Source organism: Antennarius striatus, chromosome 13 (genome assembly GCF_040054535.1).
Source record: "Antennarius striatus isolate MH-2024 chromosome 13, ASM4005453v1, whole genome shotgun sequence".
Lineage (NCBI taxonomy): Eukaryota > Metazoa > Chordata > Actinopteri > Lophiiformes > Antennariidae > Antennarius > Antennarius striatus.
Window position 1 is genome coordinate 18290570 of NC_090788.1, and position 121896 is coordinate 18412465.

The 121896-nt window shown below is 39.6% G+C and overlaps 10 protein-coding genes across 17 annotated transcripts; 5 read left to right on the forward strand and 5 right to left on the reverse strand.

Moving 5' to 3' along the window:
• Positions 1-7110: 7110 nt before the first annotated feature.
• Positions 7111-19163, reverse strand: ltn1 (listerin E3 ubiquitin protein ligase 1). Its single transcript, XM_068332040.1, has 32 exons — positions 19026-19163; positions 18624-18830; positions 18178-18276; positions 17812-18042; positions 17669-17721; positions 17381-17561; positions 16681-16854; positions 16260-16450; positions 15765-15912; positions 15433-15690; positions 14965-15276; positions 14469-14684; positions 14333-14374; positions 14032-14221; positions 13678-13917; positions 13445-13586; positions 13200-13350; positions 12824-13034; positions 12561-12717; positions 12240-12350; positions 12027-12154; positions 11797-11932; positions 11571-11715; positions 11125-11338; positions 10760-10997; positions 10583-10660; positions 10275-10461; positions 10018-10183; positions 9704-9924; positions 9361-9555; positions 9017-9184; positions 7111-8662 (listed from the first exon to the last, which is right to left on the reverse strand). Exons 1-32 carry the CDS (start codon positions 19065-19067, stop codon positions 8600-8602), a joined length of 5295 nt encoding a protein of 1764 aa, XP_068188141.1. The 5' UTR covers positions 19068-19163; the 3' UTR covers positions 7111-8599.
• A 1045-nt stretch (positions 19164-20208) lies between these two features.
• Positions 20209-27018, reverse strand: tmem135 (transmembrane protein 135). 2 transcript variants are annotated; one of them, XM_068331122.1, is made up of 15 exons: positions 26866-27018; positions 26310-26437; positions 25858-25950; positions 25648-25681; positions 25474-25539; positions 24431-24477; positions 24256-24297; positions 23988-24167; positions 23836-23905; positions 23578-23745; positions 23192-23255; positions 23001-23077; positions 22759-22857; positions 22233-22300; positions 20209-22156 (listed from the first exon to the last, which is right to left on the reverse strand). In XM_068331122.1, the coding sequence occupies exons 1-15, from the start codon at positions 27001-27003 to the stop codon at positions 22021-22023; spliced, it is 1410 nt and encodes a 469-aa protein (XP_068187223.1). In that variant the 5' UTR covers positions 27004-27018; the 3' UTR covers positions 20209-22020. The 2 variants fall into 2 exon arrangements, with proteins under 2 accessions (XP_068187223.1, XP_068187224.1); XM_068331123.1 differs by lacking the exon at positions 25858-25950.
• Positions 27019-36319: 9301 nt separating this feature from the next.
• LOC137606039 (ferroxidase HEPHL1-like) lies at positions 36320-50744 on the forward strand. 2 transcript variants are annotated; one of them, XR_011037820.1, is made up of 19 exons: positions 36320-36632; positions 37785-38029; positions 39073-39285; positions 39947-40153; positions 40555-40809; positions 41511-41679; positions 42511-42650; positions 42766-42897; positions 43050-43255; positions 43513-43657; positions 43799-44011; positions 45046-45256; positions 45370-45509; positions 45585-45710; positions 45805-45911; positions 46059-46293; positions 46675-46814; positions 47046-47292; positions 47915-48026. XR_011037820.1 is itself a non-coding variant. In XM_068331071.1 (19 exons), exons 1-19 carry the CDS (start codon positions 36451-36453, stop codon positions 50370-50372), a joined length of 3312 nt encoding a protein of 1103 aa, XP_068187172.1. In that variant the 5' UTR covers positions 36320-36450; the 3' UTR covers positions 50373-50744. The 2 variants fall into 2 exon arrangements, 1 of the variants encoding a protein (XP_068187172.1); XM_068331071.1 differs by lacking the exon at positions 47046-47292 and adding an exon at positions 50293-50744 and having other exon boundaries at positions 47915-48080.
• An 870-nt stretch (positions 50745-51614) lies between these two features.
• slc43a2b (solute carrier family 43 member 2b) lies at positions 51615-63103 on the forward strand. Of its 2 annotated transcripts, XM_068331881.1 has the most exons (15): positions 51615-51730; positions 53211-53490; positions 55377-55671; positions 55808-55863; positions 55942-56018; positions 57532-57624; positions 58082-58215; positions 58401-58594; positions 58708-58851; positions 59003-59020; positions 59576-59708; positions 59802-59934; positions 60312-60385; positions 60484-60607; positions 60695-63103. In XM_068331881.1, the coding sequence occupies exons 2-15, from the start codon at positions 53331-53333 to the stop codon at positions 60854-60856; spliced, it is 1797 nt and encodes a 598-aa protein (XP_068187982.1). In that variant the 5' UTR covers positions 51615-51730; positions 53211-53330; the 3' UTR covers positions 60857-63103. The 2 variants fall into 2 exon arrangements, with proteins under 2 accessions (XP_068187982.1, XP_068187983.1); XM_068331882.1 differs by lacking the exon at positions 59003-59020 and having other exon boundaries at positions 60695-63089.
• Positions 63104-63456: 353 nt separating this feature from the next.
• On the forward strand, positions 63457-79688 carry pitpnab (phosphatidylinositol transfer protein, alpha b). Its single transcript, XM_068331399.1, has 12 exons — positions 63457-63856; positions 67616-67646; positions 71565-71710; positions 72500-72591; positions 73234-73241; positions 73526-73600; positions 73807-73890; positions 73978-74055; positions 74276-74386; positions 75113-75235; positions 75349-75431; positions 75976-79688. Exons 1-11 carry the CDS (start codon positions 63840-63842, stop codon positions 75394-75396), a joined length of 813 nt encoding a protein of 270 aa, XP_068187500.1. The 5' UTR covers positions 63457-63839; the 3' UTR covers positions 75397-75431; positions 75976-79688.
• Positions 79689-80980: 1292 nt separating this feature from the next.
• On the forward strand, positions 80981-91106 carry inpp5kb (inositol polyphosphate-5-phosphatase Kb). Of its 4 annotated transcripts, none has more exons than XM_068331498.1 (14): positions 80981-81130; positions 82657-82708; positions 85541-85645; positions 85763-85871; positions 86595-86711; positions 87114-87289; positions 87390-87501; positions 87582-87691; positions 87786-87812; positions 88345-88570; positions 88705-88842; positions 88923-89006; positions 89113-89217; positions 89839-91106. In XM_068331498.1, the coding sequence occupies exons 2-14, from the start codon at positions 82665-82667 to the stop codon at positions 89905-89907; spliced, it is 1422 nt and encodes a 473-aa protein (XP_068187599.1). In that variant the 5' UTR covers positions 80981-81130; positions 82657-82664; the 3' UTR covers positions 89908-91106. The 4 variants fall into 4 exon arrangements, with proteins under 4 accessions (XP_068187599.1, XP_068187597.1, XP_068187595.1 ...); XM_068331496.1 differs by lacking the exons at positions 80981-81130; positions 82657-82708 and adding exons at positions 84345-84842; positions 84951-85194; XM_068331494.1 differs by lacking the exons at positions 80981-81130; positions 82657-82708 and adding an exon at positions 84345-85194.
• A 1170-nt stretch (positions 91107-92276) lies between these two features.
• On the forward strand, positions 92277-99720 carry nle1 (notchless homolog 1 (Drosophila)). Its single transcript, XM_068330833.1, has 13 exons — positions 92277-92395; positions 93891-94044; positions 94415-94635; positions 94779-94858; positions 94934-95010; positions 95094-95191; positions 95700-95892; positions 95984-96119; positions 96236-96282; positions 96360-96562; positions 96662-96821; positions 96894-96964; positions 97048-99720. The coding sequence occupies exons 2-13, from the start codon at positions 93907-93909 to the stop codon at positions 97058-97060; spliced, it is 1437 nt and encodes a 478-aa protein (XP_068186934.1). The 5' UTR covers positions 92277-92395; positions 93891-93906; the 3' UTR covers positions 97061-99720.
• An 8-nt stretch (positions 99721-99728) lies between these two features.
• slc25a1a (solute carrier family 25 member 1a) lies at positions 99729-102402 on the reverse strand. Its single transcript, XM_068330834.1, has 9 exons — positions 102071-102402; positions 101517-101624; positions 101309-101408; positions 100744-100882; positions 100573-100657; positions 100336-100440; positions 100101-100216; positions 99956-100029; positions 99729-99869 (listed from the first exon to the last, which is right to left on the reverse strand). Exons 1-9 carry the CDS (start codon positions 102318-102320, stop codon positions 99755-99757), a joined length of 1092 nt encoding a protein of 363 aa, XP_068186935.1. The 5' UTR covers positions 102321-102402; the 3' UTR covers positions 99729-99754.
• A 3776-nt stretch (positions 102403-106178) lies between these two features.
• Positions 106179-109479, reverse strand: LOC137606546 (uncharacterized). 2 transcript variants are annotated; one of them, XM_068331839.1, is made up of 6 exons: positions 109333-109479; positions 109099-109177; positions 108811-108964; positions 108655-108728; positions 106467-106697; positions 106179-106344 (listed from the first exon to the last, which is right to left on the reverse strand). In XM_068331839.1, exons 1-6 carry the CDS (start codon positions 109377-109379, stop codon positions 106300-106302), a joined length of 630 nt encoding a protein of 209 aa, XP_068187940.1. In that variant the 5' UTR covers positions 109380-109479; the 3' UTR covers positions 106179-106299. The 2 variants fall into 2 exon arrangements, with proteins under 2 accessions (XP_068187940.1, XP_068187939.1); XM_068331838.1 differs by having other exon boundaries at positions 109099-109180.
• A 7384-nt stretch (positions 109480-116863) lies between these two features.
• si:dkey-175g6.2 (uncharacterized protein F23F12.8) lies at positions 116864-119998 on the reverse strand. The gene has a single exon (XM_068331454.1). It carries the CDS (start codon positions 119575-119577, stop codon positions 118456-118458), a length of 1122 nt encoding a protein of 373 aa, XP_068187555.1. The 5' UTR covers positions 119578-119998; the 3' UTR covers positions 116864-118455.
• Between the last annotated feature and the right edge of the window lie 1898 nt (positions 119999-121896).

Below are 121896 nucleotides of genomic sequence, written 5' to 3' on the forward strand. Positions count from 1 at the left end.
TCTACCTCTGCTGAATGAATTTTATCCTTGAGAGGGGTAAAAACTAAGCCAAGCTTTAATCCACTGGCATGTTCCAACGGATTTAAACGAATGCTGATGCACTTCCTGGTGATCAAAAGTCAGACACGCCCCTCTATGTTTGATTACTGTGTTTAATTTCCATTAAATTTCTCAGTTAACTCCGCCAATAGTTAACATCAAATAGAAATAACAGTCAAGAAAATGATGCGTCAACAAGAAAAATGAAAAGTCCACGTGAAATCTGACATCAGAGTAAACTGTTCACTTAGTCCACATGTGTCAAACTCAAGGCCCAGGGGGCAAATGTGGCCCGCCACATCATTTTATGTGGCCCGCAAGAGCATAAAAGGTCAGAGTGTCTCAAAATAAATAGGTCAAAAGTGGGCTTTGACCAGAAACTACATTTTGAACAAAGTTAATGTCCTAACTTCTGTTTGATTTTTTTTTTTATTCACTTGGATAGTCTGAGTCTTGATTGATGGCGTTATCATGGTTTCATTACCTGACAAATTTTTAAAAATTATGTCATAACAGAGCAACACACAAAAAAAAATTTCTGTGCAACTGTAATTTTTTTTTTACTTGAATAAGTATTAAATACAGAGTTACTTAACATTAAGGAGTAGTTATATTTATTTTACGTTACACTAAGTTACATTTAGTTACATCTGGCCCATTGAGGCCATTATGCTGATGTGACCTTCAGTGAAAATGAAATCTCAGAAATCCCCTGACTTTGGCATTTATCGGCACATAGTAGGTACTAACACGCAAACACCATGTAGAAGTAGACTTCCAAGTCCTGATGTCGTTTCTATAGGAGAGGGTGAGTTTAACAAGGGAGTGGTCATTTGGGATTTGTTATATAAAGTCACTGTGTTCAATTCTCTAAAAGATTTTCGACTAAAAAGTTTTCAGACAAAAGACTCTGTCGAGTGACGTTGGGAGTTATCGCAAAAACCTGACCTGCATATTGATGTACAACCAATTTTAAAATGCAGAAAAGCCTTTGTCTTATTTGGTAACACTTTACCGGCCCTCGCTATATTTGACAAAGTGAAGTTGGAGGTGAGAACAATTAGAAAAATGACTATTGATTTTCGACTTTCCCCATATTTTTGCACTGTGAAACTATTGCCTTGTACAAAAATAAACTATAACTCGACACTGAAGTTTCTCTCTTGTGTCTGATGGATTTGGAGCGTCTGCTCTGTTGTTTCATTAGATGATTATCTGCAGACTATAAGCCAAATTTCCTAATTCATTAAGATGATATACTCTGTATTTTAAGTCAGACGATCAACAGATATTCAATTTATACTGGCATAAACAGCTTCCACAGTAATGCTGCTGATGCAGTTGGATACATTATTACTGTTAATTTGGATATAAAAGCTTAGAGCAACCAGTGGGATTCCACTTTGCGGCTCTCACACTTCTGCCTCAAATGGCATTACTAACTCTGTAATCTAATCACTGGCCTGTGTAGTAATGTGGTCCATGGCACAAGCCCCAGGAAACTCCTGTGCATACAAGCAATTAATTAACTGAATTGCATGGTTAACGTAATTGATTACCTTGTTATTTTTCTAGCCTTGATATGGCTCTATTGCAAAGTGAGATAATGTAGACATAATGTGAGTATCAGCCCACCAGCACCGCTGGGTTCAGGTATCTATCGCTGCACTCTGTGTTCTTGACTGAAGCACTAAACCGTCTTAGTTGTTGTTATTGATGTTAAATTAACATCCTGTTGTCATAAGCTTAATTAGTTTTATTTATTAGCCATTAGCTGAATACTCATAATCCAGCAAAAAAAAAAAAAAAAAAAAAAAAGATAAGCAGCCAGCATATGAACGTCTGGACATGAATGCTGGCGCCAGCACAGCAGTCAAGTCCCTCTAATGTCACGGAGATAAAGGTCACATAAGAACATAGCATGGGAATGAATTATGTTGCAGATCAGCCAATAATGGCCTACGCTCCGTGGAGAATTTATAGTGATAGCTCAAATATAACTTATCATGAAACTAAATCGTTATGAAAGTCATTCCCTCAGAGAGAGAAATACAGAAAAGCCCGTATCCCTCAGTGTGAAGGTTGGTAAAGCCAGAGGCGTTTATCAGCGGAATGAGTCGGCCTCAGATTTGGCCTCAGACAACTGTCATATCTACGCTGCTTTAGGATAGGGCAGCCAGCTCCTTTCTTTAACTCTTCATCTCTGACTCCTTGCTCCAGTTCTCCATTATCTCCTTCTCTCCTCTCTGTGTCTTCCTTGTATGATTTTTCCTAATCTCCCCCTTCCTCTCACTCATCTCTATTCACTTCTTGGTCTCACACTGTTTCCTGCCTCTCTCTCCTCCAGCTCTCCATCTGCTGTTGCGCATGAGGAATGGCTCTTCCTCCTGGCTTGAGTATATTAGCTCCTCGGCCTCAGTCTTTCCTGAAAGCTCCGACCTTGTTAGAACCGGAGAGTGAGACATCCACTTTTTACAGCTGTTAAAACCGAAAAAGGCAGCTTTATGGCTCTTTTCTTTTTCTTTTCTTTTTTTTTTTTTACCTTTTAGTGTTACCCTGGAGGATGGATGTACATAAACACATCATCATCTGGGGATGATCATTAAGAAGAGAGCTGCCAGCACCAAAACATCTCACTTCAAAACTCCATGAGTGTCTATTTTTATACAAAGGAGTAGAGCTGCTGTTTCAAGATTCTTTCAAAACTTCTATTGTAGAAAACTCATTATGCTCCATAATAGCATGGCCAATAAGTGGCACCACCCATCTCACAAGTACACCTTGATTTTTACATTTCTTATAAGAAACAATTACCTTACTCTATCATGCTCCATGGAACCATTAAATGAGATCATTAAATACCTTTAGGATTACAAATCAAAGTAATTGCCAATTAGGATTTAACTAATTGTGTAAAATGTTTGAGGATCTTATGCTTTCTCACTTGGTTTGTGGCACTGAATCAGGCCACATAATGTGTCGTAGCTGCTGCTACGTAAACTGGGGCATCCTGATGTGTGTTAAAAGTGCAGTAGAACAAGCATGGATCAGATTTTGAGGTACTGGCTTTGGTAAATGCTCCAGCTTGCATGAACATATCAGGTCAACTAAAAAGGTAAGAAAAAGAAATGTTTAGTTTTTTCAGCAATAATGAAATAACACGCAAAAATATTTTTGTTGGACTATATAAGTGCAAACTCAAACTGTATTTATTTAACGTTATAATTACTATAACGGAGGTTTTGGTGTGCCAGAGCATGAAAAATATGTTACACACATATGGTGTTAGAATAATGACCCTTCAATTAAAATTAGTCCTGTGACAGAAAGATCGGCATAAAGTGAGCACAGGTTTTGGTAAATTAAGTGACGTCTTGTCTATTAAAGGTAATGCTACTGCCATATGGCCTGTGGGATTCAGCGTGACAGACAGAGGTGCTTTCTGCAGAACTAAACCAAACACAATATGAAAATAAGCCCGTTTAAAAGTACTGAAGTAGTTATATAGCCACACAAAAAAAAAACAGAAAACCTTGAGTGTCATCAGTGTGAAATAAAAATTATTTCAGTCATGCAACTCTTGATTTAGTAGCAGAACATAACCGCGGTTTGGCTTGAACCCATCACTCCCTGAAGATAGGTTTACATAAAGCTATTACGGAGTGACAAGCAGCTGAAGTTGACTGCCTGAACAAGCTGCTTTTTTTTTTAAGAGCTCATCTGATCTCTGATGCTTGCTCTGATTTTTAGGACTAGACTGTGGACAGTCTTTTGCTTGCTAAAAGGAGTTCATTGGTGAATGTGGTCTTCAAGTTTTTTTCTTGTTATCATCAAATAACTGAGCTCTGACCACTGAATGACTGGCTCTCCCATTGACTGTTGCTTTTCTTGACTCTTAAAGTCATATTTGAAAGCTGATTCTCTGCCTTTTTTATGGAGGATATCATATACTACCGCTACCATTACTTAAATCCACATAGCTCTGTAAGAATATGGGCTGTTAAAACCTCATGGAGTAAAATAAACCATGAATCATATCCTCCAATTTTACAAAATAGTTTCACACTGATGACTCATATCCACAAGTTATATTAACTTTATGACCTTCTCTTTTTTTTGTCTTTTTTTTTGTACACTGACTTAAAATAACATATGGTGATGATGTTTTAAGTTTTAATTAAAATGCAAAACTGGTAACAATTAAAATGATGAATTTGCTTGACAGGGCGAAAACTATCCAACCCACCATTGACATGTCTTTCGTTCTACTCTGGCTAGCGCTAGCGTTTGTATGGATGAAAATGACTTCCTTTTGCTTCAGTTAAAATTGTGAAAATAAATAAAGTTAGAAAATTATATAAGTGTTCTCTATTTCGGTGTGTCTTTGTTTGGTGTAGTTTCTGTGCTGTCTGTTAAAAACCTGATTAGTTTACAGCATGATGTATCTTAACACCCTCAGGCTTAGCGACAGCAACTCCACACTGAAAACAGTGTGACCATTTAAATAGATGAGAAAATCAAATTTTGTTTCAAGGGAATATGAGTCCATGTTCTTTGTCTCTATCACAATGTACACAGCATCTATGTGATAGATGACCCTGTCTGTGGGTTTTTCAAAATTTAGGGAGTTGGGGTGTGATAAGAGTCTGTCTTATTTGAACTCTTGGTACCTAATTGCTGCCTGAGTCATACAGAGTTTATTCCTGCTACTTTATATAGCAACAAAGCTGCAGAATGAACACAGAGTGAGCTGCTGCCTGAAGTTTAAGGCCCTACTCTCCCTATTCCCTGCATCTAGTTAGCTCGTGTACAGGAGTTAACACACACACAAACACACACGCACAGCCTAAAATATTCAGGAAGTATCGTGTTTGTCCTAGTTGCATTTAAAAGGATTTGGTCATGCTCAGATTCCTTTTACGCTTCATTCATATGCTGTTATTTCCATGTAGACTAGAGCCCTGCTTTGGGGTTGGTTGGCTGCGGCTGCAGGGGCTGGTTGTTTTTTTTGCAGGACAAAAAGTACACCGCCTGTGTTATTTGTAGGCAGACTGGTGCTGCTGGTGCCCGGCTGTGAACTTAAGAAGCTCCTCAGAATCCTTAAACAGTTCTATGCATTTGGAAAGAGTCAGATCAATTGGGCTTAAAATGCCCTTTTAAAATGTGTTGAGGATTTGGTTGAAGTAATGGGAAGATTTAGCTCCTCTGCACTTATTCTGATAAAATACACAAATAGAATATTCACACAAGACTTCCTTAACCATTTCTAAATTAAACTGACAAGACCTACAATTCTCCTTTTGACTGCTACAACACTTTCTGTCAGATCAATACCACATTCATTCTGTTCTATTTTTATTCTATTCATTACTCAATTTCTCTTTTTCGTTGTTATTGTCTACAAATATAGAATTTTCTTTTTCAATTTACCCGCTGCAGTTCCACCAGGGTCTTTTGGAAACGCCGCCCTCAGCCATCTGGTCTTTGGTGTGCTCCAATGCCACTATTACATGGCAGTTGTAATAGAAAAACATGAAAGGTCTGCATGTGATGACAGAGTAATAATGTTAGATTTAAACTGTGGGAGACCAAGCAGCCTTTCCCAGTCATAATGATTAATGCAAATGTGTTTGTAGAAGCCAGTAGATTGAGATCAATAATCATATTTATTATGTTCATAATATGAAAAGAGCAAATGTTAGGTCTTTGGCATGTTTAGATAAATGAATCTGATAAATTCCCAGGTTTACATCCAACAAATTCAGAGGTTGACTGTGTGCCGATGGCAATTTCAGAAGGTATGCTATACGATGAGGAACACAGCACACAGTGATACAGGGGGGGGGGGGACACGCTTCAAAGACGCAACTATGTGGGCTTTATTTCAATAGAACTAATATCATCAGTCATACACAAAACACTCACACACAGAATAATTCAAAAGCATTTTACAGAGCCGAGTGGTTGCCTGCGGTGTTGTGGATTGGTCTGACTTGGATAAGACCGGCCTCTAACAAATGGTTTGAATGTTAATATGGTTATAAATGGGTCAGGGAGAGCTAAATGAGAGCTATGCGGGCCTGGCTAATTATGGACGAACCAGGCCTCCACCAATCAGGTTCAAAGGCCAATGAACTGACGTTTGTTGCAGACAGGTTGGCTGATAATTAGATCTTACCAGGAGAGCAGTTTCATGCAAGTAGGTCAATGTAGGTCGGTTAATGGATGGATGACATCTCAAAGGCTCTCAGCGTTCAGGAGAAAAGTGCAGAATCTGATCCGCGCTCTTGTCTTTGAACACAAAGAGGAAATGACCTGATCAACACTGAATCTGTGAAACATGCTTTTTCTTTTATGAAGCTTTGGTTTTGTTCAGAAATACCAGATTCTTATAATGAAAAGCAGCAAACAAAATATTTAGAAGACTATCTACTTTGATTATCTATTTTCATAGATTTTCAAAATGGGCGAGGTCTCTGATTTTCATGTCGACTGGCACCCTATCCTTACAGTCAAGTATGATAGGAAATTATATCCGTTAAATCCGACCGTGTTCATCATTGTATCTGTATTTATTCATTAAATACATTTCAGTAATTAAAGATAGCAAATTAATTATCCCTATGGGAGCCCTTTCTAACCCCCTTTTATAATCATCCTTTTTTTTTTCTATTTGTGTGAAAACTAAATGAGACAGAAAATTTAACAATAAAATCCTGACATAATGGATAATTTGACCTCCCCAGATAGCCTACATCAGTAATGTCTTTTCATTCACGTTACTGTGCAGATCATCTCAAATAGGAGCGTTGTTCCCAGCAGCTGCGTCTTGGGCTCATGCTGCCATCTCCTGGTGTGGATCCACACACTCTGTGTAAGACCATACTGTGGTTCATCACATCTGCACCACTGCTTAATCAAGCAGATAATTACCAATAAGATTTGATGCTGTCCGAGTGTGTGCATGTGTGTCTCAAAACTCCTGAGAGGGGATTTGAACATAAATATTTATTCCTGGCAAACAGATCAATGGCTATTAAAAAAGGTCAAGGGCAAATGATGATGGATGCAGGCTGTATGTATTGATCAGATCTGACTGCAATAATGAATTACAAATGCGCACTTGCCTCCACGCACGCATAAACCACGGATCAAATGATAAGGATTAATTCATTGATCACGCTTAATCTGTCATAATTAATTCCATAGGAACAATTGTGATGAGCACACTCCTCCATTAAACAGATAAATTATTCAACATGAGGAGGAGGTGGACCCAAGATAAATGAGCGTGGGAGAGTGGACCAGCAGTCACAGGCTGAGGATAGTTATAATCTTTTCTTAGCAACTAGCACACTTAAGCTTACAGTAATACTTATGTAGAAATATAAGGGAACTGTGATTGGAGGCTCAGCAAACATTCAGTGAAGCTCATTAACTTATCTAAGACAAAGTGATGACGTCCTAAAGGCTGCATTTGATAATCTGTTATATAACTTCACAGAGCATTTTTGTTCTTCTTTAGCACAGCGCTGGATTCATTTGTGATTTTAACATCTTCATACAAGCCGAATAATGAGGCAGATGTAAAAAAAATAAAATAAAAATTGAGTGCGGTAGTACATCCTCACATTAATACAAAATTTAAATATGCATGAACAGTCTTTGTGCCAGATGTTGTAGTTGTTTTAATATTTCTGCATTTGTATTGCGGTGCATTTGGACAAGGTATTCAGTGTGCTTCATTCTGCACTCTGGCTGGTGGGAACCAGAACATTACTGTAAAGATAGCAGATTAGCTTTTGCCTTTTGTTGCCATGCAGTGTTTTTACATATCAGTGTTTATCAGTGCCATAATGAGACAACCATGGTTCTACACCCACCTATAAAGTTTCAGTATTAGTTGCCCTAGTGATTACATAAGTACAGATAAATGCTCAAAATTGATTTGACACCATGAAAAGCACATAAGTTTGAGGACACAGTCCAATGATGCATCATCTTTTCTGTATTGAACTTGGCTGTATATTTGACACGAGATTGTGTGTTTTAAACTCTGAATTAAAAGGACCACATGCATTAGTTTATACTGTACATTAATTTACATGCTTTTATGCAGGCACAGAGGAAGACATGTCAGCTTTAATGACTTAAGAGCACCGGCATTTAAAAATTAAAAAGACAAAGTAATGTAAAGCATGTCATGAATCAGACATAATCTCTCCACCCCTAAATATTAGGAAATAGGAAATTGTAATATAATAATTTTTACTCACTTTCACAGGTGCATATTTTAAATATCTGGACAGCTTTGTTTTGACTTCATTGTCATTTAGATTTTTCAATACATTTTTAACTCTCAAAAGAAAAAAAGTCCACCAAAAAAATAAAAATACAATTATCAATAGACATTCATCAATAGGAAAGAACTGATGTTGCACATTGTGATCAACAATGCTGAATTCTGTTTGATTTGAAGAAGGCATCTGAGAAAGTATTTGATCCCCTAATTTGATCAAGTAAATTCTACCCGTCAGCCTTTTGAGCCACAGTCTGAGAGTTAGAAGAAGGATTCTCTGCAGAGCGGACAGGTGGACTTGTTGCTGGAAGTGAACCACCTGTACTGTAGAAGTAAGAGAAAAAGTACAGCAGTATAAATATAGAGCAATGGAACAACTTCAAAAAGTAAAGCTCACTTTAAACTATACTATTTTCATGCATTAACAGCATGAAACACTAATGGTGACACAACCAATGCTGGGTCGTGGATTTATGAATTATGGCTTCAATTAGGCCACAGTAAAAACCCGAATGAAACATCATTGTACCAATTACTCAAGCTCCAGTTTGCTGCCGGGGCAGCCGTTCTCAGTCGGATCAAAAGAAAGCTAAAAAGGTTATCAACGGAAATCGTTTTTTGACACCCACAGACGAGGCTTAGAGTTCCCACTAACTGGTGTTACATGATTCCACTCACCAAACACGCTGAGTGGAATTTTTTCTTGCAGGTCCGGCAACCCTTCTTGGGCAGGGAATAGTTGGAGCCGTGGATTACAGAGTAGCAGATCATGCAGTCCTCTATGCCTTCAAAACGCTTGTCCACGTTGTTCTTCCACAGGGCCAGGCCCTCCATTATACTACCATTCTGAACACAAGCACACAACATGACATTCTGGTTAGTCTCACTCTCTTTTTTCTTTGTGAACCATGTCTGGGTGATCCATTTGGTCTATACTGTAATTCCATCATGACTAAAAGATATCGATCGAGATTAAAGCTTTGAAACACTGGCCTCCCGGGTTGGTATCCTAGAGTTCCTACCTGATGTGTGAGGTACGTGCTGAGCTGCAACATCCAGTTCCTCCACTGCTGCACAGCAACACCCACACGCCTCCCACTCTCCACAGCGATAGAGCCCAAGGGATAGTTCTGCGGTAGCTGAATCACCAACTCGATAAAGATGTCATCCACAGAGTAGGTAGCAATTACCTCTCGCGCTGCTGACCGGGCCTTCACCTGGAGTAACGCGATAAAACAACTAAATATGCTGACTGCCATCGGCGATCTTTCATTTAATCATACATGTGCTTTACAATCTCCTTTTTGGTTGTTATATATGTGACGCCGTTGTAGAATCATTCATTGAGAGTATCGGCTAACTCACGGTCATATTCTCGAACAACTGAGTGCTTGAGTGGACAGAGGAGATCTCCTGCGCAGACAGAACAGGACTGATGTATTTCGTGGTGAACTTCTCCACAGCTGAGCTCACTCTCTTCTCCTGGCTGTTCCACCACAGCCTCACCATGGCAGGCAGGTCCTGCACGGTGCTGTAGTACACGCTGCAGGCCAGGTGATGGAGCTCATACTCAATGCCCTCATGCTCTACAGGGATGAAACCCAGAAGGGGACATCTAAGCTTATTTACACTTCACAGGCTGCGTTAAGAAGTCGTGTAGGCCTGTTGGTGCTACTTACTGTCAACAGCCAAAGACAAGCTCTCTGTGAAGAAGGTTTTGGTCTCCTTCATCTCCGATCCCTGGCCTGGGTAGATGGGGTTCTCAGGCATCAGTTTGAAGAGGTGACGGAGGAGGTTATTAAGAGAGCAGCTTTTCTTCAAGTACTGGGCATAGTGGGCTCGCAGCTGTACATAAATGAGGAGGAGATTCAGACATGTGACACTGCTTATCACCATATAGACAAGTTGTTCTCAATGATGCGTGGCAGGCACTCACGTGGGAAGGGGAGGACTTGAAGAAAGTGAGGAGCAGTTTCCATGCCAGTAAATAACCCAGGATGCAGGAGTACTCCATACTGAGAGGCTGAACCACTGCAAACTCTCCTACTTGAACACCTGCCAGGACGCTATCACACAGCTCCTCACAGGTTGACAGGATGGTCATTAGAGACGCTGGAGGAGAGCTGGAAACAAATATAAATGATCTCTAAGAATCATTTGAAGATACCCAGACATACCAATCAGGGCAAGATTTTTTTTGTCTGTTTTAGTTAGAGTTCATGTCCCCACACTCCCACAACTTACAGACATGGCTCATCGCCATCATCGTCAGACTTGCTATTGTCTCCTTCTCCATCACACTCAGGCAGCTGAGGCATGACCCTGCGTTGACAAAACAAATATATTAATTTGAGGTGATTGTGCCCAATCTCCTGTTGGGTCTTTAAAATAAGTTACAGACGCTGCCGAGCAAACTCTTACTTTTCTAAGAAGTGGTAAACGGCGATCTGCAGAGGCCTGGCCTTAAACAGCAGCAGAGGACAGAAGGTGTTGAGGAGCGTCTGGAGCGGCTCAGGCAGGTTTGTGTTTTGGTCCGCTATGAATCGTGGTGGCAGTGAGTTTTCTTTCAACTGGTTTGCAGGAACATATGTCAAAGCTACGCCAACCGACTTAAGGACCGCCGAAGGGAAAGCAGGGTCATCCGGGTCAGGAAAGGCATCTGTATTTCGGTAACACAGAGAAATAATGGTTGTAAGTTACAAAAGCAGTCACATCCAGCACTTGTGCAGTGTGTAAACAAAAAAAAAAACACTTGTATTTTTATCTCAGCACACACACACACACACCTGTGATGGTGATAGGTAGAGGCAACATCAGGCTGTAGATTCCTTCTACAAAGAAGTCTCTCCATTCACCGGGCAAGGCTGGCGGCATCTTCTCCAGATTTTCAGGCAAAGACGATTCAAAGAAGTGGTTCAACTTCACAATCAATGCAGTGTCCTCGCACACAAACAGCTGCACCCATGGGTTCCATAAACTGCTCACATTATCGCAGGCAGCCTGTGAACAAACACATGGGAATCATCTTTTAAGTTAAACATGCTGGGGTGGGTTTTTTTTGAGCAGAGGGACAATTCATGATATCAGAGTTCAAGAGTCCATGTCCCTTGAGAGGAAGCATCCATTGTGCTTCCTCTCTTGGAAACTACTGTACATCTCTAACAGATATAGGAGGCATGATCCTGGCTTTTAATCGCAGAGTCATAAAACAACACAAGTAACTCGATCTCACCTCCAACCATGACAACATAGAGCAGAGCAAGAAGTCCCACTGACTGCTACCGAGAACCGTTGGACAGTGAGCCACCAGCCAGGACAGGAAACGCATCATCTCCACAGTATGGATCAGCTGATCTGTAGTTGCTTTAGAGAAGTCGCTGAAATATAAAGATAAATAAATACATTTCAGTGACAACATAAAAAAATTCAGTAACTAGATGATTTTGTGATTACATTACCAGCCAAAAAGGAACCAGTCCTCCTTGCTGTTCCTCCATTCCATTACAGTAGCCAGGACAGCCTGAAGAATCTCCTCATCCACCGGGGTATTTGATCTGAGACAGCAGAGCAGTCCAGCCAGGCACCCAAACACTTCTGTGAAATACAGCCCAGAGTTTGTTTGGTTCAACATAAAATGTCCAAATATATATTTTAGAATGGCTATTAGTGTTTGTGTGTATTTTCTTGCCATCTTTGTCTTGCCCGTTAAGTATTCCAGATGTAGTTTGCGCCACGAGGGTGTCTCTGTCTTTGCTGGTCATGCTGGGGCAGAGCGCCTGCAGCGTACTCAGTTTACTTCGAGACAATGGGAAGAAACTGACAAAACACACATCTTTCAGTAAGTTATACATGGTAGCAAAAGTGCACACTTGATTTCTAAAAGTATAACCAAATGTCTAACCTGTCCGTACTGCAGTAAAGCTTCCTCACTGCTGTACAAGACACTGCTAAGTTGTTGGTGTGGATACAGTTTTCTAGCGTCACTGACCATAGACCTCCATCCATCAGTGATCTACAGAGCAAGAAAGGAACACCTATTAGATGTTGTTTGAAAAAAAAACCAAAAAAACACTGGCGTTGACTTTGAAGTGGGCGGGTTTTACTGTCTAATAATGAAGAGACAAATTAAAAGCAGCCATGTCTCCCAGTACAAGGAAGACTGGATGCTGCTTATGTAAGAAATCCTTTAATGATTTGCCTGAAACCAACTTGTTCAGGTCACCTTGAGTAGAGCGTCTTCAGCAGATCTTTCATTGGAACCAGGCTCTGGAGTCCTTCTAACAGCCCCCAGTCGCTCAGTAGGCTGCGATAGGCAGCCACTACAGAAGGGCTGTACTCCATCTCCTTACACCACTGCAGTGCAAACAACAGCTCTGAAACTACAAAAAGAGAGCAGACATTTATGAAACACACTAAAGAGCATTATGCAGTGACACGAAAACAAGTAGAAAAAAACAAAGTTACATAAAAATGTTTTGTGCGTACCTGTAGTTTTCAGGTTTAGCTTGTGAGACAAACATTCTGCGTCCTTTTCTTCAAAAGGTGAGGGTGCCACAAGATGCATCATCTTCCCCAAGAGGGCACAGGCACAAAGGTGGGCAGGCAGCTTGCTTGACAACCTAAACTTCCACATATCAATGGAAGGATTTTCACAAAATCCACGATGGCGACTGGATAGTAATGGGGTTTTGACCCACTGCAAATAAAAGGAAAAAAAGGAGAAATGTTAAAGCGTCAATGTCATGCTTTTAGGTTCTGAAAAAGGCAAAATCCTTTTGCAGCATTTTTCTCAGCATTGTAGTTTAATAGTGTTTGAATTAGTTATTTGGTTTGAGTAATTTTAATAGAGAGAATGTCTCACCTGAGGAGGTAAGGCTTGCCTGATTTGTGTCCATTCTGTCTCACTGGGCATCAACTGGATGAAGAACTGGACGAGCAAACGGGAGTTTGCACTGCAGACTGAGACGATGGTCTCCACTATGGTCTGAACAGCCAAAACTAGAACCTTTAAACTAAAATATAACACGAAGAAGCACATCTTAAGATGTGGTTGCAGTTAGAAAGCTGGATGAAGAATAATCACTTGTCAGAGGAAGGTTTTCTTACCTTTTAATGTCCTGTAAGACAGACAGTAGTTGTTTTTTTGACCACGCAGCTGCAGAATGAAGGAATCCACCTTCGTTGATCTCATAATCAGAGTGGTGGACCAAACTCTGGACACCAGCAACACACACTTTCCTTAGTTTACCTAAAAATGAGTCTTATGTCAACATAAAGCAATCATTGAGCTGCTCTGACAAATACATACAGTATGTTTGTTGACAGCGCAGTTACTTTACCAGACAGGAGGTTGTTTGTTTGGTCATGGGCCATGAGCTGGAAAACAGTGAACAGGAGTTCCTCAGCAGAGAGGAGCAGAAGGCAGTCTTGTACAGAGGAGAAGAATGTGGAGGCCACATCACAAATGAAGGAGATGAGTGGCTCTATGTTGCCTGCTTCCGACAGACATTTGGTCTCAGAAAGAGTGGTGTGGAGCTTCTCTAAGATCTTTTCCATATAGACAGGTCCAATCAGAGGTTCTGCGCATGAAAAAAAAATCAAAAAGAAGATGAAAAGGATATATTACTAACCATAAAACGTACTTTTCTTGACAAAAGAAAAGTACATTTTCATTGGTGTGTTTCTGTGCTCACCATGGTTGTGATGCTGAGAGAGGACCAGGCTGATAAGTGTCCAACCATGTTTGCTTGTAGGAGACACAGAACTAGAAGGGAGACATCCCATCTCACACAGCTCCTCAGTCAATGCCAGGAGTTGCTCTCCCAGAACAGAACCTTTCAGCCAATCACCGCAGATCCTCAGGAAATCAGGACCTGCACACGCCTGAAAAGATCCAGAGAGCAGCAGCACATTGACAACATCGTAAATGCAATTATATAGGTAGATAAAACAATGTAAAAAACAGAGTAAACCGTTAAATAGAATAACACATACCCGCTGTACAATTTGCAGGATAACCCCACAGTGTAAATCCATCTAGAAAAAACGAATGAAGCACATGAAGGTCAGCATAAACACAACAAATGAGCATTGAAGTGACATCAGATCATGTTACAAAATCTTGTGTTACCGTGGCGATGTGATTGAGGATGCGTGTGGTCTCCTGCCCGCTGCAGCAACAGAGCGAACTGAAAACCATTTCCACAAGATGCTCAGTGTCGCTGCGCCTTTTTTCCGCCAACCACACCACCACCTGCTCCAGCAGGAACCGCACCGCTGGGTTCTTCATTATCACTTCACTCTGCTGCTCGTCATCCTTTACTTTAGTATCCCATTCAACCAATGTCTAAAAACACAATGTAGGAAGAGTTACATTCAGTCACATCAAGGAATTGTGAGAGATGCTATAAATCTGAGACCTGAAATTCACTCTGAAAGGGTCCCGCTTTTGTGTGCGAAAAGTTTTTAGACTAAATTTCTCCCTTTCGACTGTGCATACTGTCACAGAGAAGACAAATCATGTATTCTTTAAATCCTCCAAACTTACTGAGTAGAACCTCCTTGAAAACACAAAAACAACCCGTAATGAAATACCCTTTAACCACGAATCATCAAATATGACTTACTGTGAAGACCTTGGGTGTGTGGAACGACTGCAGGAGAAGGGAGAGGAAAACAAGATGTTTCTCAGACTTCGTCTCATTCACATGCACCATGCACAGCTGGGCCAGCTGGCACACAACATCCTCAAAATGCTGGGTCTGTGGGGATCCAGATGCCTCCTCAGTCAGGAGCTCCGGAACAGTCTGCACAGGCTTCTCGACAGCATTACCCTCAACTCCAGTTTTCTCATTGTCCTCTGGCTTAGAGAAACAAATCTTGACAGATTTCTTCTTCAGGGTGTGCTTTCTTTTTGCTTTCTTGGGGTAGCGCATCACCTGGAGAAAAACAAGCAAATAAAAACAAATACATGGAGACATCTGGTGATTCACCAGCCTGAATTTTAATTCTTTTTAACACGCTGATCTGCTGTATCCTTGGTGTCAACATTGACATTTCAGAGGGGATTGTGTCTGAACCAAAACGAATCTCACCTGCAACAAGGTGGCTATGCCTTCCAAAGCCTGTGCATCTGCTTCCTCACTGTCAACATAACGCACAAACATAACACCAAGTTCCTCCCAGAAAGCTGCTAGAAGGCCTTGAAAGATGTCCTTGCTGTCATTCGTTTCAGCGTCACCGTATAAACCTGCCTTCTTCTCCCAGGACACAAGCATGTCGGTGACCAGAGGGAAAAGAGGACCGTTCTGTAAGGAGGAATTACTGATGGCCTTTTCCAGGAGAGGTAGGAGCTATAAGACAACAAACAAAATTCTGTAAAAAAGGTAGGGACTCAAAACATTTAAGCTTTCAGAAAAAGCCCCACCTGCTGTGAAATAAGCATGTTCCGTATCTGTTTGTGATCCTCCTCCTGCTGAATATGGCACATTATGCAGTATCTCAAGCACTCAACAACTGAAGTCACTATAACTGCACTTTCTGACAGACTTGTTGCTGCACGCTCGCTGGAGAGACTGACACAAAAACACATTAGATGACACATTGAGACAACAAAACAAAACCTTCATGCAAAACCACGTCAAATAATCATGTTGCAGCTCATCTGTTGTGAAACACTTCTATCTTTTACTGTGCATTCCAGTTTCATTACAACCAGAATATAACCATTTTATCTGGCCTGACCCATTTGATACAAACCATTCTCATTCATTAATCCTTGTTTTCATGTGCATTTTACTAAAAATTTTTGATCCTGACTGCATCTTGTTTTGTGCTTCATTAAATGTTACAGCATAGTTAGACTTTATCAAATTATCATTCAGCCCAAGCATGGATACACTCAGACACACAAACAAATCACCCTTGTACAAACGAAGTGAAGAAGATGGTGTAGAACTCCAAAGTTGGCTCAGTAACCTCTTGGGGCAGTTTGCTGAGAAGCGGCATCAAACTGGGGTGGAGGGCTTTAGCCATGCCTTTACCACCCTCCTTCAAAAGACCCCAAAGTTTTGGTAAGAATCCTTTCTTAGCATTCACATGTGCCCAGCAGCCCTGAAATAGCAACAGGAAAAAAAAGAATTAGATCTAGTTTTACTATAAACCAGCAAGACAAAAACATGGTTTATCAAGAATAGAATCTACATATTTATGACTCAACCAGTACTCGCAGATACAATTCTATCTTGCACTACTTATTAAATCTACTATAATAACACAGACATCTGAAGAGATAATACCATAAATACTGTATTTGTGTTGTCTTCCTGTAAATACAAGCTTACCGGGATTGTTGACACAACGTGGAGGACCGCTTCCCACACAGCAGGCAGCACGGCGGGATCCGTGTCATCAGCACTGAGGAGAACGGCTGGACAGAGTCGGGCTGCTTCAGCCTCAACCAGACTGGGAGTGAACTCACACAGAGCACACACCATCTCAAAAAACGCACCTCGCACCTGAGGTGTAATACAGGAAAAAACTTCTTCATAACAGATAAACAGATTATTGAATACAGATTAAAAAGGGAAAACGTCAACAGATGTCAGCCACAGTTACACACTTTATTCTAAGCAAAAACAGCACAGGACTCCAGCAGGACAAGGGGAGGTGAGCGCTGCTATAAAAAGATATCAACCTAATCTGTACGTGCAGCTAGATTGGAAGCTTCTACCCATAATGCTTCTTTTACATATGAATGTAATACGATATAAATGACCACAGCGCCTCAACCAACAAATGTAACAAAAAATATTTAATCAAGCTTCACTGCACCAGATTATATGCAAAAATATATTCAAATGAAGTAGTATTCACTCAGGATTTAGTAACAAATAAATAATAACCAAGTGGACAAATAGTGCTTCCTTTTAGGTGAAGGAAACTGCAACATGTCCATAAACCATGTAAACCAGTTCAAGAAGCACACGCGTGCCCGTGCTAATGACTGTCGCAGGAAGAGCTAGCTGTAATCTGTGAAAATACCTGTGGTGTTTTGTGTCTGCTGTATTTCCAGAACTTCCCAGAGTTGACAAGATGTGCGAGTCTTTGCTCCAGGGCCGTTCTGTCAATCTGGAGCAGGAGGGACAGCAGTCTCTTCACCCCCAGCAGTGAGCTGGTCAGCATGCGCACATATTTGGATTCTCTCTCCTCTTCTGTCACACTTCTGGAGAACAGATAGAACAAGTGGCTTTGACAAAATACATTATCACTGTGTCTACACAGTGAGAGGTATGGACACAGTCGTTATGATGAGCTTAGCTTCTAACTTACTGTGGATCACTCAGTGTGTCAGCAGTTTCCTTTAACAAAATATCTTGTAGTACCTGTAACACAAAAATTGGAAGTTATACTTTCAACTCATTCAATTTCCTCTTAATTGTCTTTCTTTAACTAATGATATCACAACTACTCACGTTAAGGATCTCATCTTTGCAGAAGCTGACAGCCTCAGGCTGTTTGGTGGCTGAGAAGGCAGCCCTGAAGGCCTGACATGCTGCAGAGGCTGAAGGGGTGTACGTGTCACACTGGGACAGAATCCAGTGGCCCATCAGGCTCTTTAGAAAGGGGGCCAAGCTGCGACCCACCTTCAGCACCAACTGCTCGAAGGCTTGCTGGGTTGCCTCCCTGATGCGGCGATCATGGTCCTGATAGGCATAAAAATGAAGATAAAATTCTCTTGATGTGGCCACACTTCAAATCTTTGCACGTACACATCTTAACATTCTGGTAATCTGCATTTTTTTAACAAAATTGTACTCATTGGTGAGTGACCAGCTCACCACTGATATCTTGCAGTAAATCCTGGGCCAGTAAGGCAGGACCCCTTTAACCTCTTCAGCATCCCGCTCCTGGCACATGGACCCAAAATCCTGCACAGCCTGAGAACAAAACGTAGCGTCAAGACACATAACTGAACCACTGAGAAGGTTTCAACAGACAAAATAGAAGAAAACAGTGTTTTAGATAATAGTCCACAATTTCTTTGTCAGGGATTTTTTTTTGACGTTTGACATTGTGGATCTTTCTTTAAAAAATGTGTTTTCAGAAACAAGACCTCATAAGCTTGATGAAACAAGGTAACAACGATTAATCTGTAACTCTAACAGATGTCGACCCAATTGTAAAATAAACAAAGGGGCTTCCTCAAATGTGTCCCAACAAATGAGTGGTGCGTTTTTAATGCCTTGAGCATGGAAAATAAGTTTAAGATGGGGCTTAAACTCACCTTCAGTCTGGTGACAACATCCCTCTTGGACAGTTTCCTGAGCACCAGGCGGAAATCAGCATCTACCAGGTTATCGATCTCCTCCACGCCGTGGACAGCCGGGACGTAGCTCTGCTCGAAATTGACCGAAGTGTCGAAGCCCACAAACCCAGGAATAACACCCCCGTCCCGGGTCAGTGTCTCAGCAGCTCGGCCGCTACTGGACGGCTGGTAGACGAAGAAATTGAGTGATTTTTTAAATAAAATAACCATATTAGGCAGACGAAATTATAATTATTGTAATAGTAATGACAGTAATTGAGACATGGCTGTGAGAAAACACACGAAGCACAACATTAGCTTACCCTGCTATCACTCCGACCTACACACTGTAACGTAATTCTAATAAACATTGGTACTTACCCGAACATTTCCTTTAGTTCGCTGTTTATTCTTGCCCCCCATGGATACGCATTAATCTTTAAATTATAATATCCCTTCAATTGCTACTATAAAGTATTTTTCTTTCATCATACGGACCCAAACTACTGTACTCGGTGCTTAACGTCGACTCCTACTATGTTGACGGCAAAACGAACCTGATTGGCTACCGGCAGTTCGCTAGGGCGGATACGTTCGGCCAAAAGAGAGAATGATTGGTTAGAGTTAGTTAAAATATTAAGAGTAAGTCAATGAAAGACAGTAGGGCGGGTTATAATCTCGTCATAGTAGAACTCGTGTAGTCGTGTAATGTCAAGTTTGTGTTGTGTAGAACAAACACATTTCCGTCCACATCTTTCGTTATAAGCGTCATCCTCACGGATTTGAATATTGAACGTGATTGAGAATGTACAACTAGAGGTTATTGCCTTTATAAACCGCCATAATAAGTATGGTGATTATCTTATGTACAGTTTCTACAACGTTTTCAACACAACTTCCTGTATTTTGTCCATATTTAACGGGAACAGACGATCAAAGATCATTTTGTTGCTCACACGCTTCACGCATGTTGAAGATCAACCCAGTCAGCCACGACTCTTCTCTAGAGCTTTTCGTCAACAAATGAAACATCTTATGCACCAAAATTCAATACTGGATGACAACTCCTTGATAGCATTTCAGTTTGTTTAGAATTGTAGTGAGACGTTTCCATATCCACTTTTACTTTGAAGGAGCAAACAAAACCGGAAGTATAACGCGTGTAATATATGCACATGGCACAGTTACACAAAGTCTCATGAGGTTTGTCTTCTTCTGCTGCTCTTTTGGAGTAAACTGAAAGCATTGTGAACTGTTCACTGCCCTCCATTAACATTCAAGAGCAACAGTCCAGTAAATACTGGAAATGTTGTGATATAAAGGTGGGCTTCATTTTGGCCTAAAAGTAACGGACAACTATCGCTGTCTTACATTTGTCAATACATATTTATCCATCAAATATATTGTACAAAAGTGGAAATACTGGTTTAATGAAGCTACAAGAGGAGGTCATGTGTCTTGAACTTTGTAGTAAAAATTATCATCAGCTCATTCAGGAGTCATCTCAGCACAATAGAAATTTTATGAAAATCCATCTATTTCAAAAGCATAATTAGATAATTCTGCAGACATTCTAATCTTTCAGCAAACAAAATATCACAAAGGCAGATTGAGCTGTGTGTATTTTATTCGCAAACTGAATCCTGTTAGATCGAGGCAAGCAATGTGACACAAACTTATTCAGTAAACAGTGTTCCAATCAATGTGCAAAAGGGTTCACCTTGCAACCAACAGTAAGTACTGATTAAAATGCAAGAGCAAACACCGCTTCTGAAGCTCATCTGAGACAGTCATATTTAATCTGAACTGTCTGGCCTCTGGGGAATGAATCTTAATGGGTGCACAAGGCTGACTGCAGTAGTTCCTTGAAGAATTTTATATAAGCAACATTCTCTAGTTCAGAACTTTGACTTTCAGAATGATTACTTGGGTCAGTAGATAATGTCTCCCTTGCCATTTGATCCTGTATATTGTATTAGAGGATTGTTTAAAAAAAAACAACTTTCATATAATGCATTTGTAAAGTCAGAGACATTTTCTGTTGTAACCTTTTTTGACATTCAGGTCCTCCATTAGATACAAAGAACATATGCAACTAACTAAAAACCAGAGGTAGAAGAGACTTCAGGTATTGGCGTGTAATATATGACTACATTTTTCTCATAAAACATTCAGTTTAATACACTTAAAGAACACCAATCTGTTAAGTTTAGGTATGGCAGGAATATGATCACTAACAATCTGAAAATTGTGAAAGAATATTTTAAAGATATCCAGTCTTGTAAATGGATTAGGTTTTTGTTCACCCAATAACTTTGCTTTGTGTGCAATTCAACATTTGAAATCTCAAAACAGCTTACTAGCCAGCAATTTTTTTTATTTGCCATCATGTGGCAGAAATATTTTTTTATTAGATTTTAAATAATAGTCCCGTAAATTTATTTGCTACTAAAATAATTTGTCTGAATTTCAACATCTTCCCAAACACTCAAACGTACCGCTGTCCTTTTAATTAACATTACAAGTGGTCAGCTACATTACTCTTTTTTTTTTTTTTTTGCAAAGTGTAAATTATAGATGGTATAAATGTGGATGTACCCTCTGGGTCTGACATGAAATAAACCTTCTTCATTGCCAGCAGCAAGTTTTTCCCCCCCGATGTTTAGAAAAGTCTGAGAAAATTACTCTAAATTCTTTGTCAAGTTTCCTAATAGGTTTATGCTCTCATTGCCCAGTAATAAATCATATTTATTATGGCTTACATGTATTTATAAAATTATGGTCCCATTAAAGTAAAACTGACAATTGATGCCAAGATCACATTAAGGCTACATGATAAAAAAACAAAAAAAGGAATAAAATATTTGGTAAGGAGACATGATTATATATTACTTGTGTCAATAAACTGGGAGTTTAACAACTTATTAACAAGTATCACTGCATTTGCTCCAAAAAGACTGAATGAACTGACATGAAAAATGAGCTTTTCTTTCTGACAGGAAAGATCAAGCTACAGTGAGATAATCTGAGTGTAGTCAGGACAAACCAACAGGTAACTTGAAAAATGATTAAAAATAAAAATGATAACAGGAGCTCTGTTCAGTGAAATTTGAGCAAAAGAGTGAAAAAAAATAGCAATTTATTTTACCTGTTAACCTTTTCCCATAAGCATTAGTTAATGAGCTTATTTGACACTCATAACACCCTTCTCTGGATCTTTGCTTTTACACCCTCCAAAACATATTCCATCTCATAACATGACATTACCACTTCTGAGCTGATGCAAATCTTTGAAAAGTTACTTGGAAGCAACAGCGAAAACTGTCCATTTCCTGCTGATGTAACCTTAATACCCCTCAGAGAGTCAAATCCCAAGTCATCCGAGGTGGAAATCGGCTCCTGGTGGAAGCATCGTGGTAAAACGAGGGTCCAGTTTAGGCACAAAGCCTTTAAAGTCCCTGGACGCGTTGGTCCCGAACACATCTAGCACATGTCTGTTCATCAGAGCAAACCTTGAAGAGGAGACACAAAATGATCTCTGTCCAAATACACAATCAACAGATAAGCATGACAACCGTATCTTCATACCTGCCCTTTGTTAAACGCAGTAGGAACTTCCAGTATGCAGGCCTGAGGTTCTGCACTTCCATCACAGCCTGTTTAAAAGAAAGGCATCATAAATTTGATTTTTTTCTTTAGAAATGTGTACTAAGCTTCATTCAGTTCAGTTTGATTAATTATAACCCTTTATAAAGGGGTAAAAGTGCAACAAAAGGTGTGGTGACAGACAACAAGTCACGACAGCAGTAATAGCACTACAGGAGGTATTATAATAATAAGTGACATGAAGACGGTATTAGATGTAGAACTAAAAAATGTCAAAGACAGAGCCCCATTACAAAACAAACTCAGTTCTGATATGGATGGATCAGAACCTCTAGTAAATCAAGGTGAGCAAAGTGACCAAAACAATATCCGAGTAATCAAATGTGAATAAAATACTAAAAAACCGATGGAATAAACCAATTATGAGATGCACACCTCCACAAAAGTTAGCTGAATTGGAGTTTTGATCGTCAGTGTAGCCTTCCTATTATCTGTGTGTGTTACTCACAGCTTGGAAACAGATAGCAGTGGAGATGGCGTATAAAAATGTGTCAGCTTGAGGAAAATAGGGGAACCGTCCGGCCTCGATGCCCTTGAAGTACATGGTCTAAAGACAGACAGATTGCACGTGCTGTTAATGATAACCAGTCTACTTTAAAAAAAAAAAAAAACATTAGTCATCACGTTACTCTTAGTTGATATTGACCAGTAAATTAAAATACTCTTTTCACACTAAGTTTTGCCTTTTACCTCCACCAGCTTTGTGAAGAGATACATGGATATTGTCGTGCTTTTGTAGAAGAACATGGAAGTGCCAGCCAGGAAGCCTTAAGACAGCAATGAAAGGAACAAAACAGCCATCAAACAGGGTAAATTAGAGTCAACAAGAAACCATTGCTCTACATGGATTTTATCTGACAGTTTATATGATCTTGTCTTACCTGCAATAAGTGCATGGAGTTCATCATCAACGTTACACAGCCAGCGCAACAAACAGCTTGTTCCCTGAGTGAAAGGAGAAACACTTGTAAACTAAACAAGACTCACACCAGGAGAAAGAAGACAAGTGAAGTGCTAGTGAACACGAAAAAATGTCAGAAGAGGAAATCAGAGGCGACGTATCAAACGCATCTTTAAGGAGATGGAAAATAGAGCTATACACTACAGACTTATTGTTTTTATAGTCCATGAATGTATGTATTTACTTACTTTAAGGCAATTATTTATCATTATTTTTGCTGATCTAAAAGCAAGAATGAGTATCAGAAACAATAATTATACAGCAACACACATTTTGAATGGCAAAAACAGAAAATCTTAAACATACCTTGTAGATACTGACGAAGGACCCTAGGAAGGCTCCGAGCTGGAAATTCTCTTTGTTGTAGAAGAGGGAAGGGAGCCGTGAAGGTTTAGAGAACATCTGTCGAAATGCTGAGGGCACTTTAAGACAACACTGAATCAGGTAGCCGATGCTGAACATCCTGACAAAACCCTAAACAAAACACAAAAAAAGATAACTATGAAATATTGCATCATTCTTATTAAATAGTATAAAATTTGAGCATAAGCGCTTAGGCCTCACTTTAATGCTGTAGGAAATGCAGTTGTCTTGGTAATGTCTACAACATCTGTGTCTTGGACCCTTTTTGCATCTGAATAACAAAAATAGAAGAAGTCAACACAAGGCACTCTGTGCAAACAACACGGTTGTGTTTAAAGAGAGTATCAACTCACAATGATTCAAGCAATTCCCTGATGTAGGCTAACAGAGTCTTCCTCCAGGAGCCGGGCCTTTGCGCTGACATCCGTGACTCCTCTGTCTCTTTCAAAGCTACTGTCCTCTCATGAGACCTTGTGCAGCTAGGTTCCTCCATGAGAGCCTGAGAGGGAATCTCTTCCTTCCCAATGATGAACCTGAAACAAAGAACGCACACACCATCTGTGAGCTTTAGTTATTTAAATCGAAAGTCTAAAAGTCTCAGTGGGAGCAGGGACAACTTACTTTAATGCGGAAAATGCAAAGCCTTTGAGACCATCCTTACTCCTGCAGCATGAAACATTACATTTCCATCAAACTTGAATTATTTCACTTATTAATTTTAAGTATAACATCATTCAGAATAACCAGCTGACAAACACTTCAAATTTGACTTTAGGAATCTGCTTATGCTCCTGACCTGAAGAAGAACATGTACAGTGATGCGGTGAAGCAGAACAGGAGAACCTAATAGGAAAGAGAGATACAAGAGATACTTGTGGTGGGGATTCAAAATGTAAATTCTAATTAAAAGCAGATGGGTTCCAGATGGGTGACAGAAGGTAAATCTTCTTCCCATCTAGAAAGACAATGTGTGCATTCAGGCAGAGCAGCAAAAAATTCATGGATTACTTCATCTCCAAATACCCTGAAAAGATTGGTCAAGATCTAAGGTTTAGTATTGTAGTCCAGGTTCATAAGGTGAAACTGCCTGTCAAAAAGCAGCTCTCTTGATAAACCCTGAAGTCCATCACAGTAAAAATAAAAAAAATTATTTAATTTAGGAGTCTTTCAGAGGACTACAGGTGTTGGTTTCGCTTCTATGATCTATGAATGTTTATAACTGTGGAGTTATTGTGAGGATGAAACAGTTTACATTTCTTACAGCTGAGTCACTGATTGTTTGACGACACTGTTAAAGGAAACTCTCATTTGTGAGTAAAATACACTTTGTGTTTATGAAGACAAACAAAAATGACATAGCAAGTTTGATCTGTGTCACTTAAGACATTTAACTTCTGGGAACCAGTGCATTGGATTGAAATTTGAGTTCACGTCTATAAATAAATGCAATCCTTCATTTGGGTGGAGGGGTTGGTGAAAATGCAGACACATTACACTTATTCCAATAGCGCTTGCTGTGTGTAAGTGCTTGACACCAAGACTACCGATAGTTCATTTCCACAGAGTTATTTCTCAATTATCAATAATCTTTGGTCTCTTTTTCACCGCAACTTATAATTTATTTCACTCCTCATAAATTAGTGGCGCATTCAAATACAGACTTAGACCTTAATTACTGTGACAACAATATATGGCTTGTTGAGTATTTGGGTCAGCTGTGGTAATAACAGACAGCCAAATGAGACCAAAGAGGCCCAGAGGATAGACGGGGCCTTCGGAAATCAAGTACTCCTTCTTTAGGGTTCCATTATTCACCTTTATCTCATCCTTTCATCCTACCTCGCCATGTTCGATGGGTGTGATGATGCCTCGTGTTACTGCCATGCGGAACAAAGTCTCAGTGGCCTGACAACAAGATTAGAGTGTTATATTTTTAAGTAATAGATGGATAAACAATTACATATACAGCATTACACATAAAAATATAATTTTAATGAAAAGACCAGCTCTTACGAGATTTGCCATGTATATTGTCAACAGTCCTCTCCTGGTGGGGAAAAAAATGGATACATAAATCCCCAATAAGCATGATGGATTTTTTAAAAATACATACTCAATTTTATAAAATAAAAAAAAAGTAAAGTAACTTCATTGTGAAGCAAAATTTTTTCACAACTTATGAAAAAAGTGAAACAGAGTGAAATAAAGAGACAGGAAGCTCACCTGCTCTTACGTTCCACAAGGATGGCGATATAAGAAGCAGGTAATGCCGAGCCAAACCCAGCAGACCAGGAGTGGAATCCTCCCAAAAGTTTCCTATAATTAAAGTTGGTTTTTTTTCACCGTTTGGTGTTTTTACATTCCTGGGCAATCCTTTGTAAATTTACACTTTATTGTAAAACAACCTTTGGAACTCCACTATCAAAAAGTATGTTGGCCTCTGTTTTAACATCATGTGATTTGCTGTGTGCTGTTATGACAATTGCCATTCGGAGAATGGAACTTATTAGACTGCAGTAGTCATCAGAGGTAGCTTTTTGTGTTCGAGGTCGTAAAAATAATGTGAGCTATTACTGTATACCTTAGTTTCCAACTTTACTTTGCAGCCCTAGATAATCTCCAAATCATACTGTCAGCTGAGTTGTGTCATTTACATCTGTGAGAACCCAACTAACCTGAGAAGGCAGAAGAAAACAATATACAGTCCTCCATTGGCAGTGAGGAAGGAGGTAGACCACAGGATCTCAGGGAGGAGCTTTTTTAAATAGTACTCTTTCTTTCTTCTTCTTAAGACAGCTGCAATCTGCAAAACATAGAAACTGACTGTCAGTAATTTGCTGGTGATTTTCTTATTCCGTTTTACCAGAAACCATTAAAGTCATATAGCTAACACTGTACAAAAAAACATGTTTTAACACACACCCTGTCGGGAGATAGACAACTGGTTGAACGAGTCTCATACAAGCATGCAAGTTTGAGTAACTTGCCACGAGGTGTTTTCAGCTAACTGTGAGGCTGGTTGGGTCTGTCATGTGTTTTCAAAGGTAAAGGTAAAACATGCTACCGTGCTTGCCTCTCACACACGTTCTTGAACTTAACGCCAGCTACTTAATGTTTACTGCAGTCGTTATTCTTTTTCAGTGGAAGTAGTTAGCATTATCTGGGCAGCTAGCTAACTTTAGCTTCAGAGTCAGCAAGTCAAAACAATGGAGATCAAAACACAAAACTTACCAGATAAAGAGGGACATATATTTTAAAGGAGACCTCCAGAGCTCCCTTGGTTATGTCCACCGCAGACTGAACACACGACGGGTTCCACGTATGACCGATCTCATAGCAGTTGTGTGTTATTTTACTCAGAGCAGCCATGTCTGAATCTCCACCAACAGCAGGGAGACGGGAACGCGACGTCGTGCGCGTTCACTGGAGAAGAGCTGGGCGCGTTCCCGACACTGTCATGCACCGGGTGTTCCGCTAATAAACAAATAAATAAGGCTACATTTAAAGGCACAGCAAAATTCTAAATATGAATAAACATTTCCGTTTAGCACAAGAAAACGTTGCCATGTGAATATTAACGTGATTACACAACAAAAACTGAAGTGCCTCCACAAAAATGTTTCAAAAGTTTTAAATTACATAAAAACTTGATATTTCTTTACTTAGGTCTGCTAATACAAAGTAATGCGACTAATTGTCATGACCTGAAAACGCGCTCCTATCACAAGGATGATATGATAATCAATAGCAGCATTTCAGTTAGTCACAAAAATATTTTTCTATTATTAAAAATGGCCGTAATTTCAAAACTAATAATTTTCCCTTTTCCCTTAAGCAGTCATATCTGCTTTTAAAAAAATGAATGAAATGGAGTTGAATGACTGCATTTCATTCAGCTGCATTTCATTCATTTTTCAATGTAATAACATGGCAGATCAATGTTATTACAATTCTGTGTTCCCATGCTATGCTTAGTACATACTAACCTCCAATAAATATGTATTTTAATCTCTAAAATTCAAATTGAGGCCATTGATTTAATTAAAATGTCAAAGAAAATTAAAGCTGCTGCTGTCGTCTGAAGTATTTTATGTACTATGAGATGCTCTAATTCAGAAAGAACTAGGGCCTCAAAAAATTGACCAGTGTAAGTTATAAATAGTCAACATGAAAGATAATAAAACAGTTCTTCAGTCTTAAATACATGGTCTTCCCATTAAATTACAGATACAAACACAACTTAAATGTTTCTGGTTAGGCAATTTATTATAAGTAACACACAAAACACATCACCATATCATATCGTACTATTAACTGATATTTTCTACATTATGATGTCGGGAATTAATTTCCTTAAAAATAATGTTAAATACTGTGTGTAATTCCAGCTTATTCAGCACTACCATCATAAACTATTTTTTAAGAATAATGGATTGGCCCCTCACTCTGAACTTAATTGTAATTCAGTTAATTTGGTTTTGCATGATTAAACAATAAAAAGCACAAAGAAGCATACTTAAAAACTGCTAACCATATATAGATAAGGCAACTATTTTTTGCAACCACTTCTTTTGTCCTAAAATCAACATTTAATTTACAGATAATCAGTTTCCTTGACCTGTCAAGTAGCATGTGCTGCAAGGGTGGGTTAAAAGCAGGGCAACATTTCAGATTGCAGTAGAGTACTACTGTACTTTCAGTCCGAACACAAGATAGCTGGTTGCACACCTAGTTCAAGACAGCCCTCCAGGGATGTCCACTGATGAGCAACTGAAGCCTTCTGACCTTGGTAAAAAAATTTCAAGAGGCCATGTCTTATCATGTCCTGTAATTTGTGCTTGATTCAGTTCAATTTGAAAGTAGATTTAGCTCATTTTGGACATAGACCGAAAGTCAGTCATTTATTGTTTGGCTGAATCAGTGGACTACATCTTCATTTGGTTTTTCTTACACTGCTCTACTTCTTCAAAAGTCACAACCAATCCACTGTAATCATCCACTGCGTTGATGATTCCCCTTCATGTTCACATGAAATATTTCCACTTTCATGTGAACATTTTTGTTCACATGAAAGTGTGAACATTCATGTGAACAAAAATGTTCACATGAAAGTGTGAGCATTTTTGTGCCCTAATACACCATGGGCAGAGGGGAATGGGTCTACATCACTTCAAAACAGATCTTTGTGCAAGATGCTACCAGGATCATTGACCATATCGACCTCCAAATAGTTCAGAACAATGACATCAAATGTAGCCTCCAAATGAATGGAAAATATAAGACATATATTCTGAATGCATTCATACCCAATATCAATCATAAAATGGGTTTGTCATGTAGCAATATAGTAATTTCACATTTCTATATTTTCTCCACAGTTGTTAAAGGAAGGCAAATGCAATTTTGTGGGCATTTTTATGAAACATTGTAGTAGACTGAATATAAAAATTAATGCTGAAAGAGCTGCTTTATATGAGTGATTGCCCTTGATATGAATTTTGAAAACACAATTTTGTGTTAACTTCTGCTGCTTCCATGCTAAAAAACTACAACATTAAGTAAATTACATTTGTCATTATTGTTTAAATCCATTTATAAATGTGGTGTCTTCTTAGATTCCTAAAAACAAGCATAATGTGGTGCAGACAATGATGACTATATCTCTTTGTTCAGTTTAGTTAGGTTTGTGTTCCCAATTTGACAAATAAACTATCCTTACTTTTGAAGTTTGCCACTGGATGCATGTTCCATTTTGCATGTTTCTTCCTGAAAAATAGCAGTATTGTGTATGTATCTAATATGCATGAAATGTCTTTTGGAAAGGTAGCATGCCTCATAGCTAAGAAACCATATTATCACAGGAAAGTGAACCCAGGCGTTAACATTTACTAGTTAGCTACACTTGTTATGATTTCAAAGATAAATAAACCTTTAGTTCTTTACTTTGAATCTTTGGCTATAGTTCAAAGAGTTAGCTGATGTTCCATGTGCTAACATCAACTATCAAGCAGTCAGTGACCCTTAATATGAGTTATAGAAAAAAATCTAATTAGGCTGCAAATTCTAATCGTTGAGTGGGAGCACAGCAGATATGAAAACAGATAGACAGAAATGAAGTGGATAATTTAAATGAATATTACAGAATGAGCCTCTAAAGTATCCAACATTTTGTCAAAGAAAAAACCTGTGCTAATGAATATTTTAAAAATGACATGTACGGTACTACAAGAAAGGCTGTGGGAGGGCGGTACACCAATAAGTGGGGAATAAGCTGTCAGTGATGCAATTGGACAAGCCCTTCCTGTCCTGCTTGGTTTACTGGCAGACCACAGTTTTCTTCCAGCAATCAATTTTAGATTCTGATTCTGATTCTGATTCTGATTCTGATTCTGATTCTGATTCTGATTCTGATTCTGATTCTGATACTGACGGAAAAGACTCTGAAATCTGTTATGTTGGCCTGACATGCTAAGTGTGTTAAACAGGAAAAACACCTCACTTAATGTTTAGACCATAGATAAGAGGAGATAAGATTATCTGGAGCTTCAGCTGTCTGACATCCAATAAAATCTGATGTTGTAATGAAGTCACATTGACGCAATTGTGACAAAGAAGAGAAAAACTCTACTTGTGTATACTATGTCAATTATATGTGCAAAGTTTTTCTTTAGTTAAGTTTATTAATATGTTAAAACATAACCAGTGTCATGTGTCCCGTTAAACAGGAATTTATCATTTTGTCAGTTTTGAATTTACATGCTAACATGAGACCCTATTTTACAAATTGTAAGTCACCAGCATCACATCAGGATTAATTTATTGCAGACCTGAAGTTGAATAAATGTAACATGATCAGTTAACCAATGTAGAAACGGAATAGCACGGCCAAAACTGCAATCAACAACACCAATCCAACATGATTTTCTTTGTCTGAAATAAAGAGCTTAAAAGTTCTCACAAAGTTCCACTAGTGGTTATGGGTCTTGTGTATGGGTGTGGTAAATAGGCCACTTCTGTGGTGTGTGCACTTTCCTTCATACGTGTGTGTTTAGCTTCACAACAATGGGAGAGAATAACAAGTCGAAGAATTTGCCTCACCTTTCATTCTAGTCTTTACGCCAGTCGGAAGGTTTCAGTCAAATGTTGCTAATAGTTTGCCACAGCATACTTGGGCTATTAATCACAAGCTAGGTGTTTTAAGACATGGCAAAAGTTCAATTTATACTGGCAGCAATCTCTAACTGAAAACAGAACATGAGTCAAGGTAGATGGCCCAGTTTGGACACTCCAGGTTAAGATTATATACTGTACATATTAAGAAGGATTGTGTAGTTGCAGAAATGCTAAACACATTGCTAGGCTAGGTTAAAACTTTGTTCACATGACAATAACCTATTGGTTGTACAGGACTTCTCAATAATTGATTGGTTGATCTCTGCAGTTGTACTGCTTAGAGTTGGGCTGCAGATGTCAGCCTCATCCGTGATGTACAGGATGACTTATAGCTTCGTACGAACACCAAACAGATTTGGATTCTGGGTTTTAAACAGTTGAGGTGTGTGAAGAGTATTTCAGAAGTGGTCAATGTTATTGCTTTTTTTTCAGTAGAAATAATATTTTATGGATAATCCCTGTATTTTGCTTTATCAATCAATTATAAATTGTAATGACACCTTTCCTGTCATTCTCTTGTAGCTGCTTCATAGTTAAATAGGATAAATTGTACCCAGAACTGTAAAATATCTGAAGCACAATCCATTTGATAACTTGATCTACTTGAACATTTGATCTACTTCTTCAGATGCTTGGGCTTTGACAGAGTTGTTCACTTGTCACTGGAGCCTCTGGATTGGCCTTACTATAAATATTGACAGATTAAAAAAAAATATTCCAGAAATCACGCTTGAGCAGTGGCGTGCGGTCATCATAAAAGAAAAAAATGTAAAATGTAAAAAATAAATATTTATCCAGTGATGTGTAATAGATATTTTACATTTAACGTCACCAATTGTACATTATTTTTACTCAAAATGGCTGAATTTTCACATTTACCTCTGAAATACTGAGAAGAGACCTCAGAGAGGCACCAGCCAGCCGAGCACCACCATGAATTGTGCAATGGCTCGACTAGCTGTGCTGGTATGTTATACAGTGAGACCGTAATGCTGTCTCTCTATACGTTGCTATAAAAATGGTCAAACACTTTTTCTCTATGAACTAAGAGTTCATAGAGAACAGTGTTTTCTTGTCAACAACTGCATGTGTGTAATGTCTCCATCTGACCTTCCAATTTCGTAGTACCATCTGTATAATGACAAATAAAGATCTTTCTTTCTTTCTTGTTTGAGTGGTCCTAGAACCGCTGGGAAAAGGCACAAGGTGAGGCATGCAGTTCTCATGCCTCATTGTGGGGGGCTTTAGTGATCCCAGGTATTCGGCAGAGGATTCTTCAATCAAGTTTTATTTATATAGCACTTAATCATGGCAACAGACATTTCAAAACAGAGAATTTCAGAGAAACCCAACTGAACCCTCCAGACCAAGCATAAGCGACAGTGGCGGGGAGAAACTCCCTCGATGAGGAAGAAACTCCAGGCAGGACCCAGACTCTTTTGGGCGACCATCCGCCTTGACCGGTAGGGTGGAAAAGAAATCAAAGGAAGATAGGAACTGGGAAAGAGAAAGAGAAAGAGAGACAGAGAGTGGCAGATAGGCCAGATAGAGACAGTGTCAGTATGGTTAAAGTTATGTTTCCCATTGCTAAAGTCAAGGCACAATTACAGCTGCGTGGATGACTGTATGGCGGCACGGAGGAAGAAAGGAAGCAGGACCCCAGCTGATGGATAGATGAGGGGTGGCACTGGTCGGCTTGGAGGAGAAGGACCCCAGCCGATGGTTAGGTGAGGGGTGATACTGGTGGATGGGAGGTGCAGGTCCACAGCGGATGGTTGAGGGGTGGATCGGTATGGTGGGAAAAAAAAGGAAGCTGGACCCCAGCCGATGATTAGGTTAACTACAATCTACTGTATAGTCAGGGCGTCAAGTGCACCAATTCATTTGCTTTCACTCACCTTGCTTTACTATAAAAATGGAGGATTACATATCTCAACTCAAAATTTTTTCAATGGTTTTGTTCAGAAGGAGCTGCGCATGGACTTCATTTTATAAGTTAACGTAACATATAAAAAAACATGAAGGTAACAACAACATAAGTTTTTTAATTAAATGTGCTTATTTGTGTGTTACAGTTTGTATGTGTAAATAATTCTGCTATGAGACTTTAAAAATAACCCACTCACTGTTGCTTATTAAATGATGAATAAGCTAAACTGTAGGTTAATAATAATAATAATAATAATAATAACAATAATAATAATAATAATAATAATAATAATAATAATAATAATAATAATAATAATAATAATAATAATAATCTGTACTTTATTTATCCCTCTCGGGGAAATTCTTTTTACACTTCACGCTCACACATGTACATATATGTGTTACAGGTTACAGGCCCCTGAAGCACACACTAGGGGCCTGTAGGCATGCAATTAGTAGACAGAGAGGACATATAGTGGTACAAGGGAGGCGGAGTGACAGGTGGGGGGGACGGCGCCTTGCTCAAGGGCGCCTCGGCGGTGGCTGGGACACCTCCCACCGTCAGCTCACACTCCGATGGATGTTCTGGCGGGAGCGGGATTCGAACCCCCGATGGCTGAGGATCCTTCATAACAGCATCTATTTTGGAATCAGTTTGGGGATGCTGCTCAGTGATTAACTAAAACTGTAACTTTTGCAACCAATGCATCAGCGATTTATCTGGAGGAAGAACAAAACATGAGTAAGAGTAAGAGATGGTGGACTGGACTGCATTAAGTAGCAGGATATCCCTGAGAAAACTTCTCCCGATCTGTGGAAAACTGAATGCTTGGGTGTCACTGGACATTCCAAAAGAACAAAGATGTGAACTGTTCCCTTAAGTCCACCAAGGCTTTGTGTCACAAGAAGTCTTGAAAATCTAGTGTGGCCATCGCATTCAACTGACATGCACCCAGTGAAAAAGTTCTGGTGGAATTTGAAGACTGCAACCAGAACATGTCACTTGGAAAATTTAAAGAACTGGAAGTCTTTTCCATCTGGAATGGATTGAGATTGACTGTGAATTACATTTACAGCAAGTCACTGCACCAGAAAGTTTCTCTAAAAAGTTCAGGGATGAATCATTATGAGACAACAGCAATCAGTAAATGTAGTATTTTGTGGTATAACAGTTGTTATAGCTCTTAAATTCATCTATTTAAATTGTTAATTTCTGATTTGGTTATTGATTACAAAAAGAAAAAAGTTTAAAATGGTTTTTACCAATGAAATTCAGACTGGATAATAATAATAGAATAGTTTTGCTTCATTTATACCCTATCAATGAATGGGAATGTTCATAATATATGTTTTAATCAGGGCTTTGAACCAGAATTTTTTACCAATCGGTTCGTTCCGAACACAAACGGAATTATAACGTTTCCGGTTTTGCGTTCCACCCATAAACTGACGTTCCTGAACCAGTTAGAACAAAAAAATAAAGTTCCTGAACCGGTTAATAACGTTCCTTGTAAATATAAATATGTAGGTGCCGCATTTAGCGCACCATAAGACGCGCTTAAAAGCCTTAAAATTTCTCAAAAATCAACGCTGCGCCTTTTAATATTAAGCGTCTAATGTGTACACTGAGTTCAGAAATCTGTAAACATGTTTTTGTATGATTTTTGTCAGAGATCCACCAGATCGACCATTGTCCACCGACATAGGACGTATCACGTCACTACGTACGCAGGCAGCGATGACTTCTGTCAAAAACCACGTCAAGCGGCTGAATTCTGAGCTTTTCTTCATCCCGGAGGATTAATGAAAGAACTCCACTCGCTGGACATCGGTGTGAACAGAGCCTTCAAAGCCAAGCTGTGTGCGTCGTGGAGCGATGGATGAGAGACGTGAACACACGTTTACCAGGACTGGGGGCAGTGCCGAGTGAGTTACACCCCCACAATATGTGGTGGATTGTGGATCCTGGACTAACGTGTCTGCTTCGACTTTTGTCCGATGTTTCCCAAAAGCCGGCATCATTACCGGTCAGACACCCGGGAACCAGACGGTCAGCGATAGTGAAACTACCGAGCTATTCAATGCAGACCGAAGATGAGGACTTCGAAGGATTTAGCACAGATTTATTAAAAAATAAAGAAATAAAAACATATTTAAAAAAATAATGTCGGTGTATTTTTTGAAATTTAAATACATAGTACAACACAGTTCAGCCACAGTCACTTTTTTGCTTCCGTTAGCAGCCATGTACCGGACAATAAGGTGCGCCATGTGTCCGGTTAAAGTACAGAAATAAACTCCGTTATTTAGACTGCGTGTCTTTATACAATGAGCCGAATGGTGCACAAAATACAGTAACTTAAGGACTTTTAAATTGGCAACTAAGGCAATTAGTTTATATACTATAATTATAGATATATATCTACCCTACAGTAAACTGTACCACAGCACTACACCTCTGCTTTATGACAGTTATATCACTGTAGTTAAGGCTTATGCCTCCTACTTACACACTAGATGAAATAAGACAAGAATAACTTCCGCCATGTCATTTATTGCTGAACAACAGATCTTCATTGTTCTTGTCCCACAGCTCAATATTACTACAAAGCGCTGGCAGTATGGGGACACACTGCTCTGAAAATGACTGCAGCCAATGAGTTCATGTCTAAATCATGCGTTTTTAAGATTGACACACTGCAGTGTTTACCTGTTATGCTTAAATTGTGACTGGGAGACTGCCCTTTTCCTACCTGCTGCTGCTTCTCTCTGCTCTCATCCCCGTCCAGTGAATGACAGGAAGGGAAACATCAAGTCAGTATTTTTTTCAAGAACGAAAAAAAAAAAACGGTATTAAGCGGTTTACAATTATTTTATGTTCCGATTCTGTTCTGGAACATTAAAAAAAAAAAAAAAGTTTCCGGTTTTCGTTTTCGTTTCATGAACCGGTTCAAAGCCCTGGTTTTAATATAAAAAAAATAAATCAATCCCAAAATATTAATAGCTCTATGTTTTTATCCTCAACGACAGTTGTTTCTGTTTATGACAGCAGCGACAATAAAGTATACCTGGGGGGTATGTTGTGTGTGCGTGTGTGAGGGGGGCTGCACCTGTAGAACTTTACATCTACGGCCCTGTTAAAAGGTAGGAAACCTACTAGTAACTAGTTACTAACATTCACAACTATTATTACGCAACAGAAATAATCAAATGTAGCCGGATTAAGTTTCCCGATCTGTTATGAAGCGTTTTTAAACACTAACTGTGATTTTAAATGCACGACTTAGAACTATTTTCACTGCACAACAGCTTGAAGACGCTGAATGCGCGCCTCTGTTTTCAGAGAGCGTTTGACTGGTGTGCTTGTTCATCAGCTTCGGAAAATTGACACCCAATTTCCCTGACGACCCACGGCGCATGAGTCTGCATTTTAAACACAAATTAGATTAATTATCTTTAATTTCCCAGCAGGCGATTTCAATAACATTTAAATAATTAAGGGAGCGCTCACGGGGCGGGTCCCGTCCCTGGACGTGAGGTACCAGCAGAGGCAGTCGCAGCCTCACCGGCCTCAATGCTCCGACTGTTTTCCACATCACGGAGTTTCATAAGTCGCGCACTGCTGATTCACCGCTTTCAGGAAGAGCCGCCGGAGTTCCCCACTTGTCCTGAACCCCGACTGTGAGCTGCGTCTAGCGGACTGGGCTTCCGAACATGGCTCGGATTTTGGGGCTGTTTGCGAGTTTTTCCTTGTTTTTTCTCTCCTCCTCCTCCTCTGGAGCGGAAGGGAGGCGCAGCAGGGAGATAGTCTATTATGTGGGGATCATTGAAGATTTGTGGGATTACGCACCAAGTGGAAAAAACCTGCTGAACGGAAAACGCATCGAGGATGATGAGTGAGTTTTGGTTGTCCACAAGGCATTCAGATTCCTATGTCATCCTGACGTGAGACCCCTGGAATCGGTGTTGTGTTTTTGGTTGATAGTGACATTATCAGGACAGATGACAGACTTCAGTGACTAACTTTGACAAATTGGCCTCATTTATTTTTCAATGACCAAAAGCACACAAGAGAAACAGGCACTGACCCTAACCCTAATTGGGAAAGGAGTTTTTATCATTATCTCAATTCAGTGATCATTACATATAAGTAAAGTTAGTAAACCTAGGAAGTTACAAAAATATGCAAATATAACTTTCTGATTAATCCCTGTTTTACTTTGCTGAATAATACTTGTGATTTAATCCAGATATAGTGTTATCTGTTAGTTTCTTTTAATTCATAGACATTTTTAGTCACATTCAATCCACTGGCAGATTCTAGTCTCTAACATTTCCACCTATACAATATTTTTCAAGCTATGGTGTGGTCACTTCGACTACTATACAACTGTTTTTAATTCATAATAAAGGCAATAAAATCTCACTTTACTGAAAATATGTCCGCGTACATCTGTTAGTATGTAATGTACATGTTTAATTTGGGACTCATTAGGTAACACATCGGCACTAAATAGTGACATGTTCATTACTACAATCCATTTCCAAACACAACACATGTGAAGCTTTTTGCCATCCCTGTTGACTGTGGACTCAACATGCAGTTGCAAAACTGTTTGCTGCCTGTCCTGTAACACGTTATTAGTTCACAGAAACGTAATAACAGTGATGACAAGTGGAATAGTTTAGAGACCTGCAACCAGAGACGATATGTTTCTTGTGATAACATACAGTTGCATAGTTTTCCACAGTGAGAATTTAGCGGATGTGATACTGTGAATGAGTGTTTTATTGCCTTGCGATTCTTTTCATGTCCGGCTTTTTAATTTCAGTACACTCCAAAGTTTATCCTCTTTTGTGTTTCTCATTTGAAAGAATGTGCCTCAAGTTTTATAGGGAGATTAAAAAAAGAGAAAAAAAACGTGATTCTAAACTAAAAGAGTGTGAAATTAAAAAAAATAGATATCCGGTTCTCCTCTTCCTCCTACACACTCACCACCCTCTCTGCATCAACCATCATTCATATTCTCTCTCCTCTTCTATCTCAGACATGCATCTATATTCCTGGAAAGAGGACCCAACAGGACTGGCAGTGTTTATAAGAAGGCCATGTACCGGGAGTACACAGATGCTACTTATAGTCAGTTGGCCCCCCGACCTTCCTGGTTGGGCTTCCTGGGGCCGATTCTGCGAGCCGAGGTTGATGACATCATTGTTGTTCACTTAAAAAACTTTGCAAGCAGGAACTACTCTATGCATCCCCATGGAGTTTTCTATGAAAAGAATGCAGAAGGTAAAATCTGACAAAATATATACACAGTACACAAACACGTCTCATCCAAAATCAATTAAATCATCTTCTGAGGGGTAATTTTTGGTGCCTCTTTTGAATTTCTTAAATGAGAAGTATATGTACTTGTAATTATTACGATAGCAGTTATACATTAAAATAAAGGCCACTTGTTCGCTCATGTTTCAAAAAACATTACAGCTATAAGAGGGAGTAAGTTTTTTCACATACATACTGATTCACATTCTTTAAATACCGTCACTTTCATCTAGTTTTTACTCTAAAAGCCTCACATTTGATGTTTGAGTAATGCTGAGAGCAAGACATCATGACACTCTCTGAGAACAGCTGAGTAAGGAGGAATAAAAATGTCATTCAAATAGTACCATTAAGACATTACAAAATAGTGACGGATGACAGAGCACAATTTCAAAACCTCCTGCTGGCATGTCTGTAACCTTTAACACTACTTGTTGCGAAACAAGAACTCCGTTGCCCACTAATCTGTGGAGATGCTCAAGAGTTACCACAACCTTTGGGGGAAGTGAAACAATCCTACATTTAGTTTAGTTCTAGAATTACTTTCTCCTCTTAGAACTGATTACACCCGGAGTCATTTCTACTAATCAAAGAGAGAATTTCATGATAACAGGTCAACTTGTTCTTTAAAACAGCACCCTCTGGCTAGACAGGATAGAGATGTAGGGATGGAGGATTTTAGGACTACAAGCTGATATAGAGGTCAGGTCTGAAATGTATGTGTGTTCAAGGTTCATACAGACTTACAACATGTGTGGGCTCAGCCTTCAAGGGATATAAGATCCATAGAGGAAATAGATGTGATCTTGTTTTGACTAGTTTACATAGAAGAATGTGATGATCAAACTTTTTTCTAGCTGACACAGAAGACTTGTTTGATGCATCATTCAGCAGCACTTGTAAAGCAGAAATGTGCCTGATAAAGACAATGCTGTTGTTCCTGATATTCTATACTTAACTGAGGAAACAGACGGTCCCAGTATAAACATGTTCTGTTTGTCTACTAGGGGCGCTCTATCCAGATGGGACATCAGGCAAGTTGAAGAAGGATGACTCTGTTCCCCCCGGAGGCAGTTACACTTACCGCTGGGAGGTGCGACCAGAATTTGCCCCCACAGATGATGATGCCAACTGCCTGACCTGGGTCTACCACTCTCACCTGGATGCTCCCAGGGAAATCTACTCAGGACTTATTGGGGCTCTGCTGACCTGCAAGAGAGGTATGAAGATGTGTGACTGGGCTCTGAAACAATAATTATACCTAAATTATTTCCTTTAAATGTCTTAGTAACATTTGAAATTTATATTTAATTGTATTACGCATGCCAAAATTATGTAGTTGTTGATCTCCTGTTAAATTGTCTCAGTATAAACACATTTAATTGCATTAAATTGAGTGTGATTTGTTGCAAATGACAGAATAAATCATCTGAAATGAATTACTATGATGTATAATACTTGAACATTTGGTCAAAAAAAATATTTTTCAAGTGTCCATAAACTTGACCCTAACTGATTCTATATCAGAAGAAAATGTCCTCATAATGTGTCCAAATATTGTTGGCTTCTTCTTGTATATATTATTTGGATGTTATGTAAAGTCAAATCAAATTTGTTAGTATATCCTTTAATGATAGTCACAGTCATTTGTTGCTTATCCTTGCCCATATCATTAAGACAAATTACACCAACATCCACAAACCTTAAGCCCTTAATGACTACAAAGAAAACCCACAGAAGATTCATATGAAAAACATTCACCATCCAACCTATCAGGCATCTAAAGGGAACTGAGAATACTAAATATTACTTTATCTATCCTTGACTGTGTAAAAGCGTAAACATTCATGTCTTCTTCCCCCCGTCTCTCAATGATTGCAGGAATTTTAAAGAGGATTGCTGATTCAGTCAGTGGTCATAAACAAAACCAGTCCGCTCGAAATGATGTGGACCAGGACATCTTCCTGATGTTCAGCGTGGTGGATGAGAACCTGAGTTGGTACCTGGAGGACAACATTAAAAACGTCTCTGACCCAGCTGCAATAGACCTAACAGACCCGGACTTTGTGGAGTCCAACCTGATGCATGGTGAGATTAATGCTAAAATTACTGCACAGACACGTTACATTTACAGTTTTTAGCACTTCTAACTTATCTCCACCAGGGATTACATGTTTTCCGAGAATAAAACTTGAGACTGGGCCAAACTTTCTTTTACATTTTTTTTCAATGTCCAGTTCCCCACTTATTTTTCAATGTGACATTATGTCAGCTGCCAAGCATGTAGCCTCTTGAAAATATCACCATCACCATGCACTAAAGACACTTAAAAGCTTCATCTTCACTGTGGGTATTGACCAGTGATCAGAATCATGAAGGAGAGAGAGAGAGATCACAGATAAACATCACATGACTACAGTGTCGTGATATTATACTGATGTTATCTCAACCCATCATCCAACCTGTCTATGTTTTTCACTGTTTGACAGCTATTAACGGTTACATGTTTGGAAACCTGCCCGGAATCGAATTATGCCAGAATCGTGAAGTGGCCTGGCATTTGTTTGGCATGGGTAATGAGGTGGACATTCATTCTGCCTTTTTCCACGGGAATACTGTGCTCGATCGTGGCCACCGCACAGATGTACTCAGCCTGTTCCCTGCCACGTTTGCTACTGCTGAGATGATCCCAAAAGCAAGTGGGAAGTGGTTGGTGACCTGCCAAGTTAATGATCACTTGATAGGTAAAGTGCCTGACGTTAGATTTTTTTTATCACCTTCGAACTCTTTGATATTTTACGGGCTGTGTAGAGTTGCTGACAATGCAAGTTCATTCTGGAAGTTATTTATCAAAGCCAGATGAAGTCACACTTTGTATTTCCTCTTTTATCATGAAGACACTGCGTGTTTAAATCACTTAGAGTCTTTTTTGGAGTGCCCCTCTTGCACAATATGTTATAATAATGCTCACGTAGTAGTGTTTGCACAATACTACTGTTTTGTGTCATATAGGTCTTTCTATTATAGCGCGTGTCAAACTCATGACCCAGCTGAATCACCAATCTATTTTATTTAAAGAAAAGCAGTTGTATAATCTTCAAATTGACCTTTTTAGGTCAAAAAATTTGCAGGGACAATAAATGTAATGACTATTTGACCTGCAACATAGGCTGTGTCTTGAATTTCGGTCCCTTGTGTGATTTTGTTTGACACCCGTTATAGAGTCATCCAATTTCAGTGGTTTAAAAGAGAGGAATATTGTATTTTTGTATGTTTTATGTCCTATCAGATGTAAGAAATTCATTTTCATGAAAAAAAAGATGAAGTTGAAAGAAAAACTTACTCTATAATCTCACTGAGCCTGTATGACATCTTGGAATTTAATGAACAGTTAAGAAGGTTCAGATTGTGGACATGTATGGTTATTGTGTTTTATCCATTCCAGGTGGAATGCAGGCCTTCTATGAAGTGAAATCGTGTGACCCTAAGGTCAACTCCACAGTGATGGCCGGTGTGGTGAGGAATTACTACCTGGCTGCAGAGAATGTCCTGTGGAACTACGCTCCCTCAGGAAAGGATTTGATTAATGATGTACCCCTGACTGACGCTGACAGGTGTGCAGACACCCACCCTATTATATAATGTGTCACGCAATGCTGCATCCACAATAATCACTGATAACCTAGAAGGTCACTGTAAGATAAAGGTCCACTGCTCAGCCAAGTGTAATTAAAAAGCTTACTGAAGCATGTACTGTACAAACACACATTGACCCGGATCAATGTGGCTCCATTATAGTTGTCTCCCACCTATAATGTCATCATGTTTTACCACTTAATGTCTGTGGAGATCTAATGGATGTCTGGCTAATCTGTTTTTTTTCTGTTGTCGTATTTAATAACACAACACTAACCCTGAAAAAAAACTTAAATATTCATTAAAAGTTCAAAACTGCTTTGGGTGCTCTATAGCTATGAAGCAATATCATGAGACCAGTGGTCCAATATTTGTGAGACTTTTTCTTTTTCTTTTTTGCTTTTGTACTTATGTAACATTATAAATATAGTTGCAAAAGCTAACAAATTAGTTTAAAAGTCAGTATCCAGGAAGGGTTTCATTTTCCCTTTAAGGCTTTCCAAACCTCCTGTCTTTGTGTAAGTCCCCTGGACTAGTTGTATATGAGCTTCATTCCTGAGGTTAGGGATCTTTGTATTGTCTATGGTGTAAACAGAGTACAGAGTGATGGAGTGACTTGGTTTGTTTTGTATTGTTGTTTATCACTACTTAAAACATACTCATTAACTTCTTGTTATGTTTACTATTTTGTGGAATGAAACCACTGCCTCATTAAGGCCACAGATTCCTGTCTTTCCAATTCAGTCTGTCTTATTTTGTCGTTTGCTCCATATTCTTCAACCCCTACTACCCAACTCTTCCTCTCTTAGTTCGTCAGAGATCTTTTTTGGAAATGATGATGGGAGAATCGGAGGTATCTACAAGAAAGTGGTTTACAAAGAGTACACAGACGATACCTTCAGTACTGTAAAGCCATCATTACCTGATTCAAAACACTTAGGGCTCCTTGGTAAGGCTTGATTCCCAATTTCACTGACGTACTTCCTTTTTTTTGCACTGGTGTCTCGTCTTTCAGTTCTCTCAATGAGTCTCGTCTGCTAACCCTACTGGTCTCATTTGTGCAGGCCCAGTCCTGAGGGCAGAGGAAGGAGATACTTTCAGAGTGACGTTCATGAATAAAGCCGATGGAAACTACAGCATCCAGCCTCACGGGCTGCACTACGACAAACGATTCCAGGGTAGCAGCTATGAAGATGGTGAGAAAGTTGCAGAATATTAGAGCACACTCCAAAAAAAAACCCCAACAGAAAATATTTTGTATTGTATCTTCCAAGTACTTCATACTGACCTAACAATACATCATGGTTCTTGTGATTTCATTGCTTTGGTTCTGTGTGTAATGTTGTAGATGTTAACAAGCCAGGCTCCCATGTTGGTCCAGGGGAGAAATTCACCTATGTCTGGCAGGTGCTTGAAGGCCCGTCTTCATCTGATACCCCCTGTATCCCCTACCTGTACTACTCTGGCACTGATCCCAGCATGGACACCAATTCTGGATTAGTCGGGCCTCTCCTCTTGTGCAAGAAAGGAACGCTGGGGGAGAAGGGCACCCAGGTACTACAAAAACGTCTTTTCACATGTGTCAGATACATAAAAATGAGATAAGACCATAATTTATGCTACTTGTTGTGAACTTTGCCAAGTACAGATAAGATAAATTACACCTTCGTGACAACATAATACCACCTAACCATTTATATTTTGTGAATTTTCAATGGTGTGTATAGCAATTCAGTTTTTATTCCGAATTAGGCTACAATACTGAACCCTAAACACATTCTTACTGCTACTGTTTGTGCTTGGTTTCACAGAAAGATGTCGATAAAGAGTTCTTTCTTCTGTTTTCTGTCATGGATGAAAACACGAGTTGGTATTTGAGTCAGAATGTCGAGATGTTTGCCAAAAGTCCATCAAATGTTACTGAAGAGGACTTTGAAGAGAGCAATAAAATGCATGGTAATCAGTGTGTTTCTCAAAGATTGTACAGTCTTATCTTGCCATGTGACACTCATGTCACTTACGATAATTTGAGTGTATTTTCTGGTGTGGCACGTGTGTTTTTGTACTGTCCTTTCTAAAGCATCCCTTTCCTTTCAGCTGTAAATGGGCTTATGTATGGGAACCTCCCTGGTCTGGAAATGTGTGCCGGGGACAAAGTCATGTGGTATATCTTTGGACTTGGTACAGAGGCAGATATCCATGGTGTTTATTTTGAAGGCAACACCTTCACGAAACAGAGCACAAGAAGAGACACAGTCAGTGTGTTCCCTCACACCACTGCTGCTGTCGCCATGCAGCCAGTCTCTCCCGGTTAGTCACACACACTTGCAAGCATTCAGTTCTGACATTCAAAACAGCCACATCCCTTTTGTATGTGAACATTACGTACACACTTAAGGACGTCATATTTTGTTTGATGGGAACTTTTTTTTTTTTCAAACATAGTTCAGTAAGCTTGTGAATGTGTTTTCCTGTGAAGAACGAACTATTGCTTACCAGGAATCATAAATTTGTTTCAGTTTCATGAGGATTACTTTGCCAAGTAATGTCTGAGAGATACAATGTAACATGATGGATGCACGAATATCACATGAAGGATGACATAGTAACAAGGCAGCACTATTGTCTCACGGGAACACGTTTCTTGGTTCAAATCTAGACTATCCTGCATGGTGATGTTTGTTCTTTCTGTTTCATTGTGAGTTCAGTGGAGAATGTCTGGATTCTACCCATAAAAAAAGTAACAAAATGTGAATTCTTGAGTCTGATTTTGCCATTGGTATGACTTGTCATGTGTTTTGCTACTTGTGTCCTTCCTCTCATACAGCTGGGGTATGCTCATAGGTTACAGAAAATGGAAGAGATGGATGTGATAGCATGACTTAAAAAGAGTTTCACCACATTCATCAGACTGTGCTTATTCATTGTCACTGCCTGAATGAGCATTGAATCAAACACTGGGAGAAAAGACCAAAAAAAAAGTTCAAAATTTACCAGTTGAAAATGTTAAAACTCCATTTACTCCTCCATTAGAATAATCTATAATTTGAGATTGTGAAAAGATTTGAATTTCAAATGCTTCACTTCAAATATCATGTGAAGTAATTAAAAGAAATACACAGAAATCTTCAGTGAAGTGATACACAATAAACATGTACACATTTGTATTGCATTTCAAGCCATAATTCAACTTCAACAAACTTAGACCCCATCATAATTTTAAAATTAGAAACTGCGTGACAAAAGGTTTTCTTCCAGCTGTTTTATGTTTTCTCTGTAACCTTCTTAACTCCATGAACACTTTTCGTTGTCACACCTTTGACCCCTTCTCACTTTCCTCACAGGTGTGTATGAGGTTAACTGCAGAGTAACAGACCACTTCTCAGCCGGCATGAGGCATCACTACAAAGTGAACCTCTGCCCGCATCACAAAGTAAAGCAAATGTCCTTAAAGCCAACAAAGATTGTACAATATTTTATTAGTGCTGAAGAAATAGAGTGGGACTATTCACCTGACAGAAAGTGGGAGCTGGAGAAACACACATCAGGAGACAGGTGAGTAACATAATTGCTAGGTGATGTATTTCATTGTTGTAGCCAGAACCTGTTATTTGTGGCATAACTTATTACTATTTGTTAATGGAAGCAAATTGGTATATGTCTCCCAGTCCAGGAAGTGTGTTTGTGGAGAAAACAGAAAACAGAATTGGCTCTCGGTATAAGAAGGCGGTGTTTAGAGAGTACACTGACGAAACCTTCACGGTTCAGAAGAAGCGTTTGCCCGACCAACAGCACTTGGGAATAATGGGTAAGTTTAGATTAATTTCTCGCTGTTTTTATGTTGAAATGACTGACGAGGACCCAACTTTCCTTCCCACTGTAGGTCCAATAATCAAAGCAGAGGTGGGAGAACAGATTGTGATCACATTCATGAACAAAGCCAGCCGGCCGTATTCAATTAGCGCTCATGGAGTTAAAGCCAGCGGCGCACACGTTCCTGTCAAACCTGGTGAAAATCACGTTTCAATTCAAATTCATATTATATTTGACCTTTTCTTGGAACCAAAATGATTCATATGTATTTTATGTCCTTTTGGCTTCAGGCACCATAGTAGAGTTGACATTGGATGTTCCTGAAAGTTCTAGTCCCAGCGCCACAGATCCCAACTGCATCACATATGCCTACTATTCCAACGTTAATTTCATCAAGGTATACAGTACATATGCCTCATTTACAGTAACAGGCCCATGGCTACACATGGGTCACAGTGTTGCTGTGAAAAATGCGTGTTTAGACAGGAATTCCTGTCTAAACACGCATATTTATGTTAAAAATGTATCTTCTGTTTATGTTCAGGATCTGTACAGTGGTCTCCTAGGGCCTCTGGTGATTTGCAAACCAGGAACTCTGCAGCATGGGGAGGGGTCGGACAGAAAGAGGAGAGACGTGGACAAAGAGTTTGCTCTGCTCTTCATGGTGCATGACGAAAACCAGTCATGGTATTTGGATGACAACATCAGAGATTATCTCGGTGTTGACCCTGAGACTTTCGTGCCAGCTGAAGATTTTGAGGAAAGTAACATGATGCATGGTAAGAGAATAAAAATGTCTTCTAGACAACGTAATTTTATACCATATTTTAAAAAAATGTCACTGTCAAAATTGAAATCGATTCAGTGGCAAAATCGCTTGGTGAAATTAGTGATACAATAATGTACTTAAAATTTAGAATGCGCTGGGGGAAAATTCAACTTGTAGTTAAGCTAACATATTAAATGTGTGGCCTCAGACAGAATATACACAAATAATAAAATACACGTGAACTTAAATACTATCATAGATCAAATATTAGTGGTTCATGACACAAATGGAAATTTTCTAGCCTTTAATGTTATTTATTGTAAGTATTGCACGTCTGCCGGTCTCTGATTCTGTTTATGATGTCTGAATGTGTGGAATGCATCTTTCAAAGGGATCAATGGTCAACTGTATGGTAACCTCCACGGACTGGTGATGACACAGGGCCAGACAATTGGCTGGTATCTACTGGGAATGGGCAATGAAGTCGACATGCACACTGTCCACTTCCACGCAGAGACCTTTACTTACAAGGTAACAAACACTGGAAACCTCCCTCTATCTCTCTCTCTCTTTCCTTATAGTTGGTCTTTGTCATGACTTTTGATCACCGTATGTAATATACCGTATATATACATATACTGTAGCTATACACACAGTATATTATACGATAATCACAAGTCAAGACAAAGACCAACTGCAAGGAAATAACAGTATAAGAAAAAGGGGCACATAGGATCAATGTGTATTTCAGACATCTGATAGATGAATGAATGAAGAGCTTAGCAGCACTGGGTCACCACTAAGACTGGCCTTGATCCACACTTAATGGCTGTAGAAACAACCAGGACAGCAGACGGCCAACAAAACATCTCCGGCAAGGGAACGACTTCAGACAAGCAGCCTCAAAACAGTCACAACAAAGATAAGAGCAAAGTTCAGGCATCAGAAACAACACCAAAGCACCAAAAGAACAATCAGGCTGTAAAACAAGGCACCATGTGGACTGATGGTAACAAAGCCAGCGACCACACCCCCTCACATGGATACCATACAATAGAGGACTAACTGATAACCTCCATTAGGAACTCAGTGTGGGAATGACCAATAAAACTGAAAGGGGATTGCATAAAAGTGTGGAATATTTGAAGGGGTACACAGTTGCATAGCAACAACAGAACTCTCAACACACAAACTGTGTTTTTTTCTTTTATAAATTGTATCGATGTGCGTGAAACTATTTGATGTGGAGTTTTTGAAAATTACAATTTATTAGAATTTTATCTCATGCATTTCAATGGCAAGAGTACAGATCATGTTGAATCTTTTCTTCCTATAATAATAATAATAATAATAAAAATACACATAAATAGGATTCATTAGCATCAATCGGATATGCCTTTCCAACTGACTGCTTAACAAAGAGAGTTTGTATTAAGGCAAATATGTTTGATCATTTTTTGCATTGGCCAAGGAGATCTCCAGATGGTTCTTGTTGGTATCATATTGGATGCTGTAATATGTGGAACGTGGACTGCTTCATTCTCAAGTTCTGTTTTTTTTCTTCCACTTTGTTGTACTGTGTGTGTATGTGTGTGTGTGTGTGTGTGTGTGTGTGTGTGTGTGTGTGTCAGACTGACCGTGTTCACCGTGCAGACGTGTTCGACCTTTTCCCTGGGACTTTCCAAACAGTGGAAATGGTGGCTGGTAATCCAGGTACCTGGTTGCTCCACTGTCATGTGACTGACCACATTCTTGCTGGAATGGAGACTGTTTTCACCATTCAGCCTAGATCAGAAGGTGTGTATGTGCACTCCCTGGTTTACATGTTCAGTTTACACACATCCAACAGGAAAACCCTCATATTGTAAGACCTGTTTTTTTCACTCTGAACCACGACTGTATTTCAGAACTGCATGGATATTTCAATTATATCCATCAGTGTTACGCAAATTAAAAGACACAATATTACACCTAGATCACAATGCAATTTACTTTAGTCAGTGCTGCATGATAATCATGTCATAACGAAAGTTAATCATATTGTTTGCGAATTTAATATTAACAAAAATGATCAAAGGCCTGGTGTTCAAAATAGATTTTTAGGAGCATTTCTAGATTTCTACTCAGTTATGTTAGCATAATGCAAAAATGTTTCAATAGACTGTGTTGTCGTATGGAAGTTAACAAAAACCAGTGATGCCTGCAAGTTTAGACAGATGTGGTAGGTGCAAGTTTTTATTCTGTAAAATTCTCCACTGTGGAAACTCAACTTAAATAGTGTGAAACAATAATGAACACTGGACGGGTCCTTTAGTAATATGACTACTTTTTTTGGTTTAGGTTCATGGCACACTATTTATTTCTCTTGTCTGGGTTAACCTGAAGGATGAACTGGCAAATATTGAACTGTCTTTGTCTGTGCTGTTTGGTAATATATGTGGTTTGTACTGATGAATGTTATCTACCTTTGCTTGGTCACTATTGGATGTAGGAGAAGAAATACATTATGTGAGTCAGGCATTCCTTTCTAGACACTTGGAAAATACAGTGCAGCAAATAAATTCTTCTTAAACCAGAATGGCAGCAAAGTCAGTAAAGAGTATACCATAACATTAATGACAAAAGTAAATAGACAAAATATAAATACTAAAGTTGAGGATAAAACTGTTTTTTGAAACAATTAATGCCCTGATGAATTTGTGGATTTGAAAATATGGTCATGACAAGCACGTTAGGTTTTGACTCAGCACTACTTTCCATTCAGTTCTTAGTTTAGTTTAGTTTAGTTTAGTTTAGTTTAGTTTAGTTTAGTTTAGTTTAGTTTAGTTTAGTTTAGTTTAGTTTAGCTTAGTTTAGTTTAGTTTAGTTTAGTTTAGTTTAGTGTAGTTTAGTTTAGTTTAGTTTAGTTTAGTTTAGTTTAGTTTAGTTTAGTTTAGTTTAGTTTAGTTTAGTTTAGTTTAGTTTAGTTTAGTTTAGTTTATTTGAAGGGGACAATGCAATTTCATAAAACACATGATTATACAACTGAAGAAGTCTCTTTGATGAGAGACAAAACGTCTTCAAGAACTTTCTCAACGTCCAGTGGATCGACTCAACAGCTTTTGGATAACCATGACCTGGATGACTGAGAACCTACACAGACAACATGATGATACATGGTTAAAAAAGCCAGAATTAGCCAGAAGGCTAGTTTTCATGTGTAGTCCACTGGCCATGATGTATAAAAAGCAGTAAAAGCAATAGAATAGTAAAATCAATAAAATACATCTACAATATAGTGAAAATATACATATTCAAACATTGTACTATTAAAAGAGAATCACACATATCAAACATTACTTTTGATCACAACATCAAACATCACAACTGGCTTGTCGTTTAGTGTTGGCAGCTATAGGAGTCGATAAGCCACATTTTCAAGTTTTTAGTGAAGACCTTGTATGTTGTGAGTAGTTTAATCTCTTCAGGTAATGAGTCCACTCACTAGCGCCCCCCACTGACCAGGTCGACTTACTGAAAGTGCTCCGGCGCAGAGGAATGAAACAGTGACCTCTGACAGAGCATCGGGTGACCCGCTCAGAGCTGTTTCTTTGGTTGATGAACTATGCCAGAGGATCTGGAGCCAAATCATGCAGTACTTTGTAAATCAGATTCAAATCTGCAAATGTGTGAAGACAGTCTAAAAGGCTGGGGGGTTTTTTAAATTGCACAGTGATGATAGTGCCTCAGTTTTTTTATCCAGAACTTTAATTGCTTGTTTGTACAAAGCTTTCAATGGTTTTTGTGCACTCTGACCAGCCTGGGACCAACTGGTTAGGCCATAGTTGAAGTGACTGAAAATCATTGAATACAAGTACATTTTTGCGGCTTCAGATGACATTTCATTTCGAATTCCACGGAAATTTTCTAGATTTAACTTGATTTTTTTACAGTTCTAATTGTAACACTTAATTGTTGTGTCTTATTTCATCATGTCTTAACATGAACCTTGTCCTCTGTCTAACTGCAGCTCCGGGAACTGAAGGCTCCATAAAGTTGCTGCTGCTGTCGCTGACCCTTGGTCTTATTGCTGTGGGTGGACTGCACTGATGAAGAAGCACAGCATACAAACTGTTCTGATGAGGGTGTCACCACAACACTGATCATTAATGCACTTACAAAATCCAGGGACAACATCACTATTGAATAGTAATTTGTTAGAATTTATGTATGTAAATATAAAATAATAATCCAATGTTGAAAAATGCCAGCAATTGAGCAATCATGTATGATGTTTTAAATTACTTTTTTATTTTGGTGTTGCAACAATGTTCTTAGAGTCAAAAGGATCATTTTTACAGTTTCTTTGTGGTTGTTTTTAATGTGTTGCACTGTATTTTATAATTTTCTTTTGCTTGTTTTACAAAGCAACACTTTACCAAATATTTGATTCCGAAAATGAATGTGCAATAAAGACATTACTCAAACGTGTGTTCACTAGATTGTGGTAAGTCTCTTTCAAGAAAGTCAAGAAAAGAAATTTTAAGTGTCCAACTTCTCATTAATCACATTAATCCTATCTCGAAAATCAATGGAGCACTGTGTGTGATTAGATCAATGCCCTTTTTGATAATTAATAGGTGGTGAAATGCCATCAGCCAGTGATGAGAAAGATTTAATGTGTGTCCTCTGAAAAGAGTTTGTAAACTGCTCCAAGAAATGTGTGAGATCAATTGATTTGTTAATGACTGATAGAAAAACACATTTGAATTACAGACTGCTTTGTTTAACCTCTGGAACAACAATGACCACATCATTGTTTGTTTGGAATGGCTCACTATTGGTCTATCAGTGATTGATTTACATATTGGATAAAAGTTCCAGGACAGTGACATTAGTCTCCAACTGGGGAAATAGTTTTGGAGAAGTATTTCAGGTATGGTCAAACAATTGCACAATATTGATCACACAAATAAATAACGTTGTGTTACAAATTGACAGCGATCGAATGCTGGTTAACTAGCTTCAATGCAAAGGGAGCTTTGTGTTTGTGTACACAAAGCTCCCTCATCAGATGTAAACACTGAGCACAGCACTTTGAATATCAGCTGATATCAGGAGTCCCACCTTCAGTCAAGGGCCACCAATCGATTCAGATAACAACTTCATCTTTTGAAAAACAGGCCATATTTGGTTGACTTGATTAATTCTTTCCACACCCAGTTTAGTTTTTGATACAATCAAGGCTATTCTATGCTATTCTATTCATTTAATTTGTGCTTTTTACGAGGACTCCCAAAATATTACCTCTCATTACAACAGTTTAAATGTAAGTTCTACCTTTGGTCAGCAGGGGGCGTCACGTGAAGGCGGCCCGTGTACGTATATAAAGCTGTCTCACAGCAAACCGGTTCAGAGACCACAAGAGGGTTGAAGCTGGATGTTGCTGCTGCAGCCTGCAGTGAGAGGTAAGAGGGGTTTTTAATGTTCCAGACATCTTCTATCTGGAAAGTTTTGCACAAAAAAAAAACCATAATAGAATTATAAGAATGTAATTTTTAAATGAAACCATGAAAAGTCATTCACTGCTTGATTATTATATTGTTGTTTTCAAAGTAATCTATAACTAACTCTGAAATTACTTTTACATTGCTGTTTCTGATTGAACTCATTGTGTGCACAGTACTCTGTGGAGTTTTTTTTTGTTTTGTGTGTGTGTGTGTGTGTGTGTGTGTGTGTGTGTGTGTGTGTGTGTGTGTGTGTGTGTGTGTGTGTGTGTGTGTGTGTGTGTGTGTGTGTGTGTGTGTGTGTGTGTGTGTGTGTGGTAGCTTTGTTATGTTTCGGATGCAGTAATTACCGAAGACAGTCACAGCTGAATGGGTCTGAGTGGAGGGAGTTACTGAGTGACTGAGCAGTGAGAGAGAGTCCAATTTGGATCCAGTTCACACCAGTTTGTCATTTCAATCACACAGGACAAGTTCTGTGATCTCACCACAGATGCTCCCTCAGTCATTACTGTAATGTGATGTCAGATCTTTGTCCCTGCAGTGATGGAATGATCTTTAGACGATTGACGGTTAATAATTTACCATTTGTATGTATGTCGTATTCGCATGCTCCTGTGTGCCTAATTGGAGAGCAAACATTCTACATGAAAAATTATGAAATAAGTGCATGCGTGTGTGTGTGCATGTGTGTGTGTGTGTGTGGGGGGGGTGTCTGTGTGTGTGTGTGTGTGACTAACAGATATACTGTAATTAGAGCGGCAGTAGCACAGTCCACTAAGTCTTGGGCTGGGGACTGGAGGGTGGCCAATTTCAAGACCCATGTCAGGCAAAAAATGTTGGAGTACGAGAGGTGCCAGTTCACATCCCGAGCTCTTGAGCAAGGCACCGTCCCCTTAATAGGTTGCTCAAAGTGGGCGCCCCATGAGGGAGTTGCACTCCAGTCTACCTATCTCCATCATTTGCATGTCCTGCAGACCCCTTGTGTGTGTGTGTGTGTGTGTGTGTGTGTGTGTGTGTGTGTGTGTGTGTGTGTGTGTGTGTGTGTGTGTGTGTGTGTGTGTGTGTGTGTGTGTGTGTGTGTGTGTGTGTGTGTGTGTGTGTGTGTGTGCGTGCGTGCGTGCATGTGTGTGTGTGTTCGGGCCTGTACCATATGTATACATGTGTAACGATTGCTAACAAAAGTGGAAGACTAATTCCCCCTGCTGGGGACCAATAAAGGGATCTTTGATTTTTAAACTTTAATCGACCTTTGATCTTTGATCTTTAACCTTAATAACGTCATTTTTACTTTACTCCTAATGATGCATCCAGTTATAACCAGTTAGACTCAAAGTTAAATGATTTTATCTTGTACTCATATAAATGCTGGACCTTCAAGTTTTTCAGTCGACAGATAACTGACAAACTCCTCCCCTTCCCTTTTGTGCTTTTCTCCTCACAGATAAGTGAACCATCATCCCGAGTTCCATCAGTCGAGGAGGTCCTCCTCTCGCTCCCTGTGGTCTCTCTGCTCTCTGCTTTTCCCTCCTCTGTCACTGCCTACAAATTCTTACCTGCAATCATGCCTCCGACTCTGGCCTCAGCCTTTGCCAGGCGCTGGTGGATGGCAGTGACCGCCATCATTGAGAATCTGCTTTTTTCTGCTGTGCTGCTGGGATGGGGATCGCTCCTCATCATGCTCAAGTCAGAAGGTTTCTACTCCTACCTTTGCAACGAGGAGGGTGAGTAACAACAATCATGTGTCGTTTCAGTGCAGACAGTCTTGTCACGTTTGTTTCATTGGCTTGACGATGAAGCGACTGAGTTTATTTTACATATTTTACATATTTAAATTACAGTGAGCTGATAAAATGGTGGTGGAGAGAACAATATATTATTCAAGAGCTGTCTTCCACCCAGAAACTTTTCTGTGAAAAGGTCATTAGCTGTTTCTTGAAGGACTCAGGAGATGTAACCTGATCAATTTAATCGAAGAGAGTGCAGGATGGCAAGTTAACAAAGTAGTGCAAAGTCAAAGAGTAAAGACACCAGTTCCCACAACCAAATGGAAGAAGCACTGATTTAAGTGCTACTGATAAACTGTAGAGGGACTGGACCAGCTGTCCTTCTGACTTCACCTTAAGTCCCTCATCTCTAAAGCCTCTTCTTGTTTTCTTCCCGCTTTGTCCCAAAGTCAGGAGGGGGCTTTGTGTTTTGTGGTACAAAGGTGGGATTGATCCATGCAATGGCTCCGGTCTGGAGCCGCTGCATGTATGTGCAACAAAAAGGGGATCTGAGAGAGGAGTCAGGTCAGACTTGTTGTTTGATACTCCGGTGAATCCTGCTAATCAGTGTTCTTTCGTTGCCCAATTGATTTCTATGACTCGTCCTTTGCAGAAGGATATTGTTTTTCCAACTCCTCACATCTGGTGCTATCTATCTACCATCTATAAGTGCACATTACACAACTTTTTGCCTGACAATTCAATCTTTAAGCTTATTCAGCATCACAATAAAATGTCATTTAACCATAAAGCGGTCATGACTCAAAGCTAGTCTAGTCAGGTTTCCTAGGATATGGACACCCCTTCATAGAAAACACTACAGCGCTGACCTCGGCCTTGCTGCTGAAGCGTATCAGGCACCCATGACTGTAGGTGACTCCCTGGATCGCTGCCAAAGACGTGTTATCTAGCAATTATGATGTAAGAGGGAGAGGACAGCAGCACCAACTCAGCTCTTCTGAGGGACAGAGAGTTTTATTGTTGGTAATATGAATGTTTAAAGTCCACTGATAAGAGGCTGTATGAAAGAGCTGTCAGTTGCTTTTGGACACAATTCAAATTGAACTGTATTTTTCATCATGCATTAGAGGTTAAGGATTATGTTATATACATCTACAGTATATGTGTGTGTCTTCAAAGCTGTTAACAGTGGTGTATCCTGTGTGATAAAATCTTCCCAAGAATTCCCATTTTTACCAGAATTTGGGCACTGTTTCACAAAGCATGAGGTGATGTTTCATGCAGAGATGTCACACATACTCTTTTGAATCCCTAGTCATCGCCTGGTTGGTGCCATAGATGAGGTTCAGGGTAAAATCCAGACACCTTCAGCTCACGTGTGACTTCTTTACGTCACAAGGACTTTGCCCTGTACTTTTCTTACGTTATCTACTCACAGGTTCTGATAACAATGCCAGGTTTATTGCTCTGGTAGCTTATCATGTTTTTATCCCTGACATTACTTGGAATTATCAGATATCCAGCTAGCATCTCAGTCAAGTCTGGTTGGTAGACAGTAGTGCCAGAACTTGTCTGGACAATACTGGCTTCAGTTTATTTGCCTCTACTTTTGCAAATTTGTGTTTTTTGCATACTTGTGTCTGCACATGTGACCCCGGTGTGTGGGTGTATGACACTTCTGCATTTCATCTGCATGACAGGAAACCCCAGGTTCCTCTTGGCAGAATTTGCTGACGTGCACAGCTGAAGTCAGTCAAAACTGCACAATTTGTGCAATACAAATAAAAAGATAACTCCTACAGAAAATGGTTGTATTATAGTCATACAGTATGGGAACCATCTCAGCTGACAATGTGCTCACTAGTGTAACTCCTGTTCTTCAGGTAACAGCTCCAGCTCCAATCTGTCCCAAACCCTGACAACGCCAGCACCCTATGAATACGCCGACTACTATGAAAGTGAGGACGCTGTCGTCGGTTTGGGAGACGGGGTGGAGATGCGGCCCCTTGTCCCAGCGGATGAGCCCCTGCGGATGAACGGTTGGCTGATTTGCAAAGACCAGGATGAGATGCTGAACCTCGCGTTCACCGTGGGCTCCTTTCTGCTCTCGGCTATCACCCTGCCACTGGGTATCGTCATGGATAAATACGGGCCTCGCAAGCTCCGACTGCTGGGCAGGTAAGCCGGGAAGACACAGGTGAAAGATGTGGCTCTGCAAACACAATTCTTTACACTTGTGGTTCATCAGGAATGATTGACACTATCTAGGTATCAGGTTTTAACACAAATGACTGATGCGACTCTCTGTTTTCAGCACATGCTTTGGATTGTCCTGTTTGCTCATCGCTTATGGAGCCTACCAACCAAATGGTAAGTCCACTTGAAAGTAATGCACTTGAAACAGTCTACATTGGCTTCATCACTGAAAAACATGCTTTCCTTTTACAGAACTCTCCGTCCTTATCTTCATTGCCTTGACTTTCAACGGTTTTGGAGGAATGTGCATGACCTTCACCTCTCTAACGGTGCGTGTGTGGGTGTGTGTGTACATCAATGTCTTGATTCATAATCATCCTCTGTTTCCATGTCTTGTTGTTTTGCTATTACCTCCGTCTTAATAGTTTGCTGACACCCTCTTCCAACTAAAAAAATGTCCAAAAATTGTTGTAGTTCCACATTTAACATCAAGGTTAGAACCCAAACAAGCAGAGAGGAGGAATGAGGCATTGAGGTCTTGCCAAATTCTTCTTTCTCGCCTCCTTTATTTCTCCCTTTTGTCTTCGACCCCACCCTAAGTAATTCATGACATTTATACACCTTCCTACAAAGCTGCGAAAGCATTTGTGCAACCTTATCTGAAGAGGTACAGAAAAACAAGAAATGCTCTCAGAGAGTTTCAGGGTTTACAGTGTCAATTCCTCACATTTGAGTGGGCTGTTCTTCACCCCCCCCCCACTCCATCAGTTCATCTGACCGCAACTCACACAGGAGTCCAACGCTGTGCCATGGTGATGCTGTTCACTAAAGAGGGGTCCGCTCTCGTAAATCTCCTAATAAAACGGCCTTTATTCTACACCACTCCAGGATGTTACTAAATCTTTTTATTTCCCATGTGGTGTTTGTTCACCTACCTCTCTCATTTGCTGCCACCCATTGCCTAAATGTCACTGAGATAGTAAAACCATAATTTACAACTTTTTTTTGTTCTTTTCCTGTATATAGGCATCTGTGCATAAAAAGATGCTGTCCCCAAATGACACAAAAGCTTCTCCCTCCCGATGCGATGTACCATTATACTAAGTATGCCAAGTTTTCCAAGAGTTTGGCTAATGATTAGACTCCATGCATCGCCTTGAATCCTCGATCACGACTTCACCTCACACCCGCAGGCGTTTGTTCCCAGCTGCCCTCAGGGGACTTCCTTCCACCGTTGGTTGTCATGTCACCTCTCCCCTTCCAGCAGCTGCAAATATGTCTGTTTCAAAATGTGCTTGATCAGTTTTCTAGGTCCTCCCAATGATATTTCTCAGAAACTTTGTTTCTCTGATGATCAAACTTAGCCACCCCGGTATTATGTAATCGCGCTTGTTTTTGTTCTGTCCCTTGAAAGCAGAGCAGCTCATGAATGCCTTTGTATCTGGACGTCTGTGCCCTCTCTGATTGTTTCAGCTGTATAGAATCCATCTGATTCAGACAGCTGCATGTGCCATGTGACGCAGTTTTATATTTTTGTTTTACTGATCTTCCATGTCACTTTGTAGTGTTTTATTTTCTCTGAACATTTCTGTTTGCTCATTGGTTCCCACCCAGTGTCCCAAACTGGCCCTGACCTTAAACTTAGAGCAGCCAAACTGCAGCTGAGATCTCCATGATCTCAGCAGTAGTTTATATTCTATACTCAATGGGACATACCGTATTACATTTCACTAGCGAGTTTGTGCAAAACCTACTTTTGGTAGACAAAGACACATTATTGTGATTTAGTTTTGTGATTTTATTGTCTTAACACTCGCTCATTTTATTTCTCTTTGTTTCCAGCTACCCAACATGTTTGGAGACCTCCGTTCCACCTTTATTGCTCTGATGATTGGCTCCTATGCCTCCTCTGCTGTGACCTTCCCTGGTGTCAAGGTAACAAAAAGCTAAATCACCATGGATACCTTCACTCACTGGCAGTGCACATCTCAATCTTTATCATTTTTGCAATACAAGAGGGCACTCATTAACTGTATACCTCCACCCAGGAACTTTATAAATCCTACTATGGCATGGTCAGAGTTCATTCAGTGAGGGGCTTCATCAAAAATCCTCTTGCCATGTTAGTCAAAGGCAGAGCAGGGTGGATCGGATCTTAATAGAATTTGTTTAATAAAATTTCATAACCCTTAAAAAACATTCTGCTACCATATTTTATATTTATCTGTCCTGACACGTACTAAATATGGGATTTATTTTTATGAAAGCTGTGTGTATTTCGATGTGGATTTGAATCTAAAAAAACGATGATTTTCACACCTTTTGAGGACTTTGCAGAAGAATGAGTTCTGTTAATTGCATTCTCATTTCAAGACGTTGTTGTTCTCCACAGGTTATCTATGACTTGGGCGTATCTTTCATCACTATTCTGGTGGTGTGGGCCGCCTGTGCTGGACTGGTCTTCTTGAACTGCTTCTTCAACTGGCCACTGGAACCGTTCCCAGGACCAGAGGACATGGACTACACGTTAGTAGCACAAAAGGAGTCTTCTTGTATTAATTCATGTCAATCAGGCTAATTTATGGAGGACTAGTAGGATTTATTTATTTATTTACCTACCTGATGGCGAATCCAAAATTACCACATCAATATGAAATGTATTCTTCCTGTATTTCTCCTTTTCACTTCACTTTCTTCCTTCACTTTCTTAGTGTGAAGATCAAGTTTAGCTGGCTGGGCTTTGACCATAAGATCACAGGGAAGCAGTTTTACCGCCAAGTGACTACAGTAGGCCGCCGCCTCAGTGTGGGTAACAGCTTGAAAGAGAATGAACTTGCTGTCAAGGATGGAAACAAGCTCTGCCTCTCCACCATGGACCTTGAGATGGATTGCAAGCCACAAGAATGTAAGAGTATTAAATTTGTAGTTAAGATTGCAGTAAAAGTTCATATCATAATTTTGTTTCTTACTGTGACGCACCTTACATACATCGGCCTCCTATCTGTATCTTCTCTGCAGCCCCATCCTTCTTCAAAACTATCGCTACTCCGATCTTCCTGCTCAGTCTGGTAACCATGTGCATCACTCAGCTCCGCCTCTTGTTCTATATGGGAGCCATGAACAGCGTCCTGGAGTCGCTCACTGATGGAGACCTCAACACAGGTTCGTCATTTTGTTTTGAGTATTTCTCTGAAAGCTTTCACCGTATGATCATGCCATTACCTCACCTAGACCTGTTTGATGCTGATTCATGTATTGCTCAGTGACATGGATTTAAGATGGTTTATTAACTTGGTTTTAAATTAATTTTCAGTGGAGAAAATGGAAGTTGGTAAGACTAAAATCCCAGTATATCAGTAGATCAGTGAAAAGTTCAGCAACGTTTATGATTTAACCTCTTCTCTTGTTAATGCTTGTCATCCTAATACTATAAATGTCCCACTGCCACTCCTTTCGCACTCCTGTCACAGATATTTTCTTCACTACTTCCTTATTTGACCTTGGCTGTTTTCAGTAACCAAGTCCTTTAGCTGTTGTTGAGCTGAAACCACCAGCTACCACACTCATTAACTAACTTTGCCCGTGTAGCTGCTCACACTGGGAGTCTCACATGATGTACTTTTCATTCACCATGATGCCCTTGGCCATAAATGTCCCTCATAATAGATCACATTGACTTTTGAACAGTTGATTCATCCGTATCTACTGTTGTTTCTCCCAGTGTAGCTCCACCTCCACCACCTAGGACTAATAAGTAACTGCACCATCAGAGTCATTAAAAAATAAAAAGGTCTAGAACCATACATCCCTTTCACCATACCCTCTAAGACCATTAACATCTTTTTCCAAGCTATTCACAATCCTTTCTGCTCTTTTTCTCTCGCAGTGAGTCTGTACTCCTCCATCTTCGGAGTGCTGCAGCTGCTCTGCCTGATGACCACTCCTGTCATTGGTCAGATCATGGATTGGAAATTGAAAGAGTGTGATGATGGAGAGGAAACAAAAACCTCTGGCAACAAGTGAGTCAAATTTAACCCCTCGATGTTTATGACAACCAAGAAGTGAAACTTACAAACTCATCCCTCTGTTTTCTGTCTAATTTTGACTTCTAGTGGGCAGATAAAGAAAAAGGGCAGAGACAAAAAAACCCAGAAGGTGACCAATGCCTTGCGAGCATTCATCCTCACAAACCTCCTTTTAGTGGGATTTGGAATCACATCTTTAGTGCCCAATCTCCAACTGCAGGTGAGTGACAATCTCCACTTAGCAGAGTCTCAGTTAATCAATGCATGTCAGGGATGCAACTGGCAAAGTGATCATTGTCTCTTCGTGGCCTTTAGAATTTTACTTGAGACAGAAATTTTCAGATAATCCTCTTTCTTTCTTCTTCAAAAAGTCAGTATGATTGTTAAACAAACAAGATAGAATTTGTTGACAGAGGTTAGCTCCTACTCTGCTTTGAGTCCTTGAGCTAAAATAATCTAAGCGATGTGACCATGTGGCTTCATATGTTCAAATCTTTCTATCAAACTCTGCAAGAAATCTATCTAAATGTTTATTTCCCAAAATGTTGACTCACTTTTAATTCCATCATGAACTCACAATGAATTCTAATTCCACAGATTGTGTCTTTTATCCTGCACACTGTGGTGAGAGGATTCATTCACTCCGCCGTTGGCGGTCTCTACGCCGCTGTGTAAGTCTCACACTGATGCACACATGTGACATTTTCATATTCTTCAAGTGGATGCAGCGTCAAACAGAGAAATAAATGAACCTCTTCTGTCTCTCCAGGTATCCCTCCTCCCTTTTTGGCAGTCTGACGGGCATGCAGTCTCTTGTCAGTGCTGTGTTTGCTCTCCTGCAGCAGCCCTTGTTTCTGGCTATGATGGGACCACTGGAGGGAGACCCATTCTGGGTATGAACACAAAAGCACACACACTCAGAAATGCACTCTGAAAACTGTAACCATTCCAGAATGACTAATTCCATGGTCGTCCTCCAGGTTAATATCGGGCTGCTTGCTCTCAGTATGCTCGGCTTCTTGCTGCCTCTCTACCTGATCTGCTACAGACGAACCCTCTTCAAGGAGCAGCAGGAGAAGGAGGACAATGCTAAGATTTACATAAAAATCAATGGCACCAATATCCCTGAGGCCTATGTCTAAAGAAAAGTGGAAGAACAAGGAATGTCAAAGTTCTTTGCTATTTTTTTTACTGAGAGACTTTGAAAATCCAATAATGCATAGAAAAGAACAAGATTTTAACCATTTACAGTGTCACGTTCAAACAACTGTGGTGTTCCATGGAGTACACACACACACACACACACATAAACACACTGCCACTTCCCTGCTCCTGTTACGGATGGTCACTGAGGAGAAAAGTGAAACTGCGATGGGAAAAGAAGAACGAGAGAGAGGAAAGACTGTGAAAGGAATGAAGCGTCAGGCTTCTGCATTCCCCCAAATCCTCTGACGTATCTTTTTCTTCCCTCCTTTGTGAGTGGTGCATTGGTGCATTAGAACACAGAAGACTGCCCATATTAGCAGGAACAAAAATTGCTTGTCTAGTGCCTTGAATTTCAGCTAACTTTGCTAAATGTATTACAGCCGACTGTGCTGTCATTAGTGAAACATTCCGGTATTATGAGTCTTTGTTTTCTATTATATCATATGTTGAAATTTAAATCTTCCTAAATTTGAATCTTATTTCATGTTGCTACATTTCTATTTATCAGCTGGATTTATTTATGGATGGTGGAACGTAAGTATAAGGCCTATTTGGTAGGAGAGAGGACCCTCATTGCTTGAGTTTTTTGGGGTGACAGGATGCTGTCGAGATGTTTTGTTTACAGGAAAGCTTATTCAAATGTATACAAATTTGAAGGGTTAATAAAGTTGAAGCGGATGTCTGATATTAAAATTCAGTTTGTTTCAAAATAAATAGAGTATTATTTCAGGAATAACACAAATAAAACTCGCACTTGATGGAGTTTCATGTACATCTCACCAGCAGAGGTCAGCAGCAGCATGAGAAAATGGGTCAAAACTGCAAACAGAACTGCAGTCAAATATTAATATTTTTTCTACAGCAGGACTGGAAAGATGCTGACAAAGAACGGGATCCAATTTTATGAAAAAGTACGCAAAAATACACATGCTTAATGAGCTTTACTTAAACGTATAGGTCTAATAAACATATTTACTTTGCAGAAATGGTTCTATACACAAGCAATTAGTTTATAAAATGAGCAAATCTCTAAGTAAACATAACATATACGTACATAACAAACATGTAGGTAACAACATAACGTTTTATAAATCAAATGTGCTTATTTGTGTGTCATAGTTTGTATGTGTACCTAGGATTAAGAGCATTTCTGGCACACGAACTATCTGGTTTTGCGCTTCTCAGCCACCTGATCGCAAACTCCAGTTATCACTTGATACCTCAGCTCCTGTCGTCACCTGAGAATAGATCTGAGAGCGCACATCAGAGACTGTAGCCTCTGCTGCTGCTGCTGCTGTCTGGCTGGCCAGCCTCCTGAAGTTAGGTCGGGTACACGGTTCAATGAAGCAACATGAAACCAGCGCCCCATGAACGCGCCATGAAACAACTGGTGGGACGTTTAAAGTCTCCTCTGTTCGCCAACACTTCTAAACTGTGGCCTGAGGAGATGTATTCTCTGACGTGTTTTCTATGATGGTATGAATGAGTGTATATTGAATATAGAATTAAATTGCGTCAAATCGTGTGGAAATAAATCCATGTTTATTTTATATATAGGCATACAAGTTATTTATAGGGGGAATCATAAAATGTTGAAAATATGGAGATACCCTATAAATACAGCAGCAGTGTGTTGTTATATAATTCTCTCCCTCTCTCCTCTCTCTCTCTCTGTCTCCCCCTGTCTCTGTCTCTCTTGAAATTAGGAACGTGACATGACGAACACGTCACGGCACCAGGCGCGTCGCGGATTTCTGGATGCGGATAATCACATGTGATTCAAGAACTTTGCTCCTGAGGCTTAAAACGTTTGACGCGCCGTGCGCCTGTGCCAGTGATGGTGGTCCCCTTGCCATGCCCATATATACTGTGACGCTGAATGACCGCGCTCCTGCGTCATCGTGCCTGCGATGACGCAGAGAATGTAGAACATGTAGAAATGACTCAAAAGAAACTCCTTTGACCCATAGCATTCGTTTATTTATAAAAGTTTATTTATTTTGGATGTTTAGTTAGTATTTATTTCTTAACACACCATTTGACTGGTCTTTGTCATGTAATGTTCATTTTGTTGCCAGCTTGTGATTGGCTTGATAATTATGCTTCTATGTCCAGCTCATGCTTAAGGTCTAATTATTGTATACTGCATCATCTACTGTGAGAAAAATGTGTGTTTCCTTTGTTAACTTGTTATGTATATAATTTTCATATGAAAACAAAACGTTACTTTGGCGTAAATCTGTTGTGCATAGGACTATGTGTTGATATCCCTCAATAGATATCGCACTAAAGGCACCGATGAGACTCTGTGGAGTTCAAATGAATGATGGATGGCATCCTTCGGGTTGTCAAGTGGGCGCCCTCTTTCACTGATGTTTCGCTGATTGACCCACGACACTTCCAGAGGGTTCAGCAGTGATTGCCAGCGTCAAATTAAAAATGAACTGCATTGTTTTATCCCCAAGCATTTTAGCATAAAAAAGTATATAGATAGATAGATAGATAGATAGATAGATAGATAGATAGATAGATAGATAGATAGATAGATAGATAGATAGATAGATAGATAGATAGATAGATAGATAGATAGATAGATAGATAGATAGATAGATAGAGTGTACTGTATGTACATGTACACACACACAGTACTCTGTACCCTCCACTGACTGACGGACCATCATCTTCCTCCCGGCGCGGTGCGCGCGTCTGCAACGCCGCGCCGCGGCCCCGATCAGGAAGTGAATGTCGAGAGAACGAGCGCCTGTGGAGGTAGAATGACATAGAGGCGGAAGAGCGGCGAGCGGAGAAATAATATATACGATCTGAAGGAGGGATCGAGCCTGTTTCTACACCCGAACTGAGCTGCTTTCCTTTGGGGATAAACCGTACCGCCACAAAAAAAAAAAAAAAAAAAAAAAAATGCTCATAAAGGAATTGTAAGTAAGCTGCGCGTCCGTGAGTGGAGCGGTGAGTGTGTGCGTGTTCATCCTTGTGCGTTTGCGGCGCTGACATTGTGGCTATCCTCTCCGTGTGGAATTACAAGAGAGCGGCCAGGATGATGTCGACGATCCCTTATCTGCTTGACTCCATGTCTGTCATGATTTTCATGCGTACGACACCACCCTAACGCATTCCCCGAATTAAACAGACATGTTAGATCTGCGGCCGTTTGCGTTAGCAGCCGGTGCGGGCATGGCTGTGTCCTTCACGTTTTGCATGTCAATCGTTCAAGTTAAATCACTAGCAGATAATATACAGTAGTGCCTTTTGCTGTGGTGATAAAGCCACGGATGCTGTAGAGGAGCTGTGGTGGGGGACATTGCTGGTGAACGCTAAGCCGTGCCGTGACAGCGTCCATCCCCGCGTAAGCCGCCGTGGCCATGTTATTGATGCGCGGTGAAGGTGAAATGACCGTCGGGAGCATTCTGGCATTTCCATCTGAAGGAATGAGAGCAGCGACCCCCAGGTGGAGGGATGCTCAAGGTGGGGGGGAAAAAAAGGGGGTCGGGATGAGCGGTGGGGTAATAATAATGCCAAATCACGAGGTTTTGACGCACCAGGCTTATTTCTGAGGATGTGACAGCCGAGGGTGGCAAAGGTACCAGATCACGTCCAATGAAGGATCATCCGTAGAAAAAGGGAAGGATTTGGGGTTTTTGAGACTCTGCTGTAACACAGTGCTGTAACAGGCCTCACGGTGGTGGAAGTGACTGGGGCCTTTCCAGTCAGCTGGTGGTTAGAACAAGGGTAAACCCGGTGGACTGCAGATGATGGTGGTCTTCAGATGAAAAAATAACATATTAGGGGAGGACTGGGCAGCCTGAGCCACTTTTTCTTTTTTTTGGCATTTCATGACTTCACTACAAATTTTAAGAGTGTGTGTTTCAGATTCTGATTACCGTATTACTGTATATGCTCTTCAGGTTGTTGTGTCCACATTAAAGTTAAAACAAGATATATAATTATTATGGTTTTAGATCTATAATGAATCAAAAGTTAGTCTCAGGGTATCACTTGCCTCAAGGTAAAATGACCTGTGCTTATGGTAATAGAGCACTGTTAAATATAGATGTGAAAGTTACATGAAGTCAAATGATTTTTGGATGATTTTTAACTTTATTCATGTCATCAATTTAAAGTAAAACTATGTTTGTGTCCTGTTGTACACGTGTTCGCTGAACCTTTGCATGAAATACTTTGTATGTGAACTACAGATACACATTTTATTGTGCACGTATATCATATTTTGTGAGTGGTTTAACTATTATATGAACAGCTGAGGTCATTATCAGAAGAACATTGTTACAGTCTCCAGTCACCACAAAATGCAGACGACAAAGAGAGTAGAGAGCATCATCTTTACAATTCAGTCAAGTTACTCCTCTTTACTCTTTACTGCTATGTTGCTGTTCAAACTTTTGACACTTCCCTGCGCTTGCGTGCCTACACTGATTCACTTTGGCTCAAATTGAAAATATTGGCAGCTTCATCCAAAACATGGCACTTCCAATCTATAGAGATCTCATTCTGCCTCACATAGGAAAACATTCATCAACATTCATTATTGTTTTGATTTCTTCACCACATGCATTTAATCAATTAATGGCCCAGCACAAAAAGCTCAGGATGAGAGTGATGGCATGGCTAAAGATCTGAAGTGATTAGGGAGAGTCTGGGTCTCAGCAGTCTGCCTGGAAATTAATTAAATCGGTCACGATTAAATTGCTGCACTCAACACAGAGGCACACGACAAGAACTGCCCTCATACTCCCAGATACTATCAGGTTTCTTTGTATACTCACCTGAGCCACCTGCCACCCACACTGTCTCCCTGCCCATGGTATTTGGCACAGCAGGTTCACAATAATAACATGTGGAATTTATGGTTAAGGGTATGATGAAGAGAAAAGAATAGGCAGGCTGGAAGAAAGGTAAGATGTTATCAGAGAAAAAATGTGTAATGTCGAAGAGAAGAGCTGTTTGTTTTCTGAAGCAACAGGGAGACACCTGATCTTCCTGTCAAGACCTTTAAACCAGTGAGAGTGTGTGTGTGCGTGCGTGTGTGTGTGTGTGTGTGTGCATGAGTGAGAGCGAAAGAGAAAGAGAGAGAGCACTAAGGTGACTTTAATCCTTGTTCAAGCGAATTGTAATAAGTTTGAAATTTGCCCTTTTTAACATTTTCTTCTTGTCAAACTAAACAAAAGATTAATTTTCTCTCCGACAGACATAAATAGCTGCAGTGCTTAGGAAATTTAAATTCTTGAATGTATTGTGAGTTCGCTTGCATTTCATTTTGTGTCTTGATATCATGGACATTGTGTCACCGGCTCTTGCTTCCTTGCGGCATCTGGTCTCTCGTCTACAGTCTGGCTGGGAATCAGACCCAGATTACATCCAGAGGCGAGAGGGATGCAGGATTATCTGAATTTAGGCATACATCACACAGTTCTAACACTATCAACTAAACTGTGCACTATACATGTGCAGGTGTTTTAGAGAAAGGATGTACTGCAGTGCAGCACAGTTGCTGATCCCATCTGGAAGACATCAGTAATAGTGTTTGTCTTTAAAATACTGTCTTCAAATGCTTTTGTGCATATTAAACTTACAGTGGCTATGTCACAAAAAATAAAATCAATTAATTTGCCTTTGAATTTCATGTTTGTAGCTAGCGTTTTTATTAAAATTATATTTGCAGTCTCTCACACATCGTACCAAACTAAAAGTTTGTAAGTCGTTATTAAGTTTTGAGCTATAAACGCCATTTTATATGAATTAAATATCATTACTACTCTAAATATGAAAGTACTATTCCCTAAGACTTACCAGACACAATAACAGGACACAAAACAACACATAATGAAATAATAATATACTATAGGTTGTTTTGTGTTGAGCTGCTCTCGATTATACGTTTGGTCATTTCACTCGACCAAACGTCTATCCACCACAAATATTGCACTTCAAAAATCACTAGAGAGTCATTAAAAGAACATAATTATCATGTTACTGTACTTTTTAAACTAACTGCTCAGCCTGAAAACCAGTTCCGTCTTAACTCAAGTTTCCCGCTTCAGTGAAGCATATTTTCATCGTCTCTTCACAACAACAAATGATGGATTGTCTGTTCTCACCTGATACCAGAGTCAAAGTGAAAGTCATAAATTTTAACAGGATGTCTCTGTGCAATTTGTCATCTTTGTTGGATCTCATTATCCTAAAGTCCATATCATTCCACACAACTGCAAAAACATGAAGGTCATTGTCCTTGAGAAAGAATTTAGAGAGAAGAAGAAATTCAGGAGCCTAACTGTGGCATAGTGAGTGTTTTGTTTTATTGAATATCATAGAATTTCCTTCATTACATTACTGAGCAGGGCGGCACAGTGGCGCAGTGGTTAGCGCAGTGGTTAGCGGGTTCGAATCCCGCTCTGTGCGGAGTTCGCATGCTCTCCCCGTGTCTGCGTGGGTTCTCTTCAGGTTCTCCGGCTTCCTCCCACCTCCAAAAGCATGCGCTTCAGGTTGATTGGCCGTTCCAAATTGCCAGTAGGAATGAGTGTGTGTGTGCATGGTTGTATTTCTTTGTGTGTGGCTCCGCGATGCACTGGCGTCGTGCCCGGAGTGTCCCCCACCTCAAAGTATTGGTTTGACTGTTTCTTATTATTGAGTAACTTCTCCTTTTCTTTCTCTTCCAGTCGGGTGATCCTTCCTATCTCAGTGGAGGAGGTATGTCTTATTCCGTTATATTTCAGTGTTCACACACTGAAAGTTCATTCTATGCAGAAAATCACAGCATTAAGTGGTCACTAGTAAGGAGGCTCTGTTCATGGTATCTTTAGATTTATATGTGTGAATATGTTTATATGTGTGAAACGATTATTATCTAAATACATATCCACATGCTATGCATAGAAAAAAACCCAGCATTTCTGATCACTTGTGAAAAATAAATGCCGTCATAATCTTGGTTGAAAAATTTTCGATCAGAGAGATGACTGTCCTCATCCTTTCCCTGTCTCTCTTACCTTGCTATCCTCTATTCATTAGTTTGATCCTCCATTCAGGCCTGCATTGTAAATGAGTCACCTGAACCTATTTCCATAAACCTGTTTGTTCACACCCTTCAAATTCACACAATATTGTTGCTTAAATGAGGGCAATTCTCCTCCTGATTCTCACAAGTGGACCCTATTGCTGAAATGTCCCATACAACTGGAATCAGAGATGATGTGATACCTACATGCTACAGGCTAAAAGTCTCTTAAAAGGGACTGACTTGGTTCATGATTAGCAAGTGAAGCGACATCTTGACCAACTCAGCCGCATAGTCCCACAGCCTTTCACTGAGTTCAAGACTCCCAACAACTTCAAAGCTAGCATGAGATTTATATTCCTGGGCTACTACGATTAATCACACTACTGCATTTATTGTTACTCTTTCATTTTAAGGTAAGGGTTACAGAATATTGTAGAACTGCGTGCTTTTCTGCGGGGTTAAGATCCGCTGACATACCAGGTCACAGCATCACAATAGAGACTTCTGCTCAAACCTTGACCTTGACTTGTTTTTGCTGTGTGTGCCGGTTCATTTTCTCTTTGAAAAATAGCCTGGGTTGTAAAATAGTACCTCGAGATACCAGCTGCTCAACATACACATTTTTTGAGTCAAACTGTCCATATATTAATCCAATAGAATGGATTAAAATTATTTTATTTATGTCAAATGGGGAAAATTTGAGTTACAAGTTATTTGACTTATGAGCTCAGTCACAGAACAAAATAAACTCATATCTCAAGGTACTACTGTATTTTCATGACACAACTTGTTCAGGCTAGGAGGCGGTTTTGTGTGTTATCCTTTGGTAATTTGTTAGCTTTGCACCAGCTCTCAACACGAAGTGATGAAAGTGGACCTCGTACCTTAACTTCGCCTCTTCCATGTTTCACTGAGGTATACTCAGTGGCTATACTCAGATTTCAGAGAAATAAATGATGTTTTGTCAACCCAGTCAGGTTTTAGACAGTGTAAATCCATTCACTTTAACTCCTGGACATACTCTTTACACTGAACAGTGGTCTAAGTGTTGCCTGATAAACTGTTGCTAGTGTACTTTTTCAATTATGTTTGGCTGGAAGCCCGGCAAGCCATAGATGAACTCTATGTGGACATGCTGCCTCTAGCGTGGGCTAATATTTAACTAGGTTTTAAGTTAAGCAAATAAAGTCTGATTAACTTCATAGTAGTTAAACATGACCGATGAATAACAGTAAAAAAACAAACACAAAAAATAGAGTTGTCTTGTTTTTTATTTTCTTTAATTTCCAAATACACTTATTTTTTTGTATTTAATTTTTACATATTTTTCATTTTTCCAGTCAAACAAAAAGTAAATACACAAAATATGATCATGCCCAGGTGACTTAACTTCTTCTTCAAGCAAATTCTAATATGTTAGTGTGGAATTTACCCTTTTTAACATTTTCCCGTTGTTAAACTAAACAAAAGATTACTTTTCTATCTGACAGACTAACAGACATAAATAGCTGCAGCTGAGAGCGAGGGCACAAATCAGTAGATGGAAAATTATGAAGATTGCATTTGGAGGCTTACTGTTATTGTTGTTGCTTAATGAAGCCGTTTATAGCCGTTAGCTTTACATTGAGGCACAAATACATAGCACATAGAGACACTGAAAGAAAACCATAGGAGTTTTAATTAGAGAGTTTAAATATGATCCACAAAACATGAGCACTTGAGTAATATTCCCTGTCTAAGGAGCTACACATGCCCCTCTGACAGTGAATCATATCCCACCAGAGCTTCCTGTCTTCAGTTATCTGTCACCAAATATCCGACATGAAGGTTTTCATTTCTTTAGGACAGTAGTGATTTAATAAATATTCAATTTGATTTCCACTCTTTTAATTAAATCATCTTTTTTTCCTAGAATTTAATTCTTTCAAACCAGCAGTGTCTGATAGAAAACTGTGGATTGATATATTTGAACGGAAGTCGTTTTGTGCATAGAAGCTGAATTACACTTTCCTGACTGTTGAAACCATCAGAGGATTTATTGTGTTGAATTTCCAGTCTTTCATCTTCTCTTTAACACACGTCCCCCATAACATGTATTATTAGGGTTTTATTCTTTGTGAACGAAGGAGGATCTGGCATATAGACTACCCAGATGGCTGCACTGTTCCTGCATCCCATTTGTTCGGTGTACTTTAGGGAAAGGTTTTTTTCTTTAGATTTGTTTCACTCAGTCTGACAGCATCTTTTAGTATTTCATCAAAATCTTGCGGATGAGGAACCTGTCAAAATTCATAAAAAAATCCAAAGTGCCATAATTAAGAGGAACAGCTCCCTAATTTGTTTTCCATTCACTGATACTAATCGTGTCACATTTATCTGTAGTTGTAATTGAATAAAATATCTGTGGATATAACAAATACAGTATATCTGAAAATTGGCATCATTTAGGGCTGTTCTTTTTTTTTTTTTACAACTACAATTATATTTAAATTATTTGTAAATAATAACAAACTAGAATCAGGTCTTGCCTGAGGCTTTTAATGGGTCATGAATTTTTAAAAAACATTTATATACTCTTATATAATTAATTCCTGGAGCTTTGAAATCTTCTGCTGCTCACAAGACTGATTGATATGGGACAAAATCTATTGTTTTCAGAGGAAAATCAGCATAACACTTTAACATTAATTTTCAAATGGACTGATTTGGGTCAGTGGTATTTTTATTGTGAGTTGACGCAGGCAAAGGGTAAAGAGAAACTGCAGCAACATTTACAACCATATTTATATTTGGCACATACCATATTACCTGTACATACAGAGGGTGGTTGTGTGGGATTCATTAAAGTTCTCGTTAGAATAAAACTCTTAGCAGTCCAAATTGTTGATCCTTCATAAACTAAAAAACATGTTTACTGAATAATTTATTGGTGACAATGTTCCTGCTAACTTTTTCAGATGAGGAGGTTAATCAAGTTTGTTAAAGAACTGCTTGTTCCAAAATCATTAAATACTTTATATGTACAGATGCATTAAAAACACTTTCATTAGTGCAACTCATTAAATATTTTTTTGGCCTTTTATATTGATATTCAGTCATTATTTGCTTCAATAATTCTGTCAAACACACTTTTAGGTGAAGTTTATGCTGATCACACAACACATCGTTGCTCTGTTGTGGAAACACCTTTTAACACCCTCATGGTTTGATTTAGCAGAATGTTGTTCATAGGAGTAATGGGGGAGAAAATACAATAATCTCTAATCTAACAGACTGGATTTGTTCTATATATTTCAGTGTTGCAAGTTTGTCTGTAGAGGTTACATGGCGGATTAGAGGTGATTAAGAAATGAAAGGAACCATTGTTTTTTGTTCAAACACTCAGTCGCACACTCAGGATGACTGCAAATTCAGAATGAAAGAAATTTCAGGAAATGGGTCAAAACAGAGTTAAAGTGAAAACTTTGAAGTAAATAAAACACTTTTTTTTATCTCATCTGTAACATATATGCTTTCATTAACAAGGGCCAAAGGATGCAGCTGCTTGTTTTGCTCTTTAAGCACATTCTAGATCCTTTCTAACTTATAGTTTTCCTCATGTGTTTCAGTACCAGGTGGGCCAGCTGTATTCTGTGGCTGAGGCCAGTAAGAATGAAACAGGTGGAGGAGAAGGAGTGGAGGTGCTTAAAAATGAGCCCTATGAGAAAGATGGCGAGAAGGGACAGTACACACACAAAATTTATCATTTGCAGAGGTAAGCTGTCCATTCACTCCTGTATTTCATCCTCAAGGGACTGGTACAACCTTGTTATCTGACACCCACTGCTGATTTAAAAAGAATTTTTTGAGCATTTTAGAAATAAACTCATGTGAAATCATTCAAGAGAATTTTTTTTTTTTTTTCAAAATGCACCAATGCATCCTGATCATACTAACCATACTCAAAATACATGGGAAGATACATTAGTCTAAACCGTTCTCAATGAAGCATTAGCATACTAACATCTTCATGGTTATAGAGACAACATGATTTTGCTAAGCAGGTATGATGTTTGCTATTTTTAGGATCTCATTTTAGCGTCATAGCTAGTTCTAGCTCCATTTGTAATATAGAGACGTGTAAGTGCTATTGATTTAATCAGTCGTTAAAAAAAATAGCTGATGTTAAGTGAATACAGAGTGCTGCTATGTCTCGAGATTCTCATACAACAACCTGACAGCCACCATCCATTAAAATCCTGATTCACGAGGATCATAACAATGGTTGGTATTTAAATTATTAGTAGGCATTAAGTAGCTGTGAGATGTTTAATATTCAGTAAGATTTGTCACAGCTCATGTTAAGACTAGGCTGAGGTAAAGGTCTGATGGGTTAGGTTATTATAATGTTTCCTAAGAAAAAGAGCAATATGAACTTAATCAGAAAATTCTATACAAAAAATTCTTTACTGACATTACCGGAACCACTTGCCTAAAACAAGTACTAGAAATGGTGCTAATGAAAATAAATTAAACTTGGTTTGTCCTCTTTTCAATCCTGCAGTAAAGTGCCGTCATTCGTCAGAATCTTGGCTCCAACTTCAGCTCTCAACATCCACGAGAAAGCCTGGAATGCGTACCCGTACTGTCGCACAGGTAGCATGGTACACCGCAAACAGCAGTTGTCTTTTTTTTTTTTAGATTTTAAACAAAGAAAAGGATTCAAAGGTAGTTCTGCTAACACATACAGAGGCAGGAAATTCAGCCCACATTAAAATAAACAAGCTATTCTTTCGATCTAGGTAAAGAGGCTCTTAGACAAGATACCGAAAAATCTTTTAATCTGATGAACACCAATGGGATGCAGTCAATGTGTTTGAGTCCGCTAACAAATAGAAAGCAGCACTCGGAAGGATTCTTGAACCTTTAAGTAAAAGAAACTAAATATTATTGACTCAATGGCTTTGAGGTCAAAGAAGAGACATCATTATTTTCTCTCTCCTTTTCTGGGTCTCTGTCACCTTGAAGGAGTCACTGAATAATTAACTGTATGTCCAATGAGGAGAGCCACATAAACACTCCAGTCTTTCAGCTTGAGATCACACACACAGACACACAAACACACACACCACCAGCTGCCATCTGTCACACTAACACACAGGACAGTCAACCTGAATACAGTTTTATGTCCTTTTGTCCTCTAAACATTGTTATTGATTACATATTTGTCATCTTTTAACTGAATTATTTTTTTCTTTCTTTCTTTGTTCCTGCACTTTCTTTTCACTGACTCTGCAGTTATTACTGTAAGTATTTTGTTATTTGTATTGACACAAAAGAGACATAAATGTCTATATAGGGAGGAAATTAGCCAGAAAGTATCATTGATACAGCAACAGCAGTAGGGATACTCAGACACTGTCGTGTGTGTGTGTGTGTGTGTGTGTGTGTGTGTGTGTGTGTGTTTGTGTGTGCGAGAGAGAGAGAAACTGACCCGTGTCAATGTTATTTTGTTATTTTTAACTTCTCCCTTACTATTTAGTAGAGCTTCAGTTCCTTTTACTCAAAATAATTTGTCTTTTCTCTGCAGAATGAGTATATGAAAGAAAACTTCTTGATCAAGATTGAGACATGGCACAAACCTGACTTAGGACACCTTGAAAATGTAAATACTGAAGACTGCAATGGCCTAAATACTTGTGTGTTTGTATGTGTGTGTGTGCATGGATGTTGTCATATAAAATGGTTTGAACTTGAAATAATACTGTAATTAAAATGCAAAAAAAAATTACATAAATTTGTAAAACCAAATTCATTTTTGAATGAAAATCCCGTCAAAACCGTGAGTATTACTTCGTTGTTTTGTTTCAGGTGCATGGGTTGGATCCAGAAACCTGGAAAAAGGTGGATGTAGTCTACCTTGATATTGCAGATAGAAGCCAAGTGGAACCAAAGGTGTCTACGTTTATCTAAAGATCCACATTTAACATCATGCTTGTCGCTCCATCAACGCTTATGCTGGGTTTTCTCACCTCCTTCCAGGACTACAAGCCAGAGGAGGATCCCTGTAAGTACAAGTCTGTGAAGACAGGACGAGGCCCTCTAGGACCGGACTGGAAAGTAAGCATCTTGTTAATGTCTTAATAGAACAATCACACAGTTGTGTATTAGTAAGGGGATCACAGGGCACAATAGTATTAGCTTCTTTTGGCCTTTGGCTCAATCCAGTCTCTCCTCATATAGGTGAAAGGTTATTATTGTAAACCCTGTGTGTGTGGGTGTGTGTGTGTTGTTTCTGTTCAGACTTTGTTAACAGTTCAATGTGTTTGTACATTTGCAGAAGGAGCTTCCTAACAAGAAAGACTGCCCACACATGTGTGCCTACAAACTGGTCACAGTCAAATTTAAGTGGTGGGGGCTGCAAAGTAAAGTGGAGAACTTCATTCAGAAGGTTGGTTTACAGTTTGGTTTACAGTTTGTCTGCAAATCAAGGTCAGTGACTCGGGAAGGATCGCTCCTGTAGGATGTGTGTGTGTCATTTTCCTTCCTGGACCGGACAGATATAGTGTCTCACATTTGCCAGCTGGGGGTGAAACTAGAACAGCATCACTCTCTGCCTTTTGTGGATGAATAGAGTAAGCATCATGAAATCAAACATCTCCATGCATCCAAGATTTTATCACTACAGTAAAGTAGTACCTTGAGATACGAGCTGCTCAACACAAAAGTTATTTGAGATATGAGTCGTCACATATTTTTGTTCGACTTACAAGCAAAATCTGAGATACGAGCCGTGCTTCAGGATACCATCACTAGCTGAGACCGTATCTCGTTCTTTCCCACGTGTTGGCAGATGTATACATCAGCTGAGACCGGATCTTGTTTTTTTTTTGCGGAGTAAAGGCGTAGCTAACGTGTGCACTTGACTTTGGCGTTTATTTTCATACTTTATCATTGTTTATGTAACTATAAATAATTAATTATTAATTCATTATTTTTTATAACTTAAGGGATTGGGGCTTTTTTACAAGGCTGGAATGGATTAAAATAATTTTAGTTATTTTAAATGTGGAAATATAAATGTGGAAATACAAGCTCAGTCATGGAACAAATTAAACTTGTTTCTCAAGGTACTAATGTATGTTAATTTTTTTATCCTTTCTGTGTTTTTCCATAGCAAGAGAAGCGCTTATTTACTAATTTCCACCGTCAGCTGTTTTGCTGGATCGACAAGTGGATTGACTTGAACATGGAAGACATTCGTCGCATGGAGGAAGAGACGCGCAAGGAATTAGATGAGGTGAGCAGAAACAGTGAGGAGCCAGACAGACTTGTTTCTTGTGATTATTACTTTTTATTATTACTGATTATTACATTCCTAAAGCATGATAATGTTTGTCTTATGTGCGTCAGATGAGAGTGAAGGATCCAGTGAAAGGGATGGTTGCTCTAGAAGACTGAAGTGGGCCTGGATTGTGAACGCTGCTGCTCATCAGGTATGAGGAATTGTATGGTTAAATTATTTATCCTTTTAGTTTTTTTACCTGTCTGACTGTCAGTCATGGAAACTTTCTTTGAAACATCTATTAACTGTTACCAATCAGACATTTAGGGCACAAAATTTAAATCATGTTTCCAGAGTGTTGATTTAATTTGTTTTGAACAAACCTAAATTCTTCGTTTACTGAAAAAGCCCAGAAGGGATGAATCAGTAGACTTTTTAAAATTTTTGATGTTTTTAGCAGTAGTGGAGTTGATCTGCAGCTACATTGCTTGATGTAATCAAATCTTAAGCATTCTTTATCATTTTACAATAATATAAAATGCAGAAAAGCAAATCATATTTGATAGGACAGTTTACCCGGACATTAAAAATACATTGATAACTGTTTTTGTGAGTTTCAGGGTATTTTTACTTTCAGCTTTAAATATGTTCCAATTAAAACTGGGGTTACAGTCTTCCATCTCTATATTTCACACAGTGTCCCAACTTTTCTGGAATTGGGGTTGTAATACTGAATAATTGTTTGTCTTTTTCAGACAAGAATACACAGACACCAGCTGATTCACATCCTTCCTCTTCTCCACATGACACCGGCTGGTTTGAATCCCCGCTCCCTCCAGTACAGTCTGGTTTTCAGGGACCTGGACCCAGTAAAAATCCCAGTTTTCGGATGATCTCTTCCAGCCTCATCCCACCTCCCCTGAGTCCCATCTGTTTTTATTTGTTTTCTACTTGGTGTCACCGTGTAAGTTCCTCTGAGGCCTCCAGGAGCACGTCTACAGGTGTTGTCTGTCAGGCTTCTCAGTATATGAAGTGCTCTAACTTACCCCCAATGATGTGTGTATGTATAATATGTAATCTGTAATATATATACAGTGCGCCCTCGTTACTCGCGGTTAATGTGTTCTAGGAACCACAGGCGAATAACAAATTCCACGATATAGGAACAAACTATTTATCTTATTATTTACGGTAATTTAAACATCTATGAACCCTCCCCATACTGATATTAAACCACCTTCTGTCTGTATTACCTTTTTCCACACTCTTATCGACTGTTTCAAGCGATTTTGTCTCACAGAAGTGCGCTGCCCTCCGAGACTCACGGAACGTAGCGCACTTCCGGATGCTGTCAGCCAATAGAATGCGCGTACGGTATCACGTGACTACCTACTAATAATCTGCAATGAGGTGAAGTCAGGCGTGTTGATGCGCGAATGCGCGAGGGTTTATTGTATATATATACATATATATGCAGTATATATACAGTATATATACACACACTGTGTATATATACTGTATATATACTGTGTGTATATATATATACTGTATATGCATATAAAAAAAGATTTTAGCTGTATGTTTGTTGTTTATATTTATTTTTCCAGACCAAGCTGTATCTACTCTGCTTTTTTTTCTTCTTTGATTTGTCATAGTACTTCCCTTCATTTGTGTCACACTTCATTCAGCGTTTCCTTCTTTTGTTGAAATCTGTTGACGTCCACAAACTGCAGCTGTAAGATCAGGATTGTGCTGAGGGAGCTGTTGTCTTCGCTAAACTCTTGACCTGTCGGACAGGATTTCCTCCAATATCTGATTTAGGATGTGTTGAGGCTGTCATTGCCTTTTCTGCTGCTTCATAAGTTTGTGTGTGCGCTTCTGTTTGTATGTGTGTGTGCGTGTGTGTGTGTGTGTGTGTATACTTGTTTCTATAGTATTGTAAAGTTTCCTGCCTTTTATATTTCACCTGCTTATTTTTAGTTGTATGATTCAGGCGGGCAGGTTCAACAGTGTGCTGGACAGTGCAGTATTTAAATTCAAACATACAGTAAGGCACACTTACATATACATACGTTTAGTGTACAAGAAGCAAGTTTATTTCTCCGCAAAAGGAAATGCTCAGAAGGCGGGCCACAGATAAGTTATTTTTGTCCGACCATCTTTTTCTCAAAAGTCTTAACATCTTTTTAACTGCAAAACTCATTACCATGGAAGTGATTTTACCATTTGCAGCCATCGTGGATAATAGCTTTTCTCATTTGCTGTAGATAAATAAATGGCTCTTTGAAAACAAAACTTAATGCAAACTGCATCAATTCTTGCCCTGTCAGACATCCTGTCACCTCCAGTGGATAAATGGTCTTATCCAGCGATAGCAATAACTACCATGACGTTGGTCTCTCTTTTATCATTGTAAACCTACGTATCCCTGCTGTTGGCTCCTGTCCTGGTTTTTTGCATTGCACAACCTGAGCTCAGAGTGGAGGATGGTTAAGATGCTGAGAAATCATTTCTCAAATGCTTGTTTTATTGTATGTTTTTGGAGGAGGTGGTTTCATCCTGCTTGAATCCTAGGCCTCTTTTTTTGTAATAGTCTGGTGTTTGGTATATGCATGAGAGTACATGAGTGGCGTCCGTGTGTGTGTGTGTGTGTGTGTGTGTCTATGAGGAAATCTGATGCTCGCTGGGTAAAGAAGGGAGTAAGTAATGGAAGAGGAGTGAAGCTACCCTTCTTCCTCTCATCTGACATCCTTTGGTTAATTTGAAGACACTGATTTGTTTATTTACTTTCTTCAGCATCTTTTCTTTTACTGTGTGGAGACTTTAAAGGGCAAGCAACAGAGAGTCTAAAGACCCCTGACATAATACTGATCAATGCCACCTAACAACAATTAATATATGTGGGAAATGAAAAGTAAGTCGTGGCTAAAAAAAAATTTCCATCACAATAATTAGATGCATTCTATCCCCTTTGTCTGAGCACTTAGAGTACTGAGTTTGATTCATTCAAAAGTTGTAGCCAGTGAATCACTGTTAAAACCAGATCTTTTGCACTAATGGGTTCATATCTATATCATCGTGGAATTGGACATGAATCAATTTAATGTAAATATTTATTAATGAGCTTTAAAATCTAGCTGCACAACATTTAATAAATAATGCACACTTGTGTGGATTCTAGTAGTTAATAATGTTGACCTCATGCTGAATTCTTTTTTTATTTGTTTTTACATTTGATTGTCCCAGTCTTTGTAACAATTTCATAAAAACAAAGCAATATTATAGTCAAATAAATTAATATCTTCTTGTCATATTTCCCAATACAATGCTGATACCAATGGAATTGGTATAGACATCTTTTTATACAGCAGTCCTGGCACCCCCACCTTACTATTAGTCATCAAAATGACAAAACACAGATGTTTTCCAACAGATATAAAGTGTTGGTTATTAATGTGATTGAAATTTAAATTACTTAATAGATTATTTGATAAGATAATCACTGGTTTAGGCATTTATGTGCTCTGTCTTAAGCCCTCGATCAGCAGTCAGTATCAAAATTTCTATTTCTTTCATCACCCATAAAAGAAGGCTCTTCTTTAACTATTAACGTCTCCTCCCTTACTTTACGTGACCTTTTAGTTCTAGCCTCCATAAATTAACTAGAGTTGGTTTCTGTTGCCTGCTCTTTAAAGACAAGTGGCCCTTGGATGTCTAACCCTTTGTCCATCAAGCATCTTACTCACTATCTGTGATGGGGCTACCAACTGAATCACAGAGATTTGTGGATGTACTGTATTACTGACTCTGTAAATAGTAAATAAATTTAATGTAGATGAACACATATATATAGATCAAACTGTTCTGCCAAAACTACAGCACACATCTCTTGATCCATTGCTAAATATTCAGATTCAAACATATGTCCTCACAGTTATTTCTGGCATTAGCAGAGATAAGATAATTTTAGAGAATACTATCAACTGTAGACAAAAAATATGCTTACATTTTATTAGAAAGCAAAGCAATGTGGAGCTGAGTCCCAGTGCTGTTTGTAGGAGCAACAAAATCCTATTTGACCGTTTCTCCTCCTGATGGCCTGCCCTCACAGGGACCGTGTCTCATTGGCAGGACAGTGTATAGATATATATTTTTGTTCTGGGTGTTGTACCTCTGTTGTCTCTGAACTACACTCGTCTCTCACTGAAAAAGGACCATAATAGATGCTTGGCTCAGCTCATCGGTCCACATAATGAGCTGCTGGTGTCAGCCCTGAGCAGGACTTACCCTCCAATGGTTAACAAAGGCGAATTTAGGACAAATTATTCTATCTTTATAAGCAGATTCAAGTGGATCCTGCAGGATTGGAGTTTACTCCAAAAAAAAAAAAGCAGACAATTAGATAGAGAATTAGAGAACCAGATGGAAACATACAAACTTATGAAAGAACATGGTTTAACAGAGACAATCTTATAGATATCTGCTGTTAGAATCCTCATTTTATAATCAGAATATGAAACCAAATGACTCCACAAAACCTAAACTACTATTAGTCATATTTCTCTCTTTCTCTCCGTTTCTTTTACTCTCTCTCTTTCTCCTGTTATCTCGTCTCCTATTTTCTTTCTTTTAGTGTGAAATTGTGCCTTTTGTCATCTCATCTTCCAATAACACTGTACATTTGAGACATAAGGAAATTAATAAAAAGAAGTAAAGCAACTGTAAATGAGCTTTGATGTAAATCATTTTCCCTACTTTGGTATATGGAGTTCTACTGTGACTTGAGAAAAAGAGCAGAATTCCTGGCTGTTAAAAACACCTGAGATCCTGCACGAATTTGTGAAAATAAATTACCTTTGAATACAATAGGTATGTACAGACAATGTAAATTCACTCGAATACTGTTCTTCATTAATACTATTATCACCTCATGCTGTGGTATCGTGTGCAAACAACAGAACCTTAGAAATTATTTAAAGTTTTCTCATTGATGAATCCAGAAACATTCAAGAAACATTCAGAGTCTACAAACCTCTGCCACCATGGATCCACCTCTTTACCTAGATCAGCACAAAAACTCAATGGTTCCTTTTTTGAAGCAATGTCCATATGTCCACCCAGGAGTAGTAGTAGTTTAAACGTTTTAGACAAAAGCAGCTGAAAGGTCTTCAGTTGCACTGTTCAAAAATAAGGGAAACAATACCCAAATCTACATTGGGGTCACTCAAAAGGTTAACGGGGTGAATAAATTCAATGAGGCATAAGATGTGCTATTAGAAACACAGAGAAAATTCAATGTCAAGCTGTACTTGGACTGTTTTCTATTTATTTATTTGGTTAGTGCAGTGATTTTCTTTATAAATGCATTAAACATGCAATTTATATTCATGGAGCTTGAGAGATGTGTTTTTCCTGCTGGACAAAGCCAACATATATTTTTCTTCCAGTTTGTTGTTTCATTTTTCAAATATCTGAAATTAGAGTACTTGACTTAAAACAGCACACGGTAAGGCAGAGCACCTTACACATTCCGTACTGTTTGGAAAGTGAAGGATTATTTCTGAACATACAAAGACGGCTTTAGTGCAACAAATGCCATGCGTCATGGTGACATGCAATAAACAGACATGTCTATTCATGAATAGGATAATACTGGGTTGTTAACCAACCTGGGATAATACAGTAGCTTGATCCGATGTTACGCTTTAAGTCCAGAGCAGGTTGTGAGTACAACCGTGAACCCAGAACAACTGAGCAGAAACGAGGACCTAAAAGAGAACCATATCCAAACAACGGACATCACAGGAAAACAGATCCAGTCTTCCAACTCCCCTTTGGAGACCTTTGTTATCTGTGAACACGGGGTCTGCAGCTTTTTCCGGACACGGCAAGAAAGACCGCCAGACGAAGGTAGGTAGTTGAGTGAATGGATCGTGGTGCTTTTGTTTTCAGCCAGTTCTGAAAACACAGAAAACATTCGAAGGACACATTCTGAATCCCTCACTTTAAAAATTAAATGTTTGGTTATGAGATCATGATATTCCTATTGCCTCACAATCCTATAAATGACTGTAATGTGCTGTCTTCATCGTCTGCAGTCAGATTTTCATTGAGGATAGTTAAATAAAAGGAGAAATTATTAATATTCAAGATGTTAATGGACACTGTAGGGGCAAATTAATCTCCTTATTGCACGACAGAGAACTGAGGATCTCACAAATACATTGTGAATGGTTCCACCAGGTCAACAAATGTTTCACTTAATCTGAAAATAAAATTACAAAGGCTGGACTCTTGCAATATTTTGAATACTTTAGCTATAAAATGTGGCACTAGTATGAGAAACTGATCGTACTTTTAGAAGGGACGTTTTTAGACGTGGTTAGAGTAACACCAATCATATCAACAATGACTTACAACAGTCTCATCAAATTAATGGAGAGTCTAAGCAGGTAGCTGTTTGCAGCCAAATGCTCTATAATCTGAAAAATACCTCCTCTCCACTGTTCCATTGTTACAGTCTTTGGTTGACCAGAAAGATTACTCTGGTGTAGTTCTATCTGTTTTAAGTGTAAGCATTTTTTTTGTGCATGTGATAATGCTTCTATGTGTTTTCATCTTGTTTGTCTGCCCCCAAATAGACAGCATTTCATCTACCCAAATGTAAGGGTAACACTTGGTATATTCAGTGGATTTGATCACATTTCTGGGTGTTTTTGTTGTTGTTTTTTTGCTGTCGACAGGTTTTTGCACTGTTGAAACACAACCATGAATCAACAGACTTTTCTTGTGTGTCAGACACTGAAGTGCGAAGCTAACAATGCACATTCTCCACAGTGAACTGATGTGAGCAGATTTTGTCTGAATTATCTCTAAGCCACACTGCTTAGCCACATGCAACTCCATACACACCAGTGTCCATTTTTTTAGGGAAATCAGAACAATGAATGGCACTGATGATCAAGTCAGAACATTTCTGCCTGAGACACAAAGTGAACCCTGTGCCAAGAAACAGAAATTTTTCTTCCCCAGAGGTCTAAAAATACTGTATCAGTTAAAACACAAGTCAGTTTGTGTTATTATCTCCCAAACACACGGGTTCACTCAAGGATTCCAGCGTGAGTTATTCGCCTCAGCATATAGGGTTCAAATAATTTTTGTACATCAGCATCATTTAATGAGGTTTTAAAAAATATCTTTAAAGAAAAGTGTTTCTGTTTGTAAATGTGACTTTCAGACTGCTGTCACTTTAACATGGATGAAGCTAACCATGATCAGCCCTGATTAGAAATCCATTTCAGAGATTACTGTCAGGCAACCCTGTAAGGCCTGTTTCACTGGGCACTGGCTCTCGGTAGACTCCACAGTAGAAGCACACGTTTTGGTTTCCTTTTTTTTTTTTTTTTGTCATGCATGTCTCTGATTTACGGCTACAGGGGAGAAAATGAGCGCTGGAAGACTTCAAACTGTCGGAAGAGACAAATGCAGGTAAGCTTTACTTCCTTGAGCATTAATAATCATGCTGAAAGGGTAAAAGGTTGGTGAGGAAAAAAGGAAAATAATGATGAAAAGAATTTTGAGGCAAAGCACATATTTCAGATATAAAAAGGATGCATGGAGACAGATGACATGCGGAGAAAAAAAGGGAAGAACTGCTTAATGTTTAAACTGTCTGGACTTCATAGACTTAAATGACATCTTATTCATCAGCTCTCACTGTACTAGTGAACCAACTCAGTTGTTATCTACTTAACACCTCTGCTTGTTGAAGAATTTGCCTTAAGTCTGCGCATGTGACACTGTTGTATGAAGCGACATAGAAAACTGGGCCACTAAAGATTAGTAACTTTTATTTTCTATGGGGCAACCTCTTTTATTCGTTTATAACCTCCAAGCTTGCTTCCATTGTTCTTTTTTCTTTTAATAGCATTGTCCCCAACAGCCCCTTTGAAATTAAATACTGTTGACATTCAGCCAAGGGTTATTGTTTGAACTCTGCTACCAGTGACTGAATCAGGAAAGTTTCCATAAGCATGAGTAGCTACAGATTATTGTGTCCTTATTTAGTCATTTAATGTTTTAGACATGATGTAATGTAAGTCCAATAAATCTGAATCATTTCCATTGTTTTAGGATCACTCTATTGCATTGGTAACAATCAACTAGCATCTATAGGAATTTTGTTTTTTAATATTAGAGCGTTGTACTATATGCAGCGTGATTATGATCAAAGTAAATAAATAAATAGTTTCATGAAAAGGGAAATTGAATTTGATTTTAAAAGTATAGCAAAATATACTGGAACAAGTCCGTTACTAACTTATTCATTTTGTGATTTAAAATTTTTATTTTAAAATTATTCAGTGCAACATTTATGTGTGCTAATGTAGAGGAAATTTGATTATTTTACACGTGGTTAGTTATTATAATGAAAATGACTAATTATTAATAAAGAAAATGGCACGGTGAGCAAGGAAGTGAAAAAAGAGAAAAGAAGGAGTCTTTCAGGGGTCTCCCATTTTTAAAACCCTGGCTCGACAGGAATCAAGAAGGGACCCCTGTGGATTTGAGTGTCGCTCATACAATGGGAGCAGATAGTCTTATTAGAGGCATTTATCACCCAGGTATAATGTTACCCCCTTTTTACTTCCATTGTTCTTTCTTTCTGGCCTTATCATGCTTTAAATCTTACATACAGGTCTATAAGGTACAGCGAGACAGTTTCGGCCTTATTTTGTTTCAAGCTATGACTACAAGGTCCAACAAACGGTTTTGGAAATCTTTAAAACCTAAGAGCAAAAAGGATTTGATCCCCTGATTGCTTCATGCATTCGGTGCTCCAAAATCTATTACACAATTTGTTGAATTATTTGAGCATCTGTTCCTAATGAGAAAAAAATCCAAAGACCAGAGAGGGCTTAAAAAAGTGAATTCACACACACACACACACACACACACACACACACACACACACACACACACACACACACACGGGGTTTACAATGATAACCTTTCACCTATATGAGGAGAGACTGGATTGAGGCCAAAAGAAGCTAATGCTTTTGTGCCCTGTGGTCCCCTCACCAATACATAACTGTGATTGTTCTATGCACTTAGCCAATAGACAGAACACCAGCAATAAACCTCTTAGTGATCTGAAGGGTTACCCAAGTCTTGCAACATCGTCCACGATGATGGAGGATCAGCTCCCAGCCCGTCTCTTATTTTTTTCTGACTACACCAACTCACACTCTTAACACACATGTTCACATATCCCTCTCCTGCCTGCGATTAGAGTCCAAATCTTGCTCATTCTTGCCCACATTCCTGAGTGGACCCCACTGCTTTGTCAGTCATTGCTCTGATCCCGCGTGATCGCACAGGGCTCTGCCCCAGAGACGACAGCAGCAGCACCAGTCAGCTTCACCTTGGGCTTTCCAGCTTTTCGTGCCAGTCGGACTAAAGGACCCAAATCAGAGGCTGCATTGAAGGACGTCCGGAGAGAGTTACCTAACCAGGAATCGGTTCATGTTATTTCCAGTAGCCTGAGCAGAGTGGAGGCCTCTTGCATCAAATAGCTGTAATCAAACCAACCAAAGAAATCTCAGAAATCAAGCCAAAGGTATTTTCTTCCGCTGGATTCTGCTTGTTAGCCCTCGCAGGAGAGTATCTTTGTGTGTTTACCAGACTAACTTTCAGTAACCTTCCTGCACTTGTGGACATACGACAGATCTAACAGTTGGAAGACTCTTTTTCAAAATGGACCCGTTTACCTACAGTCCACGCGGGCGTGCAGACAGCACAAGCAGCTCAGCCTCTCGGGGCTCCAAGGTGCTCCTCCGTCAGCGTTTGACCCAACTGCTGACCCGCATAGACGACATGAGTTCTGATGATGAAGCCAGCGAAGAAGTAACTCGTAGCCTGGATGAAGTGTTTCAGCTCTGTGGCCGCTTCATTCCCACAGAACCGTTCAGGTGGACACATGCTCATTCATACACACACAGGAAGTCCACTGGATTATGTTTAAATATATGTGCATGATGTTAAGGTTTATTTGCAGTGTGTCAATTGTTAAATGCTGGTTGTATTATACTGTATATTGTTACGATTATTAAGTTAAATTAAAGGTCTGTCTAGTAATAAAATACTAACAGTTAAATGCTGTTTTCCAGTAAAATCACTCCTACTGTAAAATTTACAGCCAACATAAAATTATTTTATTTGTGACAAAAAAAAAATCAGTACAGAGCGTCGGTACAACTAATAGATGTCAAGTTTCCCTGCTTCTATCAATTTAATCATTTTGTGCCATTCTGACAGGTTGCACATGGTGACCTGGAACGTGGCCACAGCTGAGCCTCCCGAAGACGTCGCCTCTTTGCTACAGCTAGACGTCCAGCCCCCTACAGACCTCTATGTGATTGGGTGAGAGACAACATCAACAACACACAACACTGAACCAACATTTTTTTGCCAGAAATGGGACTTGCAGGAAGATTTGAAGTATCTGTGTTAAGAAGGAAAACTTCTGGTGTGTGTCAGCCTGCAGGAGGTGAACGCCACCCCTGTTAGGTTCATCTCTGACCTGTTGGGAGAAGACTCCTGGAGCCACATCTTCATGGACACGTTGGCACCCAGAGGCTTTGTCAAGGTGAGAGAGGACAAAGTGATGGAATGTTACGTAGTAGTATCTGGAATGTATAGAATAAAAAGGATGTCTGTACCCTAAACTTGAACAATTTAGTATAAAGACCTGAAGTCCCCAAAAAACATTTTTGAAATTTCTTCCATTTGCTTCTTTTTTAAAGTGCAGATGAGTTGAGCTTTGTTTTACCCATTTCAGAAAGTGGCTGTGATTTGGGTTTTTCAGTGCAGTGTGTGTTTTTGTGTGTGCAGAGCATCCGTAGTGTCTCCTCCCTGGAGGAAGTGCAATGTCTACCATGATGTCATGAAGTCATTGTTTTCTCCAAATCTGAGGCTTCACAGGAATAGTTTCTGATAAATGGAGTTAACAAAAGCGACAATGGTTTTTTTTCTCATGTCTTGGGTATCTGTAGACAAACCAAGGACATATTTTTGTTGGAAAAGCATGAAAATTTTAAGAATTTGCTTAAGAATTCTCATCTATACTGGATTTTGAGATTTTTTCTCTTAATGTTGGACATTTTTCTGTAAACTGTGTATTTAAATGTTCTCATACAAACCTGTTTTTAGAGAAGTTCAAACACCATGCAACGTTTTTAAAATCACCACTTTCAGTTTCGTTGCAATCAATTAATTGGTTGAACTGTGGTCGGAAACAATGGCAAAAATTTTCAAAATGAAAATAAAATGTGCAAAATCAATCTTAAAATAACAATTCCTCTCTGTTAAGGTTTCATCGATAAGGATGCAGGGTTTGCTACTACTGATTTTTGCCAAACAAATTCATCTCCCTTACATCAGAAAGATCCAGACCACCTATACTCGGACAGGCATCTTTGGCTACTGGGTAAGAAATCATAAAAGGTGTTCTGTTATCAAACTCAAAGAGCAGCACCATTTTATTCTGCATAGAGGAATCCCTCCGGCATCAGAGGCTGTGGGTGTTTAAACCATCGTGAAAGGGCCATTGTGTTTGTTTAGTGGAATGTGTAACAGCTTTGAGAGAATGAAATCACAGAGATTATTGTAACAAATGGAGGCAAACACTTGTCAGACAAACGGTCCAGTTCGAGGTATTTTACAAAGAGGTTTAAGACGTATACTGTAGGCTTTTTTTGTCTTGTATTTTCTGCAGTGAAACAGATCTTGATTTTCATTCATAGCCGTATGGACTCAGCATTCCTTATATGTACAAGAAAAACTTTAAAAGTTTTCTAATTCTATCCAGTCTATTTTCTGTGTCTTTTAGGGTAATAAAGGAGGAGTGTCAGTGCGTTTTTCCTTCTATGGACACATGGTGTGCTTCCTTAACTGCCACCTAGCGGCACACATGAACTATGCTCTGCAGCGCGTTGATGAATTTGAGTACATCCTGGAGTCACAAGACTTTGACATCACTGACACCCCACATATTCTTGACCACAAGTCAGTATGCAGTACAGACTCGCACACATGGATTCTGAAGTGCATACATGAAACCTTGCTGTATGGCAGGTAAACACAAGGCTTCTCCCCTCTCACACAGGGCTGTGTTCTGCCTTGGAGACCTGAACTTCCGTATCTCAGACCATGGTTTACACTTCATCCGCTCATCCATCAACAGCGGACGCCTTCATTTGCTCTGGAGCAGAGACCAGGTGATGTGCTAGTGTATGCACATGTATATACACGCTAATAGACTCATGCACATTAACTGTTTTATATCATATTCCTTCAGCTCACAATGATGAAGAAGAATGAGCCCTTCCTGCAGGAATTTGAAGAAGGGCCATTAAATTTTAGACCCACCTACAAGTTTGATCGTAACTCTGATACCTATGATAGCAGGTAATGTGTGTGTGCAGGCAAATATGTGACACAAAACACATTGCAATCTGTCAAACTTAATCTGTGCTCTTGTTTCTGTTTGAATTTTGAATAGCCCTTTGAAGACATGGTTGGGTTTTAAGTAAGACATGCTGTTAATTTTCTGTTTCATTCGTCTTGCATGCCCCACGTTCACCTGTTTCTTAGTTGCTACACCATCTGTGCTTTTTGTAAAAGCTTTTGTCTCATCATATTTAGTCACAAAGTATTTAACCTCTGAGACATACAGAAACCCACTAGTACTCTGTGTGTCTCTCTCTCAGAAAGAGCACTAGGGCACAACTGGTATGACTCTTTAGGTTGATGTATTGCTGACACGACACAACTTCCTCACCCCACTGTTTGTTCTTCTTACCTGATGTATGTGTTTCTATATACTTAGGTCTGTACATAAATTTCATCAAAGTGTGTTTCACATGGCTCTGCATTGCATGTGTGTGTTTATCTGGTGTGTGATCTTCTATTCAATTTTTTCAAATGTTTTGCAGGAAGGTAATAATTGTCAAATAGGATAACACAGATGAACAAAAATGGAAATGTAACTTATTACCTAAAACTTGTAAAATTTAAATTCAAAAGTTGAAACTACAGTTTTTGTCCTTCTCCTTCTTCAGTGGAAAGAAGAGAAAACCGGCTTGGACGGATCGGATCCTCTGGCGCATCAAACCCAAAACCTTTCTGTCAGAGGATGATGAAGATGATAATGATGAAAAGACATCAATTTGTACTGAGGATGGGATTGATGAGTATCCACTCCATGTCAGCCAGGACAAATACACCAGTGATATGAGCTACGGAGTCAGTGACCACAAACCTGTCATTGCAACCTTCACTGTAGAGGTGACGTTACACTTCCTTTGGGATACAAGGACTCTGTTTTGTGCTTAATCTCATAAATCAATACATGTCTATTTTCCTTCTGATACAATTAGTCTTTTGACATTGTAAACAAGTTCTTCCTGTTTGCCTCACAGCTGAGGAAGCACTTTGATACACCGCTGGTGCATATCTCTCCTCTGGGTGTATGGTGTGGGGATCACGATGCACTTCTCAGTTACACCATCCAAGAGGACTTCATGTCCTCCACATGGGACTGGATTGGTCTGTACAAGGTGCAGAGACAGACACAAATGATAAATAAACAAACAACACAACAGAGGACATATTTGCATTAATTGTTTTTCTCCTGCAGGTGGGATTCAGGAGTGCGTTTGACTATGAAACCTTTGTGTGGGTAAGAGAAGATGACTTGCCAGAGATAAATGAAGTAATAAAGGTAAAATGCAATCAATGATTTTTGTCATGATGGACAAATAATGTGTGCACACATGATTTGTTAATATAAATGTGTGTGCATGCGTGCTTGTGTGTTGTGGTTACAGATATCTGTAGACAAGGATGGGATCCCTTTGCTTGGTGGACAGTACATTTTGGGTTACTACAGTACAAACATGCAAAGCATTGTTGGTCTCAGCGCAAGCTTCCATGTAAGAGTAATTTATTAGCAAACACTGTAATCATATTGCCACAAATAAAATGAAGGGCACATCGCAGTCTGAAATGATCAATACCAAATAGAACTTAGTCATTTCTAAGAATAATTGTTAAATTAATTTTTATTTGTTAAAACAACAAATAAAAAATAATTAATTTCATAGAAGAGTATGACACGTAGGAGGCAAATTGCAATTTTAGACATTTAGTAGTCACTTTGTCAGGAACATCTGTCCAATATAATTCCATCCAACACAAATTTGCCAGAAATGTTTTTCCGTTGACGCAGTTATTGTTGTATTAATTTAGTGACGTGTTGGACAGGACACTATGTTCCACAATGTTTTCAATATTATGTTTAAAAAACTTTAAACATGAAGCAGCCCAACACAAACTATTATTATTATCTATGATAATCTATAATTGCATTTACTTTTATTTATTTCCAACAATAGAAACAAACACTGATCATTCTAAAGTTTGTAAAGGCAGGATATAACAGAGCTGTTCTGCCAAACTTCAACAGATTTTTCAGATGCACCTTATCAGATGTTCAAATGAGTAAATAATGTGATGGTGGAGTGTTAAGTTCCCTGGTCTCATTTTTGTTTCAGATCTTGGAGTCAAAGAATGCTGTCTTGGAGGGCTTGGTTCCTGAGAACATCAATGGGCTCAACAAATAAGAATAAATTCCCTGCAGTGCCACATCTTGTTTCTGTCCCCTGGAAAGCAGAGCATCAAACACTCAAGAACATAATGTCATCAGCTACGGGATGAGCTCATTCAGACAGAAGTGGCTCCCACATGTTGACATCACACCGACTGGATATTTTAATTTAATGTTTCCCACTTTGACAACATTCACCTTCAGTCAAATTCATTCCTACAGGAATAACAACTCGAAAAACGTTAATTGCTTGAACAAGTCACAATCCAGTTTATCCACCGGTATGTTAAAGCAGAATATAAATGAATAAGTTGAGTTTTTATTAATGTTGTGAATTTCCACTGTATTGAAGGAAAACAACTTATTCTGCTTTGTTTATTTGTTTGGTCACCAATTCAGAGCGATATAAAATGAGTTAGATCTGCCAATCATAAGGAACTGCTGCATCGTGAATTATATGTTGTTGCAGGTTTTGGATAAATGTGTATTTTTATTATGTAGAAGGATTTATCTGATTGTTAAGTATTTAAAAATCATTGCTGCGGATTATTTTCACCAACTTTTGGACCAAAGTGTCCTAGGTTTGAATAATTAAGAAAGAAGAAAGATTTAAAATAGATGTACACATGGTTTCCTTAAATAATAGTACAGGTGAGGTTGATGTGGACATCAACTATTATTTTTCTGTATGAGTATTTGTGCTGTATATGTGATAAGGCTAATGTTTATCATGACAAACTGAAGCAGTGAGAATCATGCCAAGATTGTATTTTTAATTTATGCCTATTCAAAGATTTTGATTTATTATTTGTCTCTCTTGTTCTAAATGTCTTAACTGTTCTGATATTGATGCAATACAGGAGGCCTTTATTGTTCCGATGCAAAAAAAAAAGATTTATGTCAAGTGTCAAATTGTATATATGAGTGTGTGTCGGTGAAATTGTCTACATTTACTTGAATGGTTCATTTTATTTGCTGATTGATTGGGTGAACAGTGTTACAGCAAAAGGACACAGTCAGGTTGCAGCGTATGTATTGTCATAATGTGATCCAAGCGATCCAATGTGAGCCAAGAAAATGTTGGGAAATGACTTTTGTGACATCATTGATTTCATTTAACACATTCAAACTGGATTTCTGTTTTTCTCTTGATGTAATTGTCTTCAACCCTTTAAAATGATTGAAGAGGTCTAATTAAATGGATCCAGATCACTATTTATGGGGATGTCATTATGCAATTGTTGTACAAGCACTGTAGGCATCATCGATGAAGTTAGAAGCAAGAATCTTGAATTACCAAATTATTCAATGTTAAAGAATATTTTAAAAATCTGCATCCAGATAATCTGGATGAACACCAAAATGTGGCAGATTGCTCTGTTACGTTACACCTTACCTTTGATCAAAATGTATTCCTACATGCTAATGAACAGACAAGCAAATAAGCTATTGATCATTCAAGCACCCACATCCGCCAAGGCTAGATATATCCCTTAAATTTAAGCAAACCTGAATCAAAAAAGAAACTCATCATCCTCTAACCATCATTTACCAGGCAGAATACATCATAGGAATCTATTTCTGTACAGCTCCAGATTTAGAGCCATGCCAAACTTCCCAATGAGATGGCAGACCCTTGCTTTTCAACAAGATCCACTCATGGTTCTGCAAGAAAATTAAGATTATAAAAAAGATTACATACTATATTAAAGAAATATAATGCAATAGTTTAACAAAATAAATACTAACAAAAAGTTTGTATGTTAGTTAAAACACTAACAAAAAAAGACAACAAAAACCTCTCCGCAAACCACCAACACTGATAGAAATCAAAGTAAATTTGACCTACGGTAATCAATAACCAATGAACAGGAAAATGCCAATAAAAAACAATTAATAACAAAGATCCAATAATTCCCAGAGTCTAACGCTCTGTCAGACTCCGGTAAAAGTTTGCCAAGAGTCTAAAAACCCAAGCCAGACACCATTTAGGAAGCAGCCAAAATTGATTTGTGATAACTGAAAGTAGTTCTTGACCAATTGATATATTTACAGTAGATACTATAATAAACATTTTTTTAAAAATGGTTACAATATGAACAGCCTCTATTAAAAAAAATAAAAAATAAAATATTACATGAAATTTAAAACATCGTTTTGATGTCGTTTTCCAACATCACCCCTGACAAAAAAAAAGCTACTTTTCGCAAATGAACATTATCATCATGTTCAAATACCAGGGAAAGATTTTCATTTCATCTATTGTAAATTTCCCTTAGCGGAAACGACTCCTCAGTGAGCCGTCTCTTTTGTAAACTGTCTCTGGTAATACGGAAATACAATTCCAACCAATCACTGCGGTTCTTTTACTTTTCACTCCCACAATTCATTGCGGGAGTCTGCTTCATGACAGGGGGAGTTCCGACTTGTTGGACGGTCTTTAATTGAAGTGTCTCTGGTGAGACGCACGTGTGGAGTTGGTGCTAATCGTTAGCTCGCTAAAGGTAAAGTTTAGCTCTGTGTGCTAACCAATGCTCTGTAAACACTGGCACGGCACTATAAACATGTAGCTAAATGGATTAGGCTAACTAAACGCTGGCAAGCAGAATGCTAGTAGACTTAGCTTTGTGGGTAGACATAATAAAATATGGACATGAGCAAAGTTAGCTCAAGTAAACCGCTAGACTGTCCACTTCAGATGCTCCTACGTCTTGCTGTGTAACCACGACTCTATAACGTACTGCTCTCTGGTATATTTTTATAAAGTAATGACAGTGAGTTATCACTGCTGACATTTTGTGAACTATATTTTGGTCATTTAATGGCATGGTCTTTAGTAAATGATGTTGATGCTAATAGAACGACATGGTTTGGGGTCGAGGTGATGGAGCAGTTTACCTGTGAAGGTTGGGTGTACATTAGTGTCTGATGTTCATTTACTTCACTGATGTTAGAAGTGGAAGGTCTCAATAGATAATTCACTTCAGAAAGACTTTTCTGATAAACTCTACCTCCCACCTGCTGTTATCAAACTGGAAAGGGGTAATAATGATAATTATCAAGGCCCCCATAATAAGACGAGGTTAGACGGGGATCTCCATGGACTACGATATTTGCAGATGACATTGTGATCAGTAGTGAAATCAGCGAACAGGTGGAGGAGAAGCTAGAGAGGTGGTTTGTCATAATACCCCACTGTTGAGTATCTGTTGTGTCACACTAAAAATATAGTCACAAATATACATATGCAGACCTGGAAGAATCATGGTATCATATTTATCAAAAGTTAAATGTTTATTGAAACAACACTAAAACAAACATCTTAGCAGTGCTTACTTGATAAAAATGTTGACAAGATACCAGCCAAAAATTACAAAAAAAAATTAGGCTATGTGGATATCATCATCTATAAGTATTAATATTTAAAAGTAATGTTGTTTTATATTAAGTATGATTTATAAATATATCATACTTCTGACTGTGATCAAAACCTGTAATTGTCTGGATATTGTGAAGGAAAAATTAGTCTGCCTTTGTTACAAAAATTTCCATGACAATCAGAGGGAACTGTCTGATAATTTTATATTACTTTGCTGCAGCAGAAAGTGGGAGAGAAATGCAAGTCAACCTGTAGCCGGGTTGTATGTCTCACCGAGCCATAATTCAGTGAGTGATCCTTTTTATACAGGAGAGAGATACGCAGAATCTCCAGCTAGGTGTCGTTTTAATGTGCAGAAAAACTGCACATATAGTTAGTGATATCATCTTTGTAGTAAAAAGTGCTGATTTGTCATAATTTTATTAAATGTTTTTTTTAAACAAATGTATTGAACTGTCATCTGAAAAAGATGAAAAATATATATAACCTCTTTTTTTTGTCTCAACTGTTACATTTTGAAGCTTTATTGTTTATTTACTTTTGTGTCACACATCACTATGCATAAATGGTTGTGCTGGTGTCCAGTTTTTCTATCAAATTGACGTTTTTATAATTTACAGTGTTTCCAATCAGAACATGACGAGTGAGGACGTGGAGCGGCTGCTGATCCAGTTTCAGGATGAGAATGGGGAGTTTCTGGGTTCGCCTTTTGATGTGCAGTTGGACATCACCCCAGACAAGCTGCAGCTCGTCTGTAATGCGCTCCTGCAGACGGTAATCAATAACATCATGCAACATAGAATTTAGTTTGTTGCTGTATCTGCCTTTGTGGATGTGTACATTTTGTATGTTTAGCCATCGGTCTTTTCTACATCTGTAACATTTACTTAAAGGTAGGAATGGTTTTTACCTGCGAAAGAAATATTACTGTAGGCTACAATGGATCATTCAGTGGGGATTGATATGGAGAATCCTAGATTTCAGTAAAATATTCAATTTATTAGAGTTCCCATGAATTTGTAAATACAAATGATCTATTATAAAGGTATAATATCTTAAAGACATTATTTGCATCACATTTGTTCAGATTTTAACTGTTTTTAGATGGAGAAATCTTATATTATTAATCTAACATCTTCTGCAGGAGGACCCAGTGCCTCTTGCATTTTTTGTGCGAGGAGAAGCTGAGGTGGTATCCAGTCTGGGGTCATGTGTGAAGGCTCTTGGAGTGGAGACAGAGCAAGTTCTTCCAGTGGTGTACCAGCCTCAAGCTGTGTTCCGGGTTCGGGCTGTGGCCCGCTGCACCAGCACACTACAGGGACACACAGAAGCTGTCATCTCAACTGCTTTCAGCCCTACTGGCAAGTGAGTGTGTGATCAGCTGACAACCTTTCTTTTCCTTATTGCTTTGCTTTCCTGTACTCTTCTTTAAATCTTGATGATTGGATGAGATTTAAAGGGTGTGAAACTGTAAATCTAAAGAAGATAGGTTCATCTGTTTGTTTTAGATATTTGGCCAGTGGTTCAGGCGATACCACAGTGCGTTTTTGGGACCTGATGACTGAGACCCCTCACCACACAGCGAGAGGTATAACATCTCTTGTAGGGCAGGGGGATCCACCATGCATCAAGACACTAATGATTGATTAATGTTTTATTTCAGGACACACACATTGGGTTCTGAGCATCGCCTGGTCACCTGACGGCAAGAAGCTTGCCTCCGGGTGCAAGAACAGTCAGGTGAGCTCCTGGCGCCTCTGATTGGTATATTTCATGTGCACTCAATCAACAAGTATTTATTTTTCATTGTTCCTTTTCACTAGATCTGTCTTTGGGATCCAATGACAGGAACACAGATGGGTAAGACTTTGACAGGACACAGCAAGTGGATCACTTGGCTTTGCTGGGAACCTCTCCATCTGTGAGCACTCATTTCTTCACTTTTTTGCCTGCCCCAATACCAACTTGTACTCTAGCATTGTGTCTTTATAACTTTAAATTTATGAACGATAAAATTGACCTGTAAAAGTGTTTTTATTATTAAAAAAATGTATTTTGCACATGTTGCGTTAAAAAGAATACATGTTAATCATGAAAAATTCCTCCGAGAAATGATGGTGGTGAGGATAGTTTCTAGGAACATCTGTACCAAAACTGTTTCTATTTATACAAGAAAAAGATAAAATGAGTAAACATAAATATGAAGGACACCTCTTGTCCATCCATCATGAGTTTCTCACTACAGCAACCACAATAAATAAAAATACAACTACTTAAGTACAGTAGATTGTGTGCAATGAGGCTGTTTTCTGCACGCTGAGGCTATCCTTTACAGTGTATGGTGTCTTTTTCATTAAATTTAATTTTGAATTTGGAAACCATTTTCATCATTCTGCCCTCTGATCCATTTCTCCCTCTCTTCCCGTCAGTAACCCTGAGTGTCGGTACTTGGCCAGCAGCTCGAAGGACGGCTCAGTGCGCATTTGGGACACAGTGTTGGGACGCTGTGAGAAGATCCTGACAGGACACACTCAGTCAGTCACATGTGTGAAGTGGGGAGGAGACGGACTTCTCTACACTTCCTCCCAGGACCGATTGGTCAAAGTCTGGAGAGCCAAAGATGTGTGTGTAGTAGTTATATTTATTCACTAAAATGTGGACCTCCCCAGATGAAGAAGAACTGATGAGTATGTGCTCGAATTTGTGGGTGTAGGGGGTCCAGTGCCGAACTCTGCATGGCCATGCCCACTGGGTGAACACTCTGGCTCTCAGCACTGACTACGTCCTGCGCACCGGCGCTTTTGAACCTGCAACCGCCACGATCAACCCCCAGGACCTGACAGGATCACGTAAGCATCATCATCTAAGTCCGTCTTAGGCCACAGTTTTAGTGGCAACATTTGCTTTGCTTGTTACATGAAAACATCAAGTTGTATTCACTCAACCACATTTTGTTTTCCACTAGTTGAAGAGCTGAAGGAGAAAGCCTTGCAAAGATATAATAAAGTTAAGGTGAGTACTTTGTGCTGATGCGTTCAAGGCCGTACATCCCTGCTATCAGCAGCTTCACTCCTGTTCTCCTGCTGCAGGGGTCCGCTCCAGAACGCTTGGTGTCTGGCTCAGATGATTTCACCTTGTTCCTCTGGAACCCCGCGGAAGACAAGAAGCCTCTAGCAAGGATGACCGGCCACAGCGCTCTGGTCAATGAGGTTCTGTTCTCCCCAGACACCAGGCTCCTCGCCTCTGCCTCGTTCGACAAGTCCATTAAAATCTGGGATGGACGCACTGGAAAGTAAAGAAAACTTCCAAACTGAAATGAGGATGTGTGTTATACTGCTTTTGTCCACGTGGTGGGGCTGTAGGCCTAATACTTCTGTTGGCTCTTCCTTAGGTACTTGATGTCCCTGCGGGGCCACGTGGGATCTGTGTATCAAGTTGCGTGGTCAGCAGACAGCAGGCTGCTGGTCAGCGGCAGCAGTGACAGCACTCTTAAAGTTTGGGATATCAAGACCGGGAAGCTTAACATGGATCTCCCTGGCCACGCTGACGAGGTACGGAAAAAAGGACTGCGTCCTGATTGTTGCATATTGATAGTAAAAAGCAATAATTGTCGTTTCTTATAGGTTTATACGGTGGACTGGAGTCCTGACGGACAAAGAGTGGCCAGTGGTGGGAAAGACAAATGTCTCAGAATGTGAGGAAGACACCAAGAGTCCGTTAACTTAAAAGCCAGGGTTTACTCACAGCTAATCCTTTGGCCTTGTTTTCCACTTCCAGATGGAGACGATAGCCACACCTCTGCTCCGTCTGCACACTGACCTGGGATTCACATCTACTGTCAAGAAGCCTGACAGCAGGAACGAGGGTGGCTAGAACTGTAGCTTAACCCCCCCACTCAGATTCATCACATGTCTTTCAACAAGGGCATCATGACACAGAACCCTGGACATGATACAAACACTCTCCCCTTGGAACCTATGAGGGATGTAACTCTGGAAGGGTGTTCAGCTGAGTGGGAAAGTCAAGTATGATGTACATCCATCTGTTGTCTTGGACACATCATGAGCCCCAAACATATAAATACTACCGCAAGGTTATATATTCAAAAAACAAAAAATGTTTCAAATTCTGTTTGCAGCACGTAAAGAAAACTGATGCCTCTCCCCTCATTCACCGTAAGCCCCACCAGACAAACTATGTATAGTAGGTGACAGGTGGACCGGCGAGGCACGGCGGGAGTGGGAGCACTAATACCTTCCTCTGTGATGTTAATGCTGACCATGCTCGCCCCACTCCCTCAGCTTTTAATCTCCTCTGTTCTGCATTCAGCAAAGCTTCAGCATGCTGATTTAAAAGAAAATTCTCCAGACGCCACAGTCAAGTAAATCACCAGCTGAGGAACGGAAAACACATCAAGTCCATTTTTATTATCCCTGTACTAAAACTTGTTCTGTGAATATTTAACATGAATCAATCTATGCAGCCCAATTTTTACCACGTTGAGCTAAAGGGTGAGAAACTCTGACTCGAGCGTTTTATGTGATCTGTCTGACCTTAATTCTTACAATTGCAAGTCTGCACATCATATTTCTATTTAGAAAATAAATGTGTAAAAGAGAATACAGTGCTTGTTTTTTCACTAAATTGTTCATTTTCAAATTGTTCAATTTGAATTGAATTCTTTGCAGGTTTTTCGATCATTTCTGACATTGAATTCTGGATTTGCTAACAGTTTTATCTCCATTTCAATTCAGTGCAGCTGAAGAGATTTTGAACTTTTCACTTTGAGATACCCTTTCATGATTTTAGTAGACTTCACTGGAGCTAGAAACTACTCAGATGTAAAATTCAGTGGGTTTGGGGTACGAGATACGAGGCTGCCTTTTTCTCTCCTCACAGACGACATCAAGACACCAGATCCATGGGGTAGCATGGTTGTAAAGGAAGCATGTTGGAGATTTTTGCTCCACCAAGGATTGTGTGATACTAGAGAAAATAAAATGAACGTATTCTATCACTGAGATGCTACAATATCCACATGTGAATGAATTGTGATGCTTTAATACAGACTTCTTTTGTAACAGTTCAGGTTCAGTCACAAGTTTATTGAAACCACACTGTGTTCTGTTTTCCATCTCTTACAACAGAATTTTTCAACACAAATGTTTCAAGCTTTCCTCCAGGACCTTCTTAAAGCAGATGATCACGCTACATTTGGTTAAACTTGGCTTTGACCTGTTTATAAAATACAAAGAAATAACAGGAAGAGTGAACAGCAACAGCATGTGTTTGCTACAGAAAATGGTAAAAACATAATATTCTGTTGGTCTTCACTTGAAATACATTAGAAATGTGTTCCCATCATTGGATTCCATCTAATACTGCTTGGCAAAGAGGAATAAAAGGCTTCTGCTCAAGGCCGTCATCTAAAACTAGGTTAATCATACGCAGACCTTGAATTACTGATCACTTGTGTAATCAATACTCTGACATGTCCACTATCCTTGTGTTCAAAACATGTAAACATGTTAAAGAATGGGAGTGTTTCGATTTAGCCAACAATATCGGTTCACAAAAAGAAAGCTATGAAAGTTAGACTTGAATTCAAAGTAGAAAACTGATGAATGAATCTCATTCATATGGCTTAACATGTTTCCTCTCATCTAGACTGACTTTAGGCTGCATCTACTTGGAAAAAGCAGCATCACCGAAGCTCTGATCATTTCTGATTAAATATTCGCTGATAAAGACTTCCATCTATTTTTTTTGACTGCGGTCCTCTTTCCCCAGAATAACAAGCACACCCAAGTTCATTTAACAAACTGATGCTCAACACTGGTCTGAAGATGGCATGTGACGATTGTACTTCATGTGTTTTCATTTATGCTACCTCATCAATCACAAAACCAGACTCCTGTTAACAGAACCCATAAAGAAAACGTGTGTGTTCATCAAAAACAACGAATACCCTAATCGTTATGTGCGAGGAGACCACAACTATAGACGAGTAAGCATCTGCTCTTTGTTCAGTAAGTACTCGGTGAATCAGAAGACACGTTTATGGTTGACTGTTCACAACATGTACATCTACATGTAATAAAACGCTGACATCAGACACGAACAATCCCTTTTATAAGCTGTTTAAGTTACTTTTCTTTGTTTCTCATTTGCGCCTTTGGCTAATGTATGTGTTTTCTCTTGAAAAGAAAAACACTTCAAATGATAAGACCCGGCTACATTGTTAGGCATCATTTCCTGTGTCTCACTTGGTTTTTTTTCTGTCCTTTAAAATGAAATAAGCCATCTAGATTCTTAACCAGTCCTCTTTCTTTTATAACCATGCTCACCGTCCTGCAAAGAACTATTTAACAGAATGGAAACCAGTAAGGTATCACCTGCTCAAGGTGAAGCAGAGAGCCAGGATGAAGTGGGATAGAAGTGTTTGTTTACGTCTGTGCTTCCTTGTGACCTTAGACCCCTCCATTTACTGAGTTTTCCACACATCGTTCAGAAGTTTGACCACTTCTTCGTAGATTACAAAGACCAAGGCTACATCCAAACACACACGACCGAGCCTGGGAACTGTTCCTTTGTAGAAGCTGCAGGAAGCACAAGATGACCTGTGGTTACATGACGGGTATTCAAGAAAAAGTCGCATCAGGGAGGAGAATCAGGGTCAACTCACGCCTGGGGGCCTTCTTGCTTCAAGATCTGGAAGGCACAATCCACTGTGTTTTTGTAGCGGTGGGCTTCTAATCCCTACAACAGAAAAATACGTGTCAAAAGTGGTACCCTGGATGACGGCGATTAAATCCGGTTGTGATTTCTACCTGCATTCTGGTTTTCACCACATCTAGAGGTGTATTTCCAAAAACACTGGCGGCACCCGCTGTTGCCCCAAAAATTGCCGTCACAATGGGGTGCATTTGTCGTCTGGGGTCATCACCTTTGAGGCACGATCAAAATGTTGGGTTTGAGTGGAGTGGAAAGAAATGAATCAGTCATTCGGACAGAAAACAGCAATTAGATTTTACTCTTGCAAAATTAGCATATTAGCATTCTCACCTTTGTACCAATTGCGCAGTGAATTCATTACGTAGAATCGGATGGCCTGATTACTTCCTTGTTTCAACACTGTAGCTGTCAGGCCTTGATACGTCCCCCTCACCCCTACAAAAGTCAAACAGATGCATCATGTAGCACCATGCACACACACACACACACACACACACACATGCATGCAGCTATTTAGCTCTCATCTCCATGCACCAGTTAAACCACTGATCCCTCCTGCTGTCTTACCCTGTTCCCTGATAATCTGACTGACCCCGTGAAAGAAGCCTCTGTAGCGAGGTCTGAGGGAGCACTGGTCATGGATCAACTTCACCTGGAGGATGAGGGAAGATTTCAGTCCAATTGTTCATTCAGACGGACGTCGCTTCATATGTTAGAACGGCGTCCGTCTCCACTGACCTTCAGCGTCTCCATGGGACAGACGATCACGATGGCCTCCGCGATGCCAGCTCCTAACCCGCACAGGAGGCTCCGTGTGTTGTCCAGCCGACCTGTGGCGTCTCGCATCGGGTTACTGAGCATCTCGAACACGCCAAACCTGTAAAAGATGAGAGGGTGATTCATGGAGGATAAGGAGTGTCAACAAATCAGAAAAAAGAGACAAGGACGACGTGTAACGGATGCCACTGTAACACAAACACCTGACCTCACCGGCTCCAGCAGGTTTGAAGATAATACGATTTTACTTTATCCATAGCAAATTGTTAAAATTAAGATTCTGCTTTTTTAGGGTTTTTGCTGTTAAATGATTAATTCATATCTTAACTTTATTTTACTTTATTAGGTGACCTGTGACTTCACCTTGTCAGTTTTGTCAAGTTTTACAGCCCCTAAAAATGTTGTGGAAGAATCTGCAGATAAAGCACAGTCAGCTGTTCAATTCATCCCAAATGGGCAACAACGCAAACAGCAAATGCATTCAAAATGTGTGTGTGTGTGTGTGTGATTGTGTGTGTGTGTGTACCTCACTGCAGATTTGGGTATTGATCCGTAGAGCAGCGAGCTGAGACCTCGATACAATCCTCTGAGCCCATGATCCTGGACGGTTAACTTCACGCAGTCACCTGTACACAAACACACACAACCACACACACACACAAAAATGAGTATCCAAACAGAAGACTAACACACAACCCTGCAGTCAGCAGTAGTAACAGTGGCCTGCGACCTACCGATGCCTCTGTATCGCGGTGGATTGGCTCTTTCGTCCAGCTGCAGCTGGGTCTTGACATATTCTGTGGGGAAGGTGATACAGATCTCGATTCCTCCTGCGATTCCACCTGAATAGGGGAACAAAGAATAGAAAACAACATCAGGATTCCATAACTGACAAAGCAGGGAAACCTGCCAGTATTATTTCAGTACACTAAAAGAATAAATGGATTAAATGAAAGGTGACTCTACTGCTAGATCATTTCAGGATCACACACATTGGATTTTGGATGGATGGAACAGCTGAGAACAACTGAATGAAGATCCTGCTTCAATTCAAATATTCCAGCATATGTATAAATACTTGTAGATGTATTGAAATTAATACATTGCAAAAAAACACTAAAATAATATAGAAAATATAGTTAAAACACGCAGCTGACTGATGCAGCACCGCTTCTGGTGCGTTTTGACCCACTTCTGCATGGATAACCTTATGGTCGACAGGGGACTGAGACTAGGTGACACAGAAAACAGTAAGCCGCCAATCCGAGATGAATATTTGAAAATCAACCTGCGAGGATGGCCTTTCCGGGGTGCGTAATTTTCCTCCTTGCGGCAGCGGCAGCCGCCAGGTTTCTCCTCGCCGCGTATGACCGCTGGTGGGCGGGCAGGGCGCTCAGCGCCGCCGCCGCCGCCGCCGCCGCCGCGGTGGAGCCCAGACGCCGGGATGGATGCGGCTGATGGTTCGGGCTTCCCTTCCTGACTCCGCAGCTCTCACACGGACCCTCACACACCGAGAAGGGCTTAGGAAGCGACGACATGTCGGGGGCAGAGACGTTCGCCGGTGGCGCGCACAGTCAGACAATAACAACACAGACAGGCGCTCCGGTGGCGGCTGGCGGAGCGTCGGGACTCAAATAGCGGTCAGGTGACAGGGCAGACCATTGGCTCAACACGTCGCCTAACGCCGATACTAGAGTCACGTGACTGTGCGTGATTTTTGGCGACCAATGGCGTGGAGGATGATGTATTGATGAACGAGACGCATGTAGTGTGGCACCGACCGGGCCTGCGTTAATTACGCGCAAGGGGATTTAAACCCTCTCCTCTCTGCTGAGGCTCTGGGCTTGGATCGTGTCATATGGAAGGAACAGTCATGTAATGTTCTTTATTCACGTTTAATGATTGTCCTCATTTAACCAGTAAGGGAAACAACAGTAAATCACAAGCGTAATTCATTTCTGAATATCAACAATATCCAATATATCCAACATTTTTATTCAATCCAGGGGTCAGTTTGTCTAGTCAGCATTGATTCAGCAAGAAATCCTCTTCCTCATGGACTGACAAAACACCCTGATGACGTCATCCTGTTTACTGGTGAGCCAGTGGACTATAGGTCAGAGGTCACGGTTGCTCTTTAAATTTTGACTGTAAATTTACATCAGTTTAACCCAACATTTCTTCTAAATTCATATTACCTTTCTAGCATGGCAATGTGAAGAGAATCTGCAGATTTCTGTGTTTTGGGTCAAATTTTCTTGCGGCTCTCTTTACCTCAATCCTGTCTCACTTTGGCCACCAGGCCTTGTTTATTGATATAATAATGATATAATAATGATATAATAATATAATATAACCCTAACCCTAAACCCTAACCCATACCCTTACCCTAATAATATATATTTCTATATATATATTATATACAGTATATATATACACAGTATATATATACACAGTATATATATATATATATACACAGTATTAATATACACAGTATATATATATATATATTTATTTATATTTATATATATATATACATATATTTATATAACTTAATAACAACATATACACACATATATACTTACATATACTGTGGCTAAAGGGTGAGCTACCATTATTAAACAGATGCTAATAAATTGCTGCTACGCATTGAAGAGATCAGTTTATTGCTGTTGCTTCTTAATCCCTCCTCCCTTAAATAGTGCCTATGTCATGCCAAAGCATGCATGAACACACACACACACACACACACACCACACACACACACACACACACACACACACACACACACACACACACACACACACACACACACACACACACACACACACACACACACACACACACATTGCCTTCCCTGTCACCCTCTACAATGAAAGTAGGTCAGTATTTCCACAGCCCCCAACCCCCTGAGGAAAACATAGACCCAGCCTGTCAGGACATCAAACGACCAACAACATTAGAAGTTATAATTTATCTGGTTAACTGTTTAAAAGATAGATGTTTTAAGCTTCTTTTATTTTCTTCTGTTCGGTGAGCTACTGTGTGTGCTCTTGTGTTCACTGAACAACAGAGGGATGCTTTGCCAGCTGGTGGCTGCTTGACAACCGTTGCCACCTGAGAGACGTTACGATCAACGTGAGCTTTGTGGTGCAGAATCAAACAAAGGCTAAATGGATTGAACATGATTGTTTCCTGCAATGTTCTCTCCCATAAACGTAACCAATTCAATTTAACACCTGAAAATGTGATTTAGTGATTAAAAAAAAATAACCTGAACATTTCACATGTCCCTTAGTTTTGGATGCCAGTATGAAATAGTAAAAATTTCAGCTAATCAAATACATCAATAAGATGATAGTTGATTGATATTTATATGATAGATGACTGAATGAATCAATGAATTAATCAATGAATTAATCAATAAATGAATCAATGAATGAATCTAAAGGAATGCCATGGATGTTTTTCTGGAAAGTAAAACACAAGATCGTAGATATGAATGTTCAATGTTGGGGAGATGGGAGGGATCACCCCCCCCCCCTCTCTGGTTTTTACATCTCTACCTCTGCTGAATGAATTTTATCTTGGGGGGTGTAGATGCACTTCCTGGTAATAAAAAGTCCGACACGCCTCTTCATGTTTGATTTCTCTGTTTTATTTCCATTAAGTTTCTCGGTTAACTCGATCAATAGTTAATATCAAATAACAAAACGTTCAGAGTTCAGTGATCAAAAAACTGTTAATGCTTCCAGGAAGAACCCTAACCTGGCCAGCATTAGTTCCTACTGACACGTGAGCACCAGTCATCCCCAGGAGACCCAGTACATCATTTGGTTCCTATAGGAGAACACCCCTGTTATTATTTTTTTCAAAAAATATGAAATGCCAGAGTTTTCTTACAGGAAGCTTATATCATCAGATCTTATCTATGGTCTTGAAGTAATCCATCTTCATCATCTTCATCTTCCACAATGTGGCCGGCACCCCCCCTCCTCTGTATTTTTGACACTACCCTCGGCTCTCAGTTTGTCATGGATATTTAGCTACAGGTTTGTGTCTGTCGGGAGCTGAAATGTTTTGAGGTGTTAAAGCTTCATAGCGTAACGGTCATGAATTAACCAAAGAATAGAGATCTAGTTCTTAGGTTTTCTGCTTTGTTGTCTCTCAATTCAGTCTGTGTCTATCTCACTCCACCACTGCTTCTCTCTCTCTCTCTCTTTTATCTGTGCATCAGCTGTCATGTTTTGCCTGCTATGGAGATGCTGTGAGGACATCAACACATTATCCTGTTCACAATGGTGACTCTCAATGCTGGTGATGAGCGTACCGACATTGAAGTTCAACCTTTCAAAAAATAACAGGGTCTGTCACAAAAGTTAATGTTTTCCCTTCTATCTGTAGGAATCTAGACATTTCACTTTTTTCCAAAATGAAAATCTGGTGGTTTAAACTTTAAAGGATCAGATGAATGTGGAGGATTTATTCTTTGATGAAAGACAAATTTCTGCTGAAATTTTACAGATATGTAAATATTTTAGTCTAGAATATGTTGGTGGACAAACACACATTTCCATCCTCGAATCCTGTTGCTCGCAGGCTTAAACATGAGAATCAATTTTAAATCCTAAAGACTTAAACAGTACGTTTAAATTTTTTAAATGAAAATTGGTTGGCAAGAAAGTTTCCATACTACATGCATGGATGAGAAAAAGATACATAGCTAATAGAGTACATGGGTTCATTTTTTGCAGGACCATCTGTGGTTTCAAAAATGCAAAGCAGCTCATAAAAAATTGGGGCTTACATATAAAAGAAGAACAGAATACAATCTAAATTAAAGAGATTTATTGCTGAGATATCCACTCATTAAATCATTAAACTTTATAATGAAAGTACCACCTGACAACCCATACGTTGCTCCATAAACAGGCTCACATTTTCAACATTAATCTAAGAAACATTTAGAAATTATTTATTTTGATTATTTACTTACAAGCTCTTCAAATGAGTCTTGTAAGAAGACAGGAATAAGTGGTCCAAGAATACTAAATGCAATAAAGGGTAAATGTTTCATTATTGGTCTTGGAGCTAAAGAGCTAACAACACTTTGCAATGATGATGGGGATGAGGGCTAATAAGAAAAAAAAGAAAGAAAAGAGTAAAATGAATAAGTTTTTAATAAAATCTAGGTCTCAATTAGACTATAATATAGGTACAAAACAATGGTAAGTTATTTCAAACTGTTCTCTCGGGTTAAATAACACACTTTCAAAAGTATATAAGTATTTAAGAGAGTATTTAATGCCATATTTTACAAGAATGTTGTGCAGATCCACATTTTATTAATCACAATCATACAGAAACTATAAACTAAATGGAATAAAAATGATGTGAACTGTTGTGTTCCAGCAGAAAATATACATCGCTTTAAGGTGTAGCATGTTTCCTGAGAGCCTTCATAAACATTAGACAAGAATAACGAATGAGCAACATTTTTTTCTCTAATTGCTGTATTTATTTCTTTGAGTTCCTTGGACCTTCAAACGTGAGACACTTGCCCTGAAAGGGACAAAGAAAACAATATGAAGCTTTATAAGAGAACCGTGGCACAAGCAGCGGTCTGTTTTACAGAAGCTGTGGGGCTGTCTTTATTTATATCTTTACAGAGTGGTTGTGCCAACCTCATGCCAGCGCAGGGTGTCAGGGGGCAGCCCCAGATGGCAGTGGGGACAGGTGTGGGTCTGATCCAGCACTTCCTCATATCTCTTCCCCCAGCAGGGCCCCTCGCTGCCCCACAGGGGGCGACACGTGGAGTGAGAGGACCAGGCTACTCCAAAGTGAGGCCGAGGATCTGTCTGGTAGTTCATTTTTTCTCCACTAGAGGGCGGTGGTGACAAAGGTTCTGATTTCTCCTGCAAAGCAGCGTTAAGGGAGAGAAGTTGTTACCATGCATGGAAAATCTGACCTCAAACAAAACTATTAAGCTTTACAAAATAGCTTTAAGCCTTAGACTTTAGTGCAGTGCTAAAAAATCCTGAAGAACAGAGAATTAATTAGTTTACAATTCTGATTTTGAGGGCATGACTAATATGCCTTCCATGCAGAGAAAACTGAATACAGTACATATTAGTTCTATGAAAGCACAGTCCCATGATCATCATATTTATGACTCAGTACTCTGGCACTCAGTGTTGCAGTTTAAAGAGCCATGACATGATGAAGACATTTTTTTTGGGCTTTCATTGAGTGGAAAATACTCAAATAAATAGCATCATTGTTTTTAATAAGAGAACTGCTGTTGATATAAAATGCATAAAAGACAATGATCAATTAATTTAGGCCTATGTGACAGCTTTTTGGCGGCTAAAGCAGCTGTTGTTCAAATGTCTTTTTATACCAAGTGCAACATATATTTCAACAACACAAAGAAAGTCTTAAAAGTCTACAATATGACAAATCTTTTCCATGCTCATTTATTTCATCTGTACATTTTAAAGACAACTTAATCGAAAACAGGACCTTTATTTTGTCATTTAGAATGGATTTCTTTTGATAAACCATTATTTCCAGCTAGATGGGGTTATATGGTCAGACTTTTGGGGGTAGGGCAGATGTTTGTGGGAGCAGAACATTTGCCATGACTATGTGAGTTATGCGACAAACACACATTCTAGCACATAAAACATGACTCATTTCACCATCTCATCATATGCATCATTGGTTGAGCAGATGTAGATGTTAAAGAAATATAATTACACAGAGGAGGCAAAGACTACCAATCAATGGATGGAAATGAACATGTGTATTTATAACCAGGTTGTACGTAGGCACAGAAAAAAACCAACACAATTTTACAGAAATGAATGCAGAACATTATTAATCACCTAATTTCTCTCAATCCATTTTAATATTGTTTATATTTCAAATCTATATTCTACTTTGCGATCCTCCTTAAAGCGTGCACCACAATGTTATTACTTTGTATCGAAATGAAATGTGTAGAAATAAGTATCTTTCCTTATTTCTACAATATAAGAGTGTTATGTTAAGTGTTTTAGAGACACGCTGTTCAGTAAGAAATAGCATGTTGTGTTTTAATGAGGTGAAGGAGTTGTCAACATCACCCCATACAGAACCTGCAGAGTCCCCTCATGACAAGAAACAGTCAGCAAGTGAAATGAGGCGGCCATGTCAACATATATCAGCCTGAACCAGTAATAATAACAACTTACTAATTAACAAGTAATGTTAGCTATTTGGTAGCTAAACTGAGTAACACACAAAGTACTTTGACATCCATATGTTCCCATAACATCATATTTCAAACTTTGAATCCTCAGTTTGACTCATTTGTTGTAGAATGTTGTAGATAGAGATCTTAGCAATACCTGCGTCCAATAACACACCATTACGCAAAAAAAGCCACTGGCCTACAGAACAAATCAAAACACGGAGCTCAGTCTAATAGAACATAACACTATTTCAACCACACAAACCTAGAAACCCGTGTGTCACACTTAAAACATTAACAGATCTTTAAAACATCTCTTTCTAACGTGAATATGAATGTCCCATGAGACCTTTATAATTAACTGTAGTTCTTATCCCACCAGGTATTTCATTATGAAACCCTTACAAAAATCAGCCTCTTACTGCATGAGCTCATCTATTGTTAAAACTCATCTATTGTTAAAACTGTTTGCGCATTTTTCCCCCCATTGATATTAAACAGGTCATGAGTTCAGCTTGTGTTTGTAAAATGAAATTAGAGAGAAAATTGATTCTCACAGCTAATCAGCGAAGAGAGAGAGAGAGAGAGGGAAAGCTCTGCACACTTCCGGCTGTGAAATTATGCATTTTGTCAGAAACCTGTCTTGGAGTTTCAGCTCGATGCTCTGAATCAAGAGACCTCAGACAATACCAGCAGGGTCCAGAGGGCCGACCTGTCCACACGCAAACACAGAGTTACTGTCCAGCATCACATGAGCCACATATCTGTGTCATTCATGTGTGTCTGTGGATTACTGTGTGTGTTGTGGGGATTCAGTGACACTGAAGGGGGGATCGGCTCTTCCTCTGTCAGCTGGGGGGACCATGGGAGGCATTCGGCATCGTCCTGTCTGTCTGTGGCGATCGGAGTCTCCTGTGCTGGGGTCTCTGCATCACCGATACACACATCCTGTCCAAAATGTCATCAATCACAACCGAGGAATGTGTAAACATCTTAAGTAATGAGTGGCCTTGAAATTCCCTAGTGACTATAAATAAATTAATGTATTTTTAATGCTGGTTTTGTGTTTGTATTTGCTCTACCTGTCCATTACAGGTCCTGCTGCTGACCTGGCCGTCCTCCTCTGGTGCTGGTGGGAGATTTGGGGGCCCTTCACTCATCCTACTGGGTGAGAGAGAGAGCATATTTAAAAGCATGTCTTCCAGACTACCTGACTAGGAGGTTATCAGCTCAGAAATATTTAGTTTATTACAGCAGCTACTGATACTCTCATAATGGCCTGATTGGGATTAAACATCCAGATGTCATGTCTTTACCTTTGGGTATCGCCCCCCTGTTCCGGTCTCCCTCCATCCCTGCTCATGTGTCCGGTGTGTTGTTTCCTCCAAATCCCACCGTTCTTTGACTTTTCCCTCTCCTTTACCCTTTCTGTTCTCAACGCCACAACCTCTCTGACATCTCACCCAATCCAACCCCCATCCAACACCACTCTCTCCATCTCTATCTATCTCTCTCCCTCTCTCTCTCTCTCTCTCTCCATCTGTGAAACGGAAACTCCGGCCTTTCAATATTTGATGTGTCTGAATAGCTCACAAGCAGGTTTCTGTAAAGGGTAATCAGCTGAGGGCTCTCATGTGTCTGTGGTTGAGTCTACTTTGACACAAACAAGCCTCTTGAGACCAACACTGAATATAAAATCCTAAAAACAATGTCGCCAGAATGTTTCAGACAACACCATACTTCTGCTCCTGAGATTAAAACAATCACTGGACGCAAAATTCACTCTGTCTTGTTTATATCCACACCATTACAATGGATTGTATTTCTTTGAACACTCCAAAACACCGGCTCAAAGTTTAATAAACAACTAATGTCTATCCGATTAATATTTCTCCGTATTTGTTTTATGTATTGTATGTCACTCGCGCCTCCATCTGTATCTGTTTTGAGGGTCTTGTATTATGTATGTTTAATTTTTCTGCTTTTAATTGTATTCGAGGAGGGGCATTTTCACAGACATGAGATATTTTATAGCACAATCAACATAAACACTACAGTGATACCTCTACTTACGAATGTCTCTACTTAGGAAATTTTCTACTTACGAAATATCTCAGCAGGAAAATATTACCTCTACTTATGAAAGAAATTTCGACTTAAGTAACGTAAAAACACAGTATCGGCTGATATTCAAATCTCCCACAGGTTCTTGAACGCAACATTCTCATAGCTGCTCTGCTATCGGCTATTACCTATTACGTATATCCCTGGCATCCCATTGGCTAAGAGAGATGCCACTCAACCTCTGTGTGGAGCTAGAACGGTGCTTATGGAGTGTCTCGGCATTCGGCACTCTACCCGTGAGGTTTTCTGATAGTTTTCAGTACGTTTTCGCTATGGACCCCAAGAAAGTGACGGAGAAAAGAGGAAAAGAAAAAGACGAAGAAGCATTTTTATGCTTTATAAAACATTTATTTCTGAATTTTTGTGGGCTTGGAACGGATTAGGGCATTTGTATGGAAAACGCGTCGCTACTTACGTAATTTTTCTACTTACGTAATTTCTTCCGGAACCAATTGATTTCGTAAGTAGAGGTACCACGTATGAGAGGAGAACTGCCAAATGCTAACAGTGGAACCGATCTGAAGTCAAAGGGCCTGCGTTGTTTTCCTGAGGACCAGGTCATTAGTTCAGATGACTCATAGTGAAAGTAAGTGTATTTACAAACTATACATTCTGCTTACTTCGGAGATTAAAATTAAAATTAAGCACACAAGACATATTTTGATGTTCCATAATATACAAATCGGTCATGTTAAATTCTTCACATCATGTGAGAAGAGCCATTCTGATGCCGAATACTTAACATTTGATATTAACTCATAATTCAAGCCTTGTTCTCCCAGCTGTAGCTGTATGTATGTGACTTTTCATATTTGTTCATCCAGGACCGCAATCGTGTACACACAAACTGGAGTGTATTGTATGTCCCTCATTCTTCCAGCAGAGGGCGCAAGAGTATTTGTTCTGTGACTTCTGTGCCATCCGTGGACAAACAATCCCACATCCACAGCATCACTTCAGAGCCTTTCTTTCATTCTTTTGTTTCATCACCTGTTTTGTCCTACACTTATTTTATGCCGTCTCCCCTCATCCAGAGGCATTTCTTGTATGAGAGGTTTGCTGTTATTATGTTTGAACTTCCTCATTGACATGAGCTTTTACAATTTAAAAAAAAAGAAGAAAATCTATATAATCCTTTAAGATGACAGGCACCACACATCAATGAGTGCAATTTATAGCTACAATTTAACTCGATGATTGACTCGGGTTTTAATTTCAGGGTTGTTTTGAAGAGCTATGGAATGTGTGTGTGTGCGTGTGCGTGCGTTTGTGTGTGTGTGCATGCGATTGTGTTTGTGTGTGTGTGTCTGCCTTTGCATGTGTATGCACGTATTCCTGTAAATGCACTGCAGGTAAGAGGTAATTTGACTGTTTTTTTCCTGTATATGTGTTTTTTGTGGGAGGAGGAAGACGGGAACATAAGTGGCGATGACTCACCAGTCTTTTGTGACAGTGTTGCAGAGAGAGTGATTTTCACCAATTTCCCTCCCTTGGGGCTTGCATACAAAACAAGAAATGGAGAGAGGATGAAAAAAAAAAAGAGAAGGAAAAGAAGGTTGTGTGTTTGGGAGCATTAAGGAAGGGTTGAGGGCATGGATAATTGAAGAGGAAAATAGGAGAAGATGGGAAAGAAGGTAGAGAAGAAGAGATGAAAGGAGACAGTAAAAGGACAAGGGCTGAAGAGCTCATGAACAAAGGATGCCGTTTCAAAGGAGTCTCCAGTTTCTGTTGTCCTAATGGCTGGTGAAAGCATGGCTGATGAGGCTTGTTATGTATGTTGCCAGTTTAACAGGCAACAAAATTAACAAAGGTGGACAAGAGAGGCACCGTACCCAGGTTCAGATTTAAATTTAAAGACCTGTTTGTGGTCAGGTGGGCTTCATCCTGATTTTTCAAGGATCAGTGATAGAGAAATTTTAAATATCAAGTCATCACCTACAGTTATTCACATATCAGCTTTGTTGTGTCCATCAGCAAACGTAGTGGCGCACCACTCCCTGTATTTTGGCTCACAGGCATTGCTTTGTAAACATGTTTTTCTCTGATGCGTGATCATTTTACATCTCCACACTCATTGCAACGTCTTCATCCTCTGGTCATGAAATGCTGGTCAGAGTTTCAAAATGAAAATGTAATAAACAGCTGTGAAAGCACAGTATTGTATAAATATGGATTTAAGATATAAAGGATGCCATAGAAAAGAAAAAAACTCGGAATGCAATCCTTTACAAACAAACTTGTTATGGATAAGCGATGCTGTTTGAAGCCATGTAATAATTCATTTAAAACAATCATGCTTCTCAAAGTAATCACATCTCCTTTCATACCTAGGCAAGAAACTGTCCAATGACCCAATGTTTACCTGTGGAAGCATCCAGATATGTTTTTCCAACCATGCAACGACTTCCATGCAACGACTTTTGATTTTCCGAGGTCTTACTTCAAAGTTTGAATTATATATTTTAAAAAAATATAAATTTCAGCCATTAAATCGTCTTTTTACTGTTTTCTTTTGATTATATATGTTAAATGTTTAGGAAACAACCCCATTGTGTGTGTGTTTTTGTGTAGTCTGCAGCATTCTCATCTTTACAATCAGATTTCATGACGTGCCGAAAATCAAATCATATCCACAACTCTACTGAAGTAAATCAAGATACTCAAATAGATGCCAAAAACAGGACAATGGATGTCAAGTTTATCGTTAAACCCAGCATTGCTCGTCTTTGTAGTTGTGAGAGGATGTATTTTCGTTAATAAATCATAACACTGGAGACTACTGGGTAGGAAAAGGTTTCCTGAAGTCAGGCTACAAACTCAGCAACAAAGATCGCTGACGTCACTGGTTCAAACCAGAAATCCTTTCATAGCAAAAATATACCGTAAGCTTACCGCTGAAGAGTGGAGCATCATGGGACAGAAAACTGCAGTCAAAATCAATAACTTTTACTACATTTTCTTTGCCTGGTATGACTAGTCGTCTTTTCATGGTAGCTGTGGCTCAGGCAGGACAGCAGTCATCCAGTTTCTGAATGGGTGATGGTCCGATCCCCGGCCCAAGGGCCCCCACTGCCTGCATGTTAATTGCTGTGTGAATGATAATCGCTCATGATGAGCAGGTGGTGCCTTGTTTTGTGTAATAGCCTCTGTGCGTGACTGGGTAAATGCTGGCTTGTGCTTTGTAGCTTTTTGAGTGGTTCAGACTAGAAAGGTGCTGCACAAGTACAGTCCATTCATCATTTAGCAGTGGGACTGGAATAATGGCTTCAATTATCATTAAATACAGCGTACATGCAGTAAATATGTGATCATTATCTGGTAAAACTGTGACCAGGATCATGCCGAAAATTTACAGGAACACGGTAGTGAGCTGTGTGTTCATTTCAAGAAGTATACTGTAATTCTAAGAAGCTGGAAAGAAATATAGAACTTTGGTGGGGAATTTGCTGTTACCTGTGCATTTACAGTGTAATGTTTTACAGTGAATCTACCCTAGAGTTAGCAAACACCATGGTTACCTAACTGAAGTACCACAAAACATGAGAAAATAAGCAACGTTTGGTCACCCAATGGTCAAAATGGACCAGATATTATGTTATTTACAGACAGATCGTATAAATCTAGGTGTTCATGGATTCTGCTCTGTGGCAGTAGCAGTGGGCAAAATAAGGGTTGGTCACGTTGCGTTGGACAATGTATTTACCAGCAGGTATTCAAGTAAAACTATAATATTTTCATAGGATCCTGTAGTCCAGTTCAGCATGAAAACAACGGATTAAAGTAGCCACAAGAAGCAAGAAGCAATGAGCTATAACCACATGTCAAGAAGCTTGAAACACACCACATAATGTTAGTGTGTTTGTAAGGGTGCTTTGATTCTGTTTTCTGTGTTTGTGTTAATTTATTGAACCAACACTCGTCCAATCAGAAATTTTACCACTGTGGCTCATTTTACACCTTCAGTGTATGAAAATATGTGGCCTAAACACCTCTAAACATCACATCCTTAGACATGAATTTAAAAATGTATATACCATGTATCACTGACATTTAATATTGTAGTTCTGTTGTTGAAAGTGATCATCATAATGAGATTCTAATGTTGAGCAGAGGTATCAATTAAACTATCACTGTACTAGTGGCCGACGTGTCTCCTGGTGTCTGCCTCTGTACATGCAGGGGTGGCTTGGATGCTTTACTAAAGAACTGCATCGCTTTCAATCCCTTTGTCTTACCAGTTGGATTCATACCAGAATTTGTGCCATTGAGAGTTGAAGCCTTTTAGAAAATTGAAATTACATTTTAATTATAGCTCACCCACAAGGAAAATCAAATCGACTACTATAAGGACATAATGTGATCTAAAGCTTGACACACAATTATCCCACTGTGCTGGAAATGTTTAAATCTTAATTGTGTAGTGGGCCACAGCTTTATGAATGTGGTCATGTAAATAGCAGCATTTCAGCTGTGTTCTCTTTGTTCACAGCTTGGCAGCAAGGTGTGAAATAGGATGTAATCAAGGACCTCTTTCCAGTGTGTGAGCGTCCTCCACGTGGACATTGTGTTTCTTAAGGCCGGAGCTGCTTCGCCACATCTTCTGGTCTCAAAACTGAACTGTCTCACGTTCTAGAACAGGCCTTTCATTCAACACCCATCAGTGTTTGGACATTCACTTCATTAAAATGTCTGATGACTGAGCTCAGAGAACAGAACCACTTAGTAACCCACCTTTATATTGTTGAAAAGTTTAACAAATGTTAACTTAACTCGTGATTCGACGCACTGACGTTTTCTTGAGAGTAATATTCTAATCATGTCGAGACATATTCAGATTACTGTCGCTACATTCAGTCAGAATCTGTTCAAAAGCTTCTCTTTGTAGACCCGCGGTGGGGGTCCAACATTTACTCACTGCTGGTGTGATGGTCTGGAAAAATTTTTTAAAAAGCACATTTAAATCTAAGATTTTGAGAAAATTTTCACTTGATTTTGAAAAATAATTATGATAACACATTAAATGATCAAAAAATTATGCTATATAACTAAACTAATCCAATAAGTCTTCATTTATTTGCTTGATTTTATTGAAATAAAAATGCATTTGAATCCAAACTTTGAATGATTAAAAACAGATCTAGATTAGATGACGAATGACTCAGTATTGATTATTTTGATTTGTTGACAAGCTCATCTTACTCTTGTCATACAAGATGAACAAATGATTAAAAGATGTAGATGTTTCCCCTGCATCTTACAGATCTGTGTAGTTAAAAGTTCTCAAATCCAATTGCTGATGGTGAGACCTAAACAAGTGGATAAATACTGAGGAAAGCAGATCGGAGAAAATTAGCATCCAAATATTGAAAACTTTTCCCCTACCAAGCCTGAAAAGGTGATCCACGGCTTCCTATAACATTTTAAATTGAGTGAACTATTAAAGTTATAATAACGGTTTTTAACAGTGGATCACTTAAGAGCTCCGCCTACCCCCCCCCCTTCCCAAAATGTACTGTATACAATTTTGTATTCTTTTACTTGACAACATTAGTAGGAAAAATGGTGGTTTCCATTTAAGAAAGAAAGGAGAAACTACATGTTGAGGAATTATTATCTAGTAAATGATGTGATAAATGATGATAAATGCATGCTGACAAGCAATACAATCATGTAAAATGTAAATAGAAATTTACTCACAGGTTTGCTTCCACTGTTCTCTTGTGATCATGTTCTTACTGGCTGTGTTTTTGTCCCAGTTGAAGAGCTTACTGGTGTCCAGTGGCATTGGTAGCTGTTATTATAGATCCAATAACATATTTACTGTGGCTTCAATAAATAGATGAAGGTACATGCTGAATTAAAAATCTGAATTCATAACTGGTGTCCAAGAATCATCGGACAGGCCAAAATAAAACCATGAAAAGTACTATTCCAATCAAATGGGGGAGTGAGCCAGCGTGATTACATGTATTTAGATTATAGTGACAGCCTTTTTGTTGCTGCCAGGGTTTGTAGCTCTGACAGCATACATAAGGGTTGTTATGAAGCCAAACCAGTAGCAGCAGAAGCGTCTGAAGGAAATATAGCAGAATGGCACTCTGCCCATGTGAGGAGTGAGGAGGAGGTGTGGAAGCAAAATATGGCATAACTGTTGGACCCAAACATCTTTTCAGTGGCTGATTGGTTGGCTCCAGTCAGGGGCAAACACGACTCAATCTTTATCTTGAATGCCAGCAGCTAAATGAGTATACAACTCAAAGAGAACGTGTATGTATGTGTGTGCGTGTCTGTGCGTGTGTGTGTGTGTGTGTGTGTGTGTGTGTGATTGAGAGTGTGGTCCTGCGCAGTGAAGTGTACAGATGGATGACTCATCCGCCAATCATGTGACTCATCAATCACTGCAGTTACCATTTCCTCCCTCCTGAATTTTTCCATTCTTCAGATATTAGCGCACCTTTTATTTCCATCTTCTTACTTACTTGATATGTTTGATGCACTGAAGGTGTAACAAGTTCCGTCTATAGGGTTTTCTGTTCATTTATCTTCATGCTGGTGCAGCCGTGACTTCTGTGAGTCATGCTTTCACCGATCGACTCCTTCTTTCAGGAATTTCAGTTTGTTTTGCCCCAGAAGAATGAGGTACTATTCATATATTTGCTGCTATCAGTTGCAACATACCCTTGACCAAAAATCCATGAAAAAAACTGAGCTTTAATAAAATAATTGCTTTTATTTTTTTATCATATAGCAAAACTATTAATCATCATGCTGTTATTTACACATTGCACGGGCATATTTATTTCACACTGTACATCTTACAATGCTAAAGGTGACATCAACAACAACACTCTCCTTTTACAAGACAGATGGCTTCACTGCGGACACAGCAGCCCTCTTCCTTTTGAGATTTCTTTTTTATTTTCACAGTTTAATCAGAGAATACAACCATATTTGAATTCTCCATACTGTTTTATTTTTCCTCTTTTTTTTGTTGTGTTTTTTTTGTTCATTTTTAAAGATGCAAGTAGAAAGACGTGCATTTAACGGTTTTAAGCACAATCCCTGACTCCCTGGCCTGAAACTCTTCGATGAATTTCTCTTGGAAAAAAAATGAAAATGTTTTGTAGCCTATCGGTGGAAATCTGTGTTAAAATGCTGCAAAACAGAGCGATTTCAAGTATTTTCTTTTTTTTTTTGAAAGAAAAGAAAAACACAGGGATTGGGTGTGATGCAGGAAAAAATGTAAAAGACATAATGTGTCTGGGAAAAAAATGATGAGTGATAATGTATGAATTGGAAATGAGTTAATGAAAGGAGAAAGGACTTCTTCATGCCAAGGAGTCCTGCATGGCGATGGGAAAGGTGGCTGTGGTGGATCTGCCATAAAGATGTTGACGCGATAACTTCTGGATCCCAAAGTGATTGAAAACCCTTTGTCCACCATGTTGGAAGTGTTCAGTTTTGAGTTTGTGCTTTTGGAGTCCACAAGGTTTCTACATTGGGACCAGTAGTGATGGTATTATTCTGTAATATGACATTTCCCTTTATAGAACCATGGTGCTTGTAAGGCAAAAATCTGAATCTCGACTTTGAAACTAAAATGTGTGTATTTGGCATAAAATTGCAGCTGTTTAAAGCAAATCCAATCAAGAATAAGAAAGGCAATTACACACATCAAATACAACAAAAGTATATCGGCACAGTTGACATAACTGTGTATTTTTTATATATACTGTATATATATATATATACTTGTAGATTGTAAGTCATTTTACTATTGTAGCTTTGAAATGTGACACGTAATATTAAATAAAAAATACAAAGTGTAAACATGGTTTTCTTATCATGGGCACATCTGCGTCTGAATGCGGTGTGTGTGTTGTCGATGTTCATGCTCTTGTGCGTATCCGTCTGTGTATGTATGTGTTTATTGTAGAAAACTCTGAATAATGCAAGAGCATCAGAGATTGACCTGAATGGAGGCAGACATACACTATGGTATGTTCTGTTTCAAATGTAAACTGAGCAAGAGGCTGAACATGATTTACAGGGAGCTTCAACTTGGACTTCATTCTCTCCCTGACTAAGAAAATCAAACAAAAGTACAGTGATTTAAAAAAACAAACCCCAAACTTATCTACCTTTTACTTCTCAACCCTTAAATTTCCACCAGGCTCAAAATACAGATGTAATCTGAGTCTTCTTCTTTTTTTTTCACCTCTCTTTTATCTTTTCATCTGCTACTGCATATCTATTCCAGCTCGGTCAGTTCCAGCAATCAGAGAAATGTCCAAAAAAAAGAAAAAAACAATCTCTCAATACATTCTTCGTTTCATGTAGATCCTCTCAATAAAGTTTTCGAGTTCTTCCTCACTGTCCAGCTGAGGCACCAGCCCATCTTCCTCATAGTCATCTTCCGGTGTGACTTGTGGATAGTAGAACGGGGGCTGCCTGCCTCTCCTGGGTGTGGTTATTGGTTTGGGCGGAGGTAAGGGCTGGTAGGTCCGTGGGTGAGGAAGGATATAGTTAGAGATATAAGGAGTGAGAGGCAAGCGTGGCGCCGGCTGCTGCCTCCAGCCCTGTCCACGGTTCTTACCCCCGGCCCTGTGCTTGCGCCTTGGGGTCGGGAAGTCAAGCCCCTGGGGGACAAATGCCTGGTCTCTGGAGAGGACGGGCTTGCCATAATATTCTGGTTTGGGATATGGGAAATAAACAGGGTAGTATGCTCGATATGGCTTTTGGTAGTACGGATAGGACGGGAAGGCTAAAAACTGTTTCTGGGGTTTGTACCAGTAGTCAAGCTGCTTCTGCGGTTTGTACCAATAGTCCTGCTTGTACGACTTCACTTTGTCCTTGTGCCATTTCTTGTTGGACTTGTTCTTGTAAGGGGCTTTCTTGGGATTTTTTGAAGCTGTGTAGTGGTAGATCGGTGGAGCAATCAGAGGAGGAGGTACCAGAGGTCTGAAGCGTGGGGCGACGGGGTTACTGTTGATGGGCTGCAGTTGCAGCTCTTTCCTTTTCTTCTTCTTCTCCTCCACGTCGCTAATAATCTCAATCACGTCGTCGGCGGGCAGGTGCAACTTGCTGCTGATCTCGATCAGTCTGTCGATCATTTGCTGGTCCAGGTCGTCCTCGTCGGGGATGACCTCCTCGGAGCGTTTGTCCTCGGCGGTGTTGCCCGCGGCCCCCATGCTGCTTTTCTGTCGCGGTTTCATGTAGGACTGCTGCTTCCTGCCCATGTACTGCAGCAGCATGTCGGAGGCGATGTCGGCCAGCCTCTGCTCCTCCTCTCTGGCGCGTTCCGCCTCCTCCTGCTGCCGGAGCACCTCCTGCTTCTCCGCACGCGCTCTCGCCTCCTCCTCCATGTGGGAGAGGCTCTCCTCTTCTTCTTCAACCTCCTCCTCCAGCTCTTCTCCTTCATCCTCAAAGTCATCCATGTAGTTGCCCCCTTTGGTGGGTCGGTTGCGAGAGTTTTCCTGCCAGTGCTGTTTTTTCCCGGCTCGAGCGAGCTGGGTGTTGTACGCCTTGTAGCCCTTCAGAGGAGGAAGGATCTCGTTATCTTGAAGACCCAGATCGATGTTCTGGAAGTAGCCTCTTATTTTGCGTTGAAGAGAGGGATCGTCTCCCTGTGGAGTGGAACCTGAGCTGGCTTTGTTCAAGAAACTTTCCAAATGATTTCCTTCCCCTTGCCCCTGATCTTCATCTTCAATTTCCTCCTGGCTTACAGCATCAGGTCCCACATCCTCCACTGACCACCCCTGATCCTTTTCTAACCTTGTGTTTTTATCCTCATCCTCATCCTTTTCTTTTAAGTCCTCACCATGAGCAGCCGTCAAACGGCCTCCAATTAGCTGTTCAATAACCTTATCAGCACCCCGCCCCTCCTCCTCCTCCTCCTCCACCCTCTCCTCCTCTGCCACCCCTGATCTCCTTATCTTCCCACCCTCTGAGCCTTCAGTGGAGGGCAGCTCCTGACTCCTATCCTCCTCCCAGACTCTGTTTCTGCTCGCCTGGATCTCACTCCCCCCCGGGTGGTCCAGAGCCTTCAGAAGAACGGCGAGCATCTGCGCCGGGTCCGCCGCTATCTCTGAGTGGTTATCTTGACCCGGGCCCCGTCCCCGGTCTAGCGACGCGTTGTGGGGGCTAGAGAGACTCTGGGGCAGGGGCGAGAGTAAGGGGCCCAGGCGGTCCTCTTTATGCTCCGTCTGGGTGCGCCCCTCCACCCCTCCTCCCTCCCTTCCTTCACCCCACGCAGGGGCGGCGCCAGCCAGCTGTGGAGTGACAACGAGCAGGACCAATAGGATGAGGTGGGCTGTGGAAGGGGCGTGATGACAGGTCATGACCAGGCAGAACTGGCAGGAGGGGGCTGAAGCACCTGAAGATGAGAGGAGGAAGGCAGACGGAGAGCAAACAGTTGACAAATGGTTCACACGATGTTTGCAGTCATTTTTCTTCTCTGAAATCACCATTCGAGGATTATCGACAACGTTACAGATCATTTCAGGAATATACAGCTGAAAAGGCCTATTTTTAAAATTGAAAATTTTAAAATTCAGTAAAAAGTGAAGACATCTGCAGTCAGAAAATTTAAATACCACCTAAATGGTGGGGTTTCTTGTTTTCTAAAAATATTTTCCCACCATAAATCTCTTATACAAAAGGAGTTGTTGAATTCAAAAACGTTTGAAATCAAACCACACACTCCACTGAGCATCGCTGAAACCAAGAAGGAAACTGCACTTTTCTTTTTCATGTTTGATCTGTGTCTACATGGATCCGTTTTATTATAATCTCGCACCAAAATAATGTAACTCCTGGTTATAATATTTCATGTTTAGGCCCGTTTTGGTTTTTTTTTATAATTTGCTGCGTGACACCAATATATCTGGAATTACAGGGATAAAAGGTGTAATCTGACAATTACATCAGTCGTGATTTTTGTTTATTAAATTCCGTGAGTCTTTTCAAAAGGAAAGTAACGACAGACAGAAAAATTGCCCTTCAAACCCAAACGTGAGTCTTTTTTTTTTTCTTTTTTTTTTTGTCTAGTCGTGCGCTAACCCATGCAGTCATTATCTTCCACCGCTCGGATGAATTGATGAATTCTCCTATATTGTGTCTTTTTTGTGAGATTTAATCGAGATAACTGTCACATAATGGTATAAATGAACGTTAAAGAATAAATTATCCGATAGGATTATCTGGTATTTAAGGAAAATGTCTCACCTCTTCCTCCAAGCCAACCCAAACAGAGCGCACGCAGCTGCCATTTTTGAGCGAAAAACAATTATTTCCTATAAAATACATCAAATACAAATTCATCCGAGGTCCTTCTATCTATTAGCGGTTATTTTGGTATTCCATGCGTCAAAGCCATGTGGCCATGACACTGTTATCAGGACGACACGCACGGTGAAGTCATGCGTAAAGCTGGTGGATGCGGATGATCAATTTAACCCTGCGGTCCCTGAGTGGTCCATCCAAATTGTAAATGAGCTGGTTTTCGTATTTGGGAGGATGAATCCTTTTTCCCTAAGAAACGACAGGAGCAGTTGGAACCGCAGCGCCAAAGAAATATGTGCTGTGGGTCAGTTTATCCTTAACGGGAGTGGTGGAATGCAGACAAGCACTAATTGTGGAGGTACAGCAGCAGTGCAGCCCAAAATTCAAATTATTTTCATTTCATGAGCGGAATCACCAAGAAGGAAATTGAATATATTAACTTCAACAAGTAAAAGGTCTGGATTTTAGTTCGT

Coding starts and splice junctions, on each gene's coding strand:
- ltn1 (XM_068332040.1), bottom strand. CDS start 19,067: ATGGGGGGCAAGAATAAACAGCGAACTAAAGGAAATGTTCGG. Junction 17,562..17,668: donor GACACACTGAGTGATCCACA/GTAAGTTAGAAG, acceptor TCTGTTCTCCAG/AAGTGTGACAGAAGAGGAGA. Junction 15,913..16,259: donor TTCACTTCGTTTGTACAAGG/GTGATTTGTTTG, acceptor TTTTTGTGTCAG/TCTCTCCAGCGAGCGTGCAG.
- tmem135 (XM_068331122.1), bottom strand. CDS start 27,003: ATGGCTGCTCTGAGTAAAATAACACACAACTGCTATGAGATCGGTCAT. Junction 24,298..24,430: donor CTGTACATGTTCTTCTTCAG/GTCAGGAGCATA, acceptor TTCATGCTGCAG/GAGTAAGGATGGTCTCAAAG. Junction 23,906..23,987: donor AGGGAATTGCTTGAATCATT/GTGAGTTGATAC, acceptor TTTGTTATTCAG/ATGCAAAAAGGGTCCAAGAC.
- LOC137606039 (XM_068331071.1), top strand. CDS start 36,451: ATGGCTCGGATTTTGGGGCTGTTTGCGAGTTTTTCCTTGTTTTTTCTC. Junction 42,651..42,765: donor AAAACACTTAGGGCTCCTTG/GTAAGGCTTGAT, acceptor TCATTTGTGCAG/GCCCAGTCCTGAGGGCAGAG. Junction 46,815..47,914: donor CAGAGACCTTTACTTACAAG/GTAACAAACACT, acceptor TGTGTGTGTCAG/ACTGACCGTGTTCACCGTGC.
- slc43a2b (XM_068331881.1), top strand. CDS start 53,331: ATGCCTCCGACTCTGGCCTCAGCCTTTGCCAGGCGCTGGTGGATGGCA. Junction 59,935..60,311: donor TGCCCAATCTCCAACTGCAG/GTGAGTGACAAT, acceptor CTAATTCCACAG/ATTGTGTCTTTTATCCTGCA. Junction 60,608..60,694: donor TGGAGGGAGACCCATTCTGG/GTATGAACACAA, acceptor GTCGTCCTCCAG/GTTAATATCGGGCTGCTTGC.
- pitpnab (XM_068331399.1), top strand. Junction 74,056..74,275: donor CTCTAGGACCGGACTGGAAA/GTAAGCATCTTG, acceptor GTACATTTGCAG/AAGGAGCTTCCTAACAAGAA. Junction 75,236..75,348: donor CGCGCAAGGAATTAGATGAG/GTGAGCAGAAAC, acceptor TATGTGCGTCAG/ATGAGAGTGAAGGATCCAGT.
- inpp5kb (XM_068331494.1), top strand. CDS start 84,980: ATGGACCCGTTTACCTACAGTCCACGCGGGCGTGCAGACAGCACAAGC. Junction 85,872..86,594: donor CACCCAGAGGCTTTGTCAAG/GTGAGAGAGGAC, acceptor CTCTCTGTTAAG/GTTTCATCGATAAGGATGCA. Junction 87,692..87,785: donor TCTGATACCTATGATAGCAG/GTAATGTGTGTG, acceptor AATTTTGAATAG/CCCTTTGAAGACATGGTTGG.
- nle1 (XM_068330833.1), top strand. CDS start 93,907: ATGACGAGTGAGGACGTGGAGCGGCTGCTGATCCAGTTTCAGGATGAG. Junction 94,045..94,414: donor GTAATGCGCTCCTGCAGACG/GTAATCAATAAC, acceptor CATCTTCTGCAG/GAGGACCCAGTGCCTCTTGC. Junction 94,859..94,933: donor CCCTCACCACACAGCGAGAG/GTATAACATCTC, acceptor GTTTTATTTCAG/GACACACACATTGGGTTCTG.
- slc25a1a (XM_068330834.1), bottom strand. CDS start 102,320: ATGTCGTCGCTTCCTAAGCCCTTCTCGGTGTGTGAGGGTCCGTGTGAG. Junction 101,625..102,070: donor CGGAAAGGCCATCCTCGCAG/GTTGATTTTCAA, acceptor TCCCCTATTCAG/GTGGAATCGCAGGAGGAATC. Junction 100,441..100,572: donor TCAGATTATCAGGGAACAGG/GTAAGACAGCAG, acceptor TGACTTTTGTAG/GGGTGAGGGGGACGTATCAA.
- LOC137606546 (XM_068331838.1), bottom strand. CDS start 109,379: ATGAGCAGGGATGGAGGGAGACCGGAACAGGGGGGCGATACCCAAAG. Junction 109,181..109,332: donor CAGGGGGGCGATACCCAAAG/GTAAAGACATGA, acceptor TCTCTCACCCAG/TAGGATGAGTGAAGGGCCCC. Junction 106,698..108,654: donor GAGCTGAAACTCCAAGACAG/GTTTCTGACAAA, acceptor GCTGCTTTGCAG/GAGAAATCAGAACCTTTGTC.
- si:dkey-175g6.2 (XM_068331454.1), bottom strand. CDS start 119,577: ATGGATGACTTTGAGGATGAAGGAGAAGAGCTGGAGGAGGAGGTTGAA.